Here is a 144,179-nt window from a genome sequence, read left to right on the forward strand (position 1 = left end):
TGAATGGTGATGCAAAAAAATATTAACAATTCTATTTTTGTGGCTCACGATTCATAAAAAATGATCCATCCCAAAACTTTCTTTGTGAACGAAATCGATAATAAACAACACATAATATTTTACACATTGATATACATATCGTATAATATATTACAAATCGATACGGAAGTTCAGCCTAATAGCTTACAAATCGACACTACAAAACACATAAAATCTTACAAATCGATGTATATATGGCACAATATATTACAAATTGTGTCATATCTTACTAAACCCTAACACTAAACCCTAAACATTAAACCTAAACCCTAAACGATGTGTAAATTTTAAGGCTAGATGAGACAACAATATGTCTGTGCACTTGTATCACGATTTGTACTCATGCAAATTACGATTTTCATCTAGTTGTGGCCGACATAGACATAATTGTATAGATCGCGATAGGACAATACATGGTATAACATCTTACAAATCGATACTAGAAAATACCTAATAACTTACACATTGATATACATATCACATAATATATTAATTATCGATACGACAATTTAGCGTAATATTCTTAATATCGATTTAAGATATTATTTTGATTCTAAATATCAGTGTTTAAGATATCAATACGAATTTCCAAATTGATTTAAGATATTGTTATGAATCTTAGTATCGATTTATGTGCTGATTTTAATATCGATTTACGATACTGTTTTGATTATGTATATCAATTTAAGATATTATTTTGATTCTAAATATCAATTTCTATGCTGATTCGTGATATCGATTTATAAGCTATCAACAGGAATTTCCATATCGCTTTGTGGTCGACAAAGACGTTATTGCGTAAACCGCCTAAAACGTGAACAACTAAAAGGTATATGTTATTTTATTATAAAATCTTTGGTGGGTCCCATAAGCATTGAACTCCTCTGCTATAAAAAGAGATCCTTGCAATATTACCCCATAAACGATCCATAAAAAATCTAATGCTTTGTCTTCTTTTCTGGAGCACCCTTTGTCGTCTTGGTGAGTTTTTGTGTTGTGCAGATTACCAATAGCTTACATTCGTAAGAGAAGAAACACTTCATCGTTCGAGGGAAAATCTGCAACCAAAATCGTCAAACAATATGCTTTGCATGAGTAATTAGAAGCGTACTACAAAATATTGACAATTGAGAATGATAAAGAAAGTGAGCAATTGTTGCTTAAGTATAGAGCGAAGCCTAATCCGTCAGATATTGAAGATGATGATCCAACTAAGAATGTTGAGAAGAAGTATAGATGGAAAAGAAGAAGAATGATGACGAAGAGAAGCAAAAGAAAAGAAAGGAGGAGGATAAAGCAAAAAAGTAAAGGAAATCAAGGCGAAAGAAGGAGGAGGTGGACAATAGGGAAAAACAAAGAAAGAATAATAAGGAGGAAGAGAAGCGAAGGCAAAAGGAGGAGGAGAGAGAGAGAGAAAGACAAAGGGAAAATAAAGAGAAGTGAAGGCAGAAGAAGGAGGAGGAGGAGGAGAGGAAAAAACAAATGAAAAATAAGGAGGAGGAAGAAAAATGAAGAAATTTGAAGAAGAGGAAGAAGGAAGAAGGAAGAAGGAAGAAGATAAGCAAAGACAATTTAAAAAGAAGGAGGCAGAAGAGAAGCAAAGACAATTGAAGAAGAAGAAAGAGGAAATGCAAAGAAAGCAGATTTGGGATGAAGAAGAAAAGAAAATGCAAAGTTAGGAGAAGGAGGACGAGGAAGAAAAGAAAAGACAAAGGAAGGAGAAGGAGGACGAGGAAGAAAAGGAAAGGTAAAGGAAGGAGAAAGAGGATAGGGAAGAGAAGGAAAGACGAAGGAAGGAGATGGAGGATGGGGAAGAGAAGGAAAGAGAAAGGAAGAAGGACATGGAAGAGAAGGAAAGACAAAGGAAGGATAAGGAGGACGAAGAAGAGAAGGAAAGAGAAAGGAAGAAGCAGGAGGAGGAAGAGAAAGAAAGGGAAAGGGAAAGCAAAAAGAAATGGTTGGACACGAAAGAGCGAAGGAAGGAAGAAGTACAAAAGCTATGGAAGGGAGGGGATGAAGAGGAGACAAGTGTGGCCAAGGTACGTTAATCGCTAATGGATGTAGCGATGTGCTGTTGTAGGTATTATTATGTATAGTGATGACTCTGTATAGTGATTACTATGAATAGTGATTACTCTGTATACCGATTATTATTATAGTGATTACTATGTATAGCTATTACTGCAATAGCAATTACTATGATAGTGATTACTATATATAGCGATTAATTGTGATTTGATATTTTGTGTTACAGGTTGGTCAGAAGAGAAACAAAGCAGCAGGTGAAAAACTGAAAGGGCAGTGTCAATGGCTTGTAGTTCTGTCGTGATACAGAAAACTGAGTGAATATCAGAAGAACCGATTATGAATGATGCACTTTGGCGGTCTTCTAGACCAACATTATCTTGAAAATTGCTGGAACACCATGACCCACCTTATCAATAAGTAGAACCATAAGGCGAACATGTTTCAGTTAGGTGTTTTTGAGATGACCATGACCCTAGAAGACGTGGCACAGATTACAGACCTCAAGTGCCATAGAAGTGATGTTCTAATAAAGGATTCAAACTATAACCCAAGGAATAATTGCACGGTCCTACTGGGAATGTCGATGGAGGAATATCGTGAGTGTATTTCTGGTGGAGGCAATTCCTTAACCATGAAAGTTCATTTTTTTCATAACCATCAACGGGTTTTGGCCATTTGTTCAGGTATTTGTTTATTAAATATTTAGTACTTGTAAACTAAGCTCGTTGAAGATTATAGTCTTACTAATATATTGATTTTATAGGCCTGAATGTGGGAGAATATTGTTGCCTTGTGTCCTCTGTGTGGCTCTGTTGTTTCTGGTTTTCTCAGGATCGATCAGTGGGCTTCAATAAATGTCAAGAAGAAAAATGCTCAGCTCATTTTAGATGGACTACAATTAAATAAGGTAAATAGTTTAAAATTATTGTAATGTTTATCATTCTTAATTAATAATCGCTTTAAAATTTTGTATTCCTTAGTACAAATCGTTATCTCCTTAGAATTTAACTTTCATTAGCGTAAATCGTTATAATGTTTAACATTCTTAAGTAATAATCGCTTTAGGATTTTGTCTTCTTTTGTACAAATCATTATCTCCTTAGCATCTAACTTTCATCAGCGTAAATCGTTATAATGTTTAGTATTCTTAAGTAATAATCGCCTTAGAATTTTGTCTTCCTTAGTATAAATTGTTATATTCTTAACATCTAACTTTCATTAGTGTAAATCGTTATGATGTTTAGTATTCTTTAGTAATAATCACTTTAGGATTTTGTATTCCTTAGTACAAATCATTATCGCATTCAACATTTTGCATGAATAATTATGTCTATATCTATACCACAATCTCGAATGCACAGGTTGTTTGAAGACCCTATGTAGATGTGGAGGACGAGGACAAAGAGGTTGTTGTTGTGGCTGCGAGACTGTCTGTCTGCGATATTTGACTCTTTAGCAAATGTGAAGCCGAGTTGCAGCATGGCAGTCGAGTACTCCTACAAGTATTCTTGTCAACAGGTCTCAACGTCTTACAAATGTCTTCAAGTTTCCAACCGTTGAAACGATGAAATCTATCTGCAATAACAAAACAACACATTAATGACACTCACGACAACATATGTTCTTCAACAATAGCATGATGACATGGAAAGATACGATGTGACCTTAATGGCACTTGTTGGAATGTTTGTGCGTCATTGCTTTTTTCCATACTGCTTAACGAAAACGAAGAAGAAGAGAAGATTGTAAAAAGAGATGACCGACAAATCCCCCTATGATGCCCACCAATGATCGAACCAGTCGTTCGATTTATAGTTATCTCCATAAGGTTGGAACGAACCCGAAAAAGTTTTCTAACACAAGGCAGAAACGAGAAGGCAGCCATATGTTATAACACAAGCTAAAAACAAAGGCGGAACGTGCAAATCTATTTACGGAGAGCGGGAGGACATTTTCGTCCAACGCATATCTATCTTATGGGAGGACATTTCCGTCAAAAGCATATCTACCTTTTTTATATGTTATTTTATTATAAAGTCATTGTGGAAAACATTGGCATATGAATTATTGCGGGTCCCAAAATATTCCTCCGTACACATCGAAACACGCAATTTGTGTTCCGGGGAGAACACACAACACCTACTGTTTTGGAAGAGGGTTTCCCAAAGTGAAAGGGAAGCTTTCCCATATAGCACAAAACTTTAGGTTGGGGTTTACTACATAAGAGGTGGACCTATTATCTGATACATAAAAAGACAGTTGTTTGCTATTATCTTAGTGTCCCTATGAGGGTTCTTCATCTCCCAACCCCCCCCCCCCCCAAAAAAAAAAAAAACACTAGAGCACCAAAATCAGATCGTCGGAAACATGCATATCTACCAATGCTTACAACAAGAAACTCAGATCATTAACAAAGAATCAAGAAGGGCCCCACCGAGGTGGTAACCCATGTGGTAAGTCGGGTCCTGTGTTAAGCTGAAGGCCAAAGATCGAATCCCTCTGCCACATGGGGCGGCTGTTGTTTTGGTAGGGTGTCCACCTAACCCCGGCTTGCCTTTCAAAAAAAAAAAAGACTGCTAAATCTGAGCCTAAAGTGTAGAAAACCATCTTGGCTGAATTTGATAGTTGGCTGGACTATACAAATGCATATGGCTGGCACCATCCTACCCATTTTTTAACCAATACAATGCTAGATGGTATCGGGGTACGTCTGTCTGCGTGTGTACGCGCTTGCAGACAGATGGCGACAAGATTGATTCTTTAATGCAATATCATGATTTTAACTTAAGAATTTGGATGTAAAAGGCTTTCTTTTTTTGTTTCGCTGAATCTTATTTTTTCAATGAATAAAGGCTTTTTTTTATAATTACAAATTGGTACAATCTGGAGATTCTTAAAAAAAAAATTTGTACAATCTTGAGCATTTATTTTTTATTTTAAATAAATTTAAATAAGTAAATGAAATATGTTTAAACCAATCCATACAGGGCACTTTTAGAAGCAAGGAAGATGCAAGAAAAGTGATGCAAAATACACTTTTTGATAGGAAAGTGTAACGCTAAACTTTTTCGTTGAGAGTTTTTCTAAAAAGTACACCTTTTTGATAGGAAACATTCCTCCATAGGGGTAGGGGGTGGTGGAGGAATGTTTCCTATCAAGAGAAAATTTGTTTTTACACTACCCGCCACCCATCTTACCACATCTCAACACCACCACCATCCATCATATAACCATCACCACCATCCATCATATAACCATCACCATCACCACCACCACCATTCATCTCATCACCACCCTCCTCCTCCACTCTCATTTTTTTACATTTTCTCACTGTTTTTCTCATGCTTACACAAACAATAAAAAAACTTTCTTTTGAAAAGCTTCTCATATCAAAAACACTCATAGGCAAAACTTTTTTTTCCTATGAGAGTTTTTCTCTCTTCCAAACGTGCCCATAGTCAATAGACTCCATTGCTGCCTGGGATGTCATTCGAATTTCTCATTGTGCACTTCCCCACACCAACCTCATTTGTTGTGAAGTGTTTCATCCGAGAGCGGCTATCATGCTATTGTTTGATTTCTACAAGACACTCCTCAACTCATGAAAGGCTGAAATCGTTAGGCTTTGCGATTGTGAGCAGATGTTTTTTTTGTGAAAAAAAAGAAGAAGAATTTGCAGACCATTTGTTTATTCTATGGTGGTTAGCTCAAAAGGTTTGGAGGCAAATTAACTTGTAACATGTTCGGCAAATGTGTCCATCCTCGTAGGTCTATAGAGGATTCGCTCGATCGATGAGGCAGAATCCGTTTTTCTAATTTGAAGCTAAATCTATTTTGAAACAGAAATACTCAGAGGAGAAGAAGCACACAATGAGGTAACGTGGTTCGACGACTTGCCTACATCCATGGTGAAACACTGCTCTCTCTATTTTTTTATTTTCTATGTGTAGAAGATGAGAAGAGATACATAAATAAAGATGGGCGACTATCCCTTTCCACATTAGGATAGTACCTATCTAAAGAAAATCACGATAAGCAAAGGAAGGTAATGTTCAACAGTCTGTCAACCTTTCTTAAAAAATCATAACTGAAAGATACGGATAACAAGCTCCCCGTCAAGTAGGTGCGCAAATGTTAGTTTGCCCCAACTTGTTATACATATCAATGTGTTTATCACGATGCAGAGGTTTCGTAAGGATCTAAGAAAGTTGTTTGTTGCTTCCAACATGAGACATGTAAATGACTTTGTTTTGAATTTTTTCTCTCACGAAGTGACAATCCTCTTCAATGTGCTTTGTTCTCTCATGAAAAACATGATTTGCTCCAATATAAATAGTTGTCATATTATCGCACCTTAGCTCCATCGGTTCATTCACATCAATTTGCATATCATGAAGAAAGGATTTAATCCAAACAAGCTCACATGAGCAAATGGCCATGGCCCGATATTCGGCTTCAACACTGAATCTAACCACTACATTTTGTTTCTTACTTTTCTAAGTAACTAGGTTTCCACCAACGAACGTACAAAAATCAGTAGTAGACCTTAGATCATTTGGGTCTCCAACCCAATCTGCATCGCAGTATCTCATTATGTTGAGGTCCTGATTCCTTTTCATGATAATTCCTCTGCCTGGACTTCCTTTCAAATATCTCAAATTACGGTGAGCCGCTTCAACATGCGTAGATCTTGGCTTGTTCATAAACTGACTTATTACACTAACTGCGTAGGTTATGTCAGGTCGAGTAATAGTCAAGTAAATCAATTTCCAACTAACCTTTGAAAGCTTTCAACTTCACTTACTATTTTTCCATCATCTATTCTCAGTTTGGTATTGGCCTCAAGGGGGTTATCCACTGCTTTTCTTCCCATCATACCCATGTCATTTAGAAGATCCAGAGTAAATTTCCTTTGGCATAGAAAGATACCGTTGTCAAAGTGCGCCACCTCAATTCCCAAGAAGTATCAAAGCTTCCCGAGGTCTTTGATCTCAAACTTAGTGTGGAGAATGGTTTTCACCTTCTGCATCATATGCTCATTGTTACCTGTCATAATAATGTTATCTACATAGACTAAGATGATAACAGTACCTTGAGGCATACACGAGATAAACATAGTGTAATCAGCAGTGCTACGTTGAAATCCAATATCAATAAGAACAAAACTTAGCTTAGAGAACCAGACGCGTGGAGACTGCTTCAAGCCATATATGGATTTTTTAAGTCTACATACCTTGCCTAGTTCATGGTCATATCCCAAGGGAGGGTCCATATACACTTTCTCTTCCAAATCACCATGAAGAAAGGTGTTTTTCACATCAAGTTGAAATACTCCCCAATTTTTGTTGGCAACAACTGAGAGAAGAATTTGAATGGAGTTCATTTTTGCAATAGGTGCAAAAGTCTCAGTAAAATCAATTCCTTTTTTTGGGTATATCATTTTTCCACTAACTGAGCTTTATACCTTTCTATTGTTCCATCACTGTTATATTTGATCTTGTATACCCATTTGCATCCCACTGTCATTTTCCCTTATGGTAGATTTACCATGGTCCAGGTGTTATTCTTTAGTAACGCTTCCAATTCTTCCTTCATAGCGGATTTCCATTTGCAATCTTGCATAGCCTCTTTGAAAGACGTTGGTTCTTGATGACTATAAGTTCTGGCTAAAAAGGCGAGGTAATTCTCAGACAGTTTTGTCAAATCAAACAAATTTTCTATAAAATGCTTTTTGGGCATTTTATCTGAACAATAATAGTAATAGTCTCTCAATCTGATAGACGGTTTAGATACACGTTATGATCGTCTTACACTCTCTTGAATTTGCACATTAGATTGAACGACCTCATTGGGCTCAGCAACATCATTGGAAATGGAACTTATACTTTCTTGAATATCTTCACATACTGATTCATAATTGTGGGATATGGGAAAAATTGTGTTTGGCTCTTGCCTCTCTCTTTCTTTGTGATGTCGACTATCATAGGAAGGATCACTAAAGAATGACTCATTTTAAAAAAACTTGACATCTCGAGATATATATAATCTCTTATTTATCGGATCAAAGCATTTAAAACTCTTTTTTGAGACTGAATATCCAACAAATTTGCACTTAACTGCTCTTCTTTCAAGTTTGTTCCTGAAATTTTCTTGAATATGTACAAAACACTTACACCCAAACACTTTCAAATGCTTTATGAAAATCTCTTTTTTTCGAAGTAGTTTCATGGGAATTTGATTGCTTAAACTAGAGTTAGGAATGCGATTAATAACATAGCAAGCAACAAATATAGCATCAGACAAAAAAACAGAAGGAACATTCATATAGAACATGATGGACCGAGCAACATTAAGTAAGTGACAGTTTTTCTGCTCGACAACCCTATTTTGTTGAGGGGTACTAGCATAAGTGTTTTGAGAAATTATGCCCTTATCATCCAAGAAGGATTTTAATTCCTCATTAACATATTCTCCCCCGTTATCAGATCTAAGATGTTTAATCCTAGCATTATATTGCATAGCTACCATATTGTAAAACATTTTGAAGACTTTACCCACTTCACTTTTTTGTTTCAGAAAATAAACCCATATGACACGAGATTTATCTTCAATAAAGGTAACATAATATCTAAATTCAAACACAGACTCGACAAGGGGCAGGTCTCCACACATCAGAGTGAACCAAATCAAACAAAACATTGCTTCTAGTAGCTAACTTAGAGAAAGGTAACCGAGTAGCTTTGGCACACTCGCAAGCATCACAATAGGTATTTTTAGAGGGTAAATCAGGAATCAAAAGTTTTAGAACACTACGAGGAGCATGATCAAGACGAGAATGTCATACATTAAAGTTATTAGGGCCATGCACACGACTAAACAAGGCTTTTCCAGATGAGTTAAGATAATATAATCCACTTCGTTCAACGCCTCTACCAATCTCCTTCTTTGTAGTTCGGTCCTTAAACACGACATCTTTAGGAGAAAAAATTGCCAAGCAGTTGTGAGTCTTAGTGATCTTACTAACAGACATAAGATTAACAGCGAAATTAGGAATGACCAAAACTTCAGAATCATCAGGCTTATTGAGAAGTTTCAATTTTTATGACCCTTTCACCATTATGATAGACCCAACAGCCATATACACAGGTTTTGCATGTGTATATTGGTCGATGGGTATATCCTTGCTTAGCATATGATCGGAGGCCCTAGAGTCAACTACCCACTCAATTTCAGAACTGTAAGCGGCATAAGCACAAACATTCTTACCTTTGTCGGCGGAGCATCCAGGGTTAATGGGAGTGGATGACACCATATTTGTTTTACCCATTTGTTGAAAAAATTGCGCTAATTCTTTCCAGGTGACAAAATTTGCAGCCTCACGATTTGATCCGACATTTTTTCCTTGGTCTTTCTCATGAACCAGTTTGCCAACAAGATCCCAACATCTTTCTTTTGTGTGACCGGCTTTTTTGCAATATGTACACTTAAATCTAGATCTGAATTTCTGACGATCATGATTAGAAAGGAAATTAGTATTATTATCAATTACCTTCTTATTGCTCACCTTAAGCATCATTTGTTCTGGCTGCTCCTCTTTGTTTTTTTTAGTCGGTGGGTTCATAACCTTTCTTCTAGTCTCCTCTCGCTGAATCATAAAACATACTATATTGAAGGACGGCAGATGAGTAGTCATTAGGATTTGACTACGAAATTGTTCGTAGTCGGGACCGAGGCCGGCCAGAACTTTAAAGACTTTGTCCTCTTCGAGCCGTTTCTGATTTGTCCCAACATCCCCGGATGGTAGTTGATATTGAAGAAGTTCATCCCACATTCTTCTCAGTGTACCGATATATGAGTTAAAGGATTTTCTTTCTCTAGTGAATTTTGTAATCTCCATCTGCAACTCATACACTCGAGCAAGATTATACCTTTCACCATGTATTTCATTTACAGCGTTTCACACGTCTTTTGCTGTATCCATAAATAAAAAACTTTTTTGTGATTTATGGTTCCATGGAATTTAGAAGCCAACCCATAACTGTGTCATTTTTTATTTTTATTTTTCATAGGTCGAATCAGATACATCAGGTTTACTTATTTTACCTGTGATGTAGCCCACCTTCGATTTACCACTCAAAAAAAGTTTCATCGATTTCGCCCAACTAATATAGTTGTTTCCTGATAACAATGACGTGGTGATTAGAAGAAGGTGGCCTGACTCCGAGTAGTCGGATCTGGGCTCGCCATTAGGATACGGTGAGGTAGATTCAGACGCTGCACCCGAGATTTGAGATGATTCAGCCATTGTAGATGAGAGACGGCTACGCCAAAGACCACCAATACCAGAAATCTGCAGCACTGCTTGAACAAGACCAGCAGAAGCAACCTTAGCAACACAGCTCGTCAGATCGCAGTGCCCAAGTACTGCTCTGATACCATATTTTGAAACAGAAATACTCAGAGGAGAAGAAGCACACAACGAGGTAACGTGGTTCGACGACTTGCCTACATCCACGGTGAAACACTGCTCTCTCTCTCTCTTTTTATTTTCTGTGCGTAGAAGATGAGAAGAGATACATGAACAAAGATGAGCGACTATTCCTTTCCACATTAGGATAGCACCTATCCAAAGAAAACCACGATAAACAAAGGAAGGTAATGTTCAACAGACTGTCAACCTTTCCTAAAAAACCGTAACTGAAAGATACGGATAACAAAATCAGGTCTGACGAGTTACGTTCCAAATAGTGGTTTGGAAGTTATGGTCCATTCGGAATCTGATCATTTTCGAACAAAAGAAGCTCACGAGCCTGCAGGTTATGAAGGCATGTCAAGCTGCGGTCAGAGAGCATGTTCTCAGTGTTTGCCAGAACCAGGATCATCCCATCGTGTGGAGAATGGTCATCACGGATGCTGATCGTCATTGGTCTGATATGAGTCCAGATTGGACTACCCCTCTAATTTGTTTTCATGTTGCTTTCTCAATAAGCCTAAACCCATCTCTCTCTTAAAAATAAATAAATTCATACAGTCAATTTATTTACAAATGTATGAGTAAAAAATATTACTCACTGATACCAATTTTGTGGTGTGCCCCAATATATATAATAATGGGTAGGTAATTGAAAGTTAGGTGTTTGATTAACATGCTTGATGGGTTTTTTGGCTTTTCCGCTTTTTACACGGTTCTTTGGATGAGTAGTGAGTAGGGGTTTAAACATTAGGTGTTAGATGAACGTGCTTGATGGGTTTTTCAGCTTTTTTATTTTATTTTTAAATCCTAACCGTACAATGTGATTCTGACACATGGGTAAGTTTTTATAAGGTTCGAAAAATCAACGGTCCAAAATCTTTGTAAATTTTTTAAGCTCCAAACATCATTTTTTTCATCAAAAACATATGATCCAAGTGTGGATTCTTAGTAAATCTATTTTGCCCAATGCATTTATAGGACCAGAACTGCCTAAAAAGCATCAGCCCAATGCATGGTTTTATAGAAATAGACTTTTGGATCATTTGATTATGATGTATAAAAAGGATCTTTTAAGGCTTTAAAATCAATAACTCTGTTTATACATATTCTAGCATAAAAAAACACATTTCTTGATCCAATTGCGATAATCCAATAGTCGATTCCAAGCAAATGGATTATGCCGACTGTAAGGTTAGATTTGCAAAAATAAACCAATAAAAATCTTGATTCATACCAATTTACATATTTTGCTGGTTTATATATATATATATATATATATATATATATATATATATATATATATATATAGGAAATGAAAAGCTACAAAATGGACAGTGCTAAATGAAACATGTTGATGGTTTTTCAGCATTTTTTTTTTAATTCTGACCCTATAGATGTGTTCAACATGATTGATTTATTAGAAATCAATACTTCCGTCATGCATTTTGGATGAGAAAAATGGTATTTGGAGGAGCCTCAAAAATTTATAAAAATGGTAAGCCATTGATTTTTGAAACCTTATAAAAACCTATCCATACCTGGGAATCAAATGCCTCAATAAGTGATTTCTATAAAAACAAGCATATAGATCACATCTATGCGGTCAGAATTTCGCAAAAAACACTGGAAATTCAATAGCATATTTCATTTAGCAATGTGCCTATTTTGTAGGCTTTCATTTCTGTATATATTTGTTGTATGTGTGTCTTTTGTGTATGTTAATTTAACTTTAAATTAACTGAAATGACAAAAACACCTCAAAAGGTGGAAACACTTTGGAAAATATAGAATTATTTCAAAAAGATCACATTTATTTTTTATATTAAAATAGCAATTTAAAAAAAAATTGAACTTTTTCTTTTAAAACAACAGGTAATTTACTCGTAAAAGTAATTAAATATTTTAAAAAATACGGACAATGACGTAAATGGCCCATGCTTTTATTGAAAATGCCATTGCTAACCACAAGTTAGAAAATATAACAAACATGACCAATTTACTGTTTACTTGACACTTTTGCCCCTTGTCACCTAAAAAATTAGGAGTCTGATTTTTTCAGGCGACAACCTAGCTGGTGCCTGATTTCAGGCGACAACTTATATGGCACCTGATTTTTTCATGCGACAATTACATAACCAAGGTGTCTAACTTGTTAGGCGACAAAAGGGTAAAACTGTCAACAAAAAATCAAGTGCCTATGTTTGACATATTTATCTAGTCTCTGCCAAAACAAGATTTGGGGTCAAAATTGAGTACCATCCATGCCATTTTCGGTAAAACATACAACAGATTATAAGGGTGTGCGCACATGCACGCGCACACATACCGACCAAAGATACAACCCAAAACTCAAGTCTGGTTCAAAAAAGGTGGAGATTTTGGGGAGAACAGTCAGAACTTCAAACATGGCAACAGGCAGCTAACGTGAACTTGCTTTTAAAAGCCGCGTTTGGGGGAACCAGACCATTTTGTTGGCAGGGCTTAGAAATTCACAGTAAGGCAACTGTTTTGATATTTTTGCACTGTTATGGATGTAATTGAAAATCTGACCAGCTGAAATAATCTCACGAATATGATTCTATGAATAACGATACCGTGATCTAGATAGGACCCAAACGTCGAAGTCTCAATCACTACAGAATCCAAGAGCATTTAAGAATCAACAAATTAGTGCAGATGATTTTGGGTGAAATTTTCATTAAATCAGAAGTAGGGGTAATGAGCTGTTGAGAGCGTTCTCTTTCAAGCCTACAGCTGACTAAAAAAAATCATCGCAATTGCATAATCGCAACCAGAGTAACAAGCAAAATGCACAAAAAACAAAACGATAATCTGCATTACGTTTTCTAATATACAGCAAAATTGACCAATTCCAGATCAATCTATGCGCTCACAAGAATGATGTTACAGTTTATGATTCCATCTCTACACTCGAAGGGAAGAAAAACAGACACCATAACAATGAACACAAATTTACAACCTGGTCCTCTCTTTTTCTCCCACCAACCAGAAAGCTCAAGTACACGCACGATCATCTTCTAAACTGGCAGATGAAAAACTAACTGAAAATCTGATTGTTGTAGAATTCTTGAAATGTGCCGCAACGAGAGCAAATGAAATACAGAAACCGAATATCATAAGAAGAGGACTTGATTGTCTATCATAATCGCATTCCGTGTTTCCTAACATAAGAAGAGACGGACTTGATGAATCTTAAAATTAACCAAATGGTGAAGGAACTGGCTCAGCCTGTGAATCTGATCTTTTAATGCTCCCCATGCCACATATACTGCAACCATGCCCAGTAAGCGATGCAAATTTAGCACCACAGAGGTCACATACATCATGTCCAATGGTAGACAGACGGCTGAGAGTAGAAGCACAAAACTGAGCAGCATCTTCCATGGGGTCAATGGACTTGTTGGATAGCCCTCTTTGCACACATATGTCGATCAAACTTCTAAGCTCATCCTGCTTATTGGGGGGAGCCTTGGAGAGAAGAAGATCCAACATTGATTTTGCGTATGCATAATTCTGAACCTCCATGTTTCGCTTTATAGCAGTCCTTATGCAGTTTATACGGTGCTTTGCAAGAAGTGGCAATGAACCGAGGTGACGTGAAAGCCTTGCCATCTCTTCCTTTGCACTGATTGCACTTGGACCTTGCACCTTCTGCAGACGACCAATTTCCTGCAGCCAGAAGCAGATAAATATTAAGTAAATAGCGTCAGCAATTGACACTCAACATCAATGAGAAATGAATATTCGTGGGAAGAGATTCATTAGTATGAGGCAGGCATTGGTCTGATGGTTGACTGCAAGCATGCAAGTAAGCTGAAGCAGTACCTGAAGAAGAGAAACAGCAATCTTGTATTGGGCACAAATGCTTGCTTGGGCTTTAACATCGGCCCCTTGAGATTGGTCCTTGGCCAATGCAAGAAAAGACTCATCCAAGCAAGATAAGGCATCCGCAAGTTGATTTTGTTCAAGGTGTGCAAGAGCAGTTTTGAAACATACTGGAGCAGGTGCTCCGCGAGGAACCTGAAAAATGATACAAAGAAATAAGCAATAGAAAGCGGCTCAATGCACAAATAATTATGAAAACAGTATCAACATATACTTGTCCAAGGCGCACAGCTGCTGGTGAGGCAGTATGGGCAGTAGATTTTACTCCATTAGTCCCAGCTTCAGCCCCTTGAGGTAGAAGGGTGCCAAGATCAATGGGCTGGGTAGTGCTTGAGCTTGAAGCAGCTGGTGCTATTGACAGAGGGACAACAGACTGAGGAGGGATACCACCATCTGGAAGCCCAATAGACTCAAGGGTACTCACAGGCTGTTGAGAAGAGGCTTGAGGAGGCACCCCACCATCAGGAAGACCAACGTCAATTGATGTATTAACTTGGTTAGAAGAAACTGAGCCGCTTTCATGAACCCGTGGCTGATCCGAACCTCCCAAGTATGTTTTAGGTGGTGGCAAAGATGCTGCCACTTCGAAGGATGATATGGTGTTCTGAAAGAAATTCTCTGGTATTGGCCCAGCAGATACTCCCATTCCCATAACCATAAGAGTAGGTTCTACAGTTGGTGCAATCATTGATGAGCTAACAGGAAAAGCAGAAGGGGGAGGAACAGTAGATGCAGTAGGAAGAGGAAATGGCTGGGCAAAAATCGCAGAAAGATCTTGGGAGCCTCCAGATGATGGCCTAGTTCTCATTGGAAGGCCCAATCCATCACCAAGTTTGAATTGTTTGGTTGCTTCTTTGATCTTATCGAGATCAACTGTGGGTCCATCAGTTTTCTCTCTGATTTTTATAAGTATCTTCTTTTTCGAAGCCGCTCCTTCCTCATCACTACTGCTGCCATCCACACCATAAAGAGGTTTCTTGAATTCTTCTTCAGCTTTGGCTTGCTCGTCTGCAGCAGCAGCAGCAGCAGCTGCAGTTGGTTTAAATAAGTTCTCCAAACTGTTCAAGGCATCTGCCTTAGTTTCTCCTTCAGCTACTGTCTTATGCTTGTTAGATGGGAACTTGATCAAAGACACTGGCAACCCATTTGATTTGTTTTCTCCATTCAATGCTGTAATTGATTTTACCAAACTATCTTCTCTTACTTCTATCACGTTTCCTCTGCCTTTCATTACACCTAAGTAAACCCCAATGTGATCTGCGACAATAGAGGGAATTGCTCCATCGGTGGTCTTCATGTAAGGCATCACTTCTGCTGCAAGCTCCCACTGAGGTATGGCTTTCACGTCAGCTGGTGTCTTGATTTCCCAGTTTCCTCCACCCCATTCAGGACCTTTAGGGACCATACTTTCAGCTGCAAAGTTAGCAAAAATGCCTTGTGTCCAACCTGTTGACCGTATCCTCAAAATCCTTTCACAGTACCGCCTTAGTTCTGAGTCAGTCCCAGCATCTTCTAATTTTTGAGCAAGACGACGCATAGCACTAGGGTTCAAATGGCAGATAAACATATCAAGCATGCTTTGAAAATCAGCAATAACTTCAAACGTTTCCTTTGCACCATCAAATTGACCATGCCTGCAATTCCAGCAAGCATACATTAGCACTGAGCAAATGTGGCTAGGAAGATTAAAAGAATCTGGCATGAGTAGAAGAATTTTTCATTTATAACTATCGATGTAGTTAAGATTAGTGTCCCATGGGCATTACAAACATGAATGGTTTCCTTTCACTTCATATCTTGGTATTTTTTCCCCTCCACTACTAACATATGCTTTTGCTGGTAAGGAAATTGAGTCTATAACATCTTAATTATGTCATCCAAAGGATCCTACGCTATTTGTCATTGAAACATTTTGAAAAATGGTAATAGTCCACTAATTCAGGAAAAAAAAAAAGTCCATTCACTTTGTATGTTAACATCCATGATTCTACTAATCCTTATTACCAGTAACAAGAATCACTTTTCACTCTCAAAAACATATTCCATATTTTCCAGAGAATTCATATCCTGTCGTGAACTAACCATAATCAGCACTGGCACATGTATCGTTAGCATAAACTAACATCATCACCATAAATTAATGAATATAATTAAAATATGCAAAAAACCTTATGATCCATTTCCAAGTACTGTCAATTGACTGTGTTGTCTGGTGCTAGTTTAATCAAGTTTCAAAAATAATTAGATACTTGTTAGCATTCTTCCGAAGCCAGCAAAAAATAATCATATAATTCCAGATTGTTTGTCAAAGCATGAATCAACAAGGAAAAAATAACCATCACTAAGCTGTCACTGGTCATTGAGTAGGACTGAATGATAGTAGCAGTAATACACTATTGTGATGTAGCCATGAGAATAGAATGGACACTGAAGAAATTTCCTATATTCAATAGATTAGAGTTAGCAGTACATGATTAACACAATTTAATCCTTCTGGAATCAGAATCAAATAAGGGCACATAGAATTGCACTTTTCACAACTATTAGCACCTAGTATGTCTTATTAGAACTGCAGAGTATAAACAGTGACACATAAAAATACTACGTACTTGATACATGAATATCCCAGTTGTCGGAAGCGATAAAACAACTGGGAAGTTGGAGGACACTGTGGATAATCCCTGGATCGCAGAAACTCATCCTTCAAAACAGAAAGGGCTGTAGAAAATCGGAGGGCTTTGATGGCATATATGCAACGCATTACCTGTGTTCTCTTGGACATAATCAGAACCAACATAAGCAGAAGCTGTAAGAACCCAGTGTTATTGACACAAATATTACCTGAGTAAACTGCGGACCTGCTTGAGCTAATGCCACCGCAAGGTCCCCACAAACTGGAGGACCTTTTGCAAGAATATCAAGGGATCTTGAAGATATTCTCAAGCTGTCAAACCTTCATCAAATAATAGTTTTAAAAACATCAGCATTCACAAATGCAATAAAGAACTCATCAAACATTGTATGTCTCAATTTGAACAAAAGTCATAAACATATAATACAATTTAATAAAATGCACACTCAATCCTGGAGGTAGAAAGGCCAGTTATTAGAAATATGAAGACTATCCAAAATACAACAGTATTAAAGATCTCTAGAGGACAAAAAAACACCTTGATGTCAGTTGGTATAGAATCTCTGATAGGTTGATTTTCTGCTCAAAATGTTGTTGCATCGTCGCAAACCCAATCAGAAGAGGTTCAAGCAACCCAACTAGACAGCTTCTGATCTCAACCCCTTTCTTTTGTCTCGGGTTTATGTCAGTTGAATTTGCAAGCAGTAACCGATCATTCAAAGCACCAACCAGCACTGCATAGGAAACGTTATCCTGATTGTTCAGAAGAAAAGAGTAGCAGATCAAAGTTAATCAACTAAGTTATTTATATCAAAGATAGTATCAAGCCAGTGTCTTGATGCTCAGAATTATCATGGTGAACCCAAAACCTGAGGAAGTCAACAACTCAACAACCAGAATAGCTATAACTCTGAACTCCACCAAGTCCCGTGAATTTTACTGCCTAGCTAAGCCAAATACATTGGGACAAGCCTAAACCTAATGCTTAACAATAAAAAGTTAACAGCAATTCAAATTTAGGTCTCTGAAAATTCATGCCACAAAAGCCTCCTGAGTCACAATTATGAATTTTACAACTTGGTTCTTTTCAAGCCCCAATGCCTTGAAATGTGATGGTAATGAGTCAAAACCAGGGGATGCAATGAACTGGAATCATGACATACATGGAAAAGACATATCTGATATCCCACAGCTTTAATTGCATGAATTATGAGATTAACTTGGGTTTTTACAAGCTTGGTCAAGCTCAGCAACTAGAATGGCAAAACAAGCATGATTAGTTAGGAAATTAGCCCCCAACAACCAGACCACACCTCAACTGCACAGACCATCTGAAAATACATATGTAGGTCATGACCCAAAATGGCATTTTGTGCCTTACAAGTTAAGTTCAAGCACATGCTATGTTACACACACTTTGCATGTCTGTCACATGTTGACATGACATGACACTAGACACACCATGACATTTCATGGATACAATCAAACATATGTCAAGGTTGATTTGCCTTTTTTTTCTAAATTACCTTTTTCAATTTATCATGGAGAAACCACTGCTACGGTCAAGTAACTAACTGTGCTAAAGCCCCCGCGGAGTTAACTATCTGGCAGACTTGATCCAAGTCTTTAGCCTGACTCTTAGTAGTATAGCTGGATTGATAACAATTCACTGTCCCCAAAATCACGGATCGATCCATCTGGCAGTAAAAAAACTGCCAAGGACCGGAAATGACTTCCGATGGCATTGCAATTTTGGATGGTTCACTGGGACAGTAGATAATGAGCACTGGCTAACCATTAACTAATCTCAACTTCCAAGGCTACTCAGACAGCAAGCCAGAATACTTTGTAGTTTGCTTTGAAGAATTGAAGAGATTTTCATGGTTTGCTTAAAAAAGGTAAAAAATAAAAGTTTTACAGCACTTTTAAGAGAATTTATTAAGGGAACAAACTTCATCCAAACAGAAACCAACTTGCAAACCAACCAGAATTAGGCATGGTAATTGACAGAATTGTTCGCACAACACTATCCCATCCAAGAATTCCTATCATAGTAGCGGTCGAAAATAGAAGGGCAGGTCCAAGCCACAAGAGAGATCTGAAGTGCAATGATGTTAAGGGCTTGAAATAGTTATATAGTGCATAAATAACTAAATTTTAAACATGAATGAGTACAAAAGCCAACTTAAAGCAACAAGAAAACGTCATCAATAAGAGTTCATCTTCAGGATATTGAAGGGAATCCTTTGTCAAAGGTAGAAGAACTGCATGCTAAAATCACAAGGTCCACAGAAACAATCATAACACGATGACTAGTCAATATTCCTGCAACATGGCCTCTTAGTGTTTCCTGCCATTGAACCTTCAAAAAGAGAAAACCAAATAAGCATCTCAATTAGATGTTAACGTAGCATTCTAAATAAGTATAACAGAAATATTATTTTTAAAATGAAGCTAAAACAATGAATCATTGAGGCATGTAGAATCATGCCTCAGCGGTTTGATCATGTTCCAAAACAAAATATCAACGGCCTTCCATTAGTTTACCCAATTTGTCAAAAACTCAGCATCACCTCAAAATGAGCTTCATAGTTCATATACATAGATCAGTCCAAATGCTTTACGCAAAAAGCCGAACTCATTTATTCTGAAATTATAAAATAAAAAAAAATTGATCTATAGGGAGCCAAAAAGCATCTAGATCAAGAAATGAGCAACTGTTACCAAAACCAGTCCACAGGCTACACATGTACGCACGCATGTATGCAAACTCACACAAATGATTCAAGAATTAGGAGCAGGAAACATGAAGTCAAATTAAACAGCACCATTACAGAATGGTTTCTTCCATAGTAAATGTATTTACTTCAAGACAACTTGTGTACATGAATTTTGATTCTTGACTAGGAACTTCATAAAAGTTAAGGATAACGTTGAGCCAAAAGATCCCGATTCAACAAAATTTCATGAGAAAGTGGTATCTTTTCAGGGTTGACTCCAGCATTAAGAACTTGGTTAATTGGTAAAGATACGGTAAAGATACAAGTACTTGATGCTCGGAAAAGAAATAAACCAAAGACCTAGTAACCCTGCTAAGTGATGGTTCAACATGGTTTTCACATACTGGAACCAAGCCATTTACTGCAGCTTTGTGATATGGAACTATCTACCAAAAGTATCACCAGCACATTCTTCAGCAGGCACGAGGCCAGAGATCAAATTAACCTCCCATTGCTTGGGAGCTCATGGTTTCATGTCCTATTGCAATCCCAAATTAGGGTTATTTTCTCCTTTCACAGCACTATAATATCAGTCACCCAGGAATATTTATCCTTGACCTCAACATATAGATCCACTACCAGTAGTACATGTGATCTGCATCTAACATCTATTCACAAAGTAAATTGGAGTTCCTATATTGCACCATATGTTAGATAAGGTAGAATAACCAATAAACAAAAGGAGAAAACTAAGAAAGGGAACAAAAGACTTCCATATTTTTCTCTATTGATTAATCAAAGATTCAAAACCAGTTGCGCATCAATAAGGTCAAATCACCAATAAAGATAAAAAATCTAGTCAATATCAATGTAAACCTTACCTGGATCACAATTTCATTTACTTTCAATTTGATTGCTTTCTTTCCTTCTTTTCTTGTTGATAAACATTGGTCATTATCAGTTGAAAGTTTGTACCCTTGAATAAGCTTGGCGAACCCAATATGGTCCCCATGAGAAGCATACATCACAGTGGACTCTACAAGATTTAAAGAACCACAATCACACCAAAAGATAGCAAACACCAATATGCTGTGAATAAAGAGAAAAATAGCATTTACCTAATGGTGAAGAAAATATACGATCAACCTCAGATTCAAATGTAAACTGCATAGAACCTCGATCAGAAACCACAGTATTCTCTGAAAAGGATTCTGGATCAAGTGCTCCATTGTTCACACTATCTTGTGGAGCAGAACTAGCAGTTTGCAGAAAGTACAATACCAGACCAGTCTTATCATCATCAAGAATCGCATACTGATTTTCATTGACCCCAATGAAAGCAGCATCTCGACCTACACACACAGCAGATAAAAAGGAAAGGAATGAAAGGAGCCAAAGCAGAGAACATGCAACAGACCATCTACTAACATATGTATTTAGACTAAATAGAACTCCAGAAACCTTTAATTGTGCTTCCTTTGCTATTGATGGATTGTATATCTGTCTGCTCCCGATAGAGCACAACTTCATTTGCATTCCCACTTGTTTCAAAGACAACAAGAAACAGGTGCTGCTTTGAACTGTAAACTAAGCTCTTTGGGTAGCAATCACCATTTACAGGAATCTGCAGCCAGATTATGGATTTCTAATTAGACGAACATGCATGAAGATATTCACATCGTCAAGTGTTTTTGTCACAACAAAACTAAGGACCACAAAGTGGAACCATTATACCGTGGAATATAGCTTTTTGTATATGTTGTCCACTCCAGAGCAAAGATTGTGTGCCATAAGATTTATGCCATCCATGTAAAATGCCCTCACAGGATAATGCAGAATTCGGTTCTCTCCATTGAAGAAATTGAGCACCAAATGAAAAGGCTAGAAACACAAGTACCACAGACATTAGCAGGGGAAAGAAGATTCAATCCTAAACTTGTGGTACCAAGGGATCCTAAATATCAGGAACAAACCTGGCAAATAGGAACATCTCGCAGATGATGATTTGAATCAATTATAGTGATGAGAGGCAACCGAACGATTGGCCCACTTTTAGAATGTCCTTCCATGAAATGCTGTACATGGAATCATTGTCAAGTAAGATGCCTCTTCATATCAAACAATAGATAGTTTTGAGCTAAAAGCCTAAAAGTGTATTTAAGACTGTTTCATCAACAATACTTGAATATTACACAAAAAGATGCATCAAGATAAGGAGATCATACACTGTGAAGAAAAGCCTTCCGAGCAATATCTGTAATCGAAAGCTGGCTTTGACTGGCAGGACATAAAAGAAGCCATAAATAGTCTTGACAATCAATATGTGATGAACAAACAGGTTAAATGTTTCAAAACAATATATCATACTGTAAATGAGAAATTGGCTTTTCCTGTCAAACTTGTAGTTGCACACATGCATATACGCACTTATGCAGTAGGAAATACTTGCATTGGCCAAGATCAAATAGCCAAGACCAGAATTAGAATGGGGTTGTAGAAAAATTGGCAATATACTGGAGTAGTTCTCTATTTTCCATTTCCATTGTCATCCAAGACAGCTTGTCACCTTGTTTTCTTTTTCTTTGTCTATTGGCTTTACCATTTGACAAATATATCCCTTCTCTTAAAAAATGCCGCACATGCAAACCAGCACACACATATGCACATGATTGAAACACAACTATATATCTAATAAATGTGTCTGTGTATTTTATCTATATATGGGAAAATGCTACAATTAATGCACAAGAGAATACTTCTGGATGACATAATCTCAAATTATCCAGCTAATATTGTGGATTATCTTATCATAAAGGGTTTGACAATGAAGAGAAGCATAGCATGCAAAACGTCAAAAATCTTTATGTACTAAAACATATGCTTGAAGAGTAGGAATTTAAATTCTGAATCTTCACATTGGCATCAAATGATACCAATCATATTCATTGACATACTATGCAGGAAGCAGAAATATAGTAATTAACAATGTCATCATTGATAAAACAGCTGATTTCAAATTGCAGATGCATGCTTGCTACCACTTACCCCTTTATGTGTTGCTCTTGCAGTTGTGTTTGAAGCTGATGGTCTGCCAAAACACCTGATGAGCCTAATGATGAGAGCTTCTCTTTCAAATCCGCAGCTGCAAGATAGCGAAGATAATTAAAGTATATAAGAAAAATGAGATACCAAAGAGCACGATTGAGAAGTTAAACTAGAAAAGGTATATGACAAAATGAACAAGTGAATGATTAAAGACATAGTTCTGCAAAAAGAAATCTACCACATGAAAAGGAAAAACAGAGGATGTAGAAGTCAAAATATTTACTCTATAGCATAGATAATGATAAGGAAAATTGCTGCTGAGAATGCATAAGCATCAGAAAAGAGAAGAATGATAGAAACATGGAGACAGTGAGACACCTTTTTTATCACACACACACACACACACACACACACACACATGCAGAGACACACTCTTGCATACATGCACAGGGCCACAGGAACATGCACACATGCACAAACACATCAATTGGATCTTATCATTTTCCATGATGCACAAATGCATGGTGCAACAGACAGATCAGAGAAGAATAATGGAACATAGAAACATTAAGACTCACCCACGTCCCCCAACCACACACACACACAGCGACAGCTTGATTACAGCAAAACATATACCCAACAACATTTATAAGTTAAAGCCAACAAATTATCTGAACCCACAATTATTAACCTACAAAGGGTGGTCACTTGACTGCACTATTTTATTGTCTAAAATAACACAACATAGAAAACTGTGATAATTAATGATCGGACAGGGGTATTATAGTAATTCTTCCTGGGGCATTTATTTCATATTCACATGTATTATAGTCATTTTCATCTATACATGCAAATTTGGATTTGTGACGTATCACAAGGGCACCTTGTAATCAGCCCAAATGGGGAGGTATAGAGTTCTAATATAAATAGAAATCAAGTCCCAGAAAAAGGCGCCTTCGAACTCTTATCCATAACATGAGCCGTCTCTCTCCTTTATCTCTCTATCTTTTAATGCATATGGTGCAGCCATAGAAGATCTATAGCGGCCATCAAATATCCAAAGGAGGTACAACTCTTAAGAGGGATTTCCATAAGCAAACCGGTAGGGATCTGAGAAATCTAAGCTAGTTCAGCGAAAAAAAAGGAAGACCCAATCATGTGCTAAACACATGATATAACTGTTTAATTTCATTTATATTCTTCAGTCTTTGTTCTATATAACAAGATATCCATTATGTTATTTGCCTTGCTATTAAAGATCACAAACAATGTTGTGAAAAGCATTGAGACATCGTGTAGCGCTTCACCAAAAACTGAAGTGAGGCGTAAAGCATAAGCCTCAAAAAAAAAATTGAAAACCTAAAAAAAACTTTTAAAATATCTAAAAATACAAATAAATAAGAGAAATGTGTTATTGATGAAGCAACAACAAATAAAAAATAGAAAATCTCAAAATAAATGCTTTATTGAACTTGAAAAGACCATAAGCACGTAGCATGGCATTGTAATTAAAATTCTAGCTGATAAAAAAGAAATAGGATCTCAATACTAAACAGAACCCACAACCTAAACATGCCAAAGAAAGCTTGAAGAGAATATAAACACCACTACTTTTTTTTCTTTTCAAAGGCAATATAAAGTATAAATCATAGTTAGTCACTGATATCACAAAATAAAACTGATAACAGGGAAAAACACATTGTTACCTATTGTAAGAAACGACTACAGAATTGAAGGTGAAGTCTTTCCTATTATAGATTCGAGGAATTCAGATACTACACCTCTGGACAGCACTCAAAGCACAACAGCAAAAAAATTGTTGAACATCAAATTCTGCTAGAGACCATAGTCCATTCAAATGGGACAGAACCACCTCTGCTGCTCAATGAAACAGAGCTTCAGAGGTGTGTTACAGATGAACTAATTGTGCTGGCAGAAACCAAAAAAAAAGAAGAAAGAATGGCTAATTGTACTTGTCGGCAGAGAGAGAGAGTCTTATTCTTATTCCTCCTTGAGAGAGGGAGAGCGAGAGACAAGACTGAGCAAGAGGGAGAGATAGTGAGAAGGAAAGAGAGAGAGAGAGAGAGTCTTTTTCTTATTCTTATTCTTCCTTTCGGCAGAGAGAGGGAGAGCGAGAGACGAGACTGAGCGAGAGGGAGAGAGAGAGAGAGATAGTGAGAGGGAAAGACAAAGAGAGAGAGGGAGGGCGAGAGGCGAGAGAAGAAAGGGCGAGTGAGAGGCGAGAGGCATAGAGACGAGCGGGAGAGTGAGAGGCGAGCTGCAGAGAGAGGGAGAGTGAGAGGCGAGAGACCCTAATTAGGATCGGGTCTCTCGCTCCCCTAATTTGGGTCAAATGGGGACTTTGACCCCCATTTAACTCAAATGAGGCATACGCCTCATAGCCCATGAGGCGTGTGCCTAAGGGCATTTGCATTATTTCAATGTGCCTCAATGCATAAGGGCCATCGCCTTGGTGCGAGGCGTGCTTTTTGCGCCTTGAGGCGTGTTTTTAACAATATTGATCACAAATAAATTCTGATTTCACCATCAGCAACTTCAATGTGGTGAAATGACCACTCATGGTATCATATTAAAAAAATAATAATAAATAGCAAAGTGGAGAATTTTGTACATCCCAAAGTTTTTATCATTTCTCCCCTATCATTTTTTCCGTTTTTTTAGAAGGCTAAACACACTTGATAAAAGAACTAGAAGAAGAAATGGATGACAAGATGTCTCCCTACAGTAATTCTTCCCACTTTTATTTATTGTTCACATTTTTATTGTTGCTATTATGTCATCCTTAAAAATGAAAGCAAAGAACCAAATCAATATTGTAAGAAGATGAGCTTCTTCAAGGATGTTCGCTAGATCACCAACAATGGATACTCAAAGAGTTCCAACAAAAGTACCGAAATGAACACTCACAGGAACCAAGAATGGTTCACACACAAATACCCACTATATGGGTATTCAACAACAAGAGGAAAAAATAGTGGTATTATTGATTGTAATCCACACAAAAATACAATACAATGAGGAGGCAATGCCCCATATTTATACACAATGGGGTTTAGAGGAGAGAGCCGTAAGACTCCCAACTAGTTAAATACAAAATAAATTTGAATTAAAAAAAGTAAAAATCCTATACAAACTAAACTAAAATGAAAAAGTAAAAAAGAACCTAGTTATCCTAGTTATGATACATTCTTTAACACTCCCCCTCAAACTTACGGTTGGATAGCTGAAAGTTTATCCAAGAGAGTGAAATATAGGAGCCGCGAGAGATTTGGTAAAAAAATCTGCCAATTGATATTTTGAAGAAACATAAGAATGATTCTGCACTTATCATAGGTATTTTTATCTTCTTGGTTTTCATCAATATCACACTCATCAATCTTTGGAACTAAATTCAAGTATTCAACAAAAAAGAATACTCATTTATTTCTTTAGTTTTTTCAATTTCAAAAAAACTTTCCCTTTCCAAAAAGGATATACATTTCTTTATGTATATAACCTTTTAGTTTTAAAGTCAAAACATTTATAGCCTTTTTGATAATTTGTATATCCTAGAAAAACACAAGGAATAGCACGAGGAGAGAGTTTGTAATTTTTGTCAGAAAAAACAAAACATGTGCATCCAAAAACCTTTAACCTAGAGTAATCTGGAATTTGTTTGAAAAGTTTTTCAACATGATATACATTTTTTAAAGAAGAGGATGTCATTCTGTTAATAAGATAAACTGCAGTTAAGATAGCTTCAGCTCAAAAAACTTTAGGCACTTGATTTTTAATAAGTCCTTGTTTTTATAATATGCCTATACTTTCTTTCAGCTAAACCATTTTGTTGAGGGGTATAGGGACATGATCTTTGATATGTGATACCGTATAGATTTAGATAATCTTTAAATTCTTTTGATAAAACTCTCCCCCTGAATCAGTGCGAAAGATGAAAATATCATTCTTAAATTTATTTTTAACTAGATTATGAATACAAAATCTCTTTGAGTTTTGAGAGATATTTTCAAATTTTCTTATTCCTTTTATCTCAAGAGATGTTTCATCGGCGGTGAAAACATTTGACCAACTCGAAATATGACATTCAGATAACATATCATTATTTGGTGTCATATGAAAAGAGACACCTGAGTCAAGAAGCCAAAGAGATTTACCTGGATCAGAGACGTCGAATAAAGAGACTGCAGCTCCAGTGGATAAAGATGCTCCTTTGAGCAGAGGTTGAAGTGCCTCCACTAATTGAGTTAAGGACATGTTTTCAATGGATGGTTCATTTGATTATTGTGGAGGTCCAACATAGACAACCTTCTTCTCATAGGGCTTCTTCAATTTTGGACAATATGTTTTTACATGTCCCGGTTCACGGCAATAGTAACAAATAACTTTCTTTCTTTCAAACTCATTTCCTTGCTTCTCATCATTTGTCCTTCCATAGTATAGGGGTTTGTAGGTACGAACATAGTTTTCTGGTATAGATACAGCAAGGACCGAGTCATCATCACACTTTGAGATTATCTTTTTAAGCCTATTTTACTATTCTTCTATCGTATCTTCTATGAACTTTCCCTCGATGAAGAAGAGTGGATTTAGTGAATTCAAATTCTGATCTCAATCAATTAATAAATTGAAAAAAATGCTTCGTATCTATTTGATTTTGATGGAGTTCTATGTCTTTCGAAAAATGCTATTTTGGTTCAAGAAGAGTCAACTCTTCCCATAATTCTGACAAACTATTATAATATTTTTTAATGCTTTTGTCCCCTTGAACCATATTTCGTACTTTGTCTTATAAATTGCACACGTGCAATATCTCTAAGATAGTACATTCTCTTAAGATAATCTCATGCATTGTTTGCATGTTCAAATTTTGCAAGACTCGAACAATTTTTTATGTCGACGACTAATGAGCCAAGACATAATCTTGGCATGTCGCATTCTCCATTCCTTCCACTTTTTCTTGTAAGTGATTATGACCTTATTGTTCTCAACCTCCGTAAGAGGTATCTCTTTCTTACCTTCTACTTCGGTAAGGATTAGTTTGGGTTTCGGATCGGTCCCATCCACTAATCCTCACAACTCTTTTCCCCGTATAAGGTGTTTCATAATTGAAGACCATGTTACATAGTTAGAGTCATTGAGCTTAATGGGTTTTATGATAACATTATCATTGTCATCCATTTTACAAGGTTTGAGAAGGAAAAAAAAGAAAAAAAAATGGAAAAGGAAAAGAGAAAAGAAAGAAAAACAGTAAGGTGAAGATCACAAGTACTCCACCACCAAGCTAGCACCACCGATAAAGAGCCCGTACACTCCACAAAATAAGCATCACCAATCTTATACTTGAAACACAATCACAACCTCACAAGTGCTTGAATAGGAATTGCAAAAAGAGCTTCAACTCTTTTAAATTTCTAATAGCATATTTCTCGATGTACCGAAAACAAATTTAACTTGATCACCAAGCTCTGATACCATGTAAGACTCCTTCGAGGATGTTCGCTAAACCACCAACAATGGATACTCAAAGAGTTCCAACAAAAGTACCGAAATGAACACTCACAAGAACCAAAATTGTTCACAAACAAATACCCACTAAATGGGTATTCAACAAGAGGAAAAAATAGTGGTATTATTGATTGTAATCCACACAAAAATATAATACAATGAGGGGGCAATGCCCCATATTTATACACAAAATGGGGTTTAGAGGAGAGAGTCGTTGGACTCCCAACGGCTCTATTTAGAGCTAGTCAAATACAAACTAAATTTGAACTAAAAAAAGTAAAAATCCTATACAAACTAAACTAAAATGAAAAAGTAAAAAAGAACCTAGTTATCTTAGTTATGATACATTATTTAACAAATACTACTGCACAACTACTTAAAATTAAAATGTTCCAACTGAGGGGTCTCTAGTTCATAACTGTTTTTGACAGTGCGCAGACTAATGAATAAACAATATAAAATACAACATATACCATATTGAACAGGTACAACTGCTTTTGACACACACAGATAAGGTAAAGGAACAAGACATAAATCTTGACATGGTTCAATCATTAGTCATAACACATGAGAAAATAGCAAACAATTTGATGAAGTTGAGATTTCAATTGAGACATTTCAGCAAAGGATTTCTAAAAATACATGAATGCCAACTCATCAATCAAATTAACTCTCACTTTTGTTTTAAGCACATTTTATGTATATTAGACAATTACAAAGGCCCACCTAAGTCACATGGACTCATCATTCAGGCCGCCGCACCCACATCGATGCGATGCAGGTGCAGCAAATAAATATTTAAATTTGCCGCACTGGGTACGATCAAATATCCCTGGGTATGGTCAACCTGCATCCACGATTATATTTGTCTAAAATGGACTCAGTCAATTTTGACCGAGTCCATTTTGGTCAAATTGTCAAAAAAAAATTGAAATGAGGGGGGGGGGGGGGTGTTAGGGCACAATCGCCCCCCTCCCTGACCCCTGACTCCTCTTCTGACGGCGGCAACAACGGTAAAATAGGCACATCTCTCTCTCTCTCTCATCCTCAGCGTGACTTTCTTCTTCTTCCTTCTCCTCCACCTTTCACCATTGCCTCCTCTCTTTCTTCTTCTTGTTCATCTCTTTTTTCTTCTTCCTTCTCCGCCTCCTCTCTTCCTCTCTTTCTTTTTTCTTTTTCTTCTGCCTCCTCTCTTTCTTCTTCTTATTCCTTCACCTCCTTCCTCCTCTGTCTCTTTTTCTTTCTTCTCCTCTTCTTCCTCTCTTTCTTCTCCTCCCTCCTCCTCCCCTCATTGGTGCAAGGGCCGAACCTAAGCCTGCTCCAAAAGAGGCTCTTGTGATGTGTTAAAATGTAAAATTGTACATATATGTATATATATAATAATATTATATTATTATATATATATATAAATATATTTTTCATTTCTTTCTTTTCAGTAATTTTTTTTCTTTATTTTTATTTTTTGTCTTTATGTCATCTAGTTCAGTTTGAACTAGAATGACTGTTGCCCAGACTTGACTAGCAATAGAGTTGTTGGACTGACACAGTAGAGTTGTTGGACTGTGTCCAATAGCTCTATTGAGTCCTCTTTCAGTTGTGTATATAAAGGGGTGCAGCCCCTCTTGTATTTTATTTCAATGCTTCTTAAGCAATTGGTTTTTCATATCAATAAAGAATACATTTTTATTTTTATTTTGTTTTCAGTTATACCCTTTTTAAGGGTTATGCTTTAGTGTCATTCTTGACACTTGCCCTTGTGAATCTAAGCTCGGGTTTCGAAGATCCCCATTTCATTTCATGGTATCAGAGCCGCGGAAGTACTAAATCTTCCGGAAAAGCTGCCTCGGTTTCTGTGTTCATTTGCAAAAGTGTTCGCCACTTGAAGAGAAGTGTTTTATCACTTCATTGGGAAAGATTTCACATCTTGTTGTATTGTTTTTTTTTTTTTCTTTTTCATTTTCCTTCTTGTTTCTCTTTTATCCCTATTTTTTTTCTCCTTATAATCGATTGATGACAATGATAAAGTCACCATCATGCCTATGAAACTAAGCGAAACGAACTAAACTAAGTGATACGAACTATGTAACATGAGCTTCAATCATGAAGCACCGGGAAAAGGCCTATGGGGGATTGTGGATGGTTCCGATTCGGAACCTAAGCTATCTCTTGCTAAAAAGGAGGGAGATAAAGAGGTCCCTCTATCAGAAGAAGAGAAAATCAAAGCTATTGCCTCATACGAGAAGAAATGGAAAGAATGGAGAATATCTCATGCGAAGATAATGTCATGGCTTATCAATAGCGTTGACATTAAAAAATGCTCAAGTCTTGCCAAATTTGATCATGCCGATAAGGCATGGGAATACCTTAAGAATATGTATTCCCTTAAAGATATTGCACACGTGTGCAACCTCCAAGAAAAAGTTTGAATGATGACACAAGGAGACAAAACTATTCGTGAATATTACAATGGGTTGTCCGAACTTTGGGAAGAACTTTCCCTTTTAGAACAAAAGTGGCATTGTGCAGAAGACATCGAGCTTCGTCAGAAACAACTCGATGCTGAACATTTTTACCAGTTTATCACTTGATTAAGGCCGGAATTTGAAACCACTAAATCGGCCCTACTTCACCGGGAAAAAATCTCTTTTATTGTTGAAACTATTGAAGAGTTAACAATGGAAGAAAATCGTCTCCGAAAAGGTTATTTAAAAATTGAAGATGATTCTGTTTTAGTCGTGTCTAGACCAAGGAATCATGTTCGATCATATAAACCTTCTCACTTTAACCAACAAAATGGTGACTATGATAAGAAGAAAGTTATTTGTCATCATTGTCATGAACCGAGATACTACAAGCCACAATGTCCCAAACTTAAGGAGCCGAGAGAAAAAGGAGCTGCAATTGCTGGATCGGAGCCTAAAGATCAGGATGCACAAATTTCCCTGGCCCAACTAAGGGAGATTCTTCAGCCTCTCATCAAAGGTGTCTCTTCTTCATCTGAAGCTTCAACCGGTGCAACATCCTCATCTTTTTCTGATCCAGGTAAAATTTCTTGGCTCCTTGACTCTGGTGCATCTTTTCATATGACTCCAAATAATCAAAGTTTATCCAAATGTGTTAAAAATAAAACAAGTATGTCAAAGGTTTTACTACTGATGAGACTTCTCTAGAAATAGAAGGAATAGGAAATTTTGAAAAAATTTATAAAACAAAGAAATTTTCTATTCCAGAAATTAGACATGTTCTCAAATTAAATTTAAATCTTTTATCTGTATCTCAAATTTCTGATTATGGGTGTAATATTTTCTTTTCTTCTCATGGTTGTTGGGTACAGGATCGTCAGTCAGGCAAGCTGATTGGAGAAGGCCATAGAGAAGGAGGACTCTATTACATGGATTTTTTGGAAATGCCGAAAAAAAAAATTTGTTATAATATTCAAAAAATAGAGTTGGAACTGTGGCATAAGAGACTTAGTGACCCACATATAGCCAAAATCCAACATTTTCCAAATCTAGGAAAATTTTGTAACTCTGAATCATTTGATTGTAAAGATTGTATTCTCGGCAAAATGAAAAGATTACCATTTCATAACAGAACTTTTTTCTCTTCAAAACCACTTGAATTAATACACTCGGATGTTTGGGGTCCTGCACCAGTAATTTCTAAAGGAGGATTTGTTTACTATGTTATTTTTGTCGATGATTTCTCCCGACATACATGGATGTACTTTTTTAAACATAAGTCTGAAGTATTTTCATACTTTCAAACTTTTCATAATATGGTTAAAAACAAGTTTCAAAATGATATTACTATTTTTTGCATTGATTCAGGGGAAGAGTTTTTATCCACAGATTTTCAAAATTATCTTAAATTGCATGGCATCACACATCAAAGATCTTGTCCTTATACACATCAACAAAATGGACTGGCAGAACAAAAACATTGCCATATTATAGAAACCATTAGGACTTTATTAATAGCAAATCAAGTCCCGAAAGACTTTTGGGCAGAAGTTGCCTTAACTGCCACATATCTCATTAATAGGATGTCATCTTCTTCGTTACAAAATATCACTCCCATTGAAAAACTTATGAACATTTCTCCAGACTACTCTAGACTAAGAATATTTCGGTGCAAATGTTTCATATTTACTGACAAAAATGATAAATTTTCCCCTCGTGCGATTCCCTGTGCCTTTTTAGGATATGCTGAAAAACAGAAAGGTTATAGATGTTTTGACTTCAAAAATAATAGACTATATGTGTCTAGAAATGTTTCCTTTCTTGAAAATGAGAGCTTCTTTGATTTTAGAAAAGCAAAAGATGTCACTGAGTACTCCTTTTTGCTAGATCTAACATCAACATCTGATGAATATGACCTTGATTGTAACTTTGATGATAATCAAAGAATTATTGATCTTAATGTTGAAAATGAAGAAGTTCATAGAGATACTAGTATTCAATATTCTAGGCGACAAGAGTCTAATCCTCCATGTGCACTTGAAAAATATTCTAACATTCCAACTAGACAATCATCCCGAGTCTCGAGGCCTCCGGGAAAGTTTGTATCATACGAGTCTTTCTCACCCACATATAGGGTAGTTATTGTATTAATTCACTCATATGAAGAACCATCCACATATTTTCAAGCAAAAAATGATATCGAATGGATAGAAGCCATGAAAGCTGAATTAGATGCACTTGAAAAGGCTTCTACATGGAATATTCAAGATCTTCCTCCAGGGAAGAAAACTATAAGATGTCGATGGGTTTATAAAATTAAAACCAAGAGTGATAGTACTCTTGAAAGATATAAAGACCGTTTTGTAGCCAAAGGTTATGCCCAAGAATATTGGATTGATTATGAAAAAACCTTTGTTCCGATGGCTCGTATGACAAATGTCCGACCTTAATTGCCTTAGCTTCTATCAAAAAATGGTCTATAAATATATTTTTCATTTCTTTCTTTTCTGTAATTTTTTTTCTTTATTTTTATTTTTTGTCTTTATGTCATCTAGTTCATGTGGAAGACCCATAATGATTTTCTTTGTTGGTTCATATCGCCGACCCCAATTGTTTTGGGATGAAGGCGTAGTTGTTGTTGTTGTTGTATGTCATCTAGTTCAGTTTGAACTAGAATGACTGTTGCTAGTCAAGTCCTGTCCAGACTTGACTAGCAATAGAGTTGTTGGACTGTGTCCAACAGCTCTATTGAGTCCTCTTTCAGCTGTGTATATAAAGGGGTGCAACCCCTCTTGTATTTTATTCCAATGCTTCTTAAGCAATTGGTTTTCATATCAATAAGGAATACATTTTTATTTTTATTTTATTTTCAGTTATACCCTTTTTAAGGGTTATGCTTTAGTGTCATTCTTGACACTTGCCCTTGTGAATCTAAGCTCGTGTTTCGAAGATCCCCATTTCATTTCATGATGAACCCAGGCCGACTGGATTTGGCTTTGGTGAACTTAGGCCTAGGTTCACCAGAACCGAACCCAAGCTTGGGTTGGGTTTTGAGTTCGGCCAGTTTGCTTTATGAATTTTATTTAATTTTTTTTTTGTTTTAAGGAGAAAATGGCAGATAAAGGACTCACAAACAAAGATGGGTTATGTGACTAAAATGAAAGAGAATGAATTTATGCATGATGAAATGATGATATGATAATTGTTTTTATTTCATTCGTGTTAACTTAAAACGGTTAAAATTATATATATATACCCTCTCCGCACCCCAGCACCTAAGTTTTTTAAAAGTGCCGCATTGTCACATCCGCACCCGCATCTATGTGACATAAAGTCCCACTTGAATATAAATAAGTTACCCAGGTTTTATTTCATGAAAGGAGAGCGAATACTTGAACATCAATGCCATACAAGACATTTTGACTAAAGCGGTGACCAATGAACAAGTCTCAACAGAAAACATACAGAACAACATGCGCAAAATTCTCCATATAGATCTAAACATCAAAAACAAAATATACTGTGAATCATAGAAGACAAAAACAAGATGCAAAGTTCACATGTATGAAGACTAAGCAGCCTGTTGCAACATGCATAAGCATCACACTGAAGAACCTTTTTTAGCAATCTCTTCAGAGGAGAATGATGTTTTCCATATTTAAAAAAAAAGGTCAATCTGCAAGTTTATGTTCTGTCATCAGCAAAAACAAAAGAGATCGAATAACATGATTGGAATTATAATAATGTATAAATTTGTGGACTTTTGCTTCGCAGAGTCTTTTTATATAGCTCCATTTTTCCAGAGTTCTGCAAAAGGATTTTTGGCAAAGGTGCTATTAGTCAGTTCCAAGGACTTTTATATTTAGGCCCCCATTTGGATGATGGGGTGTAAAACCCACGTTTTTCAAAAAAAAATAATAAGAATTTCTGATGCGGGTCGGATACGGATCCGACCCGGACCCGCTAGGGTTATCGAGGGTGAGGGTTTCTTTAAAACCTTCTACGCCGCACTCCCCCCTTCCCCCTCTCGTTATACAGGGAAACCCACAAAGGGTTTCCCGAATTACACCCTCGGTGCCTTTAAGAGCACGCAAGGGTGAGGGAGGAGCCCTCACCCCTGAGCTCTTCCGTCTCCTCCACCTCTTGACTCCTCCTCGTTCGTCACTCCCAGTGTGCGACCGAACCCTGGTGCCAATGATCTTGCGTCTGACGCCTCTCAGGGGAGCCGACGCCACCCCCTCCCTCGTGTTCTGATCAACGCCGCCGCAATCGCCGAGGACCTCACAGGTACACCCTCCCTCTCTTCTACTCTCATTCCTTGGTTCTTCTTCCTCTTCTACCTTTGTCTTCTTCTCCCTCTCCCTCTGTGTTATCGGAGGGCCGACAGGAGGCCGACAGCCCCTACCGTGCCCTCCCTCATGCCCTGTCTGCCAGAGGGTTGGCAGGAGGCCGACAGCCCCTGTCGTGCCCTCCCTGTGTGTCAGAAGGTCGGTAGGAAGCCCCTGCCTCGCCCTTCCCTCTTCTCGTTTGGGAGTCGTGCCCTCCATATGCGCCGGAAGGTCGACAAGAGGCTGACAGCCCCCTGCTGCGCCTTCCCCCTCTCTTTGAAGTTATCAGAAGGCCGACAGCCCCCTGTCGTGCCTTCCCCTGCTCCCTCTATTGTCGAAGGGCCGGCAGGCAGCCCCCTGTTGTGCCTTCCCCTACTCCCTCTATTGTCGGAGGGCCGGCAGCCCTTGTCGTGCCCTCCCTTTCTCTTTGTTCCCCGTCCCTTTCTGTTGCCGGCAGGCAGGGGCTCCCCCCAGCCGCCTCGTGGATTTTCGACAAGCACGGTTTCACCCCTACCGCCTCTAGGATCCCGGCAGGCAGGGGCGATGGCCATGCCGCCCTTTTGTTTTCGGCAGGCAGGGGCTCGCCCCCTGCCGCCTCTCTGTTTTCTACAGGCAGGGGCTTGCCCCCTGCCGCCTCTCGATTTTCGGTAGGCAGAGGCTCGCCCCCTGCCACCTCTGATTCCGACAGGCAGGGGTGATGCCCCTGCCGCCTCTCTGTTCTCAGCAGGCAGGGGCTCGCCCTCCTGCCACCTCTCTTTTCCGACAGCCAGGCAAGGGCGATGCCTCTGCCTAATTCTCTTTTGGTGGAACCAGCGAGGATTCTGCTTGTCTGGCAGGAGCAGTTAGTGCACGTTACCTTGTGTTGGGACATTTCAAGTTCGAACCCCAACTTCGTCAATGCTTGTGGGGTGTTAATAATCATGTTTGTTTGTTTGCAGTTCACACGACGGATTCTGCTCGTGCCCCACAGTCGTGTCCTACATCGCCTACGATCGTACGCACGCACGACGATGCAACCTCTCGAGGTAGGGAAAAGAGAGAGAGAAAAAGAGGAAAGGAGGAAGAAGAAAAGGAAGAGGGTTTCTCTTCTCCAACATCCCTTGTTCCACCATCATTCTTCTCTATTTTTTCGATTTTTATCAAAGGTATGGGTCTTCTCTTTTGATTTCAAATGAGAAATCGAATGTCGGTTCGATTTCATGTAATGTTTTGGTTGGGAAATCCATGGGAAAAACATGTAGAGTATGTGTTCTTAAGGATCCCATGGATGATGACCCATGGATCGTCCTCCATGGCTGCGTTTTTTTTATACTTTACCCTTTTTATGAAATAGAAAAGTATAACAAAATTTTTATTCTTGATGGGAGGGGTTCTTTTAGGAGCCCTTTACCTATTATCGATTTCCAACGGAGGGTTTTGATATGGGTTGTGTAAAAGCATAAAAGTATGCATTTGAAATCATGTTGTATACATATGTTTTTCAGAAAATGTGTGTAACTGTGTACTTATTGAAACCATTGAATATATATGTATTGTTGAATAAGTATACACAAATAGGCTTAATGTTCATGTTAGATTCCTTTGAACACGCACATGATTTGATTTGTTTACGATCACACGTGAATGTGAGCATGTTCGAATCTGCCTGTTAAAAAAAAATGGGTATTCAGTTATGCTTTTTAAATTTATTTCAAGACTTGTTAATTAAACTAAAGTTGGCTTGTTGTGTATAAAAAAATGGGGTTTGGTTTCATATGCTCGGAATTGACATGATATGCATTAACAATATACTTTTTCAAGTGATTCCAAGTGCTCGTTTACATTTAAAAAGAACGTGCTTAGTCATGTGATTATTTTCTAGATTTTTGCTAAGTATGGTGGACTTAAGCTGATGAATGGAGTTCTTCTAATACTTTAGTTTGAATTTAGCATGTTGGATATGAATGCATGCATGTTAACATGTTATTGCAAAGTTTGTTTTGGTACAGGTGCATACATGATATGAATGTGTGCAACCTTGAAATTCAATTACTAGATCCGGGTTATGTTCATGTGTGTGGATGTTAACACATGTTATGAATGAAAAGTTTCATATTCCTACATTTATGAGACATGTTTAATTATCGTGCATTTATGGATTGTTTTCAAGTGCATGTGCATACATGAAATCGATGTGTGTTTAGCATGTACAATCCTGCATAAATATTCTCATGTATTTATGAATCATGAATGAATACATGTGTGTTAAGTGATTTCATGAAAGCAATTTCACATGGATGGTGAACACATGCATACTGCAGTAGCTCATGCACATTGTTAAATTGGTATGAATGAATGTGCATTTGGAATCATGTTGGTATCATTGCATAAATTGCATATTATTATGATTTTTGCATACGATGCATCGATGTTCGAAATGAATCATCATGGGCCTGGTGGGTCTCGAGCGTTGGTTTGCTCTTTCTTTATGTATTTTAAATGCATGGCAAAAATCACATTTATTTTGATTGCACGATATTGCATTGTTCTATGTGTTTCCACGGGCGGGAGTCTCGTGATGGTTCTCGCAGGGGTAGATAGGAGCTTTTGTCTTTGCTTTTGCATGCTGATTTGCAAAACTCACTAATTGGCTTTTAATAAGACGATAATGAATAACAACAGTGTAATATACGTTATGAGATCTCCCATCGAAAGAATAGGAATCTTAGAGATTCGGTTTTGGGGACCACGAGGATAAAAAAACTCGGTGTGCTTTACCTTGACCCCTGAACCCGATATTAAGGTTCTTTCTCCTGACCACGGTTTTAAGAAGAGTCTGTCACTTTACCTGGGGGTGGTGTGTTTGACACAATTGTTGTTTTGGTATACCAAGAAAGTGACATTATTAGATGTGGAGGTCTTTAGTGTCCCAACATTAGATGTTGAGGTTTAATGTTCCGAATGTGATTCGGTCGAGGGCTAAGTTTGGAACCCAGTAATAAAATACAACTTGTGTGTTAAGTTACCCTGAGAACCCTACTTGACCTCGGAAAATTATACCCGTTTGGTGTATCCACAGGCAATGGTAATTAAAAAGAGGAACTTAAATTGTATGCATTTAATAGGAACATGTATATGAAAAGAAAACCTTAAGAAAAGATAATAAAGTGTTTATGCATTGCAAATAAATCATGCATATTCCTGCTATACATTAGATCATGTGCATTCTACCTGTTTCCTTAATTATTACATGTTGGTGGATGCATGATGTTTAAATTCTAATACATGTTAAATGTCTTATTTACTTAAATTGTGATCTATGTTATTGATTAATGTTCATTCATGCTCAATAGATGCTCCATGTTGCATGAGTGCTTAATTGAATTATGTAATTGTCATAATTGCATTCCTCTAAATTAATGCATAAGATTTTATCGGTATTCTTTAGCTCACTTGTTTCATTAGAAGTATATGTGCTCAAGATTTCGGTTCTGACACCCTACTTCTATGGTTTTTCACAGTCGCAGGTGATCAGTGAAACGACTGGCTTCTGGGAGGTTTACGGGTGTCACGCACTTGCTAGACAGATCACAGATGGACAGTGTAACTCTTCTTTTATTTCCTTTTCGTGTCATTTAGTTGTTATTACACTCTGAATTTTTTACTTATATAATTGTCTCGAGACTTATCACTTATTATTTAATAAAGATCTGGTTTGATATGGATGATAATTGTAAGCTCTATTGTGGTTGGTTGTTTTATCCAATTGGGAGTGAAATTGTAAAGGCCCCAGGTTTCTGAGAAGATTTCCGCAATGGTTTAAAAAAAATCCGCATTTTCAAGGGATATGAGTTGGGGTCGTTACATGGGGCAACCCAGGTTTTGGCAAACCTGGTTGCTAAAAACCAAATTTTTGGTTTGCAAAAATTCAAAGAAAATGAAAAAACAAAATAAGGACCAAACCATTTTTTGGCCATCCACCAGCTGGAAAGTAGTTTAAATGGTTCCCCCTTGCAAGTGCAAAACCTTCCCAGCATTTTCCAGCCGGAAAATGGCCAGCCACATAAGACAATTTAAAAAAAAAAATCAAATCAAATCTGGCCATTCCCCCCCCCCCAACTTGAGAATGGGCAGCCACTAGAGAAAAAAAAAGGTTTTCAAATCTGGAACTATTCCGCAGCCATTTTCCATGCAGTAGGTGGCTGAAAAATGGCCAACCATGAACGAAAAAAAAAAGTTGACAAATCCAGCCTTTTCCTGCCTGTGACCAAGCAGATATGAAAAGACATAGATTGGAAGGAGAGGGAGGCAGTGGAGCACAAGAACTGGGGGTGGTGGGGGTCATGACAACCTTCCCCACCCCCCCTATTGTCACACGGATACTCCATTTTGATTGTTGTTCTGTATCCCTTCATATGCAAGTCATACTGGAAATTTCATAAAAATGGCTGTATCCCAGTATCCACAGCCGTATCATGTGACATAGCTCCCCCAACAAACCCAGTTGAAAAACTTGCTAGAGAGGATTTGCAAAACTAGGTTGAAGACCCAGTTTTGCCCACCCAAGTTTTACTCAAAACTTGGTTTGGTTGTGTATCCAAACAGCCTTCAAACCATGGTGTTTATTTTTTTGTAAAACATAGTTTAGCACCCAAAACCAGGTTGACCTGGTTTTGGGTATCATCCAAACAGTACCTTAGCAATTGTGTAAACTCACGTCCCAATGGAAAACGATCATCCACACGTGTTTAGACATTTATTATGCTTAGAGAATGGCACTAAAGGGAAGAGCAATAAGATGTGCAAAAAAAAATTAATTTCAAAGTAGATCATGCTCAATCAGGCTAGATCCAGGATGTACCCCCAGAAATTCAAGTATCCAATAATTTTAACATAAAATCCCGCATTTCTAAATAAACAGCAGTAAGTCAGTTAAATTTGCAGACCAAGCAATGCTCAGATCCAGGCACAAACATTTGCAAGGTCAGCCAAGTCCAGGACCAGATCAAATGTCCTGGATCAGTAAAACCAGATTCAACCTGAATAGCTAACTATCAAAGGGCCTATTTATGCTTAAAACTATCCAAATAGGTAGAAACTCAATGAAAATACATGTTAATTCAGGGGCCAATATAGTTCGGCAATTTTATATATGTTATCCACCACTAATACGAGTGACCAACAAAAGGAAAGAATAAGACATTAAGATTTGATTAAATCAGGAAAACAGAAACTTACAACATAAACACTGAATTTAGAATCACACAGACTCACAAAAACCGAAGATGAAGTTATTCACCTGTGGATCCTCTTGCACTTTGCAAGACTGCAAAAAGCTGTTTTCTCCCCTCCCTTGTGAATGATGCCGGTTTAGTTTTCAAATTATCACCAGTAGATATATTCTGTAATATGAGGGGAAAAAAAGTCACCATCTTAACAACAAAATGGAAAGACATCACACAAATTATTCAACAATTTAGATTTGTGCTGCTCACGTAACTGCAAAAAGTATGGTTGCTAAATTTAGTTTAGGATGCACTACTATAGATTTGATACGTGGAAGAGGATAGACAGCCTCTCCTTCCCGTTGTGATAGTATTCCAGTTACATCAATCGGCTCAATTCCTGTGAAAAACAAAACAGCAAGAGGATATGTGCTTCCATAAATCACCTTTTATGGGAGAACACTTTACAAAAACATAGAAATTTGTGAATCAGCAACTTCTCGCTACATTGTATATTCTTGTTTTGATTTTTCAGTAAAATAAGAAACAATCTCTATAAAACTATATAATGAGAAAGATGATATTGGAAATATTACATGAAATGAAAATAATAAAATGCATGCAGTAGTCAGTATGTTGTATTCATGAAAGCAATAGATATTGAGAAAATGAGAACTGGTTGACAAAGCCTAAGCACAATGGATATAGAAGTCAGTTGAAAAAGAAGCAGAGCCTTCCATGGCATACAAATGATGTCATGAACCCAATTTTAATAAACATCCACTCTACTATACAGTACGCAACATAGAAGACGGAAGGGAAGCAAAAGTGAGAACAAAACAGGTATCAAGTCTTGCTAGATCCATGTGATGTGAGAAGCATGCAGCAACTAAGAACTAAGAAGCAAACTAGGAGGCATTGGGGAAGTTTTCATAGTACCAATGCCAAAAGACGAGTCCAATGTGATAAGTGGACATACAGACTCGCAGAAAGACTAGGGTCTTGAGTACAAATAACAAGCGTGTCATCCCCTAGTTTGCCTACCCAAGACAAAAAAATAGAAACAAGAGGGAAAATCAAAAGGCTCAAAATTATCATAGTGGGTATTAATATAGACGCTATCCAAACTAAACTAAATAAAAGTCCAGAACCACAAATGTTACAAAAATACCACATCTACCTAATATACTGTTACCAATAAAATCTACAAGCACTTGTCTTCCTTCTCTTGATACACACAAGGATACCATTATATATGTTGCAATTACAAGCAAACAACTCACATGGATTAATCTCAGACGAAAATCATTGATTCACTGGTACCATCATAACTTGTATGTGGTTATGAATTATAGATGAAGTGTTGCATAATGTTTATGAATTATATGGACATGAATAAAACACGGTATTACAATCAGAGAAAATGTCAAACATTACTGTGAATTTTCTTAGAAAGTTACATAAAAATACTCTTGGGTTTGATATAAGCATCACAACTCCACTTCCTTGGTAACACAATTCCCCATTTCTGAAACTTTGCTTTCCATTGATGGAAGCAAAATCACCATGTGTGGAAGCTGCAAATTCCATAACTTGAGAAATATCAGAGTTATTGGAAGCTTCTTAGATAAGTGGTAAGCATACTTCCCGGAAGCTCACTTTAGAAGTGCAATACTCCTGGATTCGGAAGCACGATACCCCTTGCTACTTAAACTTGATGAGAATCTCAATTCTCACATGCTTCCCACATGCTTTGTCCAATCTTCCTACATGCTCCTATAAATCTTCCTGCACTTCTTTTCATGTTTTCTATGTGTTTCCTTTCATGCTTTCCATGCACTTCCCATGTGATTTTTCTAAATTAATAACAACAATTTTTAGATTTTGACAAAAACTTAATTCTTAGACTAAAAAATCATGAAATTTAAGAAGTCTTTTTTACTTTAGTGTCCAATTTTCATTTCACTTCTCACTCGATTCTTATATCCCTTCATTTTTTATTTCCATTTGGCTTTCAAATCAATTCCACGCTTCTCACTTCCTATAAATCTTAAAATGCCTCGCTTCTTGTTTCCCACTTCTGCTTCCCAAGTCCGGCAACCTTGAGAAATACACAACCAATAACCTCAGAGGCATGTTTACAAGGTATTATGTGTGCTTCGAGCTAAGCTTTTAAAGCACCTAACTTCCTACTTTTGAAATAGCCTCCAATAAAGCAATTTAGTGTCATGCATAGAAGCATGCCCAACCAAAGAAAATTACTGAACATGGTCATAAACATAGTCACAAATCACATTCTCGGAATACTCTTGGCAAAGAAATATCTCAGGAGATTTTCAAAAGACGAGTTTTCTTGGGAAAATCTCGACAAAATTAAAAATATATAAATATTATATATATTTATTTGAGAGAGAGATGGTTTAAGAGTGTAAAAACATGAAGTGAATGAAAAAAGGGAATTTAACCTAATATGTATCAGGTTGCATTTCTTGAGCAGCAAAAATAGTCTAATATCGACCAGATTGGAGGAGGGAGGACCCTTTGCATGTTATATGAGAAGGGCTCCTCTCTCCCATCACAAAACGTGAAAAAAGCTTGTGGGCTGGCTGCATTTAATGCTGCCTGCCCATGCAGCATATATAAGGCTCTTTGTCAGGCAGCATTCAATGCATGTACTGTTACATTTTTTAAGAAAGAGCAACTGTACACACAAAAACGATGGTCATTGGTAAGTGTTATTTCTCATGGTTTTTCTTAAATACGCCATAAAATCGCGAGATATTCAGTCTAGGCGATATATTGAATATCTTGCATTTTTATCCTTAATATTTTGTTTAATGATTTTCTCGCATTTTTTCGCAAGAAATTCAAAATACCGCCAAGATTTGTGACTATGGTCATAAATAACATTGATATTTTGAAAACATGTGACCACATCGCGATACTTACAAAGTCAGATATTATACTAAAAATGTGATATTTTTAAAATGTCACCTATTTTGAAAATATCTTGGTTTTAATGCTTATGCAATAAAAATACTTTATCAATTTTTATATAATTTATCTTTTATTAGTAATTATATGTATATTAATTTTACATAACGATATTTTCCCAAGATTTTCATATGAATAATAATTTTTTTTAAATCTTGCAAGATTTTTCCTCGTCGATATTTTCTTGAGGACAAAATCTTCTATGATTATGGTGCTGATGAACCTGGGATAATGCTTGTCATATAAATTTTATGAACTATGTAAGGCCCCCTTTGGCATGTTAAGGGGTGTCTAGATTACTCTTACAACCTGGGTAAAAAATCAGGTTTTGGATATTAACTTAGTTTAAGCCTTAAACTCAGGTGGTGTAGGTGGTGTCTGTAATGAAGTATGTGGAAATGTATAACAAGAATGCTTAATGCACTCACAAGGTCCAACAATGGACAAGAAGTGTTACACAAGAGGGAATATAGAAATAGTCCACTAAAGGACAATGCAAGAGGCCTTCAAAAGAATACACACATAAAAAAATATAAAAGCTTTATTGAATAGGAGCTTAAAAGCTTAACAAATACATGGGGTAGAGACCCCTATTTATACAAGAAAAAGAAGCACTAGATGAGGACCCTTGGGGGCTCCTCATAGTGTTATTGGGAGCCCCCAACGGTCATATTTATGATTGTTGGTGGTCCCAACGACTCTATGTGGGACCCCCTTATGATGTAATACAAAGAGGTTTTAAAAAAAGAAAAAAACAAACAGAAAAAGATAATTAATAAAATAGTTGTTTCTAGAAACAACTATGTGAAATGACCAAAATACCCATATATATATATATGTGTGTGTGTGTGTGTGTGTGCGTGCGCACTAAGTCACGGGGATTCGGCCAACCAGGTGCCGCACCCGCATTGACGCGATGGGGGTGCGGTCAACGCACCTAGGGTCATAAATGTCCAACGTTTGGACTTTAAACAAAAAAACAAAAAAAGAAGCCCTATAAAAAGGGCTGAGAGGAGGATTAGGGCAAAAATTTTTTGCCCTAATCCTCCCGACCTCAACTGTGCGACGACCCGACCCCAACGTCGGCGATGACCAGTCTCCCTGCCCCGACGCCGGCGACAACCTCAAGCGACACCGTCCGGTAGGCATTCTCTCTCTCTCTCATTCTCACCTTCAATCTCTCTTATTTACAACAACAACAATTATGCCTTCATCCCAAAACAATTGGGGTCGGCGATATGAACCAAAAAAGAAAAGCATTCTGAGTCTTCCACATGAATCCTTCTCCTCCAATCATTTTTATCCAATGCCATGTCCTCGGTGAGGTTCAAAGCATTCATATCCTTTCCTATCATCTCCATCCAAGTCTTCCTAGGCCTACCCCAACCTCTTTTAACTAATATATTTTCCCATTTCTCCATCCTTCAAACTGGAGCATCATTAGGCCTTCGCCGAATATGTCCAAAACACCGTAAACGATTCTCTCTTATCTTATTTTCAATGGGTGCAACGCCTACCTCCTTACGTATCTCCTCGTTCTGAATCTTATCTTTTATTATATTTTCACACATCCATCTAAGCATACGCATCTCAGCTACACTCATTTTTTGAATATGATGTATGTTGGCAGCCCAACATTCCGTACCATATAGTAAAGCGGGCCTAATAGTCGTCCTATAAAACTTTCCCTTCAACCGAAATGGCATTCTACGATCGCACAACACTCCAGTTGCACTTTTTCATTTCATCCACCCAACATTTATCCTATGATTTACATCTTCATCAATTTCTCCATACTTTTGAATGATAGATCCCAAATATTTGAAACAATCACCCACAGGTATTTCTTGCTCACCAAGCTTCACTACACTCCCATGACTACTTCGTTGCTTACTAAATCGACATTCCATATATTTTGTCTTACTCTTACTCAACTTAAAACCTCTAGCTTCCAATGTTTGTCTCCATAATTCTAACTTAGCATTAACCCCAGCTCTAGAATCATCAATCAAAACAATACCATCAGCAAACAACATACACCATGACACATTTTCTTGAATTGATCTCGTAAGCTCATCCATCACTATAGCAAATAGGAAAGGGCTTAAAGCAGATCCTTAATATAACCCAACTGTTATAGGAAAATTGGTTGTCACCCCTCCACAAGTGCGGACATTGGTTACTACTCCTTCATACATATATTTAATTATACTAATGTACTTGAGAGAAACACCTTTCTTCATCATTGTCCACCAGAGAACGTCCCTAGGTACTCTATCGTATGCCTTCTCCAAATCAATAAAAACCATATGCAAATCTTTGTTCCTCTATCTATATCTCTCAATAAGTTGTCTAAGAAGATATATAGCTTCCATAGCTGATCTTTCAGGCATAAAACCAAATTGATTCTCCGATATCATGACAACCTTCCTCAACCTAGACTCCATCACCTTCTCCCAAAGTTTCATAGTATGACTCATGAGTTTTATACTACGATAGTTTGTGCAATCTTGTATATCACCCTTATTCTTATATAGAAGCACCAAAGTACTCTTCCTCCACTCATTAGGTATCTTATTTGTCCGCCAAATCTTGTTAAAAAGATTTGTCAACCATTCTAAACCTTTCGCTCCCAAGCATTTTCAAACCTCGATAGGTATACCATCTGGGCCAACTGCCCTTCTTGATTTCATTTTCTTCAAAGCCTCTGCAATTTCTTTCTTTTGAATCTTGCGCATGAAGTCATGATTCATCTCATGAAAAGGAATGGACAAGTCTCCAAGATCCTGAGCATGACTTTCATTAAATAGCTTATCAAAATAATCTTTCCATCTCTCCTTAATCTCCTCATCTTTGACTAAAACCCTCTGTATTTCATCTTTGATACATCTAACCATACCCAGATCCCTCGATTTCCTATCTCTCATATTTGCAAGCCTATAAATATTCTTCTCGCCCTCTTTGGTATCCAACTTGTCATAAACCTCCTTATATACCTTATCCCTCGCATTCCGAACTACTTTTTTAGTTTCCTTCTTTGCTATCATATACTTCTCCAAATTCTCATTATCACGACTCTTACTTAGATTTCTATAACACTCTCTTTTAACCTTAATAGCTAATTTGACATCCTCGTTCCACCATGATGTATCCTTACCTAGCGGTGCACCGCCTTTAGACTCACCCAATACCTCCTTAGCCACCGTTCTTATGTAACCCGTTATCTTATTCCACATTGATTTTGAATCTTCCTCGAGACACCAATCAGCTTCCTTAACTACCTGCTCTACAAACATTCCTTGTTTAGCTCCTTTCAGTGCCCACCACTTAATTTTAGGATCTATCCTATGTCTATCCCTTTTGCGGCATTGTCTAATTCTAAGATCTAAAATTAAGACTCTATGTTGTGTAGCTACACTTTCTCTCGATATAACCTTACAATCGATGCAACAACCCCTATCTCTCTTTCTAAGTAGGAAAAAATCTATCTAACTCGTATTAACCCCACTTTTAAATGTTACTAGGTGAGACTCCCTCTTCCTAAACCAAGTTTTGCTAAGCTCATATCATAGGACAAACCAAAATCTAAAATCCTTTCTCCATTTTCGTTTTTTTCTCCTATACCATAGCCTCCATGGATACTCTCAAATCCATCCCTACTAATGCCTACATGCTCGTTAAGGTCACCGCCGATGAAAAGCCTTTCTCCATAAGATATCCCTTGTACTACTCCATCTAAATCTTTCCAAAATTGATGCTTAATGGATTCATCTAAACCTACTTGAGGTGCATAAACACTAATAATATTAATAATATCCGTACCTAATACTAATTTAATAAGTAAAATCCTATCACCCTTCCTACGGACCTCACCTACATTATCTATAAACTCACGACTCATAACAATCCCTACTCCATTCCTATTCCTATTTATTCATGTATACCAAATCTTACATCTCCAAGGTTCTATCACTTTTGCTTTCTCACCTACCCATTTGGTCTCTTGTAGACATAAAATATCAATCTTTCTCCTACACATAACATCTACTAACTCTACCAACTTACCAGTTAAAGACCCTATGTTCCAAGTGGCTAACCTAATTTTATGGTCTTGGACTAACTTCTTTACCCCCACCCGTCCAACAAAGTGAGGGAACCCTTGCCTATTTGACACCACACCCGGGCGCCGGTGTGACGCGTCGCTTCTGGGCAACGACCTAGCAACCCTTGCCCATTTATCACTGCTTCTGGGCCTATAGAGTACAGTGCGTCGCTCAGTAGGAAACGCCCCAACGAAATTCTCATATTGGTTCATATTCATAGGGTATGACTAAGTTTTTATGTTGGCTGTCACTGGCCTACAGCAACCCTCCTCCTTTATCCAAGCTTGGGACCGGTAGTGTATAACTAAACAGTTATACACAGGTGGTGTATAACCCTCTCTCTTATTTAGATGATACAAAATCTGTGTTTTTAATTGATGCAAAACTTGTATTTTAGATTGATGAAAAATATGGTTTTATTTATATATGTTCACGTTGAGTTTTAAAGCAGCGAGAATCAGATTTTTTTTTACAGAGGTTCACGTTGGATTTTAGGGAAAAAAAACTTTATTTGACAAATGCTCACGTTAGGGTTCAAATTTAAAAAAAAACTCTATTTGATAGGGGATTGGAATGGGTTTTAGAATTCTGACAAAAATTCTATATTCCTTGTTTACCTATATGATGTTCGTTATTTTACTGTGCACAGGTGCAATTTAATTGTTTCTCTATATTGCGCACGTATGCATTGCTCCTGCAAATCTGGATATACTGTGTGGGGATTTTCATGCATATCAGTAGATTGTTTGCTTGTTTTTTTTCTATTAACTATGTATATCTATTGTTATGCAAACCTGTATGTGTAAAGGTATATGTGTTTCCTCTAAAAAGCCTATGTACCTGCATCATTGTTGTTGCATATTTACATACAATTTTTATGATGTATATGTTTTAATGAAGAGGTACATGTGTTTTCTTTTTGTTGTGCACATGTATATGTGTTTATGTACATGCAGTTTTTAGTGCCTATGTACATATGATTTTGGTAACACTTGTACATGCAGTTTTTAATGCCATGTCCATGCAATTTTTATTTAAGAACCTTTTTGGTATTTATTTATATGTACTATTACTTATTGTATATGTTATTGACCTTGCACTCAATATTTTTTAATCTTGATCGTGTGTATAATTGATTTTAATATAACATTTTTTTGTTTTCAGGACAAAAACATCGGATAAAGGGAAATGATTTGCGTTATCCTCATCCCCACATGTGAGTTCTGCTACCAGTGTTGCTGGTAGTTGTAGTGGGAGTGTTGATTAAACTTCTTTAGCTGCAATATATGATGATGGGGGGCACTATGGGCACATGTAGATAAGTTTGCAAAAAACTGGAGGAGGTGGTGGACACAAGAGATTTTGATGCAAGCTCTGTGAAAGAGATTTTGTTGGGTCTAATACCAAAATTAAAGCTCATTTGTTGAAGATATCAGGTCATAGCATTTCAAGATGCAGAATAGTTGATGAGGCAATGCGAAAATAATACAAGAAGAATATAAGAAGAGGAAGACAATGAGTGATTCTTGTGCCATTAGTGTGTCACTTTTAAGCCACCAAGAAGATGCTAAAAAAAAATAGATGTAGAAGGTAGAGGAAGAAGAACGATACAAGCAACATTCAATACATATGGAATAGAGGAGATGGATAAAAGAGTAGGGAGGTATTTTTATTCTAGTTAATTCTCATTTAATGCGTCTAGACATCCTTATTGAAAGGATTTAGTTACTTCTTTGGCAAATTATAATTTGAGTGGCTATGTACCTCTAAGCTTAGAAAAACTATACTTCTTGCAGAAGAGATGACAAATGTTGAGAGATTGCTAGAGATTAAAAATATTCATGAAAGCAAAATAGAGTTTTCATTATTTCTGATGGGTGGACAAATATTCAAAGGCGTCCATTAATAAATTTCATTGCTTCTTCGCTTAGTGGCTTAGTATTCTTGAAAGCAGTTGATGCATCCAGACAATATAAAAATGTTGAGTATTTGAAGGGGTTGTTTATAGAAGTAATAAAAGAAGTGGGTGATCAGAAAGTAATTCAAATCATCACAGACAACGCTCCAGGCATTGAGTTTGGAGAGTGAGTATCCTCATATTTTTTAGACTCCATGTGTAACACACAACTTGAATCTGGCCCTCAAGAGCATCTGCAAACTCAAAGAAGAAGAAAATTCACCAGCATATGCTCTATGTTCATGGATTGAGGAATTAGAAAAAAAATATCAAAAGCATTAAAAATTTTGTTGCCAACCATCATCATGTTAATGCTATATTTAATAGGCATTCTAACCTGAAATTCTTGAAAGTCGGTGAAGCATGTTTTGTGTCCATCATTGTGATGGTAAAGAGGATTAAGGAAGTGAAGAATGCTTTGGTTAGCATGGTGACTGATGAGAATTGGACATTCTATCGTGTTGATAATGATGTCAAAGCTCAAGAAATTAAGAAATTCATTGTTGATGATGAGTTTTGGGACAGAATCGTATATTTTCTTCAATTTACGCAACCTATTTGAGAAATGTTGAGAGAAGTTGATAAGGATGAGCCCATGCTTCATAAAGTTTATGAAATATGAGATAATATGATTGAAAAAATACAAGTTATTGCTTTCAAACATGAAGGAAAAAATCTTGCATTGGATGATTCAGAATTTTTTAACCATATTCATTCAGTTTTAGTCAGAAGATGGGATAAGAGCAACACTGTTTTGCATTGCATGGCACATTCCCTTAATCCAAAATATTATGTAAAAAAGTGACAAGAAAGTAGTATTGGTCGTGTCCCTTCAAATTTAGACTCAGAGCTATCAAGGCATAAAAATGTGTGTATGACATGACTTTATCCAGAATCACATAATCTAAATTAAGTCACACGAGAGTTTGAAAAATTTGCATCTTCGAGATTACATGTACAGGCATTACTCGTGAGAGAGGAGGATAATATAGATCATATTACATGGTGGTCAATATTTGTATCAAAAACACCTCTTCTCCAATGTCTTGCATTGAGATTGTTATCCAAGCCTTCTAGTTCATCCTGTTGTGAAAGAAATTGGACCTAATATTCTCAAATCCATAACATAAAGAGAAACAAACTCACCAGCAAGCGTGTAGAGGATTTAGTATATTTTCATTCAAATCTTCGACTACTTTCACGAACTAATGATGAATACAGGTACTAATTGGCTCTCTTAGTTATTTGACTATTTCTTAGTTTTTTCATTTAAATATACTTATATTTAACATTTTCAAATTGTTTAAAATTTTTAATAATGCAGACAAGGATCATCCAAATTTTAAGATGTAAACTCAGAAGGGTGTGACTTAGAGGGAGAGCATGATTTCAACATTACAAACATGGATTTATCTGAGCTCAGTCTTCTTTCTTATGATCTATGTCACATGGGTGCGGGTGCGACACGGGTGCGGCACAATTCCAAAAAATTTGGACACAGGGACTCGGCTATATATATATATATATATATATATATATATATATATATATATATATATATATATATATATATATATATATATATATATATATAAAAAGCAATTCTTAACAACATAAACTTACCAAAATATAACACATAAAGAAGCTTGTGAGTGTGATAAACAACAAAACTTATCATAAATCTGCCTCATCGTCTGAATTAGAGGGAAGAACAGGATCGAGGTAGTCCATGTTGAGAGTATGTAAATTATGTTCTCCCTCCAAGTCAAAATCTTCTGGATTTACATCCCAATTCTTGGATGGTCCACAACTGCATCAAAAAATGACTATATTAGTATCTAACTTAAAACTTTGAATACAAATATTTAAATACAAACTTTGAATACAAAAAAAAGTACCCTTCTTTGGTGCGGTGAGAAATTAATCGTAGATTTGAGTGAACATAAACCAAATCCTTTGCTCTTTTACTAGTGAGTTTGTTTCTTTTAATGTTGTGAATTTGATCATATGTACTCCAATTTCTTTCACAACAAGATGATGTAGCAGGTTGGGATAACAATTCCATTGCAAGACGTTGCAGATTTGGTGTCTTTGATCCATATGTTGCCCACCAATTAAGGGGATCTTCCTCGTCCCTTGCCACAAGTCTGCTAAAGAATCAAATCTCCCAGTAGAAAACTTGTCAAACTCACTATTTATAACCTTAAACATGTGAGGATCATTAAAAAGTCTTCCCAAATATATCATTCTATTTCTTGATATCCCAGGATCTTCATTTGGAGAAACACGACCAACACCTGTTGTCAACCATTTTTTTGCGTAGTATTTTGGATTGAGAGAGTGTGCCATGCAATGCAAAGGTGTATTGCTTTTATCTCATCTTCTCACTAAAACTGAATGTACATGATTGTAAAATTCTGAATCATCAAGTGCAATATCTTTCTTCTCATGTTTAAAAATGATACTTTGAACTTTTTCAATCATATTATCCCACATTTCATAAATTCTATGAAGCATGGGTACATCTCTGTCAACTTCTCTCAGCATTTCCCAAATAGGTTCTGTAAATTCAACAAAATATGTAATTTTATCCCACCAAAAATCATCACAGATGCATTTTTTGATAGTTTGAGCCTTGACATCATCTTCAGTACGATAAAAATCTCAATCTTGATCGGCCACCATCATCATCAATGCATTCTTGAGTTGCTTAATTTTTTTTATCATAACAATGAGAGAAGCAAAATGAGTTTCAGCAACTTTCAGTAACTTGAGATCAGAATGCCTATTAAATATAGAAAGGGCATGACGATGGTTTACAACAAAATTTCTAATATTTCGAACATCATGTTCTATTTCCTCAATCCATAAGCACATTTCATGTGCATGTGCATCATCTTTTGATGGATTGCATATACTCTTAAGTGCCAAATTTAAACTGTGTGCTGCACAAGGAGTCCAAAAAATATGTGAATATGTATCTTCACTTGACAAATTCATTCCTACACGACAGCAAAATGGAGCATTGTCAGTAATGATTTGTACCACACTTTCTTCACCCACTTCTTTTATCACTTCGACAAATAATCTCTTTAAATATTCAGCATCTTTATACTCTCCAGATGCATCAACAGTCTTCAAAAAGATTGGCCCATTAAGTGAGTAAGCAATGAAGTTTATCAGTGGTCGCCTTTGTATATCAGTCCACCCATCAGAAACAATCTACACTCCATGTCGTTTCCATGCAAATTTTTGAGTCTCTAACAAGTCTTCAATTCTATTTTTTTCCTCTGCTATGTAATTATATCTTTCCAATATGGACTTCTAGCTATATTAAAAGGAATTGAGCTTGAGTAAAAGAATCGACCAATCTTTTAATCAATTTCTGCTCTTGCTATGTTTTTGAATTATGCTTGTATTGTTTTATTGCTTTCCATCTTTCTTTTCTTTAAAAGCTCTTCTTGTATATCACTAGCAGTAGAAAAAGACAAATTAATCGAATCGCTTCTCATCTCTGCAATTTTCTTCTTTTCAGCTTCCTCTTGTTCTTTTTTTAATTGCTTTAACATGTCTTTGTCAACCCCAGAACATGCCCTAATTCCTTGACCACGAATATGCAAAAGATGTGCTTTCACACGCGTATAAGAACCTGTGAAAACAGTCTGACATAGATTATAATGAAAGTGCACATTCCCACCACCACCACTACTAGCTTTTACCCCTTTTGTCACAAGCCTCCAAAGTGGTTGAGAAACTTCTAATTCAGGGTTAGAACTTGAACCAAATGTATTAACACTACCGCTAGAACTCGCCATTATATCTGAAAAGTGAAAACTGAAAAGAAAATAAGTAAATAAAATAAAGTTAATAAACACTTCAAAATAATAGTAATAGGAGCTACCCCCTATCTAACACAAAAAAGGAGGGGCAGGGCAAGCCCCTGCTGAACCTTATCTATGCCAGGGGCTTCGCCTTTGCCAAAAAGCCAAAGGCAGCAGGGAAAAAGAGGAGGGGTCGAGCCCCTCCTCGTTTCCCCTGTTGTTCGGCGTGGCAAGGCTCGGCCTGTCAGCCGAGCCCCCTCCTTCCCCCACTCCTACTTCTTACCCCTGCAATAAAAGGGAAACGAGGAGAGGCTGAGCCCCTCCTCTATGAATCGGACGTACAGGGAGGGGCCGAGCCCCTCTTCTGCGAGCAGAGGTTGCAGGGAGGGGGGGCGAGCCCCTCTTCTGCGAGCAGAGAGTACGGGGGGAGGGGCCTGCCTGACATAAGCGAAACGAGGAGGGGCCAAGCCCCTCCTCTGTGAATAGGAGGCACAGAGAGGGGCTGAGCCCCTCTTCTGCGAGCAGAGGGTGCAAGGGAGGTTGCGAGCAGAGGGAGGGTTGATCGACATACCTGTTGACGGAGGGGGAGACGGTGGTTGCTGTTAAAATGTAAAACTGTACATATATGTATATATAATAATATTATATTATTATATATATATAAATACATTTTTTAATTTCTTTCTTTTTTGTATTTTTTTTCCTTTATTTTTATTTTTTGTCTTTATGTCATCTAGTTCAGTTTGAACTAGAATGACTGTTGCTAGTCAAGTCCTGTCCAGACTTGACTAGCAATAGAGCTGTTGGACTGACACAGTCCAACAGCTCTTAATAGAGCTGTTGGACTGACACATTCCAACAGCTCTAAATAGAGCTGTTGGACTGTGCCCAACAGCTCTATTGAGTCCTCTTTCAGCTGTGTATATAAAGGGGTGCAGCCCCTCTTGTATTTTACTCCAATGCTTCTTAAGCAATTGGTTTTTCATATCAATAAAGAATACATTTTTATTTTTATTTTGTTTCCAGTTATACCCTTTTTAAGGGTTATGCTTTAGTGTCATTCTTGACACTTGCTCTTGTTAATCAAAGCTCGTGTTTCGAAGATCCCCATTTCATTTCATGGTATCAGAGCCGCGGAAGTACTAAATCTTGAGGAAAAGCTGCCTTGGTTTCCGTGCCCGTTTGCAAAAGTGTTCGCCACTTGAAGAGAAGTGTTTTATCACTTCATTGGAAAAGATTTCACATCTTGTTGTATTGTTTTTTTTTCTTTCTTTCTCATTTTCCTTCTTGTTTCTCTTCTATCCCTATTCTTTCTCTCCTTGTAATCGATGGATGACAATGATAAAGTCACCATCATGCCTATGAAACTAAGCGATACGAACTATGTAACATAGGCTTCAATCATGAAGCACCATATATGGGGAAAAGGCTTATGGGGGATTGTGGATGGTTCCGATTCGGAACCTAAGCTATCTCTTACTAAAAAGGAGGGAGATAAAGACGTCCCTCTATCGGAAGAAGAGAAAATCAAGGCTATTGCCTCATACGAGAAGAAATGGAAAGAATGGAGAATATCTCATGCGAAGATAATGTCATGGCTTATCAATAGCGTTGACATTAAAAAATGCTCAAGTCTTGCCAAATTTGATCATGCCGATAAGGCATGGGAATACCTTAAGAATATGTATTCCCTTAAAGATATTGCACACGTGTGCAACCTCCAAGAAAAAGTTTGAATGATGACACAAGGAGACAAAACTATTCGTGAATATTACAATGGGTTGTCCGAACTTTGGGAAGAACTTTCCCTTTTAGAACCAAAGTGGCATTGTGCCGAAGACATCGAGCTTCGTCAGAAACAACTCGATGCTGAACATTTTTACCAGTTTATCACTGGATTAAGGCCGGAATTTGAAACCACTAAATCGGCCCTACTTCACCGGGGAAAAATTCCTTCTATTGTTGTAACTATTGAAGAGTTAACAATGGAAGAAAATCGTCTCCGAAAAGGTTCTTCAAAAATTGAAGATGATTCTGTTTTAGTCGTGTCTAGACCAAGGAATCATGTTCGATCATATAAACCTTCTCACTTTAACCAACAAAATGGTGACTATGATAAGAAGAAAGTTATTTGTCATCACTGTCATGAACCGGGACACTACAGGCCACAATGTCCCAAACTTAAGGAACTGAGAGAAAAAAGAGCTGCAATTGCTGGATCGGAGCCTAAAGATCAGGATGCACCAGTTTCCCTGGCCCAACTAATGGAGATCCTTCAGCCTCTCATCAAAGGTGCCTCTTCCTCATCTGAAGCTTCAACCGGCGCAGCAGCCTCATCTTTTTCTGATTTAGGTAAAATTTCTTGGCTTCTTGACTCTGGTGCATCTTTTCATATGACCCCAAATAATCAAAGTCTATCCAAATGTGTTAAAAATAAAACAAGTGTGTCAAAGGTCTTTACTGCTGATGGGACTTCTCTTGAAATAGAAGGAATAGGAGATTTTGAAAAAATTTATAAAACAAAAAATTTTTTTATTCCAGAAATTAGACATGTTCCCAAATTAAATTTAAATCTTTTATCTGTATCTCAAATTTCTGATTATGGGTGTAATATTTCTTTTTCTTCTCATGGTTGTTGGGTACAGGATCGCCAGTCAGGCAAGCTGATTGGGGAAGGCCATAGAGAAGGAGGACTCTATTACATGGATTTTTTGGAAATGCCGAAGAAAGCTTTTTGTTATAATATTCAAAAAATAGAGTTGGAACTGTGGCATAAGAGACTTGGTCACCCACATATAGCCAAAATCCAACATTTTCCAAATCTAGGGAAATTTTGTAACTCTGAATCATTTGATTGTAAAGATTGTATTCTCGGCAAAATGAAAAGATTACCATTTCAGAACAGAACCTTTTTCTCTTCAAGACCACTTGAATTAATACACTCGGATGTTTGGGGTCCTGCACCAGTAATTTCTAAAGGAGGATTTGTTTACTATGTTATTTTTGTCGATGATTTCTCCCGACATACGTGGATGTACTTTCTCAAACATAAGTCTGAAGTATTTTCATACTTTCAAACTTTTCATAATATGGTTAAAAACAAATTTCAAAATGATATTACTATTTTTCGCACAGATTCAGGGGGAGAGTTTTTATCCACAGATTTTCAAAATTATCTTAAATTGCATGGCATCACACATCAAAGATCTTGTCCTTATACACCTCAACAAAATGGACTGGCAGAACGAAAACATCCCCATATTATAGAAACCACTAGAACTTTATTAATAGCAAATCAAGTCCCTAAAGACTTTTGGGCAGAAGCTGCCTTAACTGCCACCTATCTCATTAATAGGATGCCATCTTCTTCGTTACAAAATATCACTCCCATTGAAAAACTTATGAACATTTCTCCAGACTACTCTAGATTAAGAATATTTGGGTGCAAATGTTTCATATTTACTGACAAAAATGATAAACTTTCCCCTCGTGCGATTCCCTGTGCCTTTTTAGGATATGCTGAAAACCAGAAAGGTTATAGATGTTTTGACTTCAAAAATAATAAACTATATGTGTCTAGAAATGTTTTCTTTCTTGAAAAGGAGAGCTTCTTTGATTTTAGAAAATTAAAAGACGTCACTGAGTACTCCTTTTTGCTAGATCTAACATCAACATCTGATGAATATGACCTTGATTGTAACTTTGATGATGATCTAAGAATTATTGATCTTAATGTTGAAAATGAAGAAGTTCATAGAGATACTAGTATTCAATATTCCAGGCGACAAGAGTCTAATACTCCATGTGCACTTGAGAAATATTCTAACATTCCAACTAGACAATCATCCCGAATCTCGAGGCCTCCAGAAAAGTTTGTATCATATGAGTCTTTCTCACCCACATATAGGGCAGTTATTGCATTAATTCACTCATATGAAGAACCATCCACATATTTTCAAGCAAAAAATGATATCAAATGGATAGAAGCCATGAAAGTTGAATTAGATGCACTTGAAAAGGCTTCTACATGGAATATTCAAGATCTTCCTCCAGGGAAGAAAACTATAGGATGTCGATGGGTTTATAAAATTAAAACCAAGAGTGATGGTACTCTTGAAAGATATAAAGCCCGTTTAGTAGCCAAAGGTTATGCCCAAGAATATGGGATTGATTATGAAGAAACCTTTGCTCCGGTGGCTCGTATGACTACTGTCCGAACCTTAATTGCCTTAGCTTCTATCAAAAAATGGTCTATTTTTCAAATGGATGTCAAAAATGCTTTTTTAAATGGAAAGCTAGTTGAAGAAGTATATATGGAACCCCCTCCTGGTCTAAGTATTCCTAAGGGTAAAGTCCTTCGCTTAGAAAAAGCTCTTTATGGACTTAAACAAGCACCAAAAGCTTGGTATGATAGGTTTAGTCGTGTTATGATTGATATTGGTTTTCAATTCTGTTTAACTGACACTGCTTTGTTTATTAAGAATTCTGATGCAGGGATCATTGTGCTTCTTCTCTATGTGGATGATATGATCATCACCGGAAGCGATAAACAGGGAGTTGAAACAATCAAAACACTTCTTAAATCTCATTTTGAAATGACTGATTTGGGCTTGTTGAGATATTTTTTAGGCATTGAAGTTGCTTATTCTCCTAGAGGATATTTATTATCTCAGACTAAATTTGCTTTTGATATTGTTTTCAGGTCTGGTATTACTGATGATAAGAAAGTTGACACTCTAGAAGTTGTTAATGTTAAAATGAAGATTGATGATGGAGAACTTCTTGCAGACCCTACTCCTTACAGACAGCTTGTCGGGGCACTTTCCTATCTATCCATTACCAGACCAGATATAGCACATGCTGTTCATACAGCAAGTCAATTTCAACATGCTCCTACTTCTGTTCATATGGGAGCAGTCATGCGTATTATCAGATACATCAAGTCCTCTCTTTCACGAGGACTTTTCTTATCTTCCTCCTCTTCTCTTGATTTAATTGCATATACTGATGCTGATTGGGGAGGTGATCCCAATAACAGACACTCAACCACTGGCTTTTGTGTCTTTTTAGGGGAATCATTAATCTCGTGGAGGTGTAAAAAGCAGCAGAAGGTATCTCTCTCATCCACCGAAGCTGAATACAGAGCCATGGCAACCACGACCATGGAAGTAGTTTGGCTCCGACGACTGCTTGCTGACATGGGAGTTGAAGCAACAAAGGCTTCACAAATGTGTTGTGACAACAAAAGTGCGATCTACATTGCCAGTAACAGAACATTCCACGAACGCACCAAACACATCGAAATGGATTGTCACTACGTCAGAGAGGAATATCTACACGGGATAATTGATCTGCCATATGTCACTTCAGAATATCAGTTAGCAGACCTCTTTACAAAGCCTCTCGCTGCTCCCCGATTTCACTTTCTCTTAGACAAACTTTCGCTCATTGTACCGTAAGTTTGAGGGGGAGTGTTAAAATGTAAAACTGTACATATATGTATATATAATAATATTATATTATTATATATATATAAATACATTTTTTAATTTCTTTCTTTTTTGTATTTTTTTTCCTTTATTTTTATTTTTTGTCTTTATGTCATCTAGTTCAGTTTGAACTATAATGACTGTTGCTAGTCAAGTCATGTCCAGACTTGACTAGCAATAGAGCTGTTGGACTGACACAGTCCAACAGCTCTTAATAGAGCTGTTGGACTGTGCCCAACAGCTCTATTGAGTCATCTTTCAGCTGTGTATATAAAGGGGTGCAGCCCCTCTTGTATTTTACTCCAATGCTTCTTAAGCAATTGGTTTTTCATATCAATAAAGAATACATTTTTATTTTTATTTTGTTTCCAGTTATACCCTTTTTAAGGGTTATGCTTTAGTGTCATTCTTGACACTTGCTCTTGTTAATCAAAGCTCGTGTTTCGAAGATCCCCATTTCATTTCAGTTGCCTGTGCGTACCGTCGCCGGAGTCTGGATCGCCGGTGTGGGTGTAGGAGAAAGCTGCAGGGGCTGAAGGGGAGAAGCAAAATCAAGAGGGTAAGCCCCTCTCCCTGTCGATAAACCCCTTTTATGGTTCGACTGCAAAAGAAAATTGGATCTAGGTCGGGTCCGGACCCGATCCAGATCCAAAATGTAATTTAAAAGTCGAAATGGGCATTTTTTGACTCGGTCAAAGTTGACCGAGTCCAAAATGTGGACGAACTCGGCTTGGACTCGTTGACCGAGTCCGACTCGGCTTGAACTCGTTGACCGAGTCTGACTCGGCGTTGACCGAGTCCGGGCCGAGTCCTAAGCCGCACCCGAGTCCGCACCCGTGTCGGGGCGTGTCGACTCGGGTGCGGCACCCCCTTAGCCGAGTCTGTGTGACATAGCTTATGATGCATTTGATGATGAAGCAAAAAATTATTATGATCCATTGCCAAATCGTCAAATACATTGTGTATGATATACTTTTGGTATGTAATTATGCATTTTTTGTTTCTTTTGTTAGTATACTATATAATTTACTTCTTTTCTGCTTTACTTATTTGATTGTTTCTATAATATATTTAGGTTGATTTAATTGTGGTGTTAGTTTTTATGATGTAGAATACAATCGTAGATTGTTAATTTGATTTATTGCATGCATGATGATGAATTGATGATATTATGATAATTGTTTTTTATTTCATTAGTGTTACTCTTGTTAACTGTTAAAACTCAAAAATTATATATATATATATATACATATATAATTTTTTATATTTTTGCCGCACCCCCGCACCCAAGTTTTTTGAAAGTGCCGCACCCCCGCACTCATGTGACATAGTGTGTGGGTGTGTATTTTAGAAGTGTCAAGATTACTCTTACAACCTAGGTAAAAAATCAAGTTTTTGATTTTAACTTAGTTTAAGCCTTAAACCCAAGTACGATGAATTGTTTAGATGTCATTCATACGTGGTTTTAAAAAAGCCAAGCTTTTTACTGGGTTTTAGCCTTGCAAAGCTAAGGAAAGCCAATTTTTTTACCAAAAACCTAGTTTTTCAGTGCCCCTCTCACCCCACCTCACACCACCCTCTCCCCCTTTCATTACTTTCTCTTTCCCTCCCTCCACGATAGTATCATCAGGCAGTACTAGCCCAATTATTTTCTGGTCAATGGGTGGTTGGAAATGGTAGGATTTTTTTTATTTTTTCCTTTTCTGTTTCTGGACACCCACTTGCTAGAAATGACCCTTTTGTTACATTCCATGTCGGAGGCATAATGAAACAACAAGTGCACAAATATGATGCCACAAAGTGGCTACAAAAGTGCACACTCACAAGTACAAAAGCCTCTAATGGGCTAAATACGAAGAGCCACTACGGGCCAAATACGCAATCTCTCAAAAGAGAGCAAGAGCACAAAAAAATATATAAGTCGTTATTCCAATATGTTTGGCAACAAGCATTGTTAATACAAGAGAGGGAGTGCCTTTGTATAGGCACTCACATGCATAACGGGGCTGGTCCAACATCCCAATCTCAAAATAAAAAGGAAATAAAAAACAAAAAAGAAACAGAAATAGAGAAACTCGCCAGTCCCTAGTAGATACCTATTACAACATGAAAAGACTGAAATACCCTTGATGGGTATTTTAGTTTACATACAAAGTGAACTATATATATATATGGCATATACACAATATATTTTAACAGCCCCCTTCAAACTTACGATGTGATCACCGAAAGTTTGTCAAGAAGAACTTAGAATCTAGGTAATGGAAGCGCCTCGGTGAAGAAGCCTACTAGTTGACACTCGAAAGTAACATAAAGTAGGGTGATGGTCTGCCTCAGAAATTCTTCGCACACATAGTGGAAATTCATTTCTATATGTTTGATTCTTTCATGAAATGTACGGTTGCCAGCTATGTATATTGCACTCTTGTTATCACAACACAGTCTGGAGGGTGTTTAAAGATGAACGCTCATGTCTTCACGCAATCTTCGCAACCAAACGATCTCTGATGTTGTAATAGCCATTGTACGGTACTTGGCCTCGGTGGATGATAATGACATTTTTTGTTGTTGTTTTGCACTTTAACGACATCAAAGAATCATCTATAAAAATACAAAAAACAGTAGTTGAGCATCGATCATTTGGATCTTCTCCTCAATCCGAGTCAGAATAAGCAATCAACTAAAGAAAAGAGGAGGATAACAAAAGACCTCTAAAGGTAAACATTTATAAATATCTAACAATTCTCATCACAACACTCATGTGGATTGTGGTAAAAGAATGTTAGAATGAGCTAGCAGTATGAACTGCATGCGCAATATCAAGCCTAATAATAGTTAAATAAGTCAAGGCGCCAATCATTTGGCGATATGGAGTAGGATCATCTAGAGGCGTCCCATCATTAATCTTCATCTTGGCATTAATAACTTCAGGTGTGTCCGACCTCTTTTCATCATAATGTCTAGCCGGTCAAAAGCATGTATCCTTTACGAGAGTATGCAACCTCAATTTCAAGAAAAAATTTGAGATCAGTCATTTCAAAATACTTTTTAACGATACATTTAATATCATTTACTCCATATTTGTCTTCACCTGTAATGATCATATCAACATAAAGGAGAAGTATAACAATCCTTGCATCAGATTTCTTAGTAAACATAGCAGTACCAGTATAACAAGACTTAAAACCAAGTTGTAGCATAACAGAACTAAAGTGTTCATACCAGGCTTTAGGTATTTGTTTCAAACCATAAAGAGTTTTTCTCAATCGAAGTACCTTACCAGAAGAGACTTCATATCCAGGAGGTGAATCCATATAAACATTTTCTTTTAAATCTTCATTTAAAAAATGCATTTTTAACATCCATTTGGTATATAGGTCAACAATTAATAGCAGTAACAATAAGGGTCCTAACTAAAGTCATCCTGGATCAGTGCAAATGTTTCATCATAGTCTATTCTGTATTCTTGTGCATACCCTTTAGCAACTAATCAGGTTTTGTTTCTTTTTATGGTTTCATCACTCTTAATTTTAACTTTATACACCCATCTACAACCTATAGTTTTCTTACATTTAGGCAAATCAGAGACTTCCCAAGTCATGGATTTTTCGAGTGCTCCTAATTCTTCATTCAATATCTTTTAACCATTCGGGATATTCTATTGAATGTTTATATGTGGTAGGTTCAAAATAAGCCAAAAACCTAACTAGACAGTCCTATATTGAGGTGAGAAGGATTCATATGAAACAAATCTATCAGGGGGTATAAAAGTCCTATCTCATCTTCTGACGGCTTCATTTTGTCAATTTTTTAAGGTAGAATACCTTTCTAAGGCATTTGGTTGACTACCATTGTCATGTCTTCTACATTGAATTATACTAGGTCCTCCAATTTCAATATTTTCACCATCCTGATTTGATTAAGGCTTTTCATCTCTATCATTCTCATACGAAGAATCACCCTTATATTGAGGCAATAATTCAAGCACAAAAGAATACTGAGTCTTTCTCAAGAATATTTTGAAAAAAACTTTCGTTTTCTAGAAAGTGAACATTCCTGGATATATATAGTTTATAATTTTTTAAATCAAAACATCTAAACCCTTTTTGAGTTTTTCCATATCCAAAGAAAAAGCACACGGTATAGCTTTGGGAGAGAGTTTATCATTTTTGTCAGTTTGAACAAAACACTTGCATCCAAAAGGTCCTAATCTAAGATAATCGGAAGAATTTTCATAAGGAGAGATGCTTTGAAGCTTAGATAACGGGAGTCGGTTGATGAGGTATACGGTTGTCAAACATGTTTAACCCAAAAATGTTTTGAAACATCTTTTGCAATTAAAAGAGTTCTAGTAGTTTCAATTATGTGCCTATGTTTTCTCTCAGCTAATCCGTTTTGTTGAGGAGTATAGGCACATGATCTTTGATGAATAATTTCATTATTTTCAAAATAAGTTTTGAAATCATTTGACATAAATTCTCCCCAAGAGTCTGGGCAGAAGAGAGAAATTTTGGTCTCAAATTGATTTTTGATAAACTTATGGTATTTTTTTAAGTTCTTAAAAACCTCATTTTTTTACCTAAGAAAATATATTCATGATTATCTTGTATAATTATCAACAAATATTACATAAGAAGATAAATCACCTTTAGATAAAATAGGAGGTCTCCATACATCCGAGTGCACTAATTCAAATGGTTTAGAAGAGAAAAATGTTCTTTTTGGAAAGGAAAGAGCCTTTATTTTGCCAACAATACAATCCTCACAATAAAAGTTTTCATTACAAAATTTGTTTAAATGAGGTACATGAGATAATTTTGACAAACTAGGATGTCTCAATCTTTGGTGCCATAAAGCTAAATTTACATTTTGAACATTATAACAAAAATTGTTTTTTGGAAGAAGAAGAAAATCCATGTAGTAGAGGCCTCCTCTTTAGCCTTCCTCAATCTGCTTCCTGGACCGGAGATCCTGCACAAGACATTTTTTGGATGAGAAGGAGACACTACACCCATGGTCGGTGATTTATGAATCAGACAAAAGATTTAATTTGGTTTTGGGACAAGTCTCACTTTTGAAATAGAAAATTTCGAAGTGTTTTCAAAACTTTCAATCTATGTCACAGGGACTCGGCAAAACAGGTGCCGCACCCGTGTCGACGCGACGCGACGCGGGATCGCGTGCGGGTGCGGCACCGGGTGCGGTCAACACGACCCTGGGTGCGGTCAACGTACCCAGGGTCATTTTTGTCCAAATTTTTGGGCGAAAAAAAATTCCCCCCCCCCCCCCCGATGAAAAGGAGGAGGATTAGGGCAAAAAAAAAATTTTGCCCTAATCTCTCCTCTCTCTCCCCCTGAGCTCGAGCTCTCCCATCGCCGCCCCAGCTCCGCCGCCCCCAGCTCCGCCTCCCAGACTCCTCCTCTCGGCTCCTCCTCTCGGCTCGCAGGTATGTCTCTCACTGTCTTCTTGGGTCGGCTGGGGAGGGGCCGAGCACCCCCCCCCCCTCTCTCGGTCTCTTGTTGGGTCGGCAGGGGAGGGGCTGAGCCTCCCCTGCTCCCTCATTTTTCGGTCGACAGGGGAGGGGCCGAACCCCTCCCCCATCTTTTTTTTTTTTGGGTCGACAGGGGAGGGGCCGAGCCCCTCCCCCATCAGTTTTTTTTTTGGGGTCGACAGGGGAGGGGCCGAGCCCCTCCCCCATCTTTTTTTTTTTTTTGGGTCGATAGGGGAGGGGCCGAGCTCCTCTGTCACCTTCAATGCCTACCCTTTGGTCTCGATGATTGCTTGGCCACGGAATTGGCTTCCAATGCATGCTACCAGTGTACTTATTAGTGAACCGAGGAATGGAGATAGCCTCTCCTTTAAGAGCCTTTCTTGCAGCAGAGAATCAACTAGAGAGTCCTGAACATTGGGGAGTATGATGTTCTGCTCCACTGTGAGCCTGAGATTCCCTGTTCCATAGGTGTCTGAGCGAGCTAGCTCAAGCATGTCGTCGGCCTGGAGGCGGCCCACTAGCACATGGAGACCAACAAAGTTAAGCCCTTTCTGCTTCTGGGGGTGAACACCCAGATACTCTCTTCTAACCCAATTCTTGTGTACCATATCTTCCTCTGCTACCCTCTGTAGCTCCCCTGCTGGCATTCTCTTTGCTACCTCTGCTCTGAATCCTACCACTCCCTAATTGAGCACATACCAGATTACTAGTTAACAACACCATAGAAATTGAAAAGAATAATACCAAAATGCATCACTACACTGAAAATTACTGGAATTAATTCTAAAATGTATATTATTTGGAAGTTTCCCTGAATTGCTATCGCATCCTGTGCCACAATTATCTTGATGAGCACAAAAATTCCAATAACAAACTCAGTTGAAAATCTCTTTCATGAAGAAAAACACTGAACATCCAAACATAATACTGAGGCACTGAAAATTTCTCATAGTTTCATAAAGGCAACATTATCAACATCAAGAAGTGATATTTAGAGAAGCATTATATCAGTTATCTAATAAAAGAAAAGAAAAAATAATGCATTGCTTGCTTGATTATGATGCCTCACGTAACATTGATTGCATTAATTGATAATTTGATATTTAGGTTGATATACTGCATGCATGATGAATCATATTATGAGTTTATGACAATGTTTACTGTTAAATGTTAAACTGTTAAAACTTCAAAATTATATATATATAATTTTTTTTACATTTTTTGCCCCTGCCGCACCCCCGCACCCGGGTTTTTTGGAAGTGCTGAATCCCCGCACCCGCACCTGCTCCCGCACCCGCACCCGCACCCATGTGACATAGCTTTCAATGCTTTTAATACTAAGAGAGGAACTCTCGGCAGTAAAATTATTTTTTGGTGTTAAATTAGTGCAACATTCGGAAAGTAAAGAAGAATATGGAGTCATATAACATGAGGCTCCATAATCCAAAAGCCACAAAACCTTACTGGGAGGAGATCTAGAGACCACAGCACCGAAAAGAGAAGAGTTCTTAATTAGTGGATGAAAGGCCTTCATGATTTGAGAGAACATGGTTCCAATAAATTTAAAATCTTCATTGGTTTCATTTCTTTATTCGTGAGATGCTCCCACAGATGCCACATTTTTTTCTTCTCTTCCTTTAAAACTTGAGACAAAATGGCTTAATATGGCTCAGTTCTCCACAATTATAACAAGTAAAGAAGAATGTAGAGTCATATGAAATGAAGCTCTAGAATCCAAAAGTTATGAAACCTTACGGGAGGTGATTTAGAGACCGCGGCACCGGAGAGAAGAGTTATTAATTAGTAGATGAAGGGCCTTCATGATTTGAGATAACATGGTTCTAATAGATTTAGAACCTTCATTGGTTTTATTTCTTTTTTCGTGAGACACTCCCACGGATACCACCATTTTTTCTTCTATTCCTTTGATCTTACGACAAAATGGCCTAATATAGCCCAGTTCTCCACAATTATGACAAGTCAACATGATTCTTTTCAATCCCCTTAAGGCTTTCTTCCTTTGATCCACCATCGGCTCCAATAACAAATTTTGTGAGAATTGGTTGTGGTTCCAATACGGATCCATCAATAAAATGCCATAAGTCTTTACCTATGAGGATTCTTTTCACCACAACGGCCCACATGTTGTAGTTTTTCTCACCAAATTTGATGAGAACCACCGTTACAATTTCTTTATCAGTCATAGTGGAGGAAAGAATGGAGATAAGAATGAGAAGAAAGCAAGAAAAAAGTGTTGAAGAAGTTTGATGGTGTGCTTCCCGAGGCAACAAACCAATGTTCCACACATCCCACGAATCTCCTCTTCAAGCTTTTGCCCAAGAACACCTAAGACTCTAATACCATGTAACGAAACAACAAATGCACAAACACGATCCCACAAAGTGGCTACAAAGGTGCATACTCACAAGTACCAAAGCCTCTAATGAGCTAAATATGAAGAGCCACTAAGGGCCAAATACACAATCTCTCAAAAGAGAGCAAGAGCACATAAAAATAATATAAGCCTTTATTGCAATATGCTTGGCAACAAGCAATGTTAATGCAAGAGAGGTAGGGATGGCAGTGGACTTGGGGGAACGGGGCCCCACCCTTTTTGGACCGGGGATAGAGGACATGAAACAAGGAATGGAGGTTAAAATCAAAACCCATGCGGGGATGGGCTTACTCTTGCCCCCGTCGGTCCCCGTTAAGGAAATTACTATTATACCCTTATACATATTATAAAATCATATATATATATATATTCCTAACCCTACCGTAAAAAACTTTCTTGAATCTCCCATCTCTCCTTCCTCTCCATCCTCTAACAAGCAGTGTGAGCTCCCATTTTTCTCCTCTCATTTAACGGTGGAAGGTAGCAACAACGGAAGGACCGGGGAAACGGGGCCCCGCCTCGCCCCGTTTGGACAGGGGATGGAGGACATGAAACGGGGAATGGACCGGGGATGGAGATTAAAAACAAAACTCGTGTGGAGATGAAGGTGGGGATGGAGGGCAAAATTTTGAGACGGTGCGGGGGTGGAGACCTCATCCCCCGCCCCGGTCCACTGCCATCCCTACCCATGCATAAAGGGGCTGGACAAGCTCCCAATCTGTTACATCAAAACAAAAAGGAAATAAAAAACAAAAAAGAAACAGAAATAGAGAAATTTGTCAGTCCACTAGACTGAAACCTATTACAACATTAAAAGATTGAAATACCCTTGATGGGTATTTCAGTTTACATACACAGTGAACTATATATATATATATATATATATATATATATATATATATATATATATATATATATATATATATATATATATTATATATATATATATATATTATATATATATATATATATATGTGTGTGTGTGTACAAAAACCCTTGATGGGTATTTAAGTTTACATACACAGTGAAATATATATATATATATATATATATATATATATAAATGGCAGATGTACAATACATTTTAACAAGAGGGTCCCAACCCAGCCAATTTCCGACCACAGGCCAGATTTTTTTCTTTTTTTATTTCCAGCCGCCGGCCAAAAAAAGGTTGGCTGATACCCTTTGGCATGGAAGGTACCAACAAGTCATTTTCGACTAGTATCTTGCCAAAAAGTGGCTAGATTTTTTTTATTTTTTTACATTATTGGCCATCTACTGGCGGTGGCCTCTCTGTATATATATTTTACAAACAATGGTAGAGAATTCACTTCACACTACCTAAGAGAATATCTTAATAAGCATGAAATTGAACCTCAAACTACTTGCCAAAACACCCTTCTGCTAATTACTAGTGTTGCTCCTTTGACTATTGCTCATTTGATTAATCAAATGCCTAGTAACACTCTTAAAGATAAATACCCCTTGAGTGCTTTAGATCCTAAATCTAAGATGTTCCATTCCATCCCTCTAAGTGTTTGGGTGTACTTGCCATGTTCATATTTTTGCTCACTCTAGGGATAAACTTGATCCTAGGGCTATAAAGTGTATATCTTTTGGTTACTCCCCTGCACCAAAAGGTTGAAGAGTAAGTGAACATGGACGTTTCATTTTCTTAAAATAAGCCTTACTTTAGCACTAAATGGGAGTCTCCTAGTTTAGAACCTAAGTCTAGTATGTGTTTAGCCTCAAGTCCCTTGAATAGCAGTGTATAGAGTCAGGATGGTGTGTACAATATAGAGTCTAAGATTAGTCAAAACTTATTACAGAGAAGAGGGAAATGTGGTAATATCAGACCCTCTTGTTATTGCAAACAATGAAATCCTTCAAGAGTTAGGTTCAAGTGCTGATTACAATAAAGATATAGAAGAATATCCTCCTAATGTGCTTGCAAATATTGATCTACCTATTGCCCTTAAAAAAAGAAAAAGATTGTGCAGATCTACCTATTAATCTTTCTGGTCATTTGGATGGATCGATTCAGATCTGCACCAGAAACACAGTTTGTAGGGAAGAAGAGAGAGAGGAAGAAGAAAAGGCAACAACATCTGATTCTTCACACCCTTCCTCGTGGGTCATGTGTTTCTTTATATTAACCATTAGGTTACATTTCAATAATGCCACTAGTTATAATACATAGAAAAGATACATAATAGGAGCAACAAAAGAAACATTAAAATACAGTTACAAGCAGAAACGTGATACTCAAAACACGTCAATCAATCCGGATCTGGATCCAGAAGCTCATGTCTCAATACCCTCCCTCAAGTTGTGCAGGGTAAGAACCATAAACAACTTCAGGTACCAAAACCTTTAGTTAATCCTTTTATAAACAAATTTACAACTACATCATGAGTCCCAACCCATGTCACGGGGATTCGACCAGACAGGTGCCGCACCCGCGTCGACGCGACGCGGGTATGGGTGCGGCACCTGGTGCAGTCAACCCGACCCTGGGTGCAGTCAACGTACCCAAGGTCATTTTGGTCCATTTTTTGGATTTTTTTTTAAATGCCCTATGAAATGGGCTGCGGAATTTTTTTAAAAAAATCTTAGGGGAGGGCGCTGCCCCCCTATAACCCCCCGCCAGGGGCGGCCCCCCCTAGACCCCCGCTCGCTGGCCGCGCAGCGGGAGCCGCAAACCCCCCTTATATATATATATATATATATATATATATATATATATTGCCGCACCCCCTCACCCAAGGTTTTTGAAAGTGCCGCACCCCCACACCCGCACCCATGTGACATAGGTCCCAACGAATTGAGTAGATATCTCCCCACTTTCAACTTTACTTCTAATAAAGTGTTGATCTATCTCTATATGTTTCGCTCTTCCATGTTGAAGAGGATTGAGAGATATCTTGATCGCACTTTGATTATTACAAAATAAGATAGAACTTGACATATGTTGATACAAATCAGATAATAGATATCAAATCCAAATGATTTCAGATGATGTTGTTGTCATTGACCTGTATTCAGCTTCAGTACTCGACCGAGCTAACTTCCTTCTGCTTTTTAATGCTCCACGAGACCAGGTTCTTCCTAATAAAAACATAACACCCAGAGATAGACCTTCTTTCATCCGAATTCACTGCCCAATCAGCATCTGAAAAAGCTATAACTGATAAAGCAGCTTTATCAATATCATTTCTCCAATAACAAAGCCCATCACCAAGAGTGTCTTTTATATATCTAAGGATTTTTTTGACAACCTCAACATGAGTCACACGAGGGCAATGCATAAACCGAGAAGCTTGATTGACTGCATAAACAATATCAAGACGAGTAAAAGTAAGATATTGGAGCATACCCACAATACTCCTATACCTTATAGGATCATTAAAAATGTTTCATTCATCACATCTAAGTTTCTGCTGCAAAACACTTGGAGTGAATATTGGCTTGCAATCTTTCATTCCAGCCCGGTTGAGTAAATCAATAGTGTACTTATGTTGTGTCAACACTAATGAGTCTTTTCCTCGATTCAACCTCAACGCCCAAAAAATATTTAAGGACTCCCAAGTCTTTTATTTTGAATCTACTATTTAGCACACTTTTGATATCATCAATATGGTCTTTGAAATTTCCCGCAACTATGATATCATCAATATAAATGAGTAATATTGTAATCCATCTGTCACCTTTGTAGATGAACAAAGAATGATCCAAATGAGATTTGTGAGAACCATGTTGCTGGATTTCAAGTGAAAAACCCCCAAAGCATGTTGCTGGATTTCAAGTGAAAAACTCTCAAACCATGATCGAGAAGCCCGTTTTAGCCCATATAGAGCTTTGTTCAATCTACACACACAGTTGGCTGAATCTTTCTCATTATACCTTTGTGGTGGTTCCATATACACCACCTCCTTGAGGTCTCCGTGCAAGAACGCATTTTTAATATCCAGTTGACTTAAATGCCAACCATGATCCACTGCTAGAGAAAGAAAAACTCTGATAGTTCTCATCTTCACTACTGGACTGAATGTTTCATCATAGTCCAGCCCATGTTCTTGAGTAAAACCTTTTGTAACCAGCCTTGCCTTGTATCTCTCTATGTTGTCATCTGGTTTATATTTTATTTTAAAGACCCATTTTGATCCAACTACATTCTTTCCTACAGGTCTTTTTACAACATCTCATGTTTTACATTCATATAAAACCTACATTTCTTTGTTCATAACCTCAATCCATTTGTTGGATTTTAATGCCTGATTATATGATCAAGGTTCTTCATGGTGAAATACTGCAACTAAAAATATTTGATGGTCCGTGCTAAAATTTTCATAACTTACCCATTTATCAATGGGGTGCCGCACTCTTCTAGATAATCTGATTATCTGTCCTTGTTCATTGGGATTATTTTCATAGTCAACATTGATGTATTTTCATATTTAATATTTTGAATCTTGCGGTTGTATGTAATTCCTTTGAACCTTCCTTTTATGCCATCAGAGTGATCAACTTGTTGTCCCTCAACTTTTGGCTGGTTTGACCCCACATGTGCACCTTCTAATCTGTCATTGTTTGCATCACTTGATGTTGCTGCCTCAATAGAGCATACCATCATCTAACTAAGGCTGATATAGCTCTTTTGATTGCAGTTGAACACTTTGTACATTGTTGTTCTTTGAAACAAAATCAGATTCATCAAAAACAACATTTGTGGATGTGAATGCATTTATTTTCAATGTCATAGCATCTATATCCCTTATAGACATCTGCATATCCAAAAAATTTGCAGACAAGCCCTTTTGTCAAACTTGTTTCGCAGAGAGGCATCAATGTGAACATAACATGTGCAGTCATACGCCTTTAGATAATTATAATCAGGGTGTTGGCCAAACAATTCATAATGTGGGGATTTATATTACAGCAGTTTCATAGGCAACATATTTATAGTATACATGGCTGCATGGAAGGCCTCTCTCCAAAGGAATAAAGGAACAGATCCTGCACTCATCATGGCTAGTGCACTTTCAACAATATGCATGTGTTTCCTCTCAGCAAGTCCATTTTGTTGAGGTATCCGGGGACAAGATACCCATTTATTAACTTCATTGTCCTTAAGATATCAAAAAAGTCATTTGAAAAGTACTCACCCCCACCATTACACTGGAAATTAAAAAAGGGTAAAGAAAACTGAGTGTGAACCATAGCATGAAAGTTCTTAAGATCATATGAAAACTTCATGCTTATGTTTCATGAAAAATATCCATGCATATCGAGAATGATTATCAATGAAAGTGACATTGGCTGCCGGAAGAAGAAACAGTTGGAGCCGGTCCCCGTACATCACAGTGCACAATTTCAAACAATTTAGAAGCTCTTTCATTATTCGAAATGAATGGGAGTACATAACTCTTAGACACTTAACTAGGACAAATTTTATTTAACTCATGACTCAAACTAGATGTTGGAATCAAATCATTGGAAACAAGCCTCTCAATAAAGGCCTTGTTACAATGGGCTAAACGATTATGTCAAACACTTGACTTATTGGACTCTAATTCATTGACCAAACAACGTGACTTTTCGGCATCTTGAACTGAAACACGAGCCAACGGATTTTTCTTGAAGAAATACATATTCCCCTGTCTTTCTCCTTCAGTGAATGTCCTCTTCATGTGAAGATCCTTCACATAAACATAAAGAGTAAAAACAACACAAGAATTGGTATCATCAACAAGTTTAGAAACAAAAACAAAGTTTTTTTTCATATTGGGAACAAGAAAAACATTCGATAGGCAAATATTTGAATTGGACATGGGAATAAAAGGATTTCCATTGTGTGTGATGGGGTGACGAGTGTTATCTCCAGTAATAACTCTATCTCTACCAAAGTAGAGAAACAAGTTTTTAAGATTACCTTAATCTCCAATAATATGATTTGCTGCCCCGAAATCAACGTCCCAAACTCCTTGATCATTCTGCTTTAAATTCAACCCTACTAAGGTGGTCAATAGAAGTTGCCTATCCGCAGGTTTCGTCCTTGATCTCCCAGTGTTATTTGGTGCATTTTTACTCTATGAGCTCTGCTCTCCAACATACCTAGGATCATCTTTATACCAACAATTTGCTTTAAGATGTTCAGGTTTATAGCAAATGTAGCATGTGGGTATTTACATACCCTGATAAGTGTTAAAATGTAAACTGTAATATATATATATATATATATATATATATATATTATTTAATATTATTATATTTCCTTTTATTATTTTCTATTTCTATTTTTCTTTATTTTCTTTTTTAGCATCTAGTTCAATAGAAACTAGATATTTGATCCAGTCAAGTTCCTGTTGGAACTTGACTGTGCAAATAACTGTTGGACAGTAGTCCAACAGCTATAATAAATGTTGTTGGACTCTTTTCGAGAGCTCAAAATGAGCTCTCCTCTCTCTTCCACTTTTTTGTATATATAGGGGTGAACCCCTTCAATGTAAATTACTATGCTTCTTAAGCATTTTGTTCATGAATAAAGTATTATTTATTTTTCAAGTGTTCTTCCTTTTATAATCTTTCAAGGGTCATGCTTGTAGTGTCTCCAATAGACACTTGTTTGTGAGTTATTCGTGCATTTGTTGAAGACCACCATTTCATTACATGGTATCAGAGCTACGAAATCCTTAGATCTTGAAGTGCTTCCGCCTCGATTTCCGTGCCACATTTACAAAAGGTGTTTCATCACCTTGTTCTTGGCTCAAGAAGATTTGTTTGAAGAAAGGCGAACTTGTGCTACAAAAAATTTTGGTTTTGTATCTTCTCTTACTCCCTTGTTTACTCTTTTTCTTTTCTTTTTATTTTTTTTTTCTCTCTCTCCTCCTATTTATTTCTCTCTTACCCTTGTAAAAGATGGATGACAATGATAAGATCATCATCATTCCTATGAAGCTAAATGATACTAACTATGTAATGTGGGCTTCGATTATGAAGCACCGCATTTGGGGAAAAGGTTTATGGGGTATAGTGGATGGTTCCGATTTGGAACCTAAACTATCTCTTACCAAGAAAGAGAGTGACAAAGAGGTTTCTCTAACGGAAGAAGAGAAGAGTAAGGCGTTAGCCACTTATGAAAAGAAATGGAAAGAGTAGAGGATAGGGCATGCAAAAATTATGTCATGGCTCATCAATAGCATAGACATTAAAAAATGCTCTAGTCTAGCTAAGTTTGAGCATGCCGATAAGGCTTGGGAATACCTCAAAAACATGTATTCCCTTAAAGATATTGCACATGTATGCAATTTACAAGACAAAGTTCGGACAATGACTCAAAAAGATAAAACTATTCGAGAATATTATAATGAGTTGTCCGAACTTTGGGAAGAATTGGCTCTTCTTGAGCCCAAATGGCATTGTGCCGAAGATATCGAGCTTCGCCAAAAGCAACTCGATATGGAACATTTCTATCAATTTGTGAATGGTCTAAGGCCGGAGTTTGAATCCACCAAATCGGCCCTATTACATCGTGGAAAAATTCCTTCTATTGTTGATACTATAGAAGAGCTCACTATGGAAGAAAATAGACTTAGAAAAAGTACTTCAAAAGTTGATGATGACTCAGTTTTAGCTGTATCTAGACCGGGGAATCATACTCGTACTTACAAGTCGCCTCATTTTGGAAGGCAAAATGGCGACTTTGATAAAAGAAAAGTTATTTGTCATCATTGTCATGAACCGGGGCACTATAGGCCTCAATGTCCAAAGTTAAAAAGAATAGAAGAAAAAAGAGTTGCATCTGTTGAATTTGAGTCAAAAGATCAAGATGCACCTGTGTCTATGGCTCAACTGATGGAAATCCTTCAACCTCTTCTCAAAGGGGTATCCTCCTCAACCGAAGCCTCAACTGGAGCGGCAGTTGCATCTTTCTCCGGTCCAGGTAACTTTCCTTGGCTTTTAGATTCTGGTGCTTCTTTTCATATGACCCCAAATGTTAATAGTCTATCCGAATGTCTTAAAAATAACTCAAGTGTGTCAAAGGTTTTTACAGCCGATGGCACATCTCTCGAAGTAAAAGGAATAGGATGTTTTGAAAATCTTCAAAAATCCAAAAGATTTTTTATCCCAGAAGTTAGATATATCCCTAAACTTAATTTGAATCTCTTATCTGTCTCGCAAATATCTGATTATGGATGTAATATATCATTTTCTTCTCATGCTTGTTGGGTACAGGATCGCCAGTCAGGGAAGCTGATTGGGGAAGGCCATAGAGAAGGAGGACTCTATTACATGGACTTTTTGGAATTACCCAAGAATGCATTTTGTTATAATATTTAGAAATTAGAATTGAATTTATGGCACAAAAGACTTGGCCATCCTCATATGTCTAAAATTCAATATTTTCCAAGTTTGGAAAAATTTTGTAATTCTAAAAATTTTTCTTGTAAAGACTGCATTCTTGGCAAAATGAAAAGGTTACCATTTCTTAGTAGAACTTTTGTTTCCTCACGACCACTTGAGTTAATACATTCGGATGTTTGGGGCCCCGCACTAGTTATTTCCAAAGGTGGTTATACATATTATGTCATTTTTGTTGATGACTTTTCTAGACATACTTGGATTTATTTTCTTAAACATAAATCTGATGTCTTTGCTAACTTCCAAATATTTCATAAAATGGTTAAAAATAAGTTTCAAAATGATATTTCCGTTTTTCGCACTGATTCAGGGGGAGAGTTTATGTCCAACGAATTCAAAGACTATCTCAATTTACATGGTATTACACATCAAAGATCATGTCCACACACTCCACAGCAGAATGGCCTAGCCGAACGCAAACATCGGCGCATTATGAAAACTACTAGGACATTGCTAATTGCAAATCAAGTTCCAAAAAGTTTTTGAGTTGAAGCGGTCCTAACTGCCACCTACCTCATTAATAGGATGTCATCTTCCTCATTAAAGAATACAACTCCAATAGAAAAGCTTGTTAATTTAACTCCAGATTATTCTAGATTAAGAGTCTTTGGATGCAAATGTTTTGTTTTCACATACAAAAATGACAAACTCTCTCCTCGTGCAATCTCATGTGCCTTTTTAGGATATGCTGATAATCAAAAAGGCTACAGGTGTTTCGATTTTCAAAATGACAAATTATATGTGTCAAGAAATGTATCTTTTTTGGAAAAAGAAAGCTTCTTTGAATTTGAAAAATCCAAGGATGCCACTGAATACTCGTTTTTAATTGATCCAACTTCAAAATCCAATGAATGTGATGTTGGAATTTGGATGTGAACTTGACAATGATCAAAGTCCTATTGTTGTTGAAAATGATGATAATGAAGAGCAAATCCATAGGGATGTTAGTCTACAATATTCAAGACGTACAGAGCAAAATCTTCCATGTGCATTACAAAAATACTCTGAAGTCTCACCTAGAAGAACGTCTAGAATCTCTAGACCTCCAGAAAAATTTGTGTCTTATGAATCTTTTTCACCCACGTATAGGGCCGCCATTACATTAATACAATCATATGTTGAACCATCATCCTATTCTCAAGCCAAAAATCATATAGAATGGATAGAAGCCATGAAAATAGAATTGGATGCACTAGAAAAGGCCAATACTTGGACGATCCAAGATATCCCTCCAGGTAAGAAACCTATAGGTTGTAGGTGGGTATACAAAGTCAAAACCAAAGTCAACACATTGAGATGGACTGTCACTATGTCAGAGAGGAATACTTACATGGAACCATTGATCTGCCATATGTTACATCAGAATATCAATTAGCAGACTTCTTCACCAAGCCTCTCGCTGCTCCCAAATTTCACTTCCTCTTAGACAAACTTTCGCTCATTGTACCGTAAGTTTGAGGGGGAGTGTTAAAATGTAAATTGTAATATATATATATATATATATATATATATATATATATATATATATTATTTAATATTATTATATTTTCTTTTATTATTTTCTTTTTCTATTTTTCTTTATTTTCTTTTTTAGCATCTAGTTCAATAGAAACTAGATATTCGATCCAGTCAAGTTCCTGTTGGAACTTGACTGTGCAAATAACTGTTGGACTGTAGTCCAACAGCTATAATAAGAGACGTTGGACTGTAGTCCAACAGCTATAATAAGAGACGTTGCACTACAGTCCAACGTCTCTTTTGGAGAGCTCAAAATGAGCTCTCCTCTCTCTTCTACTTTTTTGTATATATAGGGGTGAACCCCTTCAATGTAAATTACTATGCTTCTTAAGCATTTTGTTCATGAATAAAGTATTATTTATTTTTTAAGTGTTCTTCCTTTTATACCCTTTCAAGGGTCATGCTTGTAGTGTCTCCAATAGACACTTGTTTGTGAGTTATTCGTGCATTTGTTGAAGACCACCATTTCAATACAATAAGAAATAGGAGGTTTATTAGGAAGTGAGAGCAGCCCATGTCCTCCCTTATTACCTCCTCGCCCTCTGCCTCATCCTCTCATGCCTCCTCTTCTTTTCCCAAACTATGTGCTTGAAATAAGTACATGATGACTGTCTGCTGCCCCTTTAGGATTCTCAACAGATCCTCCTACTAAATTCATCTCAAATTGCAACAACTTATGACGTAAAGCTTTAAAAGTAGGCAGCTCATCAAAATAAGATAAGGTAGTATAGATATTGTTGTATTCGGGTCCTAATCCATTAAGAACCTGTTGTACCTTATCTTTATCTGAAATGATGTGACCAATCACAACAAGCTGATATGTGATTTCCTTCATCTTATTAAGGTACACCATAGTAGACATGGATCCCTTTTTAGGATTCAGGAACTCTCTTTTGAGAAACATAACTACAGCCACAAAAACATGTGAAAATGTTTGCATAAGTTGGGTCCACAATTTCATAGTTGTGCAATCATCCAGAATGCTTACCAAAACCTATTGTGACAGTGTAGAGGTGATATACGCCACCAACACTTGATTGTGTTTCATCCAGGTAATGTATTCTGGATTCCGAACCAATGAGGATTTAATAACAACCTCTTTTTCATCATTTTCTTCCCTTAGTATGAATTCTGGTGGAGTCTGAATCGATCCATCCAAATGACCAGAAAGATTTTTGCTTCGAATAAAAGGAAAGATTAGTCTTTTCCAAGTAAGAAAATTTGAAGTATTTAATTTTTCGAAAACTAACTGCTTGAGGAAGCTTGTTGAAAGAACTGAAGAGGAAGTAGAAGAATCCATGGTAGATAAAATGAGGATGAAAGGGATCAAAAGAAGAAATGCTGCAATAACAAAGTTTGTTTGCGTTTTTTTTTTTTTTTTTGCGGCACAGACTCAGTCACAAAAAAAAATAATATTTGATCAGCAGTAGAAAAATGATATATTAATTCCTAAGCAAGAATAATATATATTTCCCCTTTTTTTTAAGAAAAGAACAAGTATGGGTTCAAGAGTTTCATATCTGAAGAGAAAACAGGTTCAGATATGGAAACCTGAATCTAGATTCACCTTTGAAGGGAGAAACAGGTTCAGATCTGAATTCAGATTCAGATATGAAATAAGACACGACAGATTCTCAAACTGGGAGATTAGGGTTTGAAATCAGATCTGGACTCAGATTTAGACCTGAAACAAAATAGGACAGAGGGTTTTGAAATTAATGTGAAAGACATATTCACGTCGTTAAGAAAAGGGATCTGATCTAAATCTTGGTCTAAATCAGAGTTACCGGAAGCGCCTATGCAGTAGGAGAAGCGCGCTTTCCCGATACGTATTTCGGAAGCGTGAAACGTTGCGCTTCTGAAACGCATGGGGAAGCATCCCTTTTTTTGGGAAGCTCGCTTCTCTCTTTTTTTCATTTTTTCATTTTTTTATTTTTTTCCTCTTTTTCGCTTTCCCCTCGCTTCCGATTCGCTTCCTAGGTCACTTCCGAGACGGTTCGTGATTCGCCTCTAAGTCGTCCCATGCTTCCCGCTTCCTAAATTTTTTAAAGTGCCTAGCTTCCCGCTCCCGCTTCCCGTATCGCTTCCCGTTCCCGCTTCTTCGATTGGCAACCATGGTCCAAATACATATCTGGAAAAGACTTGAGAAAGAGAGGAGAACCCAAAACCAAAATTGTGGTCTAGGGTATTGAAGCTAACGTGAAAGACAGATTCATGTCCTTAAGAAAGGAGATTTAATCTGAATCTTGGTCCAAATTCAGATCAGAAAAAGACTTGAGAAAAAGAGGAGAACCCAAAATCATGGTTTCAAATTTGAGAAAAGAAGGGAAGCACCGAGATCTCTCAGAACTCACCGCAATGGATCTCTGATACAGATCTGCACCGAAAACACAGTTTATAGGGAAGAAGAGAGAGAGGAAGAAGAAAAGGATGCAGCAACTGATTCTCCACACCCTTCCTCTTGGGTCGTGGGGTTTCTTTATATTAACCATTAGGTTACATTCCAATAATGCCCCTAGTTATAATACATAGAAAAGATAAATAATAGGGGCAACAAAAGAAACATTAAAATACAGTTACAAACAGAAATGTGATACTAAAACACGTCAATCAATCTGGATCTGGATCCAGACCCAGAAGGTCACATCTCAATAATTTAGTGTTATATGCATCTACTTCCAAAGCCTTTAAAATGTTTGTACCAACTCTGAATCAAATCCAATTCTTAGAAGTGTTGATGCAAGGAATAACCAATGAATAACCCCAAACTGAGAGATGCAATGGAGAACGAGATGGGGCCTAGAAGAGAGCCGCGCTGGGAGATATGCAATTTACAATAATAGAGGAAGTTTGTTGGATATAAATGGGTTTATATCCTCAAATTTAAGGTTGATAGTTTTATCGAAGGATACAAAGCACAATTGATTACAAAGGGCTACAAACAATCATATGGCATCGATTATCATAAGATTTTTGCACTGGTTGCTAAGTTGACCTCAATAAGAGTACTCATCAGTCTTGCTGCACATAGAGATTCAAAGAATGACCATGCACTACTTAGGGCATGTTTGATAACCTCTCATGAGATTCAGAATCTCATGCAACTGAGAGAATGAATCTCATTTGCGCAACCAACCAAACATCAAAAAATGAAAATGAGAAATGGAATGTGAATTGAAATCACATTTGGAGTGTATCTCATGAACTTTCAAATCACAAGCTGGAAGATGTGATTGAAATCACGTGATTCCATCTCATGTGATTCCAAAAATGAGATGCAACCAAACATGCCCTTAATGTTGAAAATGCATTTTAATATGAAAATTTGAACAAAGATATTGATAGGACTTTCCCTCCCAAATTCAAGCTTTCAATTGAAGACGACAAAGCGTGTAAATTAAACAAAGTAATATATGACTCAAACAATCCCCAAGGGCATGATTTGGGAAATTAAGCATAGTTATTTAATTTAGCTACATAAGGAGTGTTAATGATCACAGGAAAAAGGAGAAGATGTCCATTCTAATTGTATATGTAGGTGACATGGTCATCACAGGGGATGATGAAGGGGAGATATCAAAGTTAAAAGGATATGTCCATCAAGTATTTCACATGTCTAAGTGTATGAGTATAGGCAGTCCTATTGAACAGAACATAAGCTAGCATGAAGTGAAAATGATAAACGTGAGGATATTAGGAGATACTGGAGATTGGTGGACAAGCTTATTTATCTCACTATAACCAAACTATGTTAGCCATTTCATGCATGCTCCCACAATGGCACACATGAATATTGTGTATCACATCTTGAAGTATTTGAAGAAGAAAGGGGATCTTATATGCCGATCATGGACACTTTAATATTGTGGTGTTGATGCAAATTGAGTATAGGGTCCCTGGAGGATAGGCGTGAAAAGACGTGCGTTTTGTTTATAATGGATCACGGGTCAAGGGATCCAGACCCGTAATCATGCCCTTTCATTAATGGCATATGTGTAATTATCTCTTATTGTAAAAGGGTGTTTTAGTACCCTAAAGTTTGTATTAGTAATGTCATATAAATGAATAAGATTAGCAGCCGACTCCTGCAAGGTGGAATCGGGTTTTCTCTGCAGCTCCTTCTCTCTCTCTGTTCCTCACCCTTCACGCATGGTAGAACTCTGGTTTACAAAATCTAACATGGTATCAAAGCCACGCTAGAGCTGGATCTGGGATTGCTTCCAAAGGTATGTCTAACAAGATCTGAATCTGATCGTTCACGTCTCCCAAGTCAGAAAAAAAATTGATTCTCAATATTTTTCCTCCTCGATCTTGTTCAGATCTGATTAAAATCAGATCTGATCACGTTTTTCTATCAACACCAATTATGTCTCGTCATCTTATTCCCAACATATTCCTTGGTATTTCGGTCTTGATCAGATCTGATTAAAATCAGGTCTGATCACGTTTTTCTGTCAAAACTGATTCTGTCTCGTCATCTTTTTCCCAACCTATTTCTTGGTATCAACATCTTGATCAGACCTGATCAGAATCAGATTTGATCACGCTCCTCTGCTATTAATATTTTTTGTGTTGTCTTCTTAGCTCTTAATCTTGTTCTTACCTACCTTGTTGATCAGTTTTTTTTATCAGAATCTGATCTGATGAAGTAATCGGTTGTCTATTAATCTCGTTTTATCCTTCTTGGTCAGATCTAATCAAATTCAGATCTGGCTTCTTTTCCCATTTGACATCTTCATTCCTTTCATTTGACGGCTTTAAATCAATATCGGATTTGAGTTTTACTCATATGTTCCTTTAAATTTTCGCATTCAAAGCTTAACTGTTGTTTATCGCCTATTGTTCTTCACATAGCCTGATATAGTTTCCAGTTACTTTAGTCATATGCGTGACTGTCCTATCAGCAAAAAAAAGTAAGAGGCTGCAGGAATTTCCTTGAAGTTGAAAGTTGTTTCGATATGCTGATTTCTTTAACTATTATCGGGTTGTGTGTTGCACACATTCTTATTATTGTGAAACATGGATTCTTTTCCTACTCAGTCTGGTCTTTCTTCAAGCTTCCTCAGTCAACTCGTGTTTGAAAAATTAAACAATTCCAATTTCCTCACTTGGAAGAGGCAGATCATTCCTTTCATTAGGAGTCAGGATCTTTCTGGACACCTGGATGGATCTGTCCTAGTCCCTCTAGAGTTTCTATCACGAGAAGAAAATGACAGTAAAGGAGCATCTACCACAGTATATGTTAGAAATCTAGAATTTGTAGCTTGGATAAAAAGAGACCAGGCGCTAGTTGCTTATATTATCTCTACGTTGTCACAAGAGGTGCTTGTGGCAATTCCAGACAACTGTACTGCCATGCAACTTTGGGACAGACTAGTTCAGACATATTCACAGGTTTCTCGGGCAAGGATTGTATTTCTTAAAAGGGAGTTTCAGATGTTAAGGAAGGATTCCATGACTGTCATGGAGTACTTGAACAAAATGAAGATCATCACAGATCAACTAGTAGTTGTTGAGTGTGCAGTGACTGATAAAGATATGGTACAACAAACTCTGAGAGGATTAGGGCCTGACTATCATATGATTGTTACTTCCTTACTATGTTTACCTGAGTTGCCCAGATTTGAAGACCTGCGTGCAAAATTACTTCAATATGAGATGACCTTAAAAGGATTTTCTGAAGAATCATCTATGCATAAGGGGCACAAGATGTTCTTGCCACAGGGGTAGCTTATGGACGAGGACGAGGACGAGGACGAGGACGAGGAAGTTGTGATGTTAAGGGAAGGGGAGGACAAGGAGGTCGTGGACTATTACCTACACCCAACATATATCCCAACTCACAGCAACAAAGGCCAATTCCTACTTGTTTTTGTTTTCTGTGTAATAAAAAGGGGCACATCAAAGCTAATTGTTGGTTCAATCCCCAAAATAAGGGCAAATCAACACAGACTGAATCGAAGAGAGAAACAGATAGCACAAAGGCCAGCGGAGAAGTAAAGGAGTTATTATTGTCAGCTTTGGCAGGATTAAATCTGAAGCAGAATGAGCAAAGTACTCTGTACGTAGACTCTGAGGCAGCGACTCATGTTACTAGTGATGCTGGTAAGCTCCTAAACCTTGTTCCTTACATTGGTAGAAATAGTATAGTTACTGGGGGTGGATCCCACCATTCTATCTCTCATATTGAAAATTTTGTTATACCTATGTCAAAGTCCTCTCTCAGTCTTTCAAAGGTTCTTTATGCTCCTAACATCAAGAAAAACATTGTTTATGTTTCTAAACTTATTGATGATATCAATGTTTCAGTTGAATTTACTCTCTCTTTTGTTCTTGTCAAGGATCTTTGCACGAGGGAGACGTTCGCTAAAGGAAAATGACAAGGCAATATGTATGTTTTTCAAGAAGATTCTTCTGCTCATGTTCGTCCTGTTGACCCAAACTTGAAGCTCTCCTCATCGCCGTCCTCTGTGGTTCCTACATGTGTTTTTAGTGTCTCTGAATCCAATAAGCCAAATCTTTGGCATGGTCGTTTAGGTCATTGCAGTAGTAGTTTCATTGAGAAACTTGTCTCAAATAACCTTATTCACAAGTCTAGTTTAGGAATAAATGTCAATGACAACAAATGTTCTACTTGTCTCTTATGTAAGAGTCATGTTTTACTTTTTCATTCTATCAATAAAAGAGCTTCAAGACCTTTTGAGATTATATGTTCTGATGTTTGGGGACCTGCCCTAGTTGCTTCTATATCTGGAACTAGATATTATCTTATATTTGTTGACAGTTATTCTCGTTATACTTGGATTTTCTTCATGAAACACAAGTCTGAGACCTTCAAGTTGTTCCAAAATTTTCACTCTTTTGTCAAGAATCAATTTTTTGAAAACATTCTTTGTTTCCAATGTGACGGAGGAGGTGAATTATTTTCAATTGACTTTACTAACTTTTTTCAAAGTAATGGAATAAGGAGAAGGGTGTCTTGCCCTCACACACCTCAGCAGAATGGGATTGTTGAAAGGAAGCATCGCCATATTGTTGAAAGTGTGATGAGTATGATACATGATAGTAATCTTCTGATTACCTTATGAACAGAAGCCTTTCATTCCGCAGTTCATGTGATAAATCGATTGCCTATGACTATTTTAGAGAACAAGTTTCCTTACTTTTCTCTATTTGAAGTTCATCCCAACTATCATGATTTGTGCATGTTTGGTTGTTTATGTTATGTTCATATTGACAGTTCAATGAGACATCAGTTTCAGGACAAGGCCTTGAAGTGCAGGTTTATGGGCTATGCAGATGAGTATAAAGGATATAGGTGCTATGATCCCATGAGCAAGCGCATCAAAATATCAAGAAATGTTATCTTCGATGAATTGAACTTTGATCCTCGATAGATTAGTTCTTTTGAATCAAATTCCAGAGTTGAGGTCTATCATCCTTGGTTAAATTCTGAACTTTTCTCCGGCACTAACGATATTTGTCCTTCAGATTGTGATCAAAAGGATAAAGAATCTATGTTTGCTGATAAGTTGATTGCACAGGAGAGTACAGAGCAATCCTTGGCCCCAAAAAGGTATAAAGGTCTTGTTTACACACGACAAGGAAGAGAGGCGCCCACTATTGTTAATCAGGAAATGGATACATCTTCTACATCCACTTCTACCCTTAATGTTAGAAGATCCACTCGCTCCCGTCATCCAATAGAAAGATGGGTCAGTTATGAAAATTTTTCACTGGATTTTCAACTTTTTCTAACAGCCTTGAAAAAGGAAGATGAACCCACAACATTTTCTCAAGCATCAAATTCTAAAAGATGGATTGAAGCAATGAATGAAGAAATGAAGGCTCTACATGAATGTGGTACATGGGATGTTGTACCGAGACCACCTGACAGAAATGTAGTTGGGTCGAAATGGGTATACAAAATAAAGTACAAACCGGATGGGACTATAGAACGGTACAAGGCGAGGCTTGTAGCCAAAGGATTTACACAGGAGCAAGGACAGGATTATGATGAGACCTTTAGTTCAGTGGTGAAAATGGGGACAATCAAAGTCATACTCTCTTTAGCTATTGAACATCAATAGACAATTAGTCAACTTGATGTGAAAAATGCCTTTCTCCATGGAAATTTGAAGGAGGAAGTATACATGGAACAACCCACTAGCTATGCCGAAGGCAATCCTACAAAATACGTATGCAAATTAAAAAAGGCGATATACGGGTTGAAGCAGGCATCTCGTTCTTGGTTTGATAGTTTCTCTCTTGAAATACAAAAATATGGTTTTAAGCAATCTCTCATTGACCATTCCTTGTTTATATTCAAGAACCAAGACATAGTAACTCTGTTGTTGATATATGTAGATGATATTATCATCACAGGTAACTCCAAAGTGCATATTGAGGAGGTTAAACATCTCTTGAATCAGAGATTCAAAATGAAGGATCTTGGTAAACTACGATACTTCCTTGGAATTGAAGTTGACAGTACTTCTGAAGAAATGACACTCACTCAACAATAGTACACTATTGATGTCCTCAATAAGGCAGGTATGAAAGATTGCAAACCCTTGAGAACTCCTAGTGTTCTTCACCAGAAACTCAGTTATCAAGATGGAGATCTATATGAGAATCCTACAAAATATTGTAGCATAGTAGGCATGTTACAATACCTCACTTTCACTCGACCTGATAGTGTTTACTCAGTAAATCAGGTATCTCTCAGTTTATGCATGAGCCATGTGAAGGGCATATGGAAGCAGTTAAACGGATACTTCGGTACTTGAAGGGAACTGTTGGAGATGGTCTTTTGTATAAGAGAAAGACAAATGAGCAAAATGCACATGAAATTACTGTCTATACTGATGCAGATTGGGCGGGAGACCCAGATGAACGTAGATCGGTATCCGGCTATTGTGTGTTTGTTGGGATGAATTTGGTTTCCTAGAGTAGTAAGAAACAAAAAATTGTTGCTAGATCAAGTACAGAAGCCGAATATAGGTCAATGGCAGCCGCTATTGTTGAAGCTACATGGGTTAGGCACTTACTGACAAAAGTAGGAGAATCGATCTCTCGATTTCTTCTTTTATGTGACAATCAAAGTGCCATCAATATGTCATTTAATCCCATTTATCACAGTCGTGCCAAACATATTGAAATAAATCAACATTTTGTGAGACAAAAGGTAAAAGAGAAGGAGATTGAGCCTGAATTTGTACGAACTACAGATCAAGTGGTTGATATATTCACAAAAGGATTGACAAAAGATAGATTTTGGATGTTAAAAGGCAAGTTGTTCATGGTTCAGAACCATGCACAACTTGAGAGAGGGTGAAAAGACGTGTGTTTTGTTTATCATGGATCACGGGTCAAGGGATCCAGACCCGTAATCATGCCCTTTCATTAATGGCATATATGTAATTATCTCTTATTATAAAAGGGTATTTTAGTACCCTAAAGTTTGTAATTATGAAACTTTGGGAGAGGGTGATTGAGTCAAGGTTGAGGAAGGTTGTCATGATATCGGAGAATCAATTTGGTTTTATGCCTGGAAGATCAACTATGGAAGCTATACATCTTCTTAGACAACTTATTGAAAGATATAGAGAGAGGAACAAAGATTTGCATATGGTTTTTATTGATTTAGAGAAGGCATACGATAGAGTACCTAGGGACGTTCTCTGGTGGACAATGATGAAGAAAGGTGTTTCTCTCAAGTACATTAGTATAATTAAAGATATGTACGAAGGAGTAGTAACCAATGTCCGCACTTGTGGAGGGGTGACAACCAATTTTCCGATAACGGTTGGGTTACATCAAGGATCTGCTTTAAGCCCTTTCCTATTTGCGATAGTGATGGATGAGCTTACGAGATCAATTCAAGAAAATGTACCGTGGTGTATGTTGTTTGCTGATGATATTGTTTTGATTGATGAGTCTAGAGCTGGGGTTAATGCTAAGTTAGAATTATGGAGACAGACATTGGAAGCTAGAGGTTTTAAGTTGAGTAAAAGTAAGACTGAATATATGGAATGTCGGTTTAGTAAGCAACGAAATAGTGATGGGAGTGTAGTGAAGCTTGGTGAGCAAGATATACCGGTGAATGATTATTTCAAATATTTGGGATCCATCATTCAAAAGTATGGAGAAATTGATGGAGATGTAAATCATAGGATAAAGGTTGGGTGGATGAAATGGAAAAGTGCTACTGGAGTGCTGTGCGATCGTAGAATGCCATTGCGGTTGAAGGGAAAGTTTTATAGGACGACTATTAGACCCGCTTTACTATATGGTACGGAATGTTGGGCTGCCAAGAGACATCATATTCAAAAAATGAGTGTAGCTGAGATGCGGATGCTTAGATGGATGTGTGGAAATACAATAAAAGATAAGATTCGGAACGAAGAGATACGTAAGAAGGTAGGTGTTGCACCCATTGAAAATAAGATGCGAGAGAATCGTTTACGGTGGTTTGGACATATTCGGCGAAGGCCTAATGATGCTCCAGTTAGAAGGTTGGAGAAATGGGAAAATATATTAGTTAAAAGAGGTCGGGGTAGGCCTAGGAAGACTTGGATGGAGATGATAGGAAAGGATATGAATGCTTTGAACCTCACCGAGGACATGGCGTTGGATAGAAATGATTGGAGGAAAAGGATTCATGTGGAAGACCCAAAATGAATTTCTTTTTTGGTTCATATCGCTGACCCCAATTGTTTTGGGATGAAGGCGTAGTTGTTGTTGTTGTTGTTGTTTGTTGTTGTAAAGTTTGTATTAGTAATGTCATATAAATGAATAAGATTAGCAGCCGACTCCTACAAGGTGGAATCGGGTTTTCTCTGCAGCTCCTTCTCTCTCTTTGTTCCTCACCCTTCACGCATGGTAGAACTCTGGTTTACAAAATCTAGCAAGGCTATCCACTTCAAGATAGTGTACAATTATTGGGAGAAATTTAACACTTTGAAAAGGTAAAACCATTGTGACTGAGGTCTCTCCTCTTAGAGTTGGAGTTAGAAATAAAAAGTTTTATTTCCTTATATTGTGATAATAAAGCAGTCATTCAACCCATTATGAAAGAGCCAAACATATAGATATCAATTGTTACTTTATAAGGAGAAAGTTGAAGCTCAACAGCTACAAATCACCCATGTTTGCACAAACTTGCAATTAGCCGATATTCTCAATAGGGTCATGAATGGCGCAAGGCTTCAAGAAATTGTTGGCAAGTTAGGAAAGATTGACATCTTCTCCCAACTTGAGGGGGAGCGTTGAAGAGGTGAAATTAACGTCCCTAGTCAAGAGCATTTTTGTCTTTTTCCATTCACTGGACATTCGTCATTTTCTCTATTTTCCTAGGGCTATTTTAGTCCTAGGAAAATTGTTCTCCCTTGTAAATACATATGTTATGCGAATGACAAAAAGCATATGGAGAAACCCCTATTACTCTCAACCCTCTTTCCCTCTCTTCTTATCACCTTCTTCTATCTTTATTTTCATCATTTTTCTTCATTTTTCTGCAAATACCATACTAGTTAGATTACAATGTAGCTCTGTTGTAATTAAGTTCTACAAAGCAATTTCCTCAACAGGATGACATAAAATACTAGAGATGAAGGAAACATGCAACAGCAGCAACAACCAGAAATCCTAATAAAAGCGTGAAGATTCCAAATAAATGTCATAGAATTCTGTTCATCCTTGCCACATAGTCATGCTAAGGTTTCATATAAACGACCAACACATGACCATAGATTGGGCAAGATCTATCCAAATTCCAAAGCATAGTAAACTAACCAGCACGCTCAAAAAAATTTGCTTGCATGGGCTGTCTATTAGGATTAATTATAACACGTGTTTTCCACACTTGAAGAGTTCCGTCCTTGGAAAGAGTGATAAGAAGGCGCAACATAGGGTGCCATGCTGCAGATATTATAGGATGTGACCCTACCTGTGTTCTGCATTTGCAAAGAATTAAATAGTCACAAAAAACTGAAAATCACGAGTAAATCAAGAAATAAAAGATAGGAAAAAGAAAAAGAAACATAGAAGCATGTTAAAGGCAACTCATAATACCCTCAACAAGATAAACACAACAAAAATGATTCAGTGGCAAATTTCTATCCAGTGCTGGAAGAAATGGTGATTAAAGCCTATATTAAAAAAACTGCAGGTTCATTTTACAGCCTACTAATCTGGTATGTGTCATTGTGTGTTTGTATGAGTCCTCATGTGTATATGTTCCCTTATATACGTGAATACTGGCATATGTTCTTCACACACGTGTCCCATGTCTTCACTTCAGCATATTAACCCGACAGACTTTACAGCCAGTCAATAATATAGGTGTGTTTGATGCCGAGATAAATTTCTCTCCGAGGAGAAATGTATCTGAGATAAAAAAAAGTAATTGGGGGCACCCAGTGACTTTTTATCTCCCATTTTTTAGGGATAATCACCCCTCAAAACGGCAGAAAAGGTGGAGGAAGTTATCATGTGTTTGATGGGGATGAGTGGGGTCCACCAAAAACCAAAAGTTTCTCCCTAATAGAGAACGTTTAAGTGGCATCAAACACCCCCTATAGGTATTCATGTTTTCCCCGTGAGGCCTCAGAAGAATATAAGAACATTGTTTTCTGGGAAATATATTGATAAGCATATCCTAAATAATAACAATATCCTAATTATCAAATTTTAAGAAAATTAAAAAGCCCTAATTCCTGAACACATTCATTATTTTTGCCATATTGTGCTCCTCCTCTTCACAAGTTTTCGACAATGATCACCATCATTTTTTGCAACCACTCTGCCAACCCCCCCCCCCCCTAAAAGGCCTAGTCAGTGCCTAGGCGAGACTAGTCGGGACTCAAAAAAAGAAAATAATAAAAATTAATTAAATAATTACAATGAATTCTTTAAAATAATATAAAATACATCTTTAACATAGTTTATGAAGCTAAACAACTAAAAGTTGGAAAAAAAATCATGAATGAATCTAAACAATTAAAACATAATTACATTTTTAACATTCAATTTCATCAAAACAAATCTCTGATTAGTTGTGTCACCTAGAGACACATAAAAGAAAAAAATTATTTAAAATAAGGAAAAATACTGAAAAACTTAAATATTTCAAAATACTAAAACACCAACCTTGATGCCCCTCCCCTAACCTAGGTACTTGCCTAGACACCAAGGCACTCCTAGGCAGTAAACTTGCACCAAGGTGGCCTAGGCGGGATTTTAACTACATAGATTTGTCGTAACTTTAAAACTAGATTTCTTTTATGGTATTAAACATTGTTTTCCTGTCTAAATGTTAGCACAAAGCGAACCAATGTCAGTCCATTTATTTAACAAAGTAACTCAGTCAACATCCACCATCAAGGAACCCCCAACCTGGTACAGGTTATTCACAATCTTATACCATATTAACATGATTTTCATTAGCAATGTATACCTAAAGATCAGGTGAATTCCTATTGAAACCCAAAAAGAAAAAGTGCATAAACTGTGATATGGGAAATAACAAAAGGACAGATTAATAAGAACGACAACAGGAATGACTACAGCTACAAAATAGTTAACACACAAGGGAAAACTTGAAAACATTGAGGATCACATTTCCCAGGTCACAGCAATAGTACTACATAAAAAATGAGTTGACTTGTGTCCATAATGCTAGCAAACCTTTTTAGAGGTTGAACAGGTTGGCACCTTTAAAAGAGTTCCCATGGCTTGGAATTTATTTCATGTTCTTCAAGTTACGCATGACCAAAGACTTAATTTGAATTTTATCTCTCTCAAATGTTTGATTATGAGTGCAATGTTGTACTTTCTCTCTTTAGTTGGGTGCAGGATCATCAGTTAGGAAAGCAGATTGAAGGAGATCATAGAGTTGGAATCATATTGTATGGACATTTTCTGGTTGCTATCACAAAAATCTTCTACATATCTTTGAAATTGATTTTAAATTGTCATTGTGGCACAGAAGGCTGATTTGCAATGCCATTGGTAAGATCAAAAGTTTTTAATTTGAAAGTTGCATTTTAGATTTAGTTAGTACTCGTCCATTTAATTCTACTTGATAGCGTTTCTACTTGTCCTTTTAGTATTATGCATACTAATTACTGGGATAAGACCTAGTAATTCTGAAGGGTATTTTCTTTATTATGTGATATTCCTAGAAGACTTCTTAGGACATATATGGGTGTATTTCTTAAAACGTAAATTAAATTTATTTTCTATTTTCAAGGGCTTTCATGCTTATGTCAAAAAACAGTTCAGAACCAACATCTGTTTATTGTACAATGATCAAGAGAATAATATATGTGAAATGAGTTTAAATCTTTAGCCCCAATAGAATTTGTGCAGCATAGTTTCAAACATAACCACTTATAGATTGCACAAAAGACAAAACTAACTTTTCTGTTCATGAATGTCAATTCTAGGGTTACCGGAAGCGCCATAGGGCATGGGGAAGCGCGCTTCCCCGAAGCGCATTTCGGAAGTGCGAAACGTGGCACTTCTGAAACGTCCTGGAAAGTGTCAAAAAAATTGGGCAGCGTGCTTCCCAATTTAGGGGAAGCTCGCTTCCCCTTCTTTTTTCATTTTTTTGTGTTTTCATTTTTTTTTCTCTTTTTTCGCTTCCCCTCACTTCCCCCTCGCTTTCTAGGTCTCTTCCGAGACGATCCCTGGTTTGCTTCTAAGTCATCCCGCACTTCCCACTTCCTAAAATTTTGGAAGTGCCTCGCTTCTCCGAATCACTTCCCACTCCCGCTTCCCCGAGTGGCAACTCTGGGCAGTTCTAGCATATGAAAGTCGATGTATATACTTTATTCAACATAAACTGTGTTTTTTTAGAATCCATTCTAACAAGAAAGGCAATGAGTTCCATTTGGTATTATAACAACAACAACAACTACACCTTCATCCCAAAACAATTGAGGTCGGCGATATGAACCAAAAAAGAAAATCATTCCGGGTCTTCCACATGAATCCTTCTCCTCCAATCATTTCTATCCAATGCCATGTCCTCGATGAGGTTCAAAGCATTCATATCCTTTCCTATCACCTCCATCCATGTCTTCCTAGGCCTACCTCGACCACTTTTAACTAATATATTTTCCCATTTCTCCATCCTTCTAACTGAAGCATCATTAGGCCTTCTCCGAATATGTCCAAACCACCGTAAACGATTCTCTCTCATCTTATTTTCAATGGGTGCAACGCCTACCTTCTTACGTATCTCCTCGTTCCGAATCTTATCTTTTATTGTATTTCCACACATCCCTCTCAGTATACGCATCTCAGCTACACTCATTTTTTGAATATGATGTCTCTTGGCAGCCCAACATTTCGTACCATATAGTAAAGCGGGCATAATAGTCATCCTATAAAACTTTTCCTTCAACTGCAATGGCATTCTACGATCGCACAATACTCCAGTTGCACTCTTCCATTTCATCCACTCAACCTTTATCCTATGATTTACATCTTCATCAATTTCTCCAAACTTTTGAATGATAGATCCCAAATATTTGAAACAATCATCCACCGGTATTTCTTGCTCACCAAGCTTTACTACACTCCCATCACTACTTCGTTGCTTACTAAACTGACATTCCATATATTCTGTCTTACTCTTACTCAACTTAAAATCTCTTGCTTCCAATGTTTGTCTCCATAATTCTAACTTAGCATTAACCCCAGCTCTAGAATCATCAATCAAAACAATACCATCAGCAAACAACATACACCATGACACATTTTCTTGAATTGATCTCGTAAGCTCATCCATCACTATAGCAAATAGGAAAGGGCTTAAAGCAGATCCTTAATATAACCCAACTGTTATAGGAAAATTGGTTGTCACCCCTCCACAAGTGCGGACATTGGTTACTACTCCTTCATACATATATTTAATTATACTAATGTACTTGAGAGAAACACCTTTCTTCATCATTGTCCACCAGAGAACGTCCCTAGGTACTCTATCGTATGCCTTCTCCAAATCAATAAAAACCATATGTAAATCTTTGTTCCTCTATCTATATCTCTCAATAAGTTGTCTAAGAAGATATATAGCTTCCATAGCTGATCTTTCAGGCATAAAACCAAATTGATTCTCCGATATCATGACAACCTTCCTCAACCTAGACTCCATCACCTTCTCCCAAAGTTTCATAGTATGACTCATGAGTTTTATACTACGATAGTTTGTGCAATCTTGTATATCACCCTTATTCTTATATAGAAGCACCAAAGTACTCTTCCTCCACTCATCAGGTATCTTATTTGTCCGCCAAATCTTGTTAAAAAGATTTGTCAACCATTCTAAACCTTTCGCTCCCAAGCATTTTCAAACCTCGATAGGTATACCATCTGGGCCAACTGCCCTTCTTGATTTCATTTTCTTCAAAGCCTCTGCAATTTCTTTCTTTTGAATCTTGCGCATGAAGTCATGATTCATCTCATGAAAAGGAATGGACAAGTCTCCAAGATCCTGAGCATGACTTTCATTAAATAGCTTATCAAAATAATCTTTCCATCTCTCCTTAATCTCCTCATCTTTGACTAAAACCCTTTGTATTTCATCTTTCATACATCTAACCATACCCAGATCCCTCGATTTCATATCTCTCATCTTTGCAAGCCTATAAATATTCTTCTCACCCTCTTTGGTATCCAACTTGTCCTAAACCTCCTTATATACCTTATCCCTCGCATTCCGAACTACTTTTTTAGTTTCCTTCTTTGCTATCATATACTTCTCCAAATTCTCATTATCACGACTCTTAGATTTCTATAACACTCTCTTTTAACCTTAATAGCTAATTTGACATCCTCGTTCCACCATGATGTATCCTTACCTAGCGATGCACCGCCTTTAGACTCACCCAATACCTCCTTAGCCACCTTTCTTATGTCACCCGCTATCTTATTCCACATTGATTTTGAATCCTCCTCGAGACACCAATCAGCTTCCTTAACTACCTGCTCTACAAACATTCCTTGTTTAGCTCCTTTCAGTGCCCACCACTTAATTTTAGGATTTATCATATGTCTATCCCTTTTGCGGCATTGTCTAATTCTAAGATCTAAAATTAAGACTCTATGTTGTATAGCTACACTTTCTCCCGATATAACCTTACAATCGATGCAACAACCCCTATCTCTCTTTCTAAGTAGGAAAAAATCTATCTAACTCGTATTAACCCCACTTTTAAATGTTACTAGGTGAGACTCCCTCTTCCTAAACCAAGTTTTGGTAAAGCTCATATCATAGGACAAACCAAAATCTAAAATCCTTTCTTCATTTTCGTTTCTTTCTCCTATACCATAGCCTCCATGGATACTCTCAAATCCATCCCTACTAATGCCTACATGCTCGTTAAGATCACCGCCGATGAAAAGCCTTTCTCCATAAGATATCTCTTGTACTACTCCATCTAAATCTTGCCAAAATTGATGCTTAATGGAATCATCTAAACCTACTTGAGGTGTATAAACACTAATAATATTAATAATATCCGTACCTAATACTAATTTAATAAGTAAAATCCTACCACCCTTCCTACGAACCTCAACTACATTATCTATAAACTCACGACTCATAACAATCCCTACTCCATTCCTATTCCTATTCCTATTTATTCCTGTATACCAAATCTTATATCTCCAAGGTTCTATCACTTTTGCTTTCTCACCTACCCATTTGGTCTCTTGTAGACATAAAATATCAATCTTTCTCCTACACATAACATCTACTGACTCTACCAACTTGTCAGTTAAAGACCCTATGTTCCAAGTGGCTAACTTAATTTTATGGTCTTGGACTAACTTCTTTACCCCCACCTGTCCAACAAAGTGAGGGAACCCTTGCCTATTTGACACCACACCCGGGCGCCGGTGTGACGCGTCGCTTCCGGGCGACGACCTAGCAACCCTTGCCCATTTATCACTGCCTTCAGGCCTATAGAGTACAGCGCGTCGCTCAGTAGGGAACGCCCTAATGAAATTCTCATATTGGTTCATATTCATAGGGTATGACTAAGTTTTTATGCTGGCTGTCACAGGCCTACCGCAACCCTCTTCCATTTGGTATTGATAAAAATATATATACATAAACTTTTTATCTTCCCTAATGGGTTAGTACATGTGAAATAACGTGTATCAACTCTAAAATTGTATTTTTTTATGTTTGATCGGATGTGTGGTGCTTCTTTCTTCTTTCTTCTTTCTTCTTTCTTCTTTCTTCTTCCTTCTTTACCCTCGCCTTTGTTTATCTTTCACTTCCTGTCTGTTTCTTCCTTTTATTCTATTACTTTTCTATCCAATTCACTTTTACTTGGTTGAGTTCATTATTTTTGCTCCTTCATTATTTCCTTTTCCCCTATTTATTTTCTTTATTTCACATGTACAGTTTCCTCATCCTCTTATTTCCCATGTCATCAAACAAGGTAGATTCCCCCCCTCTTCATTTATTCTAGGCATGTATTCAAAAAATGAGTGTAGTTGAGATGCGTATGCTTAGATGGATGTGTGGAAATACAATAAAAGATAAGATTTGAAACAAGGAGATACGTAAGAAGGTAGGCGTTGCATCCATTGAAAATAAGATGAGAGAATCGTTTACGGTGGTTTGGACATATTCGGCGAAGGCCTAATGATGCTCCAGTTAGAAGGATGGAGAAATGGGAAAATATATTAGTTAAAAGAGGTCGGGATAGGCCTAAGAAGACTTGGATGGAGATGATAGGAAAGGATATGAATGCTTTGGACCTCACCGAGGACATGGCATTGGATAGAAATGATTGGAGGAGAAGGATTCATGTGGAAGACCCATAATGATTTTCTTTTTTGGTTCATATCGCCGACCCCAATTGTTTTGGGATGAAGGCGTAGTTGTAGTTGTTGTTGTTGTTGTTGTTGTTGTTGTTGTATGCTTTAGCCTTCTACTCTCCTCCTATTCCCCTTTCTTCATTTCCTTATGTTTTTATCCCATGGCTGCTAGGAATAAGGTCTACCTTTCCAATTTATAAAATTATGGGTATGGGGATACAGCTATACATACATAGATAGGTATATATATGGCTTTTTTTCTTGGAAAAGTATGCATGTATAATGTGTGTGCAAGTGCATATCAATCATACAAGTATGGATGAATTTGCACCTTAAAAATGGATGCAAATGATCTCACATAACAGGTAAAGGTTTGGGTTTGCATCAGGTCAGATCCAAAACCGGTCTGGCCCCTAGCGCTGAAGTACCAGTATCAGTAGCCATGTTGAGATGGGTACGGCAGCCTTTCAGAAGTACCCATGTTACATAAAAATTAATTTAACATTACAAATGATCACTAGAAATGAAGAATCATAATAAAAGTATCAACAACAACAACCACAAAAAAGACACAACTCAAACTAATATTATGTTCCTGCTTTCTAGTGGTAGAAGGAACAGGTATCGTGATTATTCAGATCACTCACATTCCTATCATGTTTGGTCTTTCTGTTGACACATCCCATGCCAAAAGTGCACCTCGACGATCACCAATAAATATCCACTCCAATGTTGGATGAAACGCAAATGCACCAGCTCCGATCAACTTAATGGTATTATCAACTAAAATCAGAGCCATAAAACAAAATTTGTTAAAAACCACTATGGGTTCGCTTACTAATAAAAAGAAAAGGACTGCAAATTAAGCAAATTTGAAAACAATTTTAAATTTTACACAAGATAGATATCTTACGTAGTAATGTGTAATGAACAGCATAAGTGTGTATATTGTATGCTCGTATCAAGCCCTCTGCATATGCTACATACTTTAGCAAAAATGAGAAAAGTTGTCAAAATCAATAATGCAAACACTCAATGGCAGAAAAGCACTGAGAAATCTTGAAGGAACTGAATAGAACAAACAAAAAACATGAGCACAATACCAGTAGGGGAAGACGTGGATGACAAGCAAGGTTAACAATAGGTTTCTTAAGATCTGTCTTTATCTTGGTTGGGGCCCTTCCACCTTCGACAGTGCCAACAACTTTACGCAGTTCACACAGAACGAGTTTCAGAAAACCAAGTTTTGGGAAAACACATGCTAGATTGCCTGCCTCATAGACAAGAGAGCAGATAATTACCTGTTACGCTCATCCTTCTATGAAACCCAAAAAAAACAATGGGTTGAAGAGGAGTCAATGCTATATGGACTTCAGTATCAGGAGCAATTTGTTCAGTCCTCTTCTCAGGGGAATGTAAGACAGCAGTCTGCTCATTGTCAAAATCGCAAGAACGGATGGTGCAATCCTATAAACCAGATATGGAACCATACTATAAGATAAAAAAAAGCAATACCTAATCATTTTTTGGCATAAAACCAAGAGCTAGAAAATATATACATATATACAAGAAAAAAAAGCATCATGAGTTACCATAGATATAGAGAAAAACACAAAAAAAAAGAGCAACAAAGTTTACGCGAAAATAATGAGAAAAGCAGAATTCCACAGAATTGTTGAATTAAATACTGCAAATCAGCAACGGTCGTATTATACAGTCCTCACAGGGAAATGCTGAGACTATCATCAAGGAATCAAGAAGCACCAGTGCATCCCTTAACAACTTATTATAAAAATATGAATGTAACTCAAAACTGTCGTTTTTGTTTATCAAATAAACCTTAGGAACCAAATCATGTAACAACCCGAACAAATTCAAAGAAATGATATGCAGAGTAAAAAGTAAGCAATGAAAATCCAATGTTTCACTGATGAAAGCATTATGATGATTTCATTTTGCTCCTATGTCCAAAGGTACAGGTACGGGATAAGCAGGTGGACTCTTCAATAAGCCTAGTGAGACGATCAGTCCTGACACTAATTCTCTTTTCTTCGCTCTTCTTTTATGATTAAAATAGAGCATTTCAAGTTTTTTTCTTTCTATAACAGGATTTATGTTTGTAGAAAATTGAAGGGTTGGGCTTTCCAATGGATTTCCAAAAGCAACTTTTCCATTTTCGTATTTTAATATGTTTATTATAAAATTTACAGAAAATAACTTCAAGTTCTCAATTTTTGTAATCTTCATCAATCGTATGTAGTTTTACAGCTAGGATCTGTAAAATATGTTCCAAACAGTCCTAAATTGGCTAGAGCTGTTGGAAGCTATAGACCGATTTTCACCATATTAGACTTGTCCGCTTCTTGCAAAAAGCCATGTTAATGTAAATTCATCTGTTTCTGGTATATCTACCACAAAGAAGTGTAAGTAGGCATTGGGTTTGGACCAGAATTACCGGAAACGCACATGCATAAGGGGAAGTGCGCTTCCCCGAGACGCGCTTCGGAAGCGCGAAACACTGAGAAGTGCACGTAAAAAAGAAGAAATGTGCCCCCCTTTAAAGGGAAACACGTCCCCCTTTAAAGAGAAATGCGTCCCCCTTTAAAGGGGTATGTGTTTCCCTTTAAAGGGGGACGTGTCCCCCTTGAAAGGGGGACACATTTATGAAATATCTTTTTTACCCTTTTTAAAAACGAAATTAACACGTGAAAAACAAGAAACTAAAAAAAAATCTGAATAAGGGCAAAACGGACATTTTAAAAAAATCGTGAAAACTTAATAAAGAAGGCTTAGGGTTTTGTTTTTCACCCGACTCCTCTCTCTCTCTCTCTCTCTCTCTCTCTCTCTCTCTCTCTCTCATTTTCGGCCACCGACAACTGGCGACCTCCGACGACCGACGACTTTGTTGACATCGGACGACCGAAGACCTACTCGAGCGACGTTGGCAATGTCTTTGTTCAGGTATGTTCTCCTCTCTCATCCACTGACGTCTGGCGACCTCTTCGCTCTCCTCTCTCACCGACTATTCTTGGTTGTTCAGACGATAAAAAAATATTAGACTGTGATACGTGGAATCAGCGAGCGCAGTTACCATAGATATGTTGGTACACCCCCTGTGATACGGGCGGAACACTGACTGTCTTTGCTGATTCGAGTATCAGTTTTCTGATTTGGGTTTTAGTTTTAGATGAACATAAAAAGATCTAATTTCTTTTAAGGACTTTTGCTGAGATTTTAATTCTGTTTAAATTAGATATGTTGGTTTAAATGTTGATCTGCTTATTTCTTGTACTAGGTTCACGAATGATCAAGATTGTTTCTGTTTGAAATAAATTGATTGTTGTTATAGATTTTTAATATGCATCCTTCTAAAATGGGTTCACAGCTTCACACTGATTGTAGTTAAATTGATTGATCAATGCTTGTGTTCCGATGTTTATTACGGACAGGTTTTTAAGAATCATATATATAACCTTATGGGTTTTATACACAAATTTTGCTATATGCATTGAGTCTTGGACTCTTGGCTGATTCATGTACTGATTCGTTAAATTTGATTTGATGGGCATTAAACCAAAATTTCTGATAAGAATAAATAGAACTATAGTCTGCAGTTCTTTTTAGATTGGATTTATCAGGCTTCTACCTATTTGTGATTTCCTGGTTTAAATTAAATTTGTGGTGTTTCAACTTTCAACTTTCAATTGTCATGTTTGTTTGAGATTTAGTTTAATTAAACTTGAATTTTAAGGCTTGATGCTTTCCTCTGTATTCATTACGGGTGTTAATGCTATTAGAAAAAGGAAATCAGATTGGTTTCACAATTCTGAAATTTAGATTGTGACTGTGAAGCTGTGTGATACATATTGTCTAGATTATTTACAGAAATGAGCATGATTAGTTTATGTGTGCTGACACTGAAGTTGTTTAGTAAACCCCACGGTATTTTATGGGAATTCGATTGCAAGGGACGTTCATGGTTCACTTTGGGTCTCTTTTTTTTCCTTTGTTTCTGCATTCCACTCTCCATCTTTTGTTATTAATAATAGTTTTTTTAAAGTGTTCTAAAATGATTCCTATATTTTTATGATGCAGGTATATTTGCATGTTCTTTGCTTCATTAATGGCCATCACAAGCTATGATCACGATAATTATGATGACAATGATGATTTTTTGTACAATTTGGAGCATGAATCGTCTAGTGGTGTTGGGAAGGACAATGCAAGAAAGGGCAAGACCAAGAGGTCTTCTGATTGTCCATATCAGTTTGAGGACAAAAATGAAATTTGTTTTGATGAGGAAGATGAAGAAGAATATGACTTGGATGACTACTATTCTGAAGATGACCAAGATGATGAACCACCTAGCATGCATAAAACAACAGTGCTATGGCGTCATGTATTGAAACAAAAGAAGAGTGGGCAAAGAAAGCAAGGTAGAACCCAGGTTTTTATGTGCAGGCACTGAAAAAATATTTATCATGAGTCATATACTCGAGTTTTTGCACATCTCATGGGATCTTCAAAGGGACAAAGTGTTGGGATTGCCTTTTGCCCTGTAGTTGCAAAAAATGCAGAATTGGCAAAAAAGATTAAGAGGCAAGTTCGCAAAGTGGAGGTTTCATCAAGTGCATTTGAGTTGAGGAGATCAAAAATTGATAATCCAAAGAAGCCTACTAGTATGACTACATCATCTAGTGGAACCCGAAAAACAATTGATATTCGTGATACCTTTAAAAAGGTAGAAAGAGATGATGTATATCACAAAATTATCAAATTTTTGTGTGCAAATGGCATACCTTTTAATGTGCTTCGATCACCATATTGGAAAAAAATGATATCTGTAGTTAATAAAGTGTCTGAATATAAACCCCCATCATATGAAAAAGCGCAAACAACGTTGCTTGACAGTGAGAAAGAGTGTGTTCACAGAGAGTTAAATTAATTTCGAGAAAAAGTTTGAGGAGTTTGGAGTTTTCATTGTCTCCGACGGTTGGACAAATATCAAGAACAAACACTTGATAAATATACTTGCCTCAAACTGTTTTGGCTCGATGTTCTTATATACAAGCGATTTTTCTAATGTGCAACAGTCAGCTGCAAACATTGCCGAGTTTTTTAAGACGGAATTTAGACTTGTGGGGCCTTCTAATGTAGTGCAAGTAATTACAGACAATGCAGCAAATTACAAGTTAGCAGGTGAAGAATTAAAATAAACGTATAATTAAAATAAACGTAATTACAGACCTCTTTGTCCCTGCAAATTACAAGTTAGCAGGGACAAAGAGGTCGGGGTAGGCCTAGGAAGACTTGGATGGAGATGATAGGAAAGGATATGAATGCTTTGAACCTCACCGAGGACATGGCGTTGGATAGAAATGATTGGAGGAAAAGGATTCATGTGGAAGACCCAAAATGAATTTCTTTTTTGGTTCATATCGCTGACCCCAATTGTTTTGGGATGAAGGCGTAGTTGTTGTTGTTGTTGTATAAGTATATTTTTTGTCACCTTGTGTTGTGCACACAATTTGATTTTTAAGGATTTGGCACATGAGTTTCATTGGTTGGGAAAAACATATTTGCAGAGTAAAGAAATTGTGAAGTATATTACAAATCATTCAAAGGCACTAGCAATCTTTAGAAACAATGAAAAATTAGAGTTAATAAAGATTGCAAAATCAAGGTTAGCTTCACATTATACTACTTTGAAGCGCTTGCTTGATGTGAGGGAGAGCATGAGACTCACAGTAATTTCAGATAGATGGAGCGAGTGGAAGCAGTCATGCACGGATGAAACTATGAAAAAAATAATTGTTCTTGACGAAGAATATTGGAATTTTGTACGTTTAGCATTATTGATTACAAAACTCATATATAAGATGATTAAATTTTGTGATCAGGAAGGCCCTATAATTGGTAAAGTGTATGAAGGCATGGATAATATGTTGGGAGAAATCAAAGACAATCTAAAAGGACAACCAGATTTGTATGAAAAGATTCATAAGATTGTCTCAAATAGATGGGATAGAATGAATGTGCATCTCCATAGTCTAGCCCACATGCTTACTCCAAAATATTACGAGTCAGAGTATCTTAAGATCCTAACAGCAGGAGGGGTCAAACGAGTTTCTCCTGATAAAAATTTTATTTTATCTATTTAATAAAGTTTATAGTTTAATGATTTAATTATTTTATTATTTCATTTGCATTTTCTTGTTATAGTTATTAAACATTTTTTTGCAGAAAAGGATAATAATACCTTAGACGGTGCAATGCTCGCGCTTGAAGTGATATCGGTTGAAAATGAAGAGCTATCTACACTTTATAGGTCACAACTTATGGCTTTTGTATCAAGAAGTGAAAGATTTAGCCGAAATGCAGCAAGAATAGATGCATTGAATCCTACAATGTCGGTGTTTAATTGGTGGCGTTTTTATAGTGGTGATACACCTGAGTTGAGAACATTAGCCATTAAAGTTTTATCTCAACCTATTAGCACATCTTTGAGCACTTAGAATTATATTCACAATGTTAAAAGAAATAGGCTCAATGAAGATCCTGTTGATACCTTAGTGTATATTCATTTCAATCTTTGATTGATTGACAGGTATGATTAAATTATGTTGTACTTTTGTTTTTGCATTTTTTTTCTTTTTTTCTATCATTGATTATTTATTATCATTCATATTTTATATTCTTGCTATAAAAATGTGCAACAATCGCTACAAAGAAGGACCTAGTCAAAAATGGGATATCAATCCAGAACTTCCTAACGTTGAGATTAGAGGACATGTGTTGGAGAGATTTGGATAATAGTGCACAACAATCAAGCATTGTTTTCAAATCCAAACCCAAAAATGCACAAACAAGAGCTCTATTACCTCCAATAATCATACGTACAAATGAAGTTAAAGAGGATACAAATCAATCCGACAGAGCTAATAGAATTGCAGATATACAAGAGCGACCATCAGTTCCTCAAGGTCGGATTGATTGTTTCTTTAGCAGGAGACCTAGGCAAGGTATATTGATATTGTGTTTTTTATATTTTAAATTATGGTTTTTTAGCATTTTAATTTTTTAACGTATTCATTATAAGAAATAAAGGAAGGAGCATAAGACATGGTCGTGGAGGACAAGAAACATGTAATGATGCAGAAAGTTCACGATCTATTGCTGACTTGAAGGGGAAGAGAAAGATGACATATTAATGAACTCTTGAATTATTAATTATTTTTTTGATGATGTAGTTGGAGTAGTCCAACTTAAAAACTTTTATATTACTTTTTTGTCATGGTCTTGTAATATTTTGTTGGTTTGATATGTACTTTTATTTTGAATCTTGCATGATGAAGTGAAGTAGTGGATTATGTTAATTTTAAGTTTAGAGTTTAGAACTTTGTAGCTTATAATTTACAGTTTAGAAATTTATAACTTAAAAATTTAATCATATCTCTATGTAATCTTTGAGTTTATTGATTTCTCATTTTCTATGTTGCAGAGATGACAAGATTTACAACACTCACAACATCAAATAACAAGCCATTTAATTCTTTCGTTGAAAAAGATACACTTTTTAATCAAATTTAATTGTTTTCTTAATGTAATATTTAGTGCTTGCATGCATTTGTTAAATGCTTGTAACAAGAATGCGAATTATGATCTTTTCTTGATGTATGATTTTTTAAATGCTTGACAGTTGCAATATGATGCATTTGTTAGATAATTACAACTTATATTATTTATTGTCTTAGATACATGTTTTATTTTGTTAATGATGACATAAATCTTATTTTTTGATAAAATAAAAATATATAATATTATAATTACATTTTCGCTTCCCTTTCGCTTCTCACTCGAATCCTATGTCGCTTCCTTCTTCGCTTCCTAGGTCGCTTCCGAGACGCTTCTTGGTTCGCTCATAAGTCGTCATGCGCTTTCCGCTTCCTAAAATTTTAGAAGTGCCTCGCTTCCCGCTTCCCGTATCACTTCCCGCTCACGCTTCCTCGGCAACTCTGGTTTGGACTTCTTTGAAATTGATGTATTAAGATAACATGCCCATATATTTGGGTAGCAATGGACCAAATATTAGGTAGGATACAGTTCCATCTAAGGAGAGTGTCTATATAAATAGTCTTTTTTTGTAATGAAAAGGAGATTGAATGTTAATGAAAGTTGCTCTTTAGGGTGTGGAGGCCACCTTCTCCCTGAATTGAGGGAACATATTTTCTATTTCTTTACTTTCATCGATCTTTGAGTATTGTGTTGCATGTGAGAGACACAACATCTAGTATAAGAGCTGTGATCTTGGCGATTTTGAGCATAGCTTGAATAGAAAATGGAGATACATGACCTTAATTCCTTAAGATGGACATGCGATTGTGTGAGATGGGGACAATGATGACTTAATCGAATGTGCAGATTGAGGAGGTTGAAGCCATCCTCAAAATGGTTGACCATCTCTACAACTTTGTGAAGTTAGACACAAAGTTGAGAGTTGTCAAAGGATGCATCAAGAGATCTTGATGAGGTACTCGCTGACATTGATGAGATGGAGCTATCAGTGACTGTAGTAGTTGGCATGCACTAGTGTGGAATTGGCAGCAGAGATGGTGGAGGTTTCATCATTTCCTGGCACGGTAGACACTAATTACACGTGGTTTGAGGAATTGCTCAGCAAGGAATTAGATGAAGTCCATAAAAAATGGGATGAATTCCAACATAGATCGGATGATCAGAATGCTTGCTTGGCCAAGGATCAAGTGTTGGTGACTGATGATCATGTGTCATTCTTTCCAGATCTATGGGTGATAAAAAGGTGGTACTTTCAAATAAGAGATGTATCGTAAATATCGTTTTTTTCAACATATATTCTTTCAAAATATCGTAAATAGCGTATCTCAGATAGGTGAAAACCAATAATAAGGTAAGCAGCAAAACAAAGAATTTATAGGAACAACTCGCAACACTTTGCCTGCGGTTTCTCTCACAAGAGTTGGAACTACACAATAAAAAATACATATTGGAGCGCCACTACTTCTTCTCTGATCTTCCCCACAGCGACTGCCAGAAAACGGGCCAGTTCCTCTGAGCTTCGTTCCATCCCAAAAGGGACCCTTCCCTCAAAGGGTCCCAACTAGAGGACACAATCCCATAACTCACCCCCAACAGAGCAGAACCAAAGAAGAAAAAGGAGACGGTGAAGGGCAACCACGTGGGCACATCCAACTTCTGCACAACCTTCAGATAATAGAAGAAAGGGAAGAAGGGGAGTCCCAGTACCAGAGGGATTCCAACAGAGAAACCCATTCTTCTCATCATTCGATTGGTTACGATCCCTACTCAGCAGAGGCGATGATCGGCGAGTGGTGGCCGGCGGCGAGTGGTGGCCGGCGGCGAGTAGTGGCGGTGGACGAGAGGGGACGGAGTGGAGAGAGAAGGGGCGAAGGCTTTCCCTCGCCCCGAAGCGCCAGTGTCTTTTTTAAAGACACAGGTTCTAGATTTTTCGAGAATACGGGCCCGGATCCGGGCCGAACTCGGGTCCGGGCCATCCGATGTTTAATGCGCGCCTCACTTTGAGGCACGCCTCGCCTCAAGGCGTACGCCTCAAGGCGCATGAGGCGTACGCCTTGAGGCTGTTGCGCTTTTTAAGTGCGCCTCAAGGCGAAAAGGGCCTCGCCTCGAGGCGAGGCGCGCTTTTTGCGCCTTGAGGCGCGTTTTTAACAACACTGCACATAACTAATGTATTCACCACCAAAAGCAGTACGCAGAGTTTTTAATCTTAGCTAAAAATTGATTTTCAACCATGGCACAAAAGCCCTTTAAAATTTCAAAAAGATTACTTCTATTTTTCATAAAGTATATCCAAGTAAACATTGTAAAATCATATATAAAAGTCGCAAAATAGGATGATCCTCCTTTTGACACAACAGGAAAAAGACCTCATACATCTGAATGTACCAAATTAAAAGAACTTTCTGATTCCCTATCACTAGACTTGAATGGTAGAGCATGATTTTTAGTCAATCTACAACTCACACAATCTTTATCCACAACTCACATAATCTTTAATATGATTTGACACAACTAGCTTGGATTTTTCAAAACTTCCCGAAGACACTAAACTCTGCAACCTAGAGCAGGAAATATGTGTCTGTCTCTGGTGCCAATCTCAATCTTCTTCCCTGACAATTGATCATGTACAACACAACCAAAAGAGAAGATAACATTACAGTTAAGTTTGGTAATCTAACCCATAGAAATAAGATTCATAACAAAAGATGGAACATAATAAACTTGACAAAGATTAAATTTACTACCAGGATAAGAGTCACAAGTAATTGAACCTACTTTTGAGACAGACATAGAAGAACCATCTGCAGTGCGAAAAATGTCACGATAGGGACGATAGTTAGCTAAGATAGACTCATGAGGTGTCATATGACATAACGCCCCAAAGTCTATTATCCAACCAAAGGAAGAACCTGAGATACCTGAAAACGCAGTACTAGAGGAGAAGACAGGAGTGGTAGAGGTAGAAGGGTCAACGGTTGACTGAGCAAGAAACTGCAATTGTTGGATCTGATGTTGAATCTCCTGTTGACATCTCCTGCTGAACATGCTCTAGTCTCTAAAGTTGCCTACTACCCACCACTTCACCGCCAACTGATGAAGAACCACCTGATTGTTACTCCTTGGGCATTACACCCTCACTCTCAACCGAAGTTTCATATGCACCACCTTTCATTTTCCTAAGAATGGACAGCAATTCATCATATGACCAAAACCTTTAAAATAGTAACACTAAACAAAACTAAGGTCACCTCTTCCACCAAATCCCATCTCCTCTCGTCCCCCAGTCCTACCACCACCTCTTCCACTCATACTCATTCTGCCACTCATATGCCTGGATATAGCCATGACATTATCCCTAGAAGAGAATAATCCAAGAGACTTTATCTGAGTTTCTTCCGCAATTAACTCAGCAATGCCTTGGGTCATAGATGATAAGTGAGAACGATGCAAGATGGCACTCCTTGTCCCATCAAATTATGGTCTAAGAGCCATGAGAAACTCGATGGCTTTGTCAATCTCCCTGCGTTGATCCAAAAGCCCCAAATAGGGATGGCAGTTGACCGATGAAAAACGGGGCCTTGACCCGTTTGGATCGGGGATGGAGGACATAAAATGGGGATGGAGGTTAAAATCAAAACCTGTGTGGGGATGGAGGCGGGGGTGGACTTACACTTTCCCCCGTCCTGCCCCCGATCCTCATTAGTAAAATAACTAAAATACCTTTAAGGATGGCAGTGGACCGGGGAAAACGGGGCCCCGCCTCGCCCCATTTGGACCGGGGATGGAGGACATGAAACGAAGATGGAGGCGGGGATGGAGGGCAGAATTTTGAGACTGGGCAGGGGTGGAGACCTTGTCCCCCGGCTTCTGCCCCGGTCCATTGCCATCCCTAGCCCCAAACAAGTTTGACATAAAGTGTAAGACACATTTTGTACACTTCTCACATTTCTTTTGTCTCTCATCAGTGCAAGAACATCACAGATCCTCTGCATGTCAAAGTAAAATTCTTCAATTGATTTGTTTCCTTAGAGCATACTTTTCAACTCTTGAGTAGTTGATAATGTTTTGTTCAGTTCTCTTGTCTACAGACTTGCCTGAGATATGTCCAAGATTCTTTGGCCTCATGAAATTTTGAAATGTTCATGGCAATTCTTGGTAAAAATCACTAAAAATACAGATTCTTTGATCTGTATTGAAATTTCAAGAATTCCAAAAAATCTTAGAAAAATCACTAAAAATCCAAAATAAGTCCAAATCTAATGGGGTTTGATTTGTAGAACATCTAAAATCAAACCCTACCCAAGTGAAGAAGCAAAACTAACCAAAACTGGTATGAACCAGAGTTGTCAATCAGGGGGGGGAAGCGATTCGGGAAGCAAAAGCAAAAAGTGAGGCACTTACAAAATTTTAGGAAGCGGGAAGCGCAGGACGACTTAAAAGAGAATCAAGAATCGTCTTAAAAGTGACCTAGGAAGCAAACCGGAAGCGACCTAGGAAGCGAGGGGAAAGTGAAAAAAGAGAAAAAAGTAAGAAAAAATAAAAAAATAAGGGAAAGCACACTTCCCAATTTTTTTTAGTACTTCCCCGCACGTTTTGCGATTCTGAAACGCGCTTCGAGGAAGTGCTCTTCCCCATATACTATGGTGATTTTGGTAACCCTGGTCTGAACAAACCAGTTGTTCCCCCAAGAATGACATCAGACTATACCGAGCTTGCCTCCTCCTTCCAGATTCAAAGCCTCATCTTCCCTGCACACTCTAGTTGTAATACCATGTTAGATATCCAAAGAAATAAGAGGGAGAGAGGTTAGAGTTAGAGGAGGCTCAACATAAAAGGAGAGAACAAAAGTTCTTCACTTTGCTTATCGTGAATGAGAAGCTTAATACATCTAAAGAGTCGACCCCCTTGAGTGCATCAAAAAAGAAAAGGGCTGAAAAGACTAGTATACGCCCTTCTTTATAGGGTATGTACATAGTAGCCTAATAAAGTTACTCTACATAACTTTATGCTACACTATATTACATAGACTCTCAATAGCTTGTTCCTATTTGATTTGTATGCGAGTATCTCTCTTGAGGATAGGGGTGAGGAGCATCGGTGCTTCAAACACATGAATCAAGCTTTGAAGATGTTCCTGAACCAAATAATGACTAGTGGAGAACCATTCATTGTCGAGTTAGTGCTTCAATGCCTATGTAGTGATGCTTTGTGGTTAGTTTGGGAGCCCCAATTGTGTGATTGGGAACCTCATCTAGCATCAAGGTTGAAACTGATCACTGCACACAAAGGATGGAGGTCAGAGAGATGGTGCAGGTTCACTCCTAATTCCACCAGGAAAATTGAAATTGTTCAACGTCCTTGCAATGGGACCCTAAGGCATGTGTCACATGAACACTCCATTTTGCCCTCCATACCCGTGTTGACACGTGTGTTCCTGTGTCGACATGCGTCGACACCTGGACATGCCATTTTACCCTTCATACATATAAGTTTGTATTCAATTTATAATTATATTTTCAGTTTATGACTTTATATTTTCAGTATATCATATATATTTTAGATATAGCATATATATTTAGATTATATTCAGTTTATTTTGAATTTATTTTGTATTTATATGATATTAAATATATATATAGTCATGTCCCCGTACCCACATTTTTTGGAATTGTTGTGTCGTACCCCGTACCCGTGTTAAATTGTAATTCAAAAGACAATGTATTTTCTATATATATTTTATATATATAAAAGAAGATACATATACATATATATATTTCATATATATGTACATGTATCCATCTACTTATATATATAATATTTCTTTCTTGCATTAGCTGTAGGGGTATTTTAGTTATTTCTACATTTACGCATATTCATCTTTTTTAATATGATTGTAATTTCTTCTTTTTATTTTTTCTTATTTTTGTAATTTTTTCATTTCTTATTTTTTCTTTTTATGTAATATTTCTGTACACTGACTGTGTACAGTGTACAACAGTGAGCACAGTTTAAAAGATAGACGTTGGGCTGATTCCCAACGTCTCTATTAAGAGTTGTTGGGAATAGCCCAACGACTCTTTAAGTGTGCTTATAAATAAGGGCTATGTGAGCCCATTGATATAAGGAGTTGCCTCCTTAAGCTTATGAATATTGTGCATTTATTGCACTTCTTTTGTGGGGTAAAGCTTATAAACATTGTGCATTTATTGCACTTCTTTTGTGGTGTAAAGCTTATAAACACTGTGCATTTATTTTGTGTCTCGAGTGCTTGAAGTATCAAGTTATTTGAAAACTTGATTGTTTGCAAGGATTCTTTACATGCTATCAGAGAAGGTTGGAGAAAGAAAGATCGTGTAGATTCTCACTTTTTCGGGTGCCTCGAAAAGTGTGCCCTCGATTTTTTGGTGATTGGAGTGGATCCTATTGTTCATCCAATATTTTAGAACTCTTCTATCAAGAAAGGTCTAAAAATCTTTTGTGGTACGTATTTTTTTCATCGTCTCTTCTCTCTAATGGGTGAAAAAGACTCATTTTCTCTCGGCTTCAGACTCAATGGGTTCAACTATCACGTTTGGGCCGAAAACATGAAGTCTCATATTAAAGGAAAAGGGCTTTGAGGTTATGTACAAGACTCGATTCCTGAACCGGAGCCAAAGATAACCTTGATGGAGAAAGGAGAAATAAAAAACCTTGAAGGCGAAGAAAGAGTCAAGGCTCTTGAAGACTACACCAAAAAGCATGAAGAAGGGGAGATGACGAATTTTAAAATCCTCTCATGTATTTTCTCATCCGTAGAAACAAGAATTAACGCCAATATTATCAAGTTTAAGAAGGCTTCTCAAACGTGGGAGTACCTTGAGAAGATGTACACCTCTAGGAACTTGTCCCATAAATATTACCTCCAAAAGAGAGCGTTAATTCTTTGTCAAGGAGAGATGATTATAGGAGAGTATTTTGCCGAACTCTCTTCTATTTGGGATGAACTTGCTATGCTCGAACCCAAGTGGGGTGGAGAAGCAATAGAGCTTCGTCATAAACAATTGAAAGAAGATAGATTTTTTAATTTTTTGAATGGACTTAGGCCTGAATTCGAACAAATTCGATCTTCTCTTTTATCTGCCTTCACTTTCCCCTCTCTTGAAGATGTAATTACTAAACTAATTATTAAACTAAGTAGGGAAGAGACTCGTATGGGTATAAGCAAGAACAACCCAAGTGTTCTAGCTACACCTTCTAATAATGAAGAAAATGAAGGAGTTAATGTTGTCTCAAGACCGGAGAGCAACTTAAGGACCTACAAGCCTCCTCACTTTAAGAATCAAAACTCAAGTGGTCAAGGAGGGGAGAAGGATTATAGCAAGCTTTTATGCCATTTTTGTAAGGAACCGAGACATATCAAGCCTATTTGCCCAAAGTGGAAAAAGTTACTTGCTATGGCTACTACATCCCAACCTCAAAAGGAAGAGTGATCGTCATCTTGAAATAGAGCTCTCTCATTGCAACAAATCGTGGATGCACTTCAACCTCTTCTAAAAGAGGTTATTTCCGGAGCCGCCATGTCAACTTATTCTCCTCCCGGTGAGACTTCTTGGCTTTTAGATTCGGGTGCTTCTTTTCACGTGACCTCAAGTTTTAGTTCTTTTTCCGAATACTCAAAGAATTTCTCTTCATCTTTTGTTTCAACCTCGGATGGAACATCTCTTGAAGTAAAAGGAATAGGAAATTTTGAAAAACAAGGGTTCTTTATTCCAAAAATCAGATTTATACTCAAATTAAACTTAAATTTGTTTTATGTTTCTCAACTCTCGGATCATGGGTGTGATATGAAGTTTTCATCTAACAAATGTTGGATACAGGATCGCTGGTTCGAGAAATTGATTGGGGAAGGCTCTAGGAACGGCGATCTATACTATGTCGATTCTCTTCAAATTCCAAAGAACCTGTTTTGTAATGTTGTCCAACAAAAGGATATTAATGTGTGGCACAAGAGACTTGGACATCCAAATATTGCAAAAATTTCTCATTTACCTTTTGTTAAAAGTCTATGTAAAAGTGATTTCACTTGTAACGACTGTATTCTTGGAAAAATGAAAAAATTGCCTTTTTGTCAAAGATCTATGTTTACAACAAGACCTTTTGAAATTATCCATTCGGATGTATGGGGACCGGCACCCGTCCTATCAAAATGAGGCTTTTCATATTATGTCATTTTTGTTGACGACTATACGAGATATTGTTGGATTTATTTTCTTAAACACAAATATGAAGTTTTCTCGATTTTTAAAACCTATCATATGATGATTAAAAATCAATTTAATGGGAACCTAAAAATTTTTAGAACTGACTCTGGTGGAGAATACCTTTCAAGTGAATTCAAAAATTATCTTGAAAGTCATGGTATTCTTCACCAAAGATCTTGTCCGAAAACCCCTCAATAAAATGGATTAGCTGAAAGGAAGCATAGACATATAATAGAGACAACCCGGACATTACTTGTTTCTCAAAACATTCCAAAAGGTTTTTGGGTTGAAGCGGCTTTAGCATCTGTTTATCTGACAAATCGGCTACCTTTTAAAAACTTGAGCAATATCTCGCCTTTTGAAAAATTGTATACCAAAGAACCCCGACTATAGTCGGTTGAGAATTTTCGGTTGTAAATGCTTCGTTTTTACTGACAAGAACGACAAACTTTCACCAAAAGCCATTGTTTGCGCTTTTCTTGGATATTCCGAAACCCAAAAAGGGTTTTGTTGTTATGATATTAAGAATGACAAGCTATATGTTTCCAGAAATATGAGTTTTCTGAAAAATATTAATGGTTTTGAAAGGAGTGAACCCTTTAAAGAAAACATGGATTACTCTTTTTTATTTGAAATGTTAGCACATGATGATGATAGTGATGATGATGATGATTTCATTCATAATGACGTCAATGATAAAGAAGATGGATCTTCCCATCCACCTATCTCCCAACTTAGAAATGAAGGAGCATTGAGAGATCCTATAACATATACCCATAGAGATAGAAACAGTTTTAGGAGTGCAATTGAAAAATTCAGTGAACCTTATGGTTCCAATTCAACAAATGATGAAAACCTACGAACAACTTAGAGAAGTAGAAAGATGCCTTCTAGGTTTATTTCATATGACTCGTTTACTCCTAAACATAGAGTGTGCCTTAGTGTCATTTATTCCTATATAAAACCCAGAAACTTCGAAGAAGCCAAAAAGAATGATGAATGGTTGAAAGCAATGGAATGTGAGCTTTCAGCTCTGAACCGGACAAAGACTTGGGAGTTCCAAGATCTTCCTAAGGGTAAGAAAGCAATAAGGTGTAGATGAGTATTTAAGGTAAAAACTAAGAGCGATTGATCTTTGGAGAGATATAAGGCTCGATTAGTTGCAAAGGGATGTAGTCAAGAATGCGGGATTGACTATGAAAAAACTTTTGCCCCGAATGATCACTGTTCGATGTCTCAATATTGTTGCCTCAATCAACAAATGGAACATCTATCAAATGGATGTTAAAAACGTCTTCCTAAATGGTGATCTGAACGAAGAAGTATATATGGATGCTCCACCAGGAATGGAGACTCGCAAAGGGAAAGTGTTTCCCATTCGAAAAGCACTTTATGGTTTAAAACAAGCCCCCAAGACTTGGTATGATAGATTTAACTCTGTAATGTTAGAAAATGATTTTTCTTCCTTTTCACTGACACTGCCTTATTTGTTAGAAAAACCAATGCAGAGATTGTCATTCTACTCCTATATGTGGATGATATGCTTATAACCGGAAGTGATTCCAAAGGGGTTAAAAGCATAAAATCAATTTTGAAAGATAGGTTTGAAATGTCTGATTTGGGATTTCTAACTTATTTTTTGGGTATTGAAGTAGCATACTCTCATAGAGGATATTTTTTATCTCAAACTAAGCTTGCCTCTGAGATTATTGACAGGTCAGGTATTACGGATGATAAGGTTTGTGAAACTCCTGCTATAGTAAGAGCCAAAATGAATATTGATGATGGTATTTCTCTCTCTGATCCCACGCCCTACAGACAACTTGTGAGATTTTTTATGTATCTGAGTATTACTAGACCAGATATCTCTCATGCAATTCATACTGCAAGTCAATTCCAACTAGGGGTGGCAATCGGGTCGGGTCGGCGGGTTGGCGAGTCAGCATACCTCAACACGAACCTGACCCGTTTATTAAACGGGTCGGCTGTGGCAAACACGAACCCGACCTATTTATTAAACGGGTAATCCGACACGACACGACACGGTTAACCCATTTAATAAACGGGTTGGCGGGTCGGGTTCGAGTAAACGGGTAAACAAGTTGGCGGGCAAGTCAGGGTCGGGTAAACGGGTTGGCGGGTCGGGTTCGGATAAACGGGTTGACCCGCCCGCCTAACCCGTTTATTAAACGGGTCAGTCGGGTTGGCATACCCCTAACACGAACCCGACCCGTTTAATAAACGGGTTAGGCAGGTCGACCTGTTTAAGACACGAACCTGTTTAAGCCAAACCCGAACCTGGCTAAGAAGAGGTTGGCGGGTCGTGTCAGATTTTGTCACCCCTAGTTCCAACATGCACCAACATCAGTTCACATGAGTGTCATCTTGTGGATTATGAGATACATAAAGGGCACACTAAACAAGGGAGTATTCTTATCATCTTCTTTTGAATTAAAATTAATTACTTATATTGACTCTAACTGGGGAGGTGACCCAAATAACTGTCATTCCACCACTGGTTTTTGTGTGTTTTTAAGAAACTCGCTGATTTCATTAAGATGTAAGAAGCAGCAAAAAGTGTCTTTATCCTCAACAGAAGTTGAATATCGTGCAATGGCGACTACTACCATGGAAATTGTATGGATTCATCAGCTATTAGAAGACATGGGGATCTCAATAGAAGGGCTCACCAAGCTATGCTGTGATAACAAAAATGTAATATATATTGCCAAAAATCATATTTTTCATGAGCGGACTAAACACATTAAGATAGATTGTCACTATGTTCGGGAAGCGTATCTGAAAGGAGTTATAGATCTTCCATATGTAACTTCAGAATATCAGTTGGCAGAAATCTTCACCAAAGCTTTGTGTGCTCCGCGATTCAATTTCCTCCTTGGCAAACTTTCGGTCATCTTGCCCTAAGTTTAAGGGGGGGTGTTAAATTGTAATTCAAAAGACAATGTATTTTCTATATATATTTTATATATATAAAAGAAGATACATATACATATATATATTTCATATATATCTACATGTATCCATCTACTTATATATATAATATATATTTCTCCTTTTTATTTTTTCTTATTTTTGTAATTTTTTTATTTTTTCTTTTTTTCTTTTTATGTAATATTTTTGTACACAGTCAGCCAGTGTACAACCGTGAGCACAGTTTAAAAGATAGACGTTGGGCTGATTCCCAACGTCTCTATTAAGAGCCGTTGGGAATAGCCCAACGACTCTTTAAGTGTGCTTATAAATAAGGGCTATGTGAGCCCATTGATGTAATAGTATTACAGTAAGGAGTTGCCTCCTTAAGCTTATGAATATTGTGCATTTATTGCATTTCTTTTGTGGTGTAAAACTTATAAACACTATGCATTTATTGCACTTCTTTTGTGGTGTAAAGCTTATAAACATTGTGCATTTATTTTGTGTCTTGAGTATTTGAAGTATCAAGTTAATTGAAAACTTGATTGTTTGCAAGGATTCTTTACAACCCGTACACAGGTGACATAGCCTAAAGCACAGTTTCATGAAAGTGTTCCACAGTGGAACTCAGTGTATCCAAGTTGTTATCAGAGTCTAGGAAACATGTTGCAATGGATAAGAAGAGATGTGAAGTATGACTCTGCAAAGTCAAAAGTTACTTGACAGCAGGTATGTTGTGCTTGAGACAAGCATCAAAATGGGCATTGATATTGCTGAGGCAGCCAATACAGCATTACAGGATAATAGTGAACATTCAGGGTGCCCTGGTGTATCATACAATGAGTGCATGCTAATAACAAGGACACCTATCATGTATTGCAATGATGATGATGCTTCTCAGGTAATCTGCGTCATATCAAAATTTTCTTTAGTTCACCCAAGTATGGGATCAAATACTTTAGTTCGCTTGCAAACACTAAGTGTAGAGTAGCCTCTACATGGAAAGTGTGAGCTAAAAAAATTAATAAGAATAGAAGAAGTCAGACTGGGTTAAGAGTAATTGCAAGGTGGAATCAAAACACTTTTGCTAGTATCATACCAGCATGCTCTTGGTTTTCAGATCATCAACTTGGTGAGAAGAGTTGGAAAGGAGGAAATGGTAGCAGCAAACCATGTAGACAGACATGCAGCATGTAGCATAGTGGGTGACACATGGCTTGTTAGCAACCAGACACCAAAGAAGGACATCACCTTAGGGATAATCTTAGTTGTCATAGGCACTAGGCAGAGCCTAGGCGATGAGCCCCTAAAAAGGCCTAGGCAGGGCCTAGGCGGTATCCAAAATAAATAAAAAAATTAAAAAAAAAAAAACATAAAAAACATAATAAGAAACATGTATACAACATAAAATCAATCAATAATAAGCAATAGACAATTAATATGTCGTTGAACACTTAAAACAATTATATCACATAACCTTAACCTGCTCAAACAAATTCAGAAAAAATTAACAATTGAATAAACAAACCATACAACTAACAATGTGAATGAACAATACAACAAAAGATAAAATCACGTATACTGAAAAATTAACAACAACAATAGACATAATACAAACAATAGACAAATAATGTCTTTCTTCTCAACAATAGACATAATACAAGCAATAGATAAATAACATGTCTTATGTTTCTTCTTCTTCTTCCTCTCCTCCTGGAAGAAGAAAACAAATGATATGTCTTCAAAAAAACAAATCTTCAAAAAAAAAAGTCTCAGCCTAGGTGGCAATATAGGGCCCGCCGCCTTTGACAATTAAGGGGTTAATATCAACCACTCAAATGCAGTCTGCTGTAACGGCACACGAGACATGTCAATTGCAGATCTGCTGGCCATTATTGAAACAATAACTGTGAACGGTGCTGCAGCAACAGGTACAGGCTTTGCAGCCCAAGAATGTTGAAGTTATCAACCTGATGAATGCTCAGGGAATGAATGCAGAACAGCAGATCTGATGTCCTTTGTAGTGTTTTGAGTACATGTAAAGGGCTAAATAGAGTGCTGGTCGGAAAATCAATGCAAGGTGGTCTGAGAAAGTTGGTGAAGTTTCTAGAATTCAAGAGTTGGAGTGATGTGATTGTTGATGTCAAGCATGTTATACAGCAAATTCAAGAGAAGCATCCACCTGCGCATGGTGCTGCTGAAGTAGGGATTATTGCTATGGAGTATGGAGGTTGACAAAGACGTTGAAATTGCTGCCAATGTATTGATGAAGAACTGTTTGGAAGATGCTATGACTGTAGTGGAATTCTTAAGAAATATTCATGTGTTTTTTTTTTGAGAAATCTATGTGGGATTGGCTGTAACTTGTTGGGAATCCTGATTACTGTAGGTGCTTTACTTCCACCAACACCTTGGCAAGTAATAGCCATCCAAACAGCAGAATTAGTGGGTTAGGTCAAACATGATGTACAGCAGCAGATCTAGACTGCCCATTAACTATGGGTGCTATGACCTTTACTATCAAACTTGCCAAGATTTATAATCCTTTGCTGAGATTCAATGTTGCAGCTGATGATGACAAAGATAAAAATCAAACTTCTTTACGATTGCATTTGACTAGACAAGCACATAAGGTTTGGGACCTCGAACGACCATGAGACAATTACCTCCATTGCTTGCCATGCCGATGCTACCACACCTTGAGGACAAGGCACTCCTTTAAGGGGAAGGGAACTATTACAAATTTACAACCCTGCCCTATGACGAGGGTCAGGATATCGTAAGTAGGCACTGGGTTTGGGTTTCTTTGAAATAACAGGTCCACATATTTGGGGATTGATGGATTGAATATTAGGTAGGATTCGGGTCTGTTTAGGGAGAGTGTCCAAATAAACAGTCTTTCTTGTAATGAAAACAGGGTGGAATGCTAATGAAAGTCGCTGTTTAAAATACGGAGGCTGCCTTCACCTCAAATTGTAGCAACCACTCTTATATTTCTTTACTCTCTTCCCTCTTTCATTACTGTGTTGCACGTGAGAGACACAACATTGTCATGTTCATCAATGATATGTACTTTTTCAGCTAGGATCTGTAAAATATGTTCCAAACAGTCCTAAATTGGCTAGATCTGTTGAAAGCTATAGATTTTCACCATATACGACTTGTACTCTTCTTTAAAAAAGCCATGTTAGTGTAAATTCATCAGTTTCTGGTATATCTACCACAAAAGAAGTGTCATAAAGAGAGAATTTACATGGCCTATCATGCAAAAAAGATAACAAAGCTTTCTGCGATGCACACCTCAAGAACAGCAATCACTGTATGTCCACTGGTCGGACTATACAGCATCCTGACAACAGGTGCACCAATATCAATAGATGAAATTTTGGATCCAGTAAGAGCATCAAATTCTGAAGATCAAACATAAGCTCTATTAGTGAGTGATGAATGGGAAGAAAAAAAGAGAATTGACAATAAAGAACACAAACTATGCTATTTCATGAAATCATAAACATGTAACTCCATGTACCTGAATCTGTACTAAAAGCATGTGGTGTGCTGAAAGAAGCTTAAAATTAAAGATACAGAGAACATATTTGAACGACTATAAACTAAATTAAGGTGGTGGACAAGGCAACAAATCAAAACATAAAAATTAGCAACCTCAAAGAAGAAACACTGATCCACCCTATCTGTTACTTACACAACAACAAGGAAGCCTGATGATCCATCTCAAACATAGGAATCCATATAAAATATTAAGGCTAGCAAACATTAGCAAATGGTCTTAAAAATAGGATCTTTAGAGATCTGATCTCTTTCCATCTGACAAAAAAATGCAAGAACAGCCCATCTGAATTCTAGAAATGTTTGCGGTTCACTTCTTAAACATCTCTTAGTCACTTCTAACTCGTCGCAATATGAACCTGAAAAAAACTTACATCTCAATCCACGCCCCTCCTTCACAATCTTTACAACAACCATCGAGGTCACTACAATTTAGCTTCCTATAAAGCCTAGTTGTTGGTAGGCTTCCTGCTCTTTCTTCAAAGAGTATCTTTGAAGAAAGATGTGTCATAATTGCAAGTTTTCAAGAGTTGTCAAATTTTGCTGGTAAGCCTTCCTAAGGGATGCATTTATGGCTTACAAAAGAAAGAGGAGCTAATAGTAGACAAGTACAACGACCTCACCTAAGTTCCTTATTCTATGCTAGCAGAAGCGCTGTTCAAAGCACAAAGCAGAACTAAATTATGACATGTCTAAACATTGCTACCAAGCTTCATGATAAGCACATAACATGTGGCATGTTGTTACCTGACAATGCCAGTCCAAGAACAAAGGACACAAATTTTCCAACCACATAAGTAACAAGACAGATGGACAAAATCGTTGGCAGAATTTGGGTTCATGATCATCAAGGTCATATGCTCTGGAAAATGGACTTCAGACTGTCCTACAAAGTCGCATTAGAACTTTTGATGTGCCACTGCCAAGTATAGATCTATTAGTATTTTAAAATTTCCGAAAACACTTGCATTTCCTTCAATTGCCATACTTGGCATTGACAATACTCCAGCTTAGAAGACTCTTGAATTCCATGATCTGTGTTCAACAATGGCGGCAAAGGACTCATAATGCCAGTTTCAGCAATTCAACATTACGTACACTATTCTGGCCAGCATTCCATTCTTTCCCAATGTACTAGCACCATCAGGCATATCCATTCCAAACCAGAATTTTATGATTGACATAATTGTTTCCCTCACCGCTCATTGGTCAGGGAAAACACCCAGGATGGGCAATGGAATCCATACCATAGTTATTCTGAACTATTGTAGTATGGATACATTAGTAATCCTAGTGTTCTGCTTCTACTCTTTTTGCTCCTTGCTTGCAAGGAGCCTAACGATTGCTAATGCTTTCAATCCAAGGAGTTAAAGGCGTAACAAGAACACGACATGCAAAAGCGCTGCAAATCGAAGCCCTAAGGTTAATTTAACAAACAGTGAAAAACGACAATCAATCGACAACTCCTACACAAAACACGCATCACCGTGAATTAACCGAAAATCAAAAGCAAACCAAATTCCACCGCGAGAAGGAATGAAAATACTGAAAAAGCAATGCTCTCACACTAAACAAATATCACATAATTTCCCCCAATCCCAGATCGAAGCAAAACAAGATCAAGTTCGAATCATGCTCTACAATTTTCTTCCCGCTAGGGTTTCCGGAATACAACGGAACAATTAACGCTCGTCGAGGGAATAATCCGCGAAAGCTGAAAAAACACGAGAAAATAAATCGAAATCTACAAAAGGCATGTCGGACTTCGGAAATTTGGAATTCGAAAAGAGGGAGGAGCTCACCGACGATGTAATTCCCGACGGCGACGGCGACGATCGCCTGGTTCGGATGGAACGCCGCGGCGTGGGGCTGCAACGCCTTCCGTCCGCGGTCGACATGGCGGAGATCCAAATGTTGCAGAGTGATCCACTCCATCATTGGCGACGACGAGAAGGCGAAGAAGAATGCTGGAAACCTTCCTCACTTCATTCCACCTTCCAATCGATCCGAACGGGGAAATGCGCTACGGATCCCTCCTAAAACCCTCGTCCCCCAGGAATCCTCCGCTGATCAACGCGATGAACGGCGACGGAGATCCGATCTCTTGGCACCGCCGGAAAGAGGGAGAACGAAATTTTCTGACGCCAAGAAATTACGAGACGCACAGAGAGAGAGATCTGGCGCAACTAAATGGCGGTCGATGGCTGAACGGTATTATTAAAAAGGAAGAGAAAAATAAAGCGGAGCCCATATGGCTACGCCACAATGACACGTAGGCACGAGAACGCGTGACTCGGATTCAATTCGCAAGTTCGAAAAAGGACACGGAATTTTTTTTATTTTTTAATCAATAAAAACTATTTTTTTTGTTTTCGTAACGTTGAAAATTACGTCTTTATTGAAATAAAACCTTTAAACAATAAACAAATATTAAAATATTGTCTATACGTGTCCGTGTCAGATGGGACTCAGTTGGCTTTTTTTCTTACTCGGGTCAGGCATTGTGGATCCAACCCATCCTGGCCTGGATCCTGATTAATTGTCGTCCGTTTAAACGGAAAAACATAATGATATTTGCAATAGAAGGATACATTCGCTTAAATGATTATATCATGAGGTTTGATCTTTCATCAGCAAAATCTGAAGAAGAAAAACAACTTTATAATAATCTTTTTTTAACTTTTAAAATATAAAATAAAATGCACCAATGTCAAGAAATTAACAGCCCATAAATTGTGATTCTAGACTAGTATCATTTTTTTATGTTTACATGGAGAAACCGCCCACAAGATCAGAGACCTAACTGTGTTGGCTCTGTTTGTCTCACTTCTTACGGTCGTTGTCCTAGCAGTGTAAAACTTTGTGGGCTTGATCAACGGGTCTGCCTAACCCAGCTTTCTCTGTCCAAAAAAAAAAACTTCACGGGCTTACCCCTTGCCGCCAAGAATAAGCCCGCATTTTAGTCATCCCCACCCCTATCCACCATTTGAGGCTTGAAGCTTTGAGAGGGTTCAGGCGCAATGATAATTCTTTTGGGGCTAACAAGTTAAATATATATATATATATATATATAATCCATAACAAGGTAACCTGTCAATCAGCATTTTAAATGTTTTTCATATTTATATTTATTGTGATGCAATCTATATATGGATGTAATTTTTATAGATAATCATAAAATTTTTAAGTTGTTTTATGATAACTAGGATTGGTTTGGACCGGGGATGGAGGACATGAAATGAGGATGGAGGTTAAAATCAAAACCCATGCAGGGATGGACTTACGAGTTCCCTTGCCCCGTCCTGCACCCATCCTTGATCTCCGTTAGTAAAATAGCTAAAATACTCTTCAACAGTTCAACCTCTTTCTTTAAGGATGGCAATGGACCGGGGCGAAACAGGGCCCTGCATCGCCTAGCCCTGTTTGGATCAGGATAGAGGGCATAATTTTGAGACACGGTGAGGGTGAAGACCTTGCCCCCCCCCCAATCCATGGTCATCCCTAATGATAACTCATGAGAGACAAAAATTCAACTTCGCTCTTGCTTTTTCTAAACTGTAACATTGCTTTATAACTAGTCTGTCGAGTGGGTAGATCACAAGGGAAAATAATTTGATAAAATAATGTCACAATATCTTTAAAAACAACAAAAAAATATGTGACACATTGAAATAGCAAGTACTTTTAAAAGAATAAATATTGGCTACCCTGGTGGGTTCCAAACTCTAGAGCTAATCAGGTGATCTGATTTGACATCTTCACCGTTCATTTCTTTGTCCCACATGTCAGATCACTTTTAACTTCTCTCTCCAAACTTCTAGTTGAAACATAGGAAGCAGGGGAGCTCAAGAGAAGTTGAGTCCTAGGCCAAGCTTCCAAATGAAACCCTGATTTTGTTTCATTGTACATAAAAATTATATTATTTATTAGAGGAATTGCACCTTTTTTTTAATTCTTAATATCTTTCATATTTACTAAATGGGTTCATATATATATATATATATATATATATATATATATATATATATATATATATATATATATATATATATATATATATATATATATATATATATATATATATATTTATCATACTACACCAAAAAAACATAAAATAGTTTAAAAAATATTATGTACAATCTATATTTTTTGCTTTTAATGGTGTAAATGTATTGTTTAAATCTTTATAGTCAAGTGAGTGATCATATAAATTTATTCTTTATAATTCAATTGAAAGCCATGCAAGTGAAGTGATCATGTTGAAACTTGAAAGATATAAAAAAAAACAGATACTAATTAGTAATTACCATGGTACTATAATATCAATAAACATAAAATAAGAAAAAAACAAAAAAATTTACCTCCAAAATTTAAGTTGGGGATGTTGATCATTGAGAGAGAGAAAAAGAGATGCTTGAATTAGATTTTGAATAGTTATTTAGGGATGTTGATCATTTAAAGAGAGAGATGCTTTAATTTAGACTTTTTAGGTTACCGATTGTTGTTAGGTTAGAATATTGAATAAGTTTAATTAGTTGTAAAAGGTTAATGAATTAGGTAAAAGAAAATATTACTATTACTTTAACATTTTTAAATTTTGAGGATTGAGAAAATTTATTACTAGGTTTAACCCTATTTGGACTCTAAATTTTGTAGGCCTCATGTGCCATGTGTCCATCCTACTTAGATTCTAAATTTTGGAGGCCTCTCCAAAATATGAGGCCCTGGGCGATGGCCTCAAATATCAAAGAGACCAACCAGCCCTGATAGGAAGAGGTTTTGGGGTCAAATTTGACCTCATGGATGGGTTCATAATAAGAATTGACCCTTGCATCATATTTTTTTTAACATAAAATATTATTTTTTTAGGACTACAAATTCGGTAAATTGTAAGTCATTAATGTTTCAACCCCCAAAAAAATCCAAGATGCACGTCAGAAAAACATTATTCAAAGGTTGAATTCTCTAAACCAAACATGTAGATCATACCTGGGAGGTCAGATATGCCTAAAAAAATGGAAAAAAAGTCTTTCACTATGGGGTTTGGAACTTAAAAGAGTTGCAAACATTATTCTGGATTTTGAAATTTTGATATATATATATATATATATATATATATATATATATGCGAATGATTGCATATTTTGAGTTTAGAATTGGGATTAGAACAGTATTTTACATGTGTGTACACTGATAATTGTTGTTTATTTAATATATACAAAAATAATGTTGTTGCATGTATACTTGAATCTATATATGTATGTTTTTGTATTCCTATTGGGGGGTTGTTTTAACACCTACTAAAAATCATTTTAGGTACTAAGTGGCTGAAACAGAGTGGTTGCGAAAAGCTGAAGGAATGTTAAAGAGCTAATCATTTCTCTTTTCCGAGCACTAAATTTTGAGATACTATTAGATGTTTTGTAAAAACATTCATGTTATCATGAATTTTGTAATTCTCTAACTTATATAATTGAATGATTTTAGAGAAATGTAAATCCACATTAAGTTCAGGACCGATCGTTTTGTAACCTGCCCAAGGTATTTGACTCAAAAGTTAAAAAGTTTTCGCTGATGATTTGAAAATAAAAGTTAATTTTTTTTTACGTATTTTTCAGGTTTAAAATATTGGAGTGTTATCGTCTAGGTTTAAATCTCATGGGTGTCATCCCTTGTGCAAGCCGAGGCATGGCGACTCCCTTAGGTCAAGGGGTAAGCCCACTGACTTTTACTCTGTTAGGATAATGGTCGACAAGTAATGCGAGCGTGGTTAGGTCTTTGATCCTGGGGCAATTTCTAAGCGTAAATATAAAAAAATGGACAGAACAAGACAAAATAATAAGCGTTGCAAGGCACTACAATGATGCAGGTCAATAGCGTTTATATATCTCACTGTTATTTCCCTATTTCTCACTGTTATAGGCCTATAATAACGAGAATTCTGGTCGACAAGTCACTGAAAAAGGGCCTTTTGTTGAGTAATGACAACAACCTTTATAGCTCACCTTTAAAGGATGAGCCAACACCAATGATGAATCGCAACAAAATTGAAAACACCAATCTAGACATGGCAATCTTTAACGACGGGGTTATTTTAGTGGCAAGATAGGATATAACGGTGAGATCCTTAGCTCACAACTACAACGGCGAGATCCCTATCTCGCCATTATAGGCTATAATGAGGATTATTGTCTCACCATTATAGGCTATAACAACGAGACAGAGATCTCACCTATAACAACGAGACAACGATATCACCGTTATAGGTTATAAACCTACAAAAAAACAAAAAATTAATGGATGATATAAAGAGAACAATTAAGCTTCTCATGTCAAGGATGACATTTGTAGAGTTGTTAGGAAGTAAAACTACCAAGTTTGAGTGACCTCAATGAAGTCCATGAAGATACATATAACTGAGATCATTCAATCATTGAGAACACACAGTACACTCTACTTCTCCATTCAACTCTATAGAAAAACAAACACACAGTGTGACCATTTATTAGAATGATTTGTACCACTTTCATCGATCATTCCTGGTGAAAAGGAATCAACAAAAAATTCTATAACTTGGACTACCTATAAGGCTCAAAATCTTGACTATCCTGAGATTTAGTAGTGGAGGGATCACCTAGTAGCAAGACATTGAACACACACACACACACACACACACACACATATATATATATATAAGCATTTGATGACCAATATCTCATTACACAAGAACTTGTAAGTATATATAATTCCTTTCTATAAAAAAGAAATGCCAAATGTTTACAAAAAGAGGAATTGTTGACGGACTTGTTAGAATCCATAAACCATCATAATAACGAAATAATGTTACATAATATGCAAAGATATCTACATTCTTACACTACAAGAAAAATGCTAATTAGCGACAAATTTTTTTCGTCGCAAATTTTTGATGGATTAGCGAAAGAAAACTATTTGTCGCTAACATTTGAAATATTTGCAAAATTAGCGATGAAAATATCTCTGTCACTAATTAGCGATGGATTAGCGACAACATTTTTCCGTCGCCAAAACACTACAAAAAAATGCTAATTAGAGATGGATTTTTTCAGTCGCTAATTAGCGACGAAAAAATTCCATCGCTAATTCCCTCGCTAATTTTCGATTTAAACCGTCCCACCTGAGGCAAAAAAAAATTCCTCCCCTCGTTCAAAATTTTCCCTCCCTCCGTTTTTTCCTCCCCTCATTCGATTTACATTGTCCCCTCCTGAGGCGCTTCTCAGGACGCCAGAAGCCCCGCCCTTCCTCTTACGACGCACAGTGGCCTCTCGCACAACGGGGAGCAGTTGGAAAAGGGCGTTGAGCTGGCTGAACCACAGCGTGGGCAGGAGCAGGGTGGGCCGCTACTTCAAGCTCGAGGAGCGTAGGTCCAGCTTCACCACTGAGATCAGGGTGGGGATGGCCACGTTCCTCACCATGGCCAACATCCTGGCTGTTAATGCCAACATCCTTACCGACTCCGACGGGCCCTGCTCCATCTTGGAATGCATGCCGCTATGCAGCGATCCCTCCGTCCCCGTCTCCTCCTGCTCAGGCACCAACGACACCTCCATCCTTCGCATCGTCGTCTAGCCCGACGCCTCTTATAAGTTCTTCCTCGTCAACCCTAGCTACGTCGCCTGCCTTGACCGCATAAGGAAGGACCTCATGGTTGCCACCGTCGCTTCGTTGCTCGTCGGCTGCCTCATCATGGGGACCCTCGCCAATCTCCCCCTGGCCCTCGCACCCGGCATGGGCACCAACGCCTACTTCGCCTACACCGTCGTCGGGTTCCACGACTCCGCTAACATCCCCTACAAGAGTGCTCTGGTCGTCGTCTTCATCGAGGGCCTGCTCCTTCTCCTCATCTCTGTTGTGGGCTTCCGTGCGAGCCTCGCCAAGCTTGTGCCCAGGTTCGTCCGCGTCTCCTCCTCTGTGGGGATCTGCCTCTTCTGGCGTGACAATGGCATCAGCCCCCGGAGATCAACTCCCGTCCGCGTCCGCCGTGACTGGCTCGCTGCGGAAGAGCATCCCGACGCCAAAACGCGTCAGTTCTGTGAAAAGAAATTGCTCTTTGTCAGAGAACGCGCCGACAGAGAGCAATTTTTTTTTTAAAATTTAACGACGGATTAACGACATATATTATCCATCGCTAATTTAAAATAGCGAAGGACTCGCGATGGAATATGTCCGTTGTAAATTAACGACGAAAGTAGCGACAGATAAGTTTTGGCACTACTTAGCGTCGAAAAATTTACAATGAAAGTTATTCGTCGCTAATCCAACGCTAATCCGTCGCTAAATAGTTTAGCGACGGATTTAGGTCGTCGCTAATCCACAGGTTTCTTGTAATGTCATATTCAAGTTTCTCATGGCTCCATGGATTTCTTCCACTTCCATATTTGGGAAGATTCAAAGCTACACTTGCCCTCACACTGTATATTTAATAATTCATAGAGCAAACAAAGTTAAAAATATTTCATAAGACAAATGAACTTGATATATACTTATAAGAATGTACAATGTTTGAACTTAGTATCCTAATCAATTGAATGTTATTATAGAAAACCAACTATGACAATCTAGGATGACAAATGAAGGCATATTAATTAAATGTTAAAACTTTATAAAATAACATTTCTAACACCATTATTTTCTGACAACAGAGCAAATATTCATGATCCAAGAAGCACTATATCAAACAATAAGTGTACTTAACGTAAACCTGCTTAAGATGGCATGAAACATGACCATATCAAGGCTGAACAGACAAAAGATATCAATTACTTTCTAAGCTACCAATAACTTTATGAAATCTCCTCATGCAAAATCAGGAAAATGGAGATGTAAGCTACCAATAACTTTCTAGCAGTAACCAAACAGACAAAAGATATAAATAAATTGAAAAGCAGAAAGCATACTCATCAGGCTTGGTAGCATTTTCTTTCGATACATCTGTCTGCACTAATGCTTTCTTTTCTGCAGCATGATCACTCTCACCATGTTCCTTCCAAAAAATGGTAGAATGATTCTATCTTCGGTAGAAGCAAACATGCCCTAAGTGAAAACCTGCTTGGTATCATGACTCACAAAGCAATTTGATTTTATGGTTATAAAAGTAGCAAGCAGTTTGTAAAGTCTGAAGTTCATCAAAAGTTTTAAAAAAAAAATCATCATGAACCCATAACAGAAATGAAGTTTTCAGATTTCAACTATTGAAAATCACAAAAAAAAATCTCAAAAAGTTTCTCTTATACCAAATATATCCACGCTATAAACCCCGTTAGACCTCACCAATTATTCTCCCCAAAGAACCATCACAAGAAACACTAGAAAATTGAAAACCTATAAGCATGCAGAACAATACAACATGATGCTCCTCTAAAGCATGAAGGGCAAAGGGCGATTATCAAACCCTAGAAAAATCAAACAAACAACTTTATAAGGTAGAATGATGCTTAGATCATGTTTTTTTTGATAAAAAAATATGATTTTTTGGCCTTGAATATTTAAAAAAATCTTAGGCCATCAATTTTTTTAAACCTTATAAAAACCTATCTGTGTATTAGAATTTGGTATTCCTATAAAATCAGGCTTGTAGAACATATCTGTACGGTCAGATAGAAAGCCAGATCAAATTCAGCTCATTTTAGCTCGAGCTCGTCAACTCAAGTCAACTCATCACCCTCATGTTCGGTTCATTGGACTCGTCACCGTTCCACCGTGACCCGCTAACCGCGTGCTTTACTATATGAGCCCTGTGATGTCTGGGCGCAGATCAGGTCATGCTGAACATGAGCGTTTTTGCTCATGCTGACATCGTGGCCGTCTGTTTGCATTTTGGATGAATGCCACGTGGTTTTATTGACTTTTGAGCTTTTTAAAATGCAAATCGGATGGTCACGATGTCAGCATGACCAAAAACGCTCATGTTCAGCATGACCTGATCCGCTTCCGTAATGTCAAGGAGATGATGAATGATGGCTGACGTGTAACAAAAGATTGCCCAGCAATCCACGCCTGAACTCTTGGATAAGGAGTAGCGGTCATAGTCCTAAAAAATGTTCGGTCAAGATCCGAACCATATTATCAGATACGGGTGCCCATGTCTAATCACGTGTGAGACCCGGAGTTTGTATAACTGGGTCTTCATTGATCCATATTCGAACCTGGAAATCAAATCCTTGATAGAATTGGGTGTAAAACCAATCGGTTTTACCTTTTTCCACTGTTTCACCGGAACTGCTCCCACAATGCTCATACCGGATATATACAAGATGTGGGTATCCATCAAGCATGAAGCAACCATATCCGACTCAATTTTCATATCCAACAATTTTGGACTCAAACAGGACCGACCTAACTTCGAGCCGACTCAAGTTATCAGTTTACCGCCATGGGTGGACATTAGGCTGGCACAGCCGGACCCGATTATAGGTGAACAGGCCGAACACATATCCTAGCCTAAATGAGTTATAATTAGGTCAGGGTTTGACCCAGATCCAACCCATATATAATCAGGGTTTGATGATAAAAAAGGAGGTTCTGTTTGTATCCGGATCAGAGTCAAAGGTTCTGATTATAATATGGAGCCAAGTATGGTTTGTGAGATTTCATGTGAGACTCAGACCCGATCTGAGTTTCGACTAAGATTCATAATTTTCAATAAAAAAATAAAAAAATATCATTTTATCGGGTATGATTTATGTAATCTGTATAGGATCCGGGTATGATTTATCTTATGGTAGATCAGATTAGACCTGAGCCCGGACCCGATACCATCATCTCAAATCATATCTGGGTTTGATGCCACCTAAGTCCGAACCAAACAGGATCCATTGACACCCATACCTGACAACCTGTTGGATACCTGGTCCGATGTCCACCCCTACCAACAATCCATTAGTCCATCACACGTCAGATTCTAGCCGTCAAACCATGTATCTGGACGGCTAGGATCGATATATGATAGATTCCCATCAGATGTCCTGCGATAGGATCAGTTCTCACCAACCAAGGATAACACGTGGAGTCATAGGAATGCACAAAGAAGTTTCTTAAGGAGGCGCCGCCAGTCAAGCTCCGCAGTTTCTCTGAACTTTCTTCTTCTCTCTCTGCCTACCGTTAAATCCCCACCACCCTCTCTCTTTAAGGCCAGGTAGGTACGAAACCATCCCACTGAGAGCCACCGGATTCCGGCCAGGAAAAAGGATGGAGGTCGTCCGGCCAGTGCCTCCCCCAACGGGCTTCCAGTTTGACGGCAGCGCGTGCTCCTCCCCCTTCACCACCGCGCCGTCGAGCCCGGCGCGCCGGGGCGGGGTCGGAGGCGTGTTCTACTTCAGCGCGCCCACCAGCCCGAGCCGAGGCCACTCCGCCGTCGTGCCCTTCCTCTGGGAGGACTCCCCGGGCAAGCCCAAAGCATCCAAGGACGACCCCGTCCCCGACGACTTCGAGTTCGAGTTCAGCGGCCCATTATCCGAGAAACTAGCGATCTCTACGGCCGACGAGCTCTTCCATGAGGGCAAGATCCGGCCGCTCAAGCCCCCGTCGAGGCTTCAGCTTCCGGAGGTCTCCGCCCCTCCCTACCGTCGGTCGCCGGCGGACTATTTTGATCCGTTCAAGGCGGCGGCGGCGGAGACTCGGAAGGCCGACGGCCAGAAGGAGCGCGGCCGGAGGACGCGCACCCGCTCACTGTCGCCGCTGCGGACCGGGTTTTTCGGCGCCGGAGAAGAGCCGGAGGGGCTGAAGGCGTCGTCGTTGTCGAAGGAAAGCAAGAGGTGGAGCCTGAAGGACCTGCTGTTCAGGAGCGCGTCGGAGGGGAGGGCGAAGAAGTCGGACGCGAAGAACTTGAGCTTCCGATCGACGGGGGGTCCGGCCGGAAGCGAAAGGAGGTCTCCGCACGAGCTCCACTACGCGGCCAACCGGGCGGTGTCGGAGGAGCTCAAGAGGCGGACCTTCCTGCCGTACAGGAGGGGCCTCCTGGGCTGCCTCGGGTTCGGACCCGGCACGGTCGGTGGGCTCGGCTTCTTCACCCGTTCATGATCTCTCTCTCTCTCTCTCTCTCTCTAGATTATGTGTTTTACACGTCTCTAAGATGGAGAAAGAAGGAAGAGTGATTGGCTTTTGTTTCCGTAGCTTCAAGTGTATGTAAAAAACATGATAGTGTTATCTCTGGAACACTTTTTTTTTCTTGGGGGGTATGGTTTTTTCTCTTTTTAATATGTTCTTTTATGTGGTAAAATTCGTTACATGGGTTTGTGAGATTCTTACAATTTAGAGCTCCATATTCTTTTGCTGTAAATTGGTTATCAATGATAAATTTTGTTTGATCTCAATAGTATTTTGTTTGTTCAACCCATTTATCTCTCTCTCTCTCTCTCTAAATTTTGTGTTTTACACGTCTCTGAGATAGGGAAAGAGACAAAAGCTATTGGATATTTTTCCACGGACACAGCTGTACGTAAAAAACCATGACAGTTTTTGGGCCATTTTTTTCTCTCTTTTTTCTTGATTGGTGCAAAGTTTTTCTCCTTCGTTTTTTGCTGCTGTTGGTAAAATTCATCATCTGTTAAATCGGTCATCAATGATATTTTTGTTTGATTTAAAATGGTGTGTTTATCTGCGCATGCCTACCATTTAAGAGAGAGAGAGGAATTAGGGAGAGAGGATTTGTTTTTTCATTTTTTCCCATCTTGGTAGCCAAGTTCATGCAAAGAAATGTCAAAAAAACAATAACTATAATGGCAGGAGCTTTTGAATGCATAGTGGTGAATGAATAGAACGAAGGACAAATGGGTGAGACGTTGTGAGGTAGGAGAGGACGCATTGGATAGGGAGGAGGGAGAGAATGTTTTTATGGTTTTTTTTTTTAAATATGAAAGGGTAAAATGGGGGGAGACACTGAACATATTAGGCCCCATCTTTCATTCTGCCCCCATTCGGTTTCATAGTTTTGAACTGTTTTATGATAGATCTGAAATCTACTTTTGAATTATGTTTTCTTAATGAAAAAACATGTTTTTAGGAGAGGACACGTTGCATAGCCATGGATTTTGGATAACCAAAAAAAACCTGGTGGTGGTGGTGTTTGGAGCAAAATGAGAAAGTGGCATAACACATTACTTTATATATATATATATATATAATGCGTTCCTCAAGTTCTCTTTTTTGTTAGGCACCTTCAAAATAGTAGTTTTAAGTTTTTTTTTCAGGCCTAACATTGTACATGTGATTCATAGGTTTTGTTTGGGATATGTTATACAGTTTTTTTCAATGAGCTATAAAGGTGTCAGTTTTTTTCAGCTTATAAAAAAATGTTTTTTTCATTAAAAAATATGATTAAAGAGTCGATTCACAATAAGAAAAATGTTAATTAGCGACGAATTATTTTTGTTGCAAATTTGGGATGGATTAACTAAAAAATACTAGTCGCCACTAAAATTGGAATTAGTTGCAGAATTAACGACCAAAAAAATCTGTCGTTAATTAGCATAGGATTCACAACAAAAAAACATGTCTCAAAATTCATCGTTAATTAGCAAAGAAATTTGTCCATCGCTAATTTGTAGTAAAAAATTCATATTGGTTGTCGTGTTGGCAGTCCATGTGCGTCAGTGTTATAAGTACATTATCATCTTCGGATAAAGATAAGGGTGAGACAGAGAAGCGGCGACGAGTTCTGGCTGAGGAGGAGATGGAGGGGGCAGAGGCAGAGGGCGGTGGGCTTCTGGCGTTGAAGCTTAGGGAGCATGTTTATCCGATGGTGGAGGTGAATGGAGTGGAGGAAAGGAATTGCAAGAGGTCGAAAGTGCAAAGAAGGGGACAACCAGAAGAGGATGCCCGCTTCATAATGGTGCTAGCTCATTTCGTCAGTCTCAAACAATGCTTCCTCGTCTATAAATAGCGGTTAACCACCGGATCCTCTCAAGGCTGCCCTTTCTTTAGCTCACTTTTGCTCTCTTTTTCCTCTATGGAAGCCCACACCTCTCTCTCTCTCAGTTGCAGAAAGGAATGGAGTCATATCCTCGTCTTGTCTTCGATGTAGAGAGGAGGAAGAAAATTCAGAACCCTCCGCCAAGGAGAGGCCAGGTAAAGGCCAAGATTTTTTGGTCAATCGCTCAATCGGTTGTTGATGTAGCATCTAAGGCCATCTCGATCGTCGCCAGAAGCTCCACCCCCAACTCTCCGACCAGCTCCAATCCCCCCAGCGCCTACTCGTCAGAATTTAGTGTTGACGCCTGAAACAAGAAGATTCTAGCCTGGTGTTTCTCCGACAGTGTGTCCCCTCTTTCAAACCCCCGTTGGATGCATGCTTTATAGCAATCAATTTTTTTATTTTTCCTTTTCCTTCTCAAGTTTGTAATTACTCTTTTGATCAAAGAGAGTTTTAGTGTATAAAAATGATAGATTTTTCTGTGATCCGTTTAAATGTAAATACTAGCGGCATATATCGTCCGTCGCTAATCCGCATTTTCCTACTAAATCTACTCAATGAACGTTTTATTGGATCTTGGTATTTTTTTTTCAAAATTTTAACCATTCACATGTCCTCCGTATACTTGTTTTTATAGGAATTAGTTCTTGGAGCATTTGATTCCTGGATAGTTTTTTATAAGTTTCAAAAATCAAAGACACTTCCAAAATTCATGATCCAAATATTGATTCTTAGTAAATCAATTATGCTGAACACATCTATACCATTAAATTTTTTAAAAAAACACCATTTTTTTTCAATTGAATAGGTCTAGAACCGTTTTCATTGGGGGAGGTTTTCCTTCCTCTCTCTCTCTCTTTATATATATATATATATATATATATATAAAAAGAGAGAGAGAGAGAGATATGGGGCAGGTGCGAAAGGGGCAGGTGTAGACGGCATCTAGCTTGATTAGTTAGCACTTGGCAATATGCGACAAAAATTGTTAAATACAAAGTACATTATTTGAAAGGTCTCACACTGAAAAATACGGCTGAGAAAAAATGACAGTGAAGACTGAGTTGAAATAAAAATCGGCAAACAATACAGAGGGTTTAAATTTATTTTAATTTTACAAAACACGGAAAAATAGACATATATATATGAGATTTTTCTACGAGAAATAAGTTAGAATATGAGAACAATGAGATTCTGATTCAATAATCATTATGATCTAGACCCAAGATCTGATATTCGATTCTTAATTGAACCTTTTTTAAAGGTATTTTACTTAAATATAAGTTTTCGTGTGCTAAATGCTTCCCTCAAAAGACAAGGTTTCAATTGTTTTTTTTTTTCCAGTTTTATTGAGAAGAACTTGTTTTAAACATAGTTTTGCTAACTTAGACACCTTGTACGCCCTTTAAACCAAGTTTAGCTTCATAGTTTGTTTGTGGTGATATGGAATATGGGAGTTCCCTTTATTGGTAGCAGTAACAGAGAGACCAACGAGGGCTCGGCTTGTCTAGTAGGATTAGCTAGTGCACGTCACCTTGTGTTGGGACGTTGCAAGTTCGAATCCCAATGTTATCGTTGTCTAACCCCAGCTTGGATTTAAAAAAAAAGTAGTATAGAGAGATATTTTACTTTTAACAAAGAGCAAAAGCTTTACTGGAGGCTTCTGCCGTACTGCCACAAGATAGGATGTTTCTTACATCTTTAATCATTCACTATGTTAGGTATCACATAAAACACGTCCATCACATCCTCTGGATATGGTGTATCTTGAATAGATCTGGTTTTAGTTGTGTGGGCCAAGGGCAAACCTAAGCTTGCTTACTGGAATATAGTGAATATTTACAGCACAGCGAGCAAGCTCCGGTCCAGTCTTAGTTGTCCTGTCCCAGTGAAGAAGGAACACAAAAACAGGCTTGAGAATTGGAAACACGAGTGGAGCAGAAGAATTGGGTTCATGAGAGTTCATTGGACCCGTTATAAACTTTGGATTTTTTGTTATTTGGATCTTTCTTTTGTATTTTGGATATTATATCATTGTTCATGTTTCATACTTCCATGTTTTTAAGATAGGCTTGGTTTGTAGGGAAAGTTTTCAGAATTATTTTTGTTTTGTTTAGAATTAGGAAACTTTAATTTATAAGTAACAAGAGATTGAGGAGGTTTTATTCAGTTGGATTATGGATTGATTTTTTAGTTTTGTTAAATGTTGGTTAATTCTAGCATTTCTTTTGAGCATCCTCTATTAGGGAACGATCCTTCGACCTATAGACGGATTGAAGAAACAAGCACGAGAAAAGCAAAAGAATACACAACAATCACTTACAAAAACAAAGATTTTAAGTGGATTGGCAAAATTTGCCTGCATAGCCTTCTTCTTTTATTGACTGAGATAGAGAAGAATGCCTCCTTGATTATGTGGAGTCTGAATTTCACACCCACTCTACTACTAGTGTTGCTTGATACAACAAGGACCCTCGGGTAAAATTAAATAACTATCCTTCAAAAAAAAATTATCTCGAGGCTACCGAACCCCAAGCTTACGGTCTGAGAAGCTCACCTCCTTCAACCCTTGAATCCGCAAAAAATATGAATTTATATGTAGGTAGAAAACAAGCTCCACACTCCTCCATCTTCTTTATTTTTAGACATTGGTATATATTCTAGTGTAACTTTAGCTTAGGATATCAAATCTATAGGTTCTAAGAACGATCTTACTGAATAGCTACATATTAAGAATGCAGTTGGAGTCAAACAAACACATCCATCTTACAAGTAAAATCATGTATTTTTTCAGGTGCAGAAAACAGTGAGGTTCCCAATGAACAAAGATGAACTCTTAAAATTTTGAAGTTGATGAAACTGCAAGCACTTTTTAGAGGTAATAATTATGAAGTAACAGGGTGTTAGGAAAAATCACGAGCAAGAGACAATCAAAAGGGAAACAAAGAACAAGAACGATCAAACAAAACACAAGAAGAACACAGATTTACGTGGAAAAACCTCTCCTCAAATCCGAGAGAGAGTAAAAAACCACAGCCGCCCAGAGAGAAATATTATTACTCTTAACAGACAGTTACAAGCTCGGCAAAGAAAAGCGAGAATATAAACAAGGCAAGGGCGACAACCCTAACCCTAACCAAATCGGGTCGGATCCACTGAAAACCGGGTCCCAAACATAAGCCCCAGAAAAATTTCTTCTGGGGGGCGTTGCCCCCCTATAACCCCCCGCCAGGGATGCCCCCCCTGGACCCCCGCCCGCTGACCGCGCAGCGGAACCTGCGTCGGGGGGAGCCCCCGGCCCCCCCTTCCTGCAGGGGCAAAAACAGTGAATCAGGCTCCACAACTCATCACAGGGTGCCTTATCTCCTTCATCAATGAATGCTTTTGTGGAGGGCGAGTTGCTATCCCCACACCAATGCTCTGAGACAATTCAGGAGCCCAGTGTGAGAGCAGTTAGGATCCACAGCATCTATCTCTCTTTTTAAGTTCAAATAGGCATCTGATATGATTCTTCAGCCTCGTTATTGCTTTCTCAGACCACCCCTTCCCCTCTTATAATTAACTGCTTAGTTTGAAAATTTTCAGCTTATAAGAGGGAGCCACAAATGGGCATTGGGTTCTGTGTGTGTGTAAGCTCAGTGACCATTGTCAATGTCACAATGATACTTAGGCTGGAGGACACGTTGTAGGTTCGACTCACAAGTTCAAAATAAAAAAAGACACGATGACACGTATTTTTTAAAAATTCTAATCAATAAAAAACTATTTTTTAATATTTTAATAGTAAAAAGGTAAAATTTTATTGAAATAATATGAAAAAGTTATAAAAATGTTATTAAAAATATTTAAATAATCTGGGCGTGGAGCATGCCATCTCGTGTCATTAGTGACACAAAACCAAAATAACGTGTCCTTATGGTACATGTGTGACAAAATGAGTTTGTTAAGGCGTGTAGAATAGGTTTTATGAGCTGGGCCATGTGATGTCACCCACCAACCACAACCACAAATACTAACCACAACCTCTTTCTTGGGTCTCATTTTGAAGGGGCCCAGAGTTGGTAGCTGTGGTTGTCACCTACCGTTTTACAAGCAAAAAATCGCCGACATTTTGGAAAATGTCACGATTTTAATGTGATATTTTTCTATGGCCATCATTATGTTGTCAAAAGCACTCTCTTTTCAAATATCGTTTGTTTTGAAAATATTGAATTTTTAACGTGACATTGACACATTGATTTTCTTGTTCTGCTCAGAACACTAGAATAGCTCTGTCACTCAAGCAGGCATCAAGGAAGCCTTAGTTAGCCAAATGCATTTTGGTCAGCACTCAGCTCAGTGCAATATGTGGATCCACTAACTTGGCAAGCATGTGTCTCACGAGCTGAGTGCTCTTGCTCGCTTTGGCTCAGCCCTTGACTTTTGACTCTAAGGCCACGTTGAAAAGTCAGCGATGACGAAAACCGTCCAGTTCATCCTTTGGTCAACATGTTAACACGTGTTAACATTTAAATAAACATTAAAGTACTAATCAACCATCCATATGCTGTTGGGCCCTAGTCTAGATGAAGGGTGATCAGGTGTAGTGGCACATTGCATTTGTCCAATCTGATTGCACCTTTGAAAAAATGCACTGCTGCTAGAGTCCGTATCAAGTGCAATCATATGGCACAAAATTTGTACATTAAGCATCTCATCGTCCTCCAATCAGGCCTTTGGGCCCTACAAATAACAGGCCCTGTCCCCAAGATGGAGGGTGATCAGGTGCTTAATGCACAAATATTTGTGCAATCATATTGCACCTGATCTTTTCACAGTGAGATCCAAAATCTTATTTAAAGCCATTTTACTTGCTTTTCATGTGATTCAAAGCCATATTGTCCAACTTATGGTTTGGAATCATATGATTTCGAGTTACATGAGATGAAACCCCATGTAATTTTCGAATCACATGAGATGCAAGCAAATAAACCCTAAGGAAATCAACTTTTTCATTATTTCAAAAAATAAAAAGTAAAAAAAAATCAAGTTCCCATCTATGTCATGAGACCAGCAGCAGTTTTTGAGAGCAGATCAGTTCATCAAACCAAAAATTGCAAAACCTCTATCCTGTATCCTACCCATTTGCATCCCTAGTTCATCTGCCAAATCACAGATCTTTGGTGTTCCAAGCTGTTGGTTCCCTTCACCACAACAATTCATTGTGCAAACAAACATGGCCCACATGACATATTTTCGGCCGCGGCTCTATTAACAGCAGTTGATCTCTTGAATGGACGGCGATGATAATGGGAACACCAAAGTTTTTTTTTTGAAAGGCAAGCCGGAGTTAGGCAGACCCCCACCAGTTATTATTCAACGTACCACTGGGTTTTGAACTTGCAAACTCCCACCACAGGGAGACGTGCACAGACAGCTCCTACCAACTATGCAGAACATCAAAGATCTGTGATTTGGCAGATAAAGAGATCTACTCGTGTATTTTTGGAGTTACCAAGTCATGAAATATTGGACAGTGCATGCCCATCTGTCACCATCAAGGCTTGCTGTTTCTAACTAACTCCATGTCATATTTTATGATAAGGAACCCTTGCGGAAGCGAGAAAACCCTCGGCTGGCGCCCCCACGACTGTCCTACCTTCCGTGGCCCACCTCTGAAACCTACTGTCATTTTTATTCTTGCTATTGTATTTATCATCTTCTGTTACATCACAAACATCACAAACTCAGATTACCATGGAACCTTTTAAAGGACAGCAGGTTGAAATAATCTTCAACTTTCAGATGTAATTATTATAAAATGTCACTAGCGTATGGCATATGAGCATATTACTGCGAAGAATGTGCTTGGAATAGTATAAACAAATGATATTGCTACTCGTCCACAAGGGTTTCGCTCATCCAGTAGAGGGAAGCTCATGAAAGTCACCAAGGTACATCACGAGTTTGAAACCTATGGGTGTACATTACTTGTTGCGAGTAGGGGTGTCAACGGGTCAGGTTTGGTTTGGATCTAAGTGAGACCAAACCCAAATCTAATTTGAGACGCTGATATTGGGTCCAGACCCAGGTTCAATCAGATCCACCATAAGAGAAACTATACCCAGATCCTATAAGAATTACATGAACTAGACCCAGATCATACCCAGTAAAATAATAATTTTTATCTTTGTTACATTGAAAATTTATGAATCTTAGCGGGAACTCGGGTTGGGCCCGGGTCCAGTATAAAATTTCACAAATCATACCCTGCTTCATATATTAATATGACCCTTTGAATCTGACCTAGATTCTAATCGATTGCCAAATCTTGACCTTATAGGGTTTTGTATGGGTCGGGTCCAGGTCAAATCCGACCTCTTGACACCCCTACTTGCGAGGCTGGTACTCTCTAGTAGGGGTGGCAATCGGGTAGGGTCGGCGGGTCAGAATACCTCAACACGAACACGACCCATTTATTAAACGGGTCAGATGTGGCAAACATGAACACAACCCATTTATTAAACGGGTAACCCAACCCGACACGATTAACCTATTTAATAAACGGGTCGGGTCGACACGACACAATTACATGACACAACGACCCGTTTATTAAACGGGTCGACTTGATAACATAGACATGATAACCGACCTGAGTAACCCGAATAACCTGTCTAACCCGAATAACACAATTAGTGAAAACTGAAAAAAAAAGATAAAATTTTCTTTTACAGCATATATATAGGAAAAAGAAAAAATATTAAGGGCAAAGGAGTTTAGATAATAGCCAGTTTTTGTTTTCCGATTATTGACACCCTTTGTTGACAGTCACCGAAAATCTGGTGAACAAAGGAATCCAGGTGACTGCTCTAGGGTGTTCCCTAAATACATTAAAGAAAAAAGAAACAGGAAAAACAAAATAGAGTTAGTGGTCGCCAGAGGCCGCCGTGTGTTTTCCCAGCTTGCAAATATTCTTGCTCACTGTTTTTATGCTGTGAGAGTCACCAAAATCCCCTTTAAATCAAAGATCAAACTAAGAAGAAAACCCCTCTTTTGAGAAGAAGGAAACAACGAGAAGAAGGGTTAGAGACCCTTCTCGCCAAAAAATTTAGGACATCTCGAGGGATAGGGAGTCTGACGGCAACACTCAATGGAAGGTCCAACTTGAATCGTTGGAGATCACCCATCTCATCACTGGAAAAGCCCCAAACGTGTTGTGAAAGCGAAATCGGCTAGATCAACACCCACTAAGGCATCGGTCCAGACCTATAGTGGTTGGACTCCATCACCGGCTAACTGGGGCAAACTCCATCGCCGACTGACTGGGGCAAACTCCATCGATGTATCATTGCCAAAACTTGCAGCAGTGTTTTTGAGAATAGGTGAGGGTTTAACCCTCTTCGGTTTTCAGAGAAGAGAAAGGGTCGAGAGTACCAACATTAACATAAAACCCTAACTCCTAACTTTAACGTTAACACTACTCTTGTAGGGTTAGAAGTTATAATATATATATATATATATATATATATATATATATATATATATATATATATATATAAACGGGTTGTGGGTTGACTCGCCCGCCTAACCCGTTTATTAAACGGGTCAAACGGGTTGGTGGGTTGGCATACCCCTAACACGAACCCGACCCGTTTAATAAACGGGTTAGGCGGGTCAACCCATTTACGACACGAACCCGTTTACGACAAACCCTAACCCGGCTAAGAAGCGGGTTGGCGGGTCAGATTTTGCCACCCCTACTCCCTAGTGGACAAAGGAGACCTAGGGTTACTATAGTAATGAACTCATTGTTAAGTGGTATTTTTGGAATATCCAAAGCCAATATATTTCTATTGAACATACGAAAAATATCTTACACTCAGGGGACAGTTGTTTTGCCTCGCAAGAGACAATTTCATTTTGTCTATTTTTTTAAGGAAATTCCATTTTTCTATTAAACATAGAAAAACTATCCCACACCTAGGGCATGTTTGACGGTGGGTGGGGGGGGGGGGGGGGCTATACAAAAACTAAAATTTTCTCTGCGCCATCAAATTCCCTCTTAGAAAAAGTTTCTCAGCTCTTAGGATCACAAAGCAAACCGTGTTGGCTTTGTCTGCCGCACTTATGATCACTGAACTGACAACGTAAAACTATGTGGTCTTACCTCTTGCCCTAAGAGAGTCATCATGTTTCAGCTTGTGCAAGGGGTGACACCCATGAGATTTGAACTTAGAATGTCTGCATAGCGGCGTAAGCCCCAACCCACTATGCCAAACTTCTTTGGAGCAAATTCAACAAACACTTGATAGGCACAATCACACAAACCCCAAGTACATGAAATAGTATGCATCACCTCCATCAAAGAAAACCTACAATTCAATTGGAATAGAAAAATACAAGAGAAATCAAAGCAAAGGAGGAAACACATCAATTTACATGGAAAACCCTCTCCAAAAGAAGAAAACAAAATCACTAGCCCCCAACAACAAATCCACTTTGTGAAATCTAGTTACAATGCTTCCTTCTCAAGCTTGAGGATACAACTTTCTTGCTACCAAAATCCTCATCGTAATCTCCTGGTGGTAGAAGAAGCCTTAGGTTTTTTCTATCTCACAAAAAGATGAACCTCTCACTCTCATGTCTCTCACCGCATATCTCTCTCATATATCTCTTAAGGGTGTCAATGGGTTGGGTTTGGTTCGGACCATGGTGGTACCAGACTTGGAATCAATTTTCGGCTATGGTATTGGGTCCAGACTCAGGTCTACTTGAGTCTATTATAAGAAAAACCATACTCAGACCCAATAAGAACTACATGAACTAGACCCAAACCATACCAGATAAAACATATTTTTTATCAGATTTACATTGAAAAATTGCAAGTCTTAATCAGAATTCGGGTCGGGTCCATGTCTGGTATAAAAATTCACAAACTATACTTGGCTCCATGTATTAATCGGACCTTTAGGTCCAGACTTGGGTCTTATTATTTAGCATCATACCTGGACCCTATAGGGTTTTGTTTAGGTCAGACTGATTGACACCCTAATCTCTCTACAACAATAGAGGACTTAAAACAAATAAAACCATCACTTAAAATATGAAAAAATATGTGCCTTCATAAGTCAAATCAAGTTTGACTCTCAACAAAAGAGGTCTCAGTATGAGGTGGGTTACCTAACCCTATGTTTGGGAACCGTGTTGAAGGGAGTTGCAAGGAGTCGGGGGAGTAAAACTATAGGAATTCAATAAAAATAGATTTGAGAGGAGTTGCAAGGAATCTTTATGATTTAAGGAGTCGCAAATACCTCTTCTTTTTAAGAGGAGTTCAAATGGGTATTTTGAAAAAGTTGGAGTCGGTTGATTCTTGGCCAAAAATATCGACTCCTTCCTATTCCTTCTCCCAACTGACAACCAAGTTCGTGAGATAAGTGCCATATCATATAATTGTCTCCGATTACACTATAAATACTCTAGTAACATGCCCTCACCTCGGAAACCTACTGTCATTTTTATTCTGGCTATTGTATTTATCATCTTCTGTTATATCACAAACTCAGATTACCATGGAACCTTTTAAAGGACAGCAGGTTAAAATAATCTTCTTTCAGATGTAATTATTATAAAATGTCATTAGCATATGGCTTATGGGCCTATTAATGCAAAGTAGGTTCCATGTAAGCCAGATTGCCTTGGCCATACTAAAATGGGAATGTGCTTCTAATAGTATAAACAAATGATATTGCTACTGGTCCAAAAGGGTTTCGCTCATCTAGTAGGGGCAGCTCATGAAAGTCACCAAGGTACATCACAAGTTTGAAACCTATGGGTGTGCATCACTTGTTTCATATAGGGGTGTCAACGGGTCGGGTCGAGTTTGATTTGGATCTAACTGAGACCGATCCTAGATCTAATTTGAGATGCTGATACCGAGTCCAGACAATCAGATACAGCATAAGAGAAACTATACCCGAATCCTATAAGGATTACATGAACTAAACCCGGACCATACCCAGTAAAATAATATTTTTTTATCTTTGTTACATTACTGGCCGAATATACGAGGATGTCATCTACGAACACCACCACAAACTTATCCAAGAATAGTTTAAACACTCAGTTCATTAAATCCATGAATGCAGCCGGGGCATTCGTCAGCCCAAAGGACATGACCAGGAACTCATAATGACTATATCTTAAGCAAAACGTTGTCTTGACAACATCCTCTTCTCGAATCTTTAGCGGATAATACCCAGAACGTAGATCCAACTTAGAAAAATAGGTTGCACCTTGAAGTTGATCAAATAAATCATCTATCCTTAGCAGAGGATACTTGTTCTTTATTGTCACTGCATTTAATTTCTTATAGTCGATACACATACGCAATGACCCATCTTTCTTTTTCACGAACAAGATCGGTGCGCCCCAAGGTGATACCGATGATCGGATAAATCCGATATTCAGCAACTCCTGCAGTTGATCCTTGAGTTATTTGAGCTCAGCAGGTCCCATCCTATATGGAGGAATGAAAATGGGCATTGTACCTGGAGCTAGATCTATCTGAAATTCGACTTTCCTATCCGGTGGAAGTTCTAGAAGTTCTTCGGGAAAAATATTCACGAATTCTTGTATAATCTCTACCTTTGTGACTGAAAGTTTATCATCAACCTCAATCTTCATATAAGCCAAGTATCTAATCCAGCCCTTCTATAGATACCGATTAGCTTGAAGACATGAGATGATTATCGGCTTTGCAAGTTTTCTAGTACCCTGAAAGGTAAAAATAGGGGTTCCAGGGTGTTGAAAACTGATGCTTTTCCCTCGACAATCAATCGTCGCATGACGGTTAGATAACCAATACATGCCCATGATAACGTCCACTCCCTTAAAGTCCAATATTAGAAGGTCTACCGATAATAGATGTTCTTTGACTTGCACCATACATCCTTGGATGACTTCATCTATATACACCGACTTTCCTACTAGTGTCTCTACTTGATATTTTATTTCTAGAGATACAAGTGAAACATGTAATAGTGCAACAAAAGTAGGGGTGATGAAACTATGTGTAGCCCCTGAATCAAAGAGAACATGTACACTAACACTAGAAATTTATAATGTACCTTCTACCACGTCAGGGCTAGTCAAGGCTTCCTGTAGAGTCACTGCATAAACTCGGCCTAGAGCAACTAGTTTCTCCCTAAGTTTTGCTCCTTCTCCCTGTACTGGATGGGGACATTTCCTTGCAATGTGTCCCATTTGACCACAAATGTAGGATTTGATATTCTTTTCATCGCAACGACCTTCATGCTTGAAGCCGCAAGTCCTACAACTATTATTGCCCTTGGAAGGTGGTCTTCGGTATCGAGGTTTCTTAGCTTCTGGCTGTTCAGGCTTCTTCCTTTGCTGCTTATTGTTGTTTTCTGCACTGTTACCTTCCTGTGGCTTCAAAGATCTGTCATTGCCTTGCCTCTTCTTGAAAAACCTTCGGGATGATGAACTAGTTTATCCCTGTTGTACTTGCTTGGGTTTCTCTTGTGCCTCCAATTTTGTTGTTCGAGCATCCCAAAACTCGTACCGAGATGCCATCTCCACCAATCTGTCGAACCTCCAAATTTACAAAGGTCCCACCATTCTCAGAATTTCAGGTTTTAGTCCACGCTCGTATAGCTTGCATTTTTGCTTTTTCGTAGATACTAAAGCCTTCGCAAATCTGGACAGTGAATTGAACTTGGCGGTGTAAGCCACTACACTCATGCTTCTCTGTTTGAGCTTTCTAAATTCATCTTCTTTCTTCATCCTATCGATCCTAGAAAAGAATTGTTTGTAGAACTTGTTCCTAAAGGTGATCCAGGGAACAAACTCTCTACTTCCCAGGACATTTCTGATGGATCGCCACCAGTACTTGGCATCCCCAATTAAGTTGGATGTCGCGACCCATGCTTTCTGGCCCTTTGTGCATTGTATCGCATTCAGTGCTTTCTCTGCTTGCATCATCTATTTCTCTGCTACTCCTCCTCCAGGAGTTCCATCGAACGTGAACACTCTCATATTCTTGAACTTCTCAGCCCAAGAACTGCTTCCTGACGCTACTTGGTTTTGACTTTGATGTGAATTTTTTAATAGTTCATATATATTTTTTTTCTGTGGTATAGCCAGAAGGCACACCACTACCAACTGTAGCACGTTCGTGTCGAGGTGCAACTGGTGAAGCACCTCTACCTTCTGCTCCCATGCTCTTTGGAGGAAGGTTGTCTGATGCCTGTGGAGACACAGGACCAATGGGGCTTGCAGTACTTCTCCTTGCAGAGCCCTCACTCACATGCCCTGCTTGTCTCTTGCTTACTTGAGAACCTCTTGACTGGTACGATGTTTCCTGACGAGTCCTCATACTGCAACAAGAATACAGTGGTTACTAAAAGTTTACATTTGCTTCCTCAATAACATTCACGTAGGTTTGCACATTTGTCATAAGAAACTTACTATTTATTAATAAAGACAACATTTTTTTCAACTTTTCACGGGTTCTTCTGTAATACAA

At 37.7% G+C, this 144,179-nt stretch overlaps 2 protein-coding genes across 2 annotated transcripts; one reads left to right on the forward strand and one right to left on the reverse strand.

The window, feature by feature from the left end:
• Window positions 1-13,352: 13,352 nt before the first annotated feature.
• LOC149812417 (Transducin/WD40 repeat-like superfamily protein) lies at window positions 13,353-119,918 on the reverse strand. Its single transcript, XM_089993698.1, has 24 exons — window positions 119,511-119,918; window positions 117,442-117,551; window positions 96,694-96,859; window positions 96,496-96,596; window positions 96,306-96,378; window positions 96,040-96,175; window positions 88,346-88,506; window positions 40,636-40,760; window positions 40,435-40,537; window positions 22,844-22,940; window positions 22,024-22,075; window positions 21,772-21,873; window positions 21,533-21,679; window positions 21,260-21,422; window positions 20,917-21,150; window positions 20,680-20,834; window positions 19,312-19,440; window positions 19,064-19,181; window positions 17,617-17,812; window positions 17,288-17,399; window positions 17,056-17,210; window positions 14,661-16,080; window positions 14,387-14,581; window positions 13,353-14,230 (listed from the first exon to the last, which is right to left on the reverse strand). Exons 1-24 carry the CDS (start codon window positions 119,644-119,646, stop codon window positions 13,760-13,762), a joined length of 4,857 nt encoding a protein of 1,618 aa, XP_089849824.1. The 5' UTR covers window positions 119,647-119,918; the 3' UTR covers window positions 13,353-13,759.
• An 8,943-nt stretch (window positions 119,919-128,861) lies between these two features.
• LOC149812418 (uncharacterized) lies at window positions 128,862-130,058 on the forward strand. The gene has a single exon (XM_089993523.1). It carries the CDS (start codon window positions 128,935-128,937, stop codon window positions 129,763-129,765), a length of 831 nt encoding a protein of 276 aa, XP_089849649.1. The 5' UTR covers window positions 128,862-128,934; the 3' UTR covers window positions 129,766-130,058.
• The last annotated feature ends 14,121 nt before the right edge of the window (window positions 130,059-144,179 follow it).

The sequence above is a fragment of the Nuphar pumila genome, chromosome 17, assembly GCF_984573655.1.
Source record: "Nuphar pumila chromosome 17, dmNupPumi1.hap1.1, whole genome shotgun sequence".
Lineage (NCBI taxonomy): Eukaryota > Viridiplantae > Streptophyta > Magnoliopsida > Nymphaeales > Nymphaeaceae > Nuphar > Nuphar pumila.

Coding starts and splice junctions, on each gene's coding strand:
- LOC149812417 (XM_089993698.1), bottom strand. CDS start 119,646: ATGATGGAGTGGATCACTCTGCAACATTTGGATCTCCGCCATGTCGAC. Junction 96,597..96,693: donor TAGAAGGATGAGCGTAACAG/GTAATTATCTGC, acceptor AACTGCGTAAAG/TTGTTGGCACTGTCGAAGGT. Junction 88,507..96,039: donor AGACCAAACATGATAGGAAT/GTGAGTGATCTG, acceptor TTGCAAATGCAG/AACACAGGTAGGGTCACATC.
- LOC149812418 (XM_089993523.1), top strand. CDS start 128,935: ATGGAGGTCGTCCGGCCAGTGCCTCCCCCAACGGGCTTCCAGTTTGAC.